We start from the raw sequence: 144179 nt of genomic DNA, 5'->3' as shown, positions 1-144179 counted from the left end.
ATGCTAATGGAGTCCATCCCCTATCTCCTCCCAAACAAAATCCGGTTTAGAGGTCCATCCCCTATCTTCCCCTAAACCGTGGAGTACATCCCCTATCTCCTCCCACACAAAACAATGTATGCAAACACATAACATATACAACACACAATCAATACACATAATGTCTGTATTAATTCAGCAGTCAAAATTGATGACTTAATCAATGATTAGTTTCAGTTATCCCTAATCCACATGCAGTGTCTACAACAAGCACGACTATCCTCCACCGATAGCCCAAAACAGTTATTTCTAGATTTGGAAATAAATATATCAACAATTCAATAGGCGAGTGATTTAAATTATCCAACTACACTATTTAATCAATGAATTCCTCAATTCCCTTAAATTAATTATACAAATTAATTAATTAATACAACTAGGGTTTTTCCCAAAATTATCAAAGTAACCCCAACATATCAATATACCAAAACTTAGAACAAAACCTATAAAATGGAGTAGGAAATCCCTACCTCGAAGAAAACAACCCAAAAGAGAAGATGGAGATGAAGACCCAAATACCAATGTGCTCCAAATCGCCAAATGTTCAGATTAAATGAAAGCCCTCGACTCCCTCTATCTTTTTAATAAAGCAACTAGGGTAGAAACACACTCTAAAAAGATCAAACCTAAGAGAGAAGGTGAGTAGGGAGAGAGAGAAGTCGGACCTAGGGTTTGGAATCAAAAAGAAGATGAAAAAGATTGATCAAAACCCGCTGCTGCGTATATAAACTGGGCAGGCTCGCTCGAGCGAAGACTTGGTCGCTCGAGCGACCAGACACAGAAAATCTACGCTCGAGCCAAGGAGGCCTTGCTCGAGCCAACAACCCAAAATCTCGCTCGAGCGAAAGAAATCTCGCTCGAGCGAAGAACTCAAACCCTCAGGTCTGTAACCAGACACACGCTCGAGCGAAGGAACTCCTGCTCGAGCGAAGAACGAACTAACTCGCTCGAGCGAAGAAAAGCTCGCTCGAGCCAAAAACCTCTACTCTCAGGTCATACTACAAAATGCAATCCTCGCTCGATCGAAGAAACCCTGGCTCGAGCGACGGACCAAAACAAAGAGCTCGCTCGAGCGAAGAAATGCTCGCTCGAGCGAAGGGTCAAAATTCTGGGCAGCAACCCTTTGCTCCCAAGCCCAACCAACCTGAAACAAACCTGCCCAACACATCCTATAACTCCAAATGAGAAAATAAAGGACGACAACAACAAATATACAATGACAGAATAAACGGAACCCAAGTCTGGATACAATGATCAAATGGGAAAAGACCGGGGTCGCTATAACCTCCCCCCCTTAAAAGAATTTCGTCCCCGAAATTAAGCATAAGTTTATAAAAAACAAGTTTTTCTCAATTCCCAAAGATATTATATAACAATAGTAAACAGCTTGACCCAATACTGGTCACTTCATCTCTTTATCAAGAGGCATCTCACAATATATATATAAAACAACATATATCTCAACTTGTATCATTATTATGCATTATTCCTTCCAATGTTAGCAATCCCCATATCATATTCAATTGCATGATATATACAACACATTCAGCAATGTAATCAACATATGCAATGCTACACTAAACTTCTATAATGAAGCAAGTTTCAAGATACACCCATTTACTAAAACATACTCAACGTTTTACAACTTAAGACATATGTAAAGCTCTTAAGTTCAACAATAATATAAAATCTAAATACAAGATTACAAATCGATAAACATGTCCGGGTATTTTTCGCGGACTTCCAACTCACGTTCCCAAGTGGCTTCCTCCACTCCGTGATGTTTCCACAAAACTTTGACCAAAGGGATGGTTTTGCCTCGCAAAACTTGATCCCGCCTATCCAAGACTCGAATCGGTCTCTCCTCATATGAGACATCCTCGTCAACCACTAAATCAGTCCAATCCAACACATGTGATGGATCCGGCTCATACTTCCGAAGCATACTCACATGAAACACGTCATGTACTCCGGACAACTGCGGCGGCAAAGCTAAACGATAAGCAGCCTCGCCAATCCTCTCAAGGATCTCAAACGGACCAATGAACCGAAGATTTCTGACGACTCTGTGCTGTAACAAGCCTCTTACGGATAAGCTCAACTTTCTCCGTCGTTTCCCTCACCAACTCCGGACCCAACAGAGGTGCATCACCCACCTCGGCCCAACAAACAGGAGATCTACACGGTCGGCCATACAAGGCCTCAAATGGTGCCATACCGATACTAGACTGGAAACTGTTGTTGTAGGCAAACTCCACCAACGGCAAGTGCCTCTCCCACGACCCACTAACGTCTAGAACACAACCCCGAAGCATATCCTCAAGGATCTGAATAGTACGCTCGGACTGTCCGTCAGTCTAAGGATGATAAGTCGTGCTAAAGGTCAACTTAGTGCCTAAGGCACTCTGCAAACTCTGCCACAACCTGGCAGTAAAACGAGGATCTCTATCTGAGACGATCGTCACTGGAACCCCGTGTAACCTCACTATGTCCTGAATATATAAATCGGCCAGATGATCGACTGAATCTCTAACACGCATAGAAATAAAGTGCGCCGACTTAGTCAACCGGTCTACAACCACCCAAATAGCATCACTACCCCGCTGAGTCCTCGGAAGACCCACAACGAAGTCCATAGTGACGTGTTCCCACTTCCACTCGGCAATAGGCAAGGGTTGCAACAAACCCGCTGGCCTCTGATGTTCGGCCTTCACTTGCTGACAAGTAAGGCACTTAGATACAAAAGCTGCCACATCTCTCTTCATACCCCGCCACCAGAACTGGCGACCCAAATCCCGATACATCTTAGTACCTCCCGGATGCACCGCAAGGCGTGAATGATGAAACTCTCGGAGTACCTCCTCTCGGCAAGACTCCGACACAAACAGACGGTCTCGGTATCTCACACTCAGGTCGGGATACACCGTCAAACCCTTCTCAACCTTCCCACCAGAAATCTTCTCACGAAGAGATTCTACCTCAAGGTCACCCCTCTGAGCCTCTAACACTCGAGTCACAAGTGTAGGCTGTGCAACAACAGAAAACAAGGCCGCAGCCTCAACGGATTCGCCCAAAAGTAAATCAAACTCCCCAAGTGCACCCAACATCTCCCATTCTCGGATGGCTATACTAGCTATGTCACCAACAGGTTTCCTGCTAAGGGCATCGGCCACCACATTGGCCTTTCCCGGATGATAATGCAACTCAAAGTCATAATCCTCTATAAATTCCATCCACCTCCTCTGCCTCAAGTTCAAGTCTTTCTGTGTAATCAAATATTTCAGACTCTTATGATCCGAGAAGACCTCGAATCTCTCACCATAAAGATAATGCCTCCAAATCTTCAAGGCAAAAATCACAGCTGCTAACTCTAGATCATGCGTAGGGTAATTCTGCTCGTGAATTTTCAACTGGCGTGAGCCATAGGCAACTACTTTCCCTTCTTGCATTAACACACAACCCAGACCCTCTCGTGAGGCATCACAATAGACTGCATAACCCAACCCTCTCTCTGGAATAATCAATACTGGAGCGGTGGTCAGTCTAACTTTCAACTCCTGAAACGACTTTTCACAAGTCTCACTCCATACAAATTTGACTCCCTTCCGAGTCAATCTAGTCAAAGGCGAAGCTAATCTGGAGAAATCTTTCACAAACCGACGATAATACCCAGCTAACCCCAGAAAGCTGCGGATCTCAAACACACTCTTAGGCTGTGCCCAATCTTGCACTGCTTCAGTCTTGGATGTATCAACAGACACTCCTTCCCCAGAAACTACATGGCCTAAGAACTTGACCTCTTCTAGCCAGAACTCACACTTCCCAAACTTAGCATAAAGCTTATGGGCTCTAAGTAACTCAAGCACCACTCTCAAGTGTTCCTTGTGCTTCTCCTCAGAAGGTGAATAGATAAGGATGTCGTCCACAAAGACTACTACAAAACGATCTAAAAATTCCCGGAATATTCGGTTCATCAAATCCATAAAAACTGTCGGTGCATTAGTGAGCCCAAATGGCATCACCAGAAACTCATAGTGGCCATACCGCGTACGGAATGCCGTTTTCGGAATATCCTCCTCCCTGACTCTTAACTGATGATAACCCGATCTCAAGTCAATCTTTGAAAAACAACGAGAACCCTTCAACTGATCGAACAGATCATCTATACGAGGCATAGGATACTTATTCTTAACCGTAGCCCGGTTCAATTTGTGGCTCACCCATACGCCCATAATCCCGAATCATAGTTCCCCCAACTCTCAGCTTGAGGCCACGCCTCAACTTCTTCTCAAACTCAATACAACGACGTTCCTCAGACGCCACTAACTCAGGTGCAAACCTGGACAAACTAGTAAATGCAACCTCAAACTCGGCCACTGAAGAACTTGACTGCTTAAGCTGGCAGAACTGGTCTCTCAACTTCTCCCTAACTGCTGGAGATAAGAACTTCTCCTGGACAGCATTCACAAAAGCCTCCCATGTACCTCCTATACGACCCTTAGTAAACTTCCACCACTGACCCGCATCCCCCTTCAACTGGAAAGATGCCAAGGTCACTTTCAACCCCTCGTCTTCGATGCCAAGCATCTCAAACGTCTTCGTTGTCTGTTCGAGCCATTCATCTGCCTTAAGCGGCTCTTTAGGATCACCCACAAATTCATCCGGATTAGACCGGAAGAACTTCCTCTTCAGAAAGGAAGGTCCTGCATCTGCAGCAATATCCCTAGCTTGATTCTCAGCTCTGAGAATGCCTACTGACTCCCTGAATGCCCCTGCTATCTCTCGGGCTAGAGCGCCCATAGCCTGCTGGCCTACTGGCTCGGCCACATTGGCCTGGCCAACTCCCTCCTGAATTGCTGGAATCTCCTCTGGCACAGGCACCTCCTACCTACCCGGCCTACCACGCCTACCGCGTCCTCGTCCTCGTCCTGACATCCTAATAAAGGAAACAAAGACATTAGCACATTAATAAATGTGCCGAAGCTAAACACTCGCGTCCTAATGCATTGGACAACAATAATTCATTCCACGTAAGCACATAATCACATAAGCACCTACGAATTTCATTCCTGGATAATGATAGTCCCAATGCGTTACTATAGTTCTGGTTGGAAGCAGCAGTGATCAAGTGCCTTTCCAACAAGACTACTAGAAACTCAAGGGTCCAATCAACATCCTAGAAACTACATTCCATACCCACACAATCACATAAGCATATAACATTACACTAAGTCTCTATCAAACGAGACGAACCCAATGTGATACTAATCACTTCCCACGTACCCAAAGTATTCAAACCCGGTACGCTCTGATACCAAGTTGTAACGCCCTCAAAATAAACCCATTATATACATTTCATTGACATGCATTATTCAAAGAAAACAATTTATTAATTCATTCATCAGAGTATTACTAAACGAAAACATTACACATAACATCAAATTAAATGCCCTATGGGCTTACATCTTTCCAAGCCAACACTTGGACACAAAAATATGAGTTCTAACTCAAATACAAATAAAGCCCTAGGCTTGAATGTTTAACAAATAAAAACAAATAACTACAGATAGTCTTCAAAAATCCAAGTCCTTCCAAGCTAAGTCCTTGGAGGTAGCTTATCACCTGAACCTGAAAATGATGTTCCCATAAAGGGTGAGCCACAGCCCAGTAGAAATATACTAAACCAAATATAAGCATTGAATAAAGCAATAGCATTCAATAGATGGTTAACCAAGATAATCAATTACATCATTATACAGTTTCATGATATTAATGTCTAAGGTACGTTTTACTTTTCAACATTATCAATATGGCTCAGAACCTGGCCAAACTTATAACAGTGAACTATATATATCAATTCACATTCTTCCAATGTCAACAAACAAATGAGACTCAGGCTCAAATCAAAACACTTCATACTTCCAGTTTGATACACATTTTAGTGCTGTATCAATAAAAACACTTCAATATAGATAAGCACACATAAAAGTGATGCTAATGGAGTCCATCCCCTATCTCCTCCCAAACAAAATCCGGTTTAGAGGTCCATCCCCTATCTTCCCCTAAACCGTGGAGTACATCCCCTATCTCCTCCCACACAAAACAATGTATGCAAACACATAACATATACAACACACAATCAATACACATAATGTCTGTATTAATTCAGCAGTCAAAATTGATGACTTAATCAATGATTAGTTTCAGTTATCCCTAATCCGCATGCAGTGTCTACAACAAGCACGACTATCCTCCACCGATAGCCCAAAACAGTTATTTCTAGATTTGGAAATAAATATATCAACAATTCAATAGGCGAGTGATTTAAATTATCCAACTACACCATTTAATCAATGAATTCCTCAATTCCCTTAAATTAATTATACAAATTAATTAATTAATACAACTAGGGTTTTTCCCAAAATTATCAAAGTAACCCCAACATATCAATATACCAAAACTTAGAACAAAACCTATAAAATGGAGTAGGAAATCCCTACCTCGAAGAAAACAACCCAAAAGAGAAGATGGAGATGAAGACCCAAATACCAATGTGCTCCAAATCGCCAAATGTTCAGATTAAATGAAAGCCCTCGCCTCCCTCTATCTTTTTAATAAAGCAACTAGGGTAGAAACACACTCTAAAAAGATCAAACCTAAGAGAGAAGGTGAGTAGGGAGAGAGAGAAGTCGGACCTAGGGTTTGGAATCAAAAAGAAGATGAAAAAGACTGATCAAAACCCGCTGCTGCGTATATAAACTGGACAGGCTCGCTCGAGCGAAGACTTGGTCGCTCGAGCGACCAGACACAGAAAATCTACGCTTGAGCCAAGGAGGCCTTGCTCGAGCCAATAACCCAAAATCTCGCTCGAGCGAAAGAAATCTCGCTCGAGCGAAGAACTCAAACCCTCAGGTCTGTAACCAGACACACGCTCGGGCGAAGGAACTCCCGCTCGAGCGAAGAACGAACTAACTCGCTCGAGCGAAGAAAAGCTCGCTCGAGCCAAAAACCTCTACTCTCAGGTCATACTACAAAATGCAATCCTCGCTCGATCGAAGAAACCCTGGCTCGAGCGACGGACCAAAACAAAGAGCTCGCTCGAGCGAAGAAATGCTCGCTCGAGCGAAGGGTCAAAATTCTGGGCAGCAACCCTTTGCTCCCAAGCCCAACCAACCTGAAACAAACCTGCCCAACACATCCTATAACTCCAAATGAGAAAATAAAGGACGACAACAACAAATATACAATGAAAGAATAAACGGAACCCAAGTCTGGATACAATGATCAAATGGGAAAAGACCGGGGTCGCTATAAAAAATCTGATGAAATTTTGAATATTTGAACTAATAAAGAAACCTAAAACTAACCCAACACATTGAAAAAACAATAGAAAGTTTGAAAAATCTAAAATCTAAAATCTGATGGAAGTTTAAGTATTCATGGGATGAAAGTATTCATGGCAGAAACTTTTATTCAATTTGGTCTGATTTTGATAAGAAAAATACAACAATAATTTCTTGGCTTTTCATAGATATCCATAGAAAGCAAAATAAGAGAGAGACATAGAGAGAATACCATTTCTGTTCACAAATTCATATGTTTATAGATTCATATATCTATAAACATTTCTAGGAGAGATAGAGAGAGCAAACTCATAGGGATGTGCCGGAAAGCACCGAAGCCGAAAAACTTGTTCCCGGGAATGATGTCTCAAGCGAAACGACTTCGAATTTCTGCGGATTTCTGCGAATAAAATCCATCAAATCCATTTCAAATTTCAGAAATCAAAACCCATCAAACTTTTTTGGTACAAATTACTGATTTATGGGTTGATAAAAATATGATGAAACTACTGATTTATGGGCCGATTTATGGTGGAATACTCGACAAATTTATGGGATGAAAGTTTAAATATTTGAACTCATAAAGAAACCTAAAACTAACCCAACACATTGAAAAAATAATGGAAAGTTTGAAAAATCTAAAATCTAAATCTAAAATCTAAAATCTGATGGAAGTTTAAGTATTCATGAGATGAAAGTATTCATGGCAGAATCTTTTATTCAATTTGGTCTGATTTTGGTAAGAAAAATACAACAATAATTACATGGCTTTTCATAGATATCCATACTGCTATGGAGGGAAATTATCTCTGGCAATCTCAATTTGGAGTTCAGCCTCCATGTCATGTACTTCTCAAAGTAGTTTTTAGTTTTTCTACATAGAAACAATTTAAAAAGTATATGGAGCTCAACTGTTCATAAACTTCAGGCATGTAAAAAATTAGGGCTTTCTGCTATATGAGAACAATAGTTAGATTAAGTAAAATCATGCGAATGCATTTAAAAATCTTGACCAAACTGAAGCATGTATATAAACAAATGTGTTTACCCTTCGCAATGTTGCATGAGGTTAAGATGGTAGCTATGCGATGGTTGAGATGGGGAGTGGGGTTGCTACAGTTGTTGCGATCAAGATGTTGACAAAGGGTCGCTAAGGAAGGAGGAGCAGAGATGGTTGTGAGGAGTGTGGGTGTCTGCGAAAAGGAAGAGGCAAATCTACTACTGTGGTCATGGTGGAGAAATCTGTGTACATCAGCATGTTTTGTGGACCAAAAGAGAAATAGTTGTATAACCTAATTAGCATAATCCACAAATCTGAAAGTAAATATTTGTAATCCACTGCACAAATTGAAGGAAAAAAGAAAAAGAAGAAAAGAAATCTCTCTAGGAAAAAAGAAAAAGAAGAAAAAGAAATCACTCTAAGAAAAAGAAAACCCTAATTTAAGTGTAGAAAATAAGGCGAAAATGGCCAAATACTGTTTCATAGTAGCAAAAGCAAAACAATTCCAAACCAAAAATTAGTATGTGAACACAGTTTACAAACCAAACCAATATGAAGAAATATAATTTTGATGCTCATATAATTTCCTAAAATGAGAATAAAATTCCAAACCAATATGAAGGACTCACAGATGTCAATGAAATGTCACTGCAAAAATAACAGATGTCAGTGAACATCCACCTAAACTACAAAACCATGGAGAATTGGACGACAATTTCAAACCAATATGATCACCACCACCGTAAACTACAAAACCATGGAGAATGTAAACAACAAATCCAAACAACTCCTTCCATTTCTCATAAAAAAAGGGAAAAACACAACAGTGACCAAGAGGGAGTCGAAGGATATTCAACCTAAAACATAACCAGAAAAAGAACTGATTGAAGACAAAGAAAGGGAAAATTGGAAACCACAACCAGAAAATTGGAAACTAGTTCATATATATATATATATATATATATACTGATTCAAAAATTGGCCCTAAAACTGAAGCCTCAAAGAACTGAAGAACTGAAGAAATAAAATACCGCTCATATTAGGAGGGTGGGAGCCGATGGAAGGTGGGAGCTGAGGGAGGCTGGACAGTCCCAGAGCTTGATGTTGATTAATGGCGAGACCACCCTCTCTGTTGCAAAGAACGGGAAAATTGGAAACCACAACCAGAAAATCGGAAACCAGTTCATATATATAAACTGATTCAAAAATTCATCCTAAAACTGAAGCCTCAAAGACCTAAAGAACTGAAGAAACAAAATACCTTTGATGTTGGGAGGGTGGGAGCCGATGGAAGGTAAGTGTCGATGCTGATGTTGGGAGAGTGGGAGCCGAGGGAAAGTGGACAGTCGCGGAGCTTGATGTTGATTAATGGCGAGGGTATTTCTTCCCTGTTGAGACCATCGTCGCTATTGGAAAATTATCTTCAGTTTTTCTGATCTGCTACCTCTAGTCACGAGTTTTAGAAGAGAAAGAATTTCGAACGTGAGAAAGAATTTCGAACGTGAGAGAGAGATCCACCATAGACGGAGTCGAGGAGAGAACGTGGGAGTTGAAGAGAAGGTGCTTTGAGAGAGAGAGAGAGAGAGAGCAGAGAGTGTTTGGGCGGGGATAAAAATGATCTTAAGCGTTAGATAGTATATAGAATCATCTCAGCCATTGATACAAAATGTATCTCTGATACATTTTATACATTTTCAAAAATCTTTCTCCCTTATTATATAGATAATCTCTAAATATAATTTCTATTTTCTTATGTGATTAAATAGTCCATCTTAAATAGTAGATAGAAGAGTTAGATGCTTTCTTTTATTTATAAAAAAAAACCCAATTTTTTTTTTTTACTTTTTAATTTTTTAAATTGAAACCTCAATTGTTTATGTCTATAAAACAAAACTGATAAACACATATCCAAAAGCTACACATTTTTTTTTTCTTTTTTTTTCTTTTTTTAATATCTAGGATATTTACAAATGGAAAATGTTTGACACCTCAAAATTTTTTCTATAATCTGACTTATAATGATGTAGTCATAAGTGTCAATTTTTATACAAATATGATAAGAGAATTAATTAAATTATACATTTCAACTAACCATATACTCAAATTTTGACTATTTCAAGATGCTATTTCACTATAATTTCAATTAAGAGAATCTTCAATCCTTAATATTTGTTTTTATCAAATTATAATTTGATAAAAATTAATAAAGATGAAACGTTAAAAACTATTGTTTTTCCCATCAAAATTGGTGAAAAGAAAAAAAAATTGTGATAAGAATGAAAGTTCTTTTAAAAATTGATAAAAATTTAATGCAAAAGTTAAAGTAACTCATATCAAATCAAAATTATTATTCAAATTTAAAATCAAATTAGATAAAAAAAATAAAAGAAAATGATGAGAGTTCGAAAATACTTTGAAACCTTCTTACTTTTAAAAACTAGAAATCTGTATGTGTATTATATTCATATTGCATTTTTAGTTATGAAATTAAAATAAAAAGAAATATAACTTAAATTATTAGATTAATAATAAAAACATTATATTAATTATTGTTAAATATTACTTCACTTCACATTTAATAATAAAATTACATATTTATCTTAATTATAACTTTTAAATTTGTATATTTTCATAACAAAAAGAAGTATGTCATAACTCATTTAATCAGGTTTAATTTTTTTTAATACAAATTATCAAAGTTGCACTAAATAAATATATATATACATATATATATTTTTAATTTTTTTAAACTAATAATTTAAAAAGCTATAAACATAATAGTTAATTTATAAATTTTATGTATATTACAAGATAAAATATTAAATTATTTTTAAATAATTATAATAATTTTTTTAATTTATAAAGTTTCGAACATAACACATCACTAATATATATATATATAATAAAAATATATATGTATATAATAAAATATATTTTTTTGTGTAGCATTGTGCCGAGCGTTCGGCGTGGGACACAATCCACATGGGTTGTCCATCAATTTCCCAATTGGCTCATGTTTTTTATTATTATACAATTTCTTTCGTACCTTCTCTCTCTCTCCCTCTCTCGCTCTCTCTAACCTCTAGAGAGAGAAAGTCCAGCTCTTCCCAAAAATTTTATTAATCCTCTCACTTAATTTTAATCTCAACTCTCTCATGACTTTATTAATCCTATTACATTGAAAATTACTAGTATAAGGAAATAATTAATCCATTTATTTATGTCATTAACCAAACACTTTTTAAGTAAATCTCACATACTATTAGTTTAATTTCTTTTTCTAAAGAGTCAAACAAACATAGCTCAATAGAGTAATTCTATTTTTTTTTATTATATATATATCAAAACCAATGGAGAGGAATATAAAAATAATAATTGAGGTGAACAAATTACTTTCTTTTATATATATATATATATATATATATATTTAGGCTAAGTTTGGAGACTTTAAAAAAAGTTAAAAAGTCAAAAAGTTACTCAAAAAGTTAAAAAGTTAATACTATTCACCAAAAGTCAACAATTACGGTTGCACAACTCCCAATTCAAATTTTTCCCTACAAATCAATTTTTACAATTTTTTATTACACATTTTTCAATAAAAAGTCAAAAAGTTAACCCAAACATCCATATTTTCAACCTCAATTTTTTAGTCCAAAAAGACAAAAAGTGCACTTTTTTAGTCTTCCCAAACTTGGCCTTAATGTTCCGTTTGGTTTGTGAATGGAAGCTTTGAGTGTGGCTCTATGTATTAAAAAATAAATTTTTGAATGATTTTTTTAAGAGAAAACTTGTTTAATTATGAGTTTTCTCAAGAGTTTTGAGTTATATTTTCAACAATTTTTTTAAAAATATTTACAAATTTTCTTAATTTTATTCAAGAGTTGGGTGCATATTTTTGGTCAATACAAAAATCATAACAAATTTTGGCCAAAAATATAAAAATATTTTTTTTGAATAAAATTAAATAAAAAATATTTTTCTTCATAAATAGTATACCAAAAAAATATTTCTTGCAAAAAAAAAAAAAATTCCACAAAAATAGAAAAAAAAGTTGAAGAACAAAATTAAAAATAGAGTTTTTTGCTCTTTTTTTTTGTGTGTGTGTGTAAAAATATAGTATTGCAGAGAGTTTGGTTATGAGTTTTAAAAGAGTTTTGGAATGAAGTTTTGAAATATTTATTTTGAATGCAATTTTGAAAAGAATTTAGTTATAAGTTTTTAAAAGAATTTTTCAAATAAAATTTGAATAAAATTGTTGCCTTCTAAAAATTAAAATCAAACAAGATGAATAAAATTGTAACACAAACTGATGAGGACTTTTCCAAAAAAAAAAATGGTGAAGTCCAATTTTTATGATTTCTTAACAATCCCATTTTATGAAGTCCCGATTGATGCATCCCATTTTAGGTCAGATTTGTTTACGATGGTCGGATTAGATTGCTATGGTCATGGGTCTCATTCATAGCGTGTTTGGTAGGATTGGATTGTTATGATTGTGAATCTCATTTATAGTGTGTTTGGTGATAATTTGGGAGGGGGGATTGATGGTGCGAGAGATTTAATAATCTCCTTAGTAAAAAGATTAGCTTGGTTGGATTTTTGTTTGATTAGGAAAATAGTGAGTTAATTTAGTCCATTTTATATAAAAAAAATTTTTTATCAAATGCACCTGTTTGTTTTAATATTTGTTTTATCTTTTTTTAATATAGAAATAATTTTTTATTTATATTAAATAAAAATAATTTAGTAATCCTATTATTAACCATTTCTCGGACTATCATTAAAATAAGCATAACACTTTTAATTAATATCATTACTAATAATACTCATATTAATAATCTATTCACTAACCATCTTTAAAATAATTATAATAATTTTTTTAATTTATAAAGTTTCATACATAACACAAATTATCACTAATATATATATAAAATAAAAGTATATATGTATATAATAAAATATATTTTTTTGTGTGGTATCGTGCCGAGCGTTCGGCGTGGGCGGAATCCACATGGGTTGTCCATCAATTTGCCAATTGGCTCATGTTTTTTATTATTATTCTCTCTCTCTCTCTAGAGAGAGAAAGTCCAGCTCTTCCTAAAAATCTTATTAATCTCCCCCACTTAATTTCTAATCTCAACTCTTTCGTGACTGTATTAGTCCTATTACAATGGGAATTATTAGCATAAGAAAATAGTTAACCCATTTATTCATGTCTCTAACTAGACACTCATTAGGTAAATCTCACAGATTATTATTAGTCCAATCTCCTTTCTTAAAGAGTCAAACAAACATAGTTCAATAAAGTAATTCTATTTTTTTTTTATTATATATATATCAAAACCAATGGAGAGGAATATAAAAATAATAATTGAGGTTAACAAATTATTTTCTTTTATATATATATATATATTTAATGTTCCGTTTGGTTTGTGAATTGAAGCTTTGACTATGGCGTTGTGTTTTAAAAAATAAATTTTTGAATGATTTTTTTTTTAAGAGAAAACTTGTTTAGTTATGAGTTTTCTCAAGAGTTTTGAGTTATATTTTTCAATAATTTTTTTAAAAATATTTACAAATTTTCTTAATTTTATTCAAGAGTTGGGTACATATTTTTGGCCAATACAAAAATCATAACAAATTTTGGCCAAAAGTATAAAAATATTTTTTTGAATAAAATTAAATAAAAAATATTTTTCTTCATAAATAGTATGTGAAAAAAAATATTTCTTGCAAAAAAAAAAATTCCACAAAAATAGAAAAAAAATTTAAAGAACAAAATTAAAAATAGAGTTTTTTGCTTTTTTTTTTTTTTGTGTGTGTACAAAAATATAGTATTGCTGAGAGTTTGGTTATGAGTTTTAAAAAGTGTTTTGGAATGGAGTTTTGAAATGTTTATTTTGAATGCAATTTTGAAAAGAATTTAGTTATAAGTTTTTTAAAGAAATTTTCAAATAAAAAATTGAATAAAATTGTTGCCTTCTAAAAATTAAAATCAAACAAGATGAATAAAATTGTAACACAAACTGATGAGGACTTTTCGAAAAAAAAAAAAATGGTGAAGTCCAATTTTTTTGATTTCTTAACAACCCCATTTTACGAAGTCCTACTTGATGCATCCCATTTTAGGTCAAGTTTGTTTACGATGATCGGATTAAATTGTTATGGTTATGGGTCTCATTCATAGCATGTTTGGTAGGATTGGATTGTTATGACTATAAGTCTCATTCATAGTGTGTTTGGTGATGATTTTTTTTTTTTTTTTTTTTTTTTTGGAAGGGGGGGGGGTAGGGATTGATGGTACGAGAGATTTAGTAATCCCCTTAGTAAAAAAATTAGCTTGGCTGGATTTTTGTTTGATTAGGAAAATAGTGAGCTAATTTAGTCTATTTTATATTAAAAAAAAATTACCAAATGCACCTGTTTGTTTTAATATTTGTTTTATCTTTTTTAATATAGAAATAATTTTTTTATTTATTTTGAATAAAAATAATTTAATAATCCTATTATTAATCATTTCTTACACTATCATTAAAATAAACACAACACTTTTAATTAATATCGTTACTAATAATTCTCATATCAATAATCTATTCACTAACCATCCTTCCACTACCAATATCTTCTAACGTAATTCGCTAAACAGCCTTTACAGTCTACCGCATCCATCAATTCTCTTCACAACAGGTCAGATAAAAGTACAAAGTCACGGTTGAACATCAGGGCTGGTCAAAGGGCAAAATTGTCAATTTACTTATTTTTGATTTTATAAATTATTGGATAAATTACACTAGCACCCTCGAGATTTTTGTTTAATACAGATTTTCTCCTCATATTTAAAAAATTATATTTCCCTCACTGAAATTTGTAATCTGATTACAAATTACTCCTAAATTGCGGATGTCATACCCTAAAATTTTTAAAATGACCATCTTACCATTTTTACGATATTTTTTGTATAAATTTTTATATATGAATATAATTTTTCATTTTATTTCCACCATAATCTGTATATATTTAAAAAGTATAAAATTTTTATAAAAAACTTTTACAAAAATCTATTGAATACAAGATAATGTATTGATTTATTTATTTATTTATTTATTTATTTTTTTGTATTTGATGAATTTAAAAAAAAATTACAAAGTATTATACTTATCAAGTACATCTAGATTAGGTATATCCAAAAAAGTAAAAAAATAAAAAATAAAAAATGTTTAAAATATTAAAAAAATTCAGTAAAAATAAAAAAAAATACGAAAAGTGAAGAAACTCATATTTTTGCGTTAATTAAACCAAAGAAGATGATTGTTGATTCCCTTAAAATGACATGAACAAAATATATTTTTTTATATGTTATAAAGGTTAAGGCGTAAATATGTCATTTTAATCTGACAGGAGGTAAGTGTAATTTTTCAAATGTAAGTGGGATTTGTATTAAACAAAACCTCAAGAGATGTCAGTGTAATTTGCTCTAAATTGTTTTATTTAACGTTTTTTTTCGTAAATAGGTAAAAAATTATTCCTAAAAATACTAATTTTTTAATCTCATATTTTAGTCAAATAATAAAAAAAATTACTAAAATAGTTTATTCCCAAACAAGGTCTAAATACAAGTAAGAAACTCAATAACTAAAACTAAATCATCATAAATCTAGAAATTACCATTTCAAACTCAAAATGTAAAACATTAAATTAAACATTTTAGAGAGATATTCTTTCCAATTTAAAGCCTCTAATAGCTTCGATCCTTCAAGAGGTTAGGAAAAATCTAGAGTTGATACTTGTTTTGTGCTATTTTCGAAGAGAGAGGAATGGTCGATCGGAACTTTTTTCGGCGAGATAAGATAGCTGGTGGTGGTGGAGATGGTGGGTTGATGTGGTGGTGTAAGGGTGGAGCAAAGGTAGAGAGAAGTTAGAGAGAGAAGAATGCAGACAAAATAAAATAAAAGTCTATAGCCTTTTTTTTTTTTCTTTTTTTGAGTTGAAAGATGGTGTTTGGTTACACTTACAATCAAGTTTGGAGTTGGGTTTAGATATTCTAATTGAAGTTTAATTTAAGAGGTGTTTGACTCTGGATAAATGTTGGGTGTATCATATGTATTTCCTCTTCTATTCATTATTACAATTTGCAAGATCTGCAGATAGGTGAGCAAAAAGCTAAGGTGAGCTATTCTTTGCTTGAACTATTGTCGTTTCATCTCGTCCTTCGTTTAAACAAACCACTACAAACTTTTACATCAAAACTTTGATTGATAGTTATTGTTTCATTTCTCTTTCTTCTTGGGTTGTTCATGTTCTGATTCAATTTGATAAATACACTTTGCAAAAGCTAAAATTTTTCATTTTTTAAATCGCTAAGGTTTGGTAAGACATTAAGCTATGCAAAGCTGAAGAAAATTGATTTTGGAAATTCTTGTGAATCTTGTTGGTGACAAGGAAAGATATTTAAAATCTCCCATGGTGCTAAAATCTTGGGATCTTAGAGGCATCTCTTTTTATTTTGTGGACTTATTTATTTAGATTATGTGCTCTTTAAGTTTCTGTGAATGTTTTCTAGATCTTCTTGGCATCAATACAGGATTAAAGTAAAGTGTTGCCTCCTTCATGATTTTTTGTGTTTCTGCAGAAGTTTCTTTTCTGTACACCCTTCATTGAGTAAGATCGATGGTGTTGGAATTTTATTGTTCATATCTAGATCCGGTTAATCTTGAGATCGTTTGAGAGGTAAAAATCTACTTATGTTCCTTTTTCTTTTTCAAATCAAGCTCTTTGAATCATAGATTTAGATATGAATTTGAAAAAAAAAAAAAAAAAAAGGTGAGACAATTGTATAAAATATGAGTTATTATTATTATTTTTTCCATTTCTCTTTTATTTTCGAATTTCTATTGAAATCTATATCCAAATACAGTGTAATTTCCTTGTTTGAAATTTGCATTCATTCAACGAAAGCTATGTTAGTATATGTTACATTGACGGTGTGAATATGGCTGTAGTTGTGTATCCTGGACTGTATTCCAATTAATACATAATATATTGTTGTATTCTAAGTCTTATTATTTGGACATTTGATTCACTAAATTCTAATTCTCATATTTAAGGTATTTTTTGAATAATTATACATTTACAAATATTTTTTGAACTCTTAACAACTTAGTGATGTGAACATTCATACTTAATAATGTGAATGTTTACATCACTGTCAACATTAATGCGCTTTACCCTATTATTATTAGGGTATTTTAGTAAGTATGTCACTCATAAGATTTATTAGAATAATAAAAAATAATTTAGACTAAATATAAGTAGATTAAAAAGACTTTATAAATAAATATCTCAATTTTATTCAACATTATTTAAATTTATTTTATTTATGGACCTAAGAAACACCTCTTGAATCTTCATCACAGGTTTGAATATGGACAAATTTCTTATTATTTTTTTTGGACAGTAGCTTTAGTGGTCCTGGACCTACTTAAATATTATGATATACAGGTACTAGTATGCCCGTGCACTATGTAATTAATAATGAAATTAAAATACAATTGAAAATAAAATTATTAAATTAAAATGTAATTTATCAAATTTGTTGCTAAAACTTTGAGATCAAAATATAAATATAAATTCGGTTTCAACCTTCAAATCAATTCTGTAAAATTACTCGGATAAAAATGCACCCAATAAAATTAAAGTAAAAACTGGGAAAAAAAAAGAGGAGTAATTTATTGTAAGAATATGTCTCGTTGGCTTTGTCACCAAGGTAGATAAAAAAGTTTTGTAAAAATAAAATTAAAAAAAAACTATTTTTTTTAGTCTTTAAACAAATCACACCACCTTCGTTATCTCTCCTCTCTTACAGTCTTGTGAAAATATTACATTTTAACAAAACTCAATTTAAATTTTGAGTTCAAATTTATCTATCCCAAAAAAAAAAAAAAAATATTTAAAAAAAAAACAGCATTTTCCACATAATCACTTTTTTTTTTCTTTTTTTGAAAATGATAGTTATGTTTTTTTAATAAACATAAATATTTCAAATAATTACATTTCTTAATAAACATAAACATTTTTTTCATTTTATTTATTTATTTAAACTTTGTGTTCAAATTTTACAATTAAATTTTTTTTTTGCCACAAATATTTTTTAACATAAAATTATTATGATTTATGATGGGATAGAATTATGATTTATATTACAAAATTTTAAGATATTGTACCAAGGTGAATTGAATAATACAAAATAAAATATTTTGGGAGGTGACAAACTCAGGTGTAATTTTGGCTTGGTTTGGCCCGGCCCATGTCAGGCCTCACGGGCTCCTGCCAAAATTCAGGTCGGCCCATGTGCCATAAAATTAGGTCTAGGCCCAAGCCCAAGCCCAATCCCAAGCCCAGGGATATTAGGCCTTGGGCGGACCGGTGGGCCTAGGCTCGGGATTGGGACGGACTTGGGCAGGCCTGAACAAATTTTTTTGTTTTTTTTTTAAATTTTTTTCTACCAAAATTTTATTATTTTTCACTAAAAAAAACACTGGGCCTTAGGCGGGCCGGGCTTTGACCGGGCCTTAAGTGGACCGGTGGGTGAGTCCACAAGTCGAGCCAGCGTTGGCCGGGTCGGGCTTCAAAATGATGGCCTTGGCCCTGGCCCTGGCCCTGGGTCTTGGGTTGGGCTCGGGCCCGAGCTTAAACGGGCCGGACCAACCTTGGGCTTCGACGCAGGCCGCGGGCCATTTTTACACTCTTACTCATGTGGGATCTGCCACCACACATTGCTCAAAGCCATACTTGCATTATTATTTTGGGTTTTTTACATTGAGCTCTCTGCTCTGATAGTTGAAGTTTGAACTTTCCAAAAGTTAGTGGGACAAAAGTGGATCCGGAGTGTTTGCTGTGCACCCAGCACAGCAGGTACTGCTGTGTGGTTTTATGGACTCATTTTAGGGTTCGGTTTGATAATATAAGTCGTTCATATTTTAGAGTATATCAAGTAGAATATATCTATAAAAAATCAAATTAATCAAATAGCGTTAACCCTTTCATGTACTCACATTTGTATTTATTTTAATATTTTAAATCACAATCTCATTTATTTTTGTAGATACAAATGTGAGTAAATGAAATAGTTAACGATATCCGATTAACTTATTTTTTTATAGATATATTTTACTTGATGTACTTTAAAATACAAACGATTCAGATCATCAAACCGGATCCCTAAATGAGCCTAGAAGGCCGCACAAGAGTGCCTGCTGTGCACTCAGCATAGCAGGCACCCCAGATCTGACAAAAGTTGGTGTAAATATGGTGAACAATTTGTCAAAAAAAAAAAAAAAAAAAAAAGAAGAAGAAGAAGAAAAAGAAAAAGAAGAAGAAGACAGTTGTGAGATAAGGTGATTGAGTTACATTATATATGGATATATATATTTTGAGTAGGAATTGCCCGGCTTATAGAAATAAAATAGGGGCATTTATATATAAATCTTAATTTATGAATTTATACTCTATTAACTCGTAACTAAAATTTTTTAAATCTTCAGATCTCATTAAATTTTTAATAGTTAGAATTGTCCTTCAAACAATAATTATTCATCATTTATGATTATATATAAAAGAACACGATAATTTGACATTTATTTTGATTTTTAAAACATTAAAACATCAACTTTCAAATTGAAAAAACTAAAAACAAAAAAATTATATGCAAAAAAAAAAAAAAAAAAAAACTAATCAGTGTGTTTGGTTTTAATTTTCTGAATTCAATATTTTGAAAATTGGGGGTTTTTTTATTTTTTTTAATTTTTAGTGAATATTTTTAAAATTTTAAGCAAAATTTTTTTTTTACTTTTTCAGATGCACCTTACTTAGATTTATCTAAATAGTAAAATATTTATGAAAAATTAATAAATATATAAAAATACAAAAAATGTTCTGAATTTTCATATATATATATATTTATATTTTTGGTATTTAGTGAATTTTTTAAAGTTTTTTTTTTCACAAATATTATACTTTTTAAGTGTATTTACGTTAGGTGTGTCTAAAAATTAAACAAAGTACTTAAAATATTAAAAAAAATTAGTGAAAACAAAAAATATGGAAAAGAAAAAAGTAAAATTTTTGAAAAGTGAATTCTGGAAATGGAAACCAAATAGAGTGAAATTTTTTTTTTTGTGCAAAATTAAAAATTTTGTATATATAAATGTGCATGATAATTAAACATTGATGTGCAAAACTGGAAAAGAAATTTAAAAATGATAAAACTGATAATGTTTTTAGTTTTAAAAGTGAAAAAAAACTGACAATATTCTCGATTTTATTGAATAGTTGAATCAAATCAATAAGTAGAAGGGGAAGAACGTTTAATCTCATACTCTGCTTTTTTTCATCAGTTAATGAAACAATTATTTAAAATATTACTATGAAAAATTGTTAATGTTCTTAATTTCAAAAATTGAGAAAAATTGATAATATTCTCAGTTATACTAAATAGGACTTATTAGTTCAAAAAATCTTAGATATGACTTGAATTATTATAATATTTATAAATAAAATTTTTAAGTAATTAACTCAATAAAATGAAATAAAATAATGATTCATGAGAGGCGTGCCCAGGTGGGTTGAAAAAAAAAAAAAAAAAAAAAAAAAAAAAAAAAAAAAAAAAAAAAGGTAGAAATATTTAAAAAGTGTGTTGTGGGTTTGAAAGTGGTAGGGCATCTCTTGGTGCTTGGGTCTTAACTTGGATGGATAAAAAAAACAAATGACCCGTGAGAGAGAGAATAAGATGAGTGTGTGATGAGTGTGATTAAAAAAAAAAAAAAAATTTAATTTGGGAAGGATGATGGGTTTAATTAATTAATTGTGGAGGATGGGTTGTAATTAACCAAAAAAAAAATATATTGTGGGCTTGGGAGAATGGAAATCTGAGAGAGAGAAAATGAGATAGAGAGCAATCAAGATAGGTTTAATAATAAAAAAAGAAATTTGAAGAGTGTGTTGATGTACATGGAGAGAGATTAGATTTCAGAGGGAAAAAGACAGAATGGGGATGGGGCTATTTTCATTTGGCAAGACAAATAGTCATCGGAGAAGAGAGACGATAAATGAGGGCAGGATGAGATAAGAAGCGGCGGTGGTGGGGTGGTTGGTGGTTGTGGTAGTCGGTGGGGGCGTCGCGAGAGAAGAGGCAGAGGACAAAGAAGGGAGAGGCAGAGGAAAGAGAGGTTTGGGCTTAGATTTTGTGGTGAGTGAGAGAGCTAAACGGTTTGGCAGTGTGATGATTTAAGAGAAAAGAGAGAGTGAGAGCATTTGGTTGGAAATGAAGACACCTCAACCATTAATTTTTGGATGGGACAATTTGAACCATTGAAACAAAATGTATTTTTAATATATTTTGGACATTTCCAAAAACCTTCTTGCCATATATAGGTTTGAAGACTAGATTATCAAGTTTTGGAAGGCCACCATAAGCTTTATGTTTAGGATTGGAATAGTTCATTTTTAAGTATTTGCGTAGATAATTTTTAAAAAAGGAGAATAAATTTATTGATAAAACTTAGTTACGTAATTCCTGTATTTTTTAAAAAATAAATAAATAACCAATATAATTTTAAAAATACATTATTAATTTTTTACAAATGGATACATTAAAATTATGTAATTATATTTATCGAATCAATAAGATTTATTTAAGAATAATTTAAATACAAGTACCAAAAAATAAATATTTTAAATTAACAAAACGGAACTTGACGTCGACCCACAAACCAAAAATTCGAAGGTCTAATCCTATAATCCTTTAGATGACTAGAAAGATGCCAAGGGATATGTACAGAAGCCTATTTTGAACATTTATTTATATCTTATATTGTAATAGTCTAACATAAAATGTTATTACATTAGGAATGTAATTCAAATTGAATAAGTTTTAAGGTTAAACTGCACTCACTTTTTTTGAAAAATTTTATCTTCTTTGGTTCGAATTTTTTAAATTCAATTTTTTAGAAATTGAATTTTTTGTTTTTTATATTTTTTTTTGTTTTTAATAAATTTTTTTAATATTTTAAGTAAATTTTTTACTTTATAAGTAAAATTTAAAAGTATAATATTTATGAAAAAAATTTATAAAAAATTCATTCAATACCTCAAAAAAAATAAATATGAAAATTCAGTACATTTTCATTTTGTTATGTATTTATGGATTTTTTAATATTTTCTTACAATTTTTTTTTATATATTTTTTAGGTGTATCTAATTACTTAAAATATTTTTTTAAAAAATTCATTAAAAATAACAAATAAGAAAATCAAAAACTCAATTTAAAAAAAATTGAATTTAGAAAATTGGAGCCAAATAAATTTGTTAGAATAAATTCATATTAGATCAAGGCCATAAAAAATGATTTTCAAAATTCAAGTCCCTCAGCTATTAAATTGGAAGCTAGTTTCTTTTCGGGTCCATAATTTGGATTGGAAATCATTGTTCGAGACTATGGATCCCACCATGGGTTGCATTTTAATTTCGAACCATTCATTTTGTTAAGTACTTCATGTATGTCACCCACTCAAAAAAATTAGATCGATTCGGTAATCCATTTTTTGCTTTTGTAATAAATAAATAAATAAATAAAACAAATGATCTATTTTAAAAATACAATTGTTTATTTTTTTGTTGACAAACATGATAAATTGAATAAGTTACGATTATCGAATCAACCTAATTATTTTTTTTTTTAATGATATATACGAAATGCTCGGCAAAATGCACTTCACGGTCTCGAACAATTCCATGCAATCCAATTTATGAACCAGAGACAATTCATCTCCTTTAAATTTTGAGAGGTGAGATCCATACTTATATGTCTTTTTCTTACGCCTCAAACTTATCCCAAATCTTTCCATGAGCCGTGGCTAGTCCCGATTAATCCACCAACCCAATCAATGCTCATAGACTTGTTACTCTATATCCAAATTAAAAATGTTAGAAACATTAAATATTTTACTAATTTTTTTACAAAATATTCACATTAGATGGGTCTCACATGAGGGTGGATCTCACCCCCTCATGTGGTTAAATCTTTGGTAAACATTTTTTTGTATGGCTAACATTGCTCACGGTGCTAAAATCTTGGAATCTCAAATGTATCATTTTTTTATTTTGCAGACTTATATCTTTAAAGAGAATGATTTGTCTCATGTTGAAATTTCAATTGGATCTCGTAGTTGAGACTTTTTACGGATCAAAGTTAATGAATGAAGGTCTCTTACTAGTCAAAATTAATGAAAGGATTCAACTGGACTAAGAGCTAGAATGTTGGGCCAAGGAATTTCATTAAAAAAATCATGTCATTTGGTCTATGGTGAGGAAAATTTCTATTCTATGGTATTGATCTATATAGTTTTTATGATACTAAATACATAGTTGCATTGTCATGAATTTCCTTGGCCTTGGCATGCTTCAAAATAGATCTATTCGTTATTTTTTTATAGGTCTATTTGTTGATTTTTTGTTTTTTCTCTTCATTTTTAATATTGATTTTTTTTTTTATTTTAAAGATCTTGAAAAGACGAACACAAAAATATTGATTTTATTAAAAATTGATATATGTAGTTAAAGTTATAACATTTTAAAATTTTTTGAACACTACAGATAAAAAGGTAAATATGCCAAAAATTTTCTTTGCCATAAAATGTTTAGACTTGCCAACCAGAAAGTGTTGTGCATGTCACCATCGAACTAAGAAAAATCAAAATTTGGATCTCTGCCACAAAACAATCAATGCGCAGGATTGTAGACCAATTTTTCCTACATTTATTCATTTTTCTTGTGATTGTTAATAACTAATGTAAGTAAATTTCTCTTTTATAAAAATTAAATTTATTTTGTTTGATACACTTTTTTTTAATCTCGTTTTGCTACACTTGTCAATCTTATCTAATACTCCCTCCATTCCAAAATAATAGTCCCTTTTGGAGAATTCAACTTTTTTTGGTAGTACAATTATTGCATTTGAAAAAAGTTGATTTTTCAAAATTACCCTTTTGATAGTACATTTTTTGGGAATATCAATGTCATAATTGTACTTTTTATATTGTTTATTAATTTAAAAGAAGGGCAAAATAGGAAATTTACATTATTTTTGTACTTGATTTTTGAAGAGGGACTAATATTTTGGGATAATAAAAAATGGAATAAGGAACTAATATTTTGAGACGGAGGGAGTAATTATTTTGACTTCCTCCTTGCATCTTATATACGGACATGAGTACAATAGGGGGTCCAAAATCCATATAACGCTGAGCAAAAGTTATAGAATTATGGCTTGTCTTCTTTGACATCAAAGATCAAATAACTCAATTTTTTGATTAGCAAAATAAAATATATATTAATAATAAAAAATACTCATACACTCAAGAAATAACAAAAGCTCCCGTATTGTGATTGTTAACATAATAACTCTTAATTTTCTTAGCTTCTACTGCAACAATATTCATGTAGTGAGATTCTATTTCCGCATTGGAAAATGAGTGGGAGCACTAATTAGTGCCACCACTAATGATGTGGCAGTGGGTTCTACCCACTGTCACAATGTTATTGTGTTTATTTTTTTTTTTTGAAAAAGTGGGTGTCACATCATTAGTGGTTGCTTTAGAGCACCACTTTTAGTGGTCTCTAGCATTGCCCTTCCGCATTATTTCATGCTCATTTTTCTAGGTTTGTGTAGTAGATTCGTGAGCATTTTGGGTTTGCTCAATTCCAGTGATATCGAACCATATATGTATTTTTAGGTGATATCCAGGTAGTATGTGGAAATAGTTTTTACGAAATGCTTCCACATGTGTTTTTGGCCCGAGATAGATTGAAAGCTTATCTCATAAAAATGTATCATCTCATTAATTTTTGTTGTTGTGGACAAACAGATCTCTTGCAAGCTTATCTCAATTCATGATTTGGTGAATGCATTCTACAATTTCTTTAAATAAAGGTACTTCTGTTTACTGTAATTTTCAATTCTTATTCTCAAACTTAAATGCACAGGTTCTAAACTATGTTTGATCAACTAATTGGATTAAAGACAAAATTCATTTTATATAGTGAGAAAGGTTCTATGTGATTTTGGATTAAAATACAACTGTTAGTTTTTTCATCCAAAGTAACCGAAGATATATCACACACTATTTTTTAAAATGACTTGATTTTCTGAAAAAAAAATAAATTGAAATTAACACAATAAAAAGACAATTTTATCTCGATCTTCTCCAAAAATAAAATAAAATAAAGATGTAATTAAAATAAAATAAAATTATAATTATGGATTAATCCAAAATATAAAATATAATTAAAGAGTGATTTAAAATATAAAATAAATAATTATTAAGGATTGATCTAAAATATAATTAAATTAAAATTAGATTAAGATGTTAGGAATTACAACAAATAATTAAGGATGTATGATTAATTGTGATATGAACTATAATTAAATTAAAATTAGATAAAAAAAAAATAGGAATTATAATAAAAGGATTTTACGATTAATTTTGATTTAAAATGTAATTAAATTAAAACTAGAGTAAAAAAATTAGGAATTATAATAAATAATTATCAATATATGATTGATTATGATTTAATTGAATTGATGATAGAAATTATAAATTATGCATATGAGAGAGGAAAAAAGAAAAATAAAAAAGAGGGCATAAGATTTGAGATTATTACAATCATTTCACATTTATAATTAACGAAGTAAACGGTTATATTTTGGTCCAAAATTATATGAGGATTTTCTAACAATATTTGAACAATAAGGAGACTTAAAATGTTCCAATATCAAATCAGGAGGAAGAAAATATAATGCAAATTTGGTAATGACCATAGAATATATAATTATGAAATATTGGAGTCAATAGATTTTCGGCTAAGAGGAGCTGAACAAACCAATTTTAATTTCAAATTATTCTTTTTTCTTTTGAATAAATAATTTCAAATTATTCTATTTTCAATTCACCAATTAAAAGTTTGTCTGATTTTGTAGGGATTAATAGTGAAAATCACAAAATTTCACGAGTAAATTACAATTTAAATCCTTACAATTTGCACTAAATTGTACTTTAATCCCTATACATGAAATCGTGACAATTAATCCCATGTTTTTCTGGTCAAATCCCACTTTGGTCCCTACACATGAAATCGTGACAATCAACCCCCTGCATATCTGGTCAAGTGTCAATGTCCCTGTCTATTACTCCATTGTTTAAGTCTTTAATAGGAATTTAGTTTTGTGACAAGTATGTGACTAAAAAATGAGGACAAGAGAATAAAATTATCTTTATTTTCCACCAATACATACTTTGTCTCACGTGATAAACATGTAAGACTTATATAATGCAATATATATGTATATATATGTTCGTATGTTGAATTGAAAATTTGTGAAAAATCTAAATGATTTGTGATTCGTAATAGATTTAATTGTAACAAATCCCAAACACACTAAACTAATAATCTAAATCAAATAGTACGTACGAAAGTGATTAGCTTGTAGTTTCACAATTGATAAATTGATACAAGAGATTTAACGTTGAAAAATCACAATTAGAGTACCTCCAATTGTGATAAAAAAATCACGTGCCAAAGGCTACTAAACAATCCACTATGAAGATAATGAAATTACACAAGAGTACAAACAATTACCCAACTCACTCTAAGATTGTCTTCCACCTCTTGTGCCTCTTTCATCCACGCCTTCGTCTTGGAATCGAATAGCCCGGTGTTGAATCCACAACACTCACGCTGAATCCACAACAATGAGCAACTTTGAACTCCTTCAAAGCATTCAAGCTCAAACCTTCATAATCCACCGATGAAACAATTCTAAGATGTTTGTATGGTAGCAAGCTCCATGATGTATACAAATTAATCCATGTGAGAGAACAATCTCACCAAGACATCAAGGAAAATAATGGAAAATCTCCCTAGCAGAATGCTCAAGTGTTTTTGAGGCTACAAACTCAAATTTGGGAGAGGCAATCCTAAAAGACAGCAAAAGAGACCTTGCATAGCAGTCTGGGTCACATAGATCACTCGAGCAAAGGAATGGTTCCTCGAGCGGTATGTCTAGTAAGTGACGCGTATATGTGACTTCGCTCTAGCCACTGAAAGTGCGCTCGAGCGAAGAATACAAGCTCTCAGTAATGTTGCAGACTGCCTAAAATACTGAGGGTAAGGATTATTTGCTCGAGTGACCAATTCGTCGCTCGAGCGGTTGTAACGCCCCCAAAAATACAATAAATACAACCCAAAACTTATGTTAATAACTCCATAAATCAGACTAAATAGTCATTTCATTTCATAGAGTTAATGATACAATAGAGTTTAACGTAAATAAATGCCCTATTGGCTTATACCTTTCCAAGCCTTAACTTGGTTACAACAAAAGAGAGACTAGTTCATACAAATAAAGCCCTTGGCTATACAAAAATATACAATAAAAAAAAAGAAGCTCTTGCTCCCAAAAGTTCCTCCAAGATATTGTCTTGGCGGAGGCATGCCATCATTACCTGAAAATATTTTTCCCAAATAGGGTGAACCACGGCCCAGTAAGAATAATCTAACACAGTATATGAGGTTTAATGAAGATATAAGCGCAATGTGCATACACAATGCCAGGTATAAAACATTCATGAATTTCATATAATTTTAAGATACCAAATTCAAGTCTTAATCCACTTTCCTTCAATTCATTTCAATATATGAGCCAACGTCATTATCTTTCAATAACCCAAATGAGACTACAACTCAATGGTTCTACAATTGCACAATCAACACACAAACACTTCAAACTGCCATTTTACGAATATTTCGTCTGCGGGCTCGGCACCCATATATAAATTTCAGGACTTTCACCCAGGACACTCCGGCCAACTTAATTATAATGGAGTCCATCCACTTTCTCCTCTCAGGACTTTCAGGACTTTCACCCAGGACACTCCGGCACTTGTTTTCGGGTATCTAATAGTTGGATAAGTTGCTCTTCATAAGAGGAATCCTCTTCTACTTATAAATCAACCCAATCAAGCATATGTGAAGGGTCAAGTTCAAACTTTCTTAGCACAGAAACATGAAATACATCGTGAACTCCAAAAAGTTGTGGCAGAAAGGCCAAACGGTATGCTACCACTCCGTTCCACTCTAAGATCTTGAATGTCCCAATGAACCTTGGAGATAGTTTTCCACTCTTCCCAAACCTCATCAAACTCCACCTCGGTGAGATCTTAAGAAAAATGTGGTCACCGATCTCAAAAGATAGATGGCGTCTCCTCTTGTTAGCATAACTCTTTTGTCGGCTTTGAGCTATAACCAATCTCTTTCGGATGAGAGCAACTTTCTCGGTTGTCTCTCGGACTAATTCTGGGCCCAACATCGGTGCATCTCCTACTTCAGCCCAACAAACCTGTGATCTACAAGGTCGGCCATGCAAGGCCTTAAACAGTGCCATCCCTGTACTCCCTTGATAACTATTGTTGTAAGCAAACTCCATCAATGGTAGGTGTCTCTCCCTCAATGGTAGGTGTCTCTCCCATGACCCCTTGAAATCTAAAACACAAGCCCTAAGCATATCTTCCAAAATTTGTATAGTACGCTTAGATTGCCCATTGGTTTGAGTATGATAGGCTATGCTAAAAGTCAACTTAGTTCCCAATGCCTCTTGAAGGCTTTGTCACAACCGGGCGGTGAAACGAGAGTCTCTATCTGAAACAATAGTCACTGGAACCCCATGAAGTCAAACTATGTCTCTAATGTATAACTCTGCCAAATAATCAACTAAGTCGCCTATGCACATAGGAATAAAGTGTGTAGACTTAGTCAACCTATCAACAATAACCCAAATGGTATTGTTACCTCGTTATGTCCTCGGAAGTCCAACCACGAAGTCCATGGTGACATGTTCCTACTTCCACTTGGCTATAGGTAGGGGTTGTGAGGTATTTCGATACAAATGAAGCAACGTTCCATTTCATGTCCCTCCACCAAAACTGACGACTAAGATCTAAGTATATTTTTGTGCCGCTCGGATGTACCGCAAGGCGTGAATGATGAAACTCTCGAACTATGCCCTCTCTACAAGATTTTGGCATGAACAAACAGTCTAAATACCTCATATTGAGGTCTGAATAGATGTTCGAACCCTTCTCTTCCTTTTCATTTGAGATTCTCTCACGGATTGCCTCCACCTCATAGTCACCCAGTTGTGCTTTTATCATTTTGCTAATCAAGGTGGGTTGTGCAGTCAAAGTAAACAAGGTAGCACCCTTACTAGACTCGCCAAGATGCAAGTCATACTTGTCAATATTGCCCAACATAACCCATTCCCGAATAGCCACACTTGCCACGGTAGCTAAGGGTATTGGCCACAACATTGGCCTTCCTCGGATTATAGTGCAACTCAAAGTCATAGTCTTCTATAAACTCCATTGACTGACATTGGCGCAAATTCAGATCTTTTTGAGAGAATAATTATTTTAAGCTCTTGTGGTCAGAATCGACGTGAAACTTCTCATCGTACAAATAATGTCTCCAAATCTTTAAAGAAAAAATCACTGTTGCTAGCTCTAAGTCATGAGTGGGGTAGTTCTTCTCGTGGGTTTTCAACTGTCATGACCCATAAACTATAACGTTTCCCTCTTGCATTAACACAGACCCAAGTCTATCCCGAGACACATCACAATACATGGTGCAGCCCAAACTCCTTTCTGCAATTTTCAAAATTGGAGCGGTAGTCAACCTAACCTTAAGCTCTTGAAATGACTTTTTACAAGTCTCATTCCACATATATCTGACACCCTTTCTGGTCAACCTGGTTAACAATGCAGCTGATCTAGAGAAGTCCCTCACAAAATGGTAGTAATACACCGCTAACCCTAGGAAGCTTCGGATTTCAAAAGCGCTCTTAAGCTATTCCCAATCCTGTATGACATCTATCCTGGAGGAATCAACGGTTACCCCTTCTCTTGACACAACATGCCCCAAAAATCTCACCTCTGTTAGCCAAAACTCACATTTCTTGAATTCAGAAAACAAGTTGTGCACTCTAAGTAAGTCAAGTACTATGCGCAAATGTTCCTCATGTTCCTCCCCAGAGGGTTTATATATCAAAATATCATCCACAAAAATGACTACGAATCGATCTAAAAACGACTAGAAGACTCGATTCATCAAGTCCATGAACGATGCCTGAGCATTGGTTAACTTGAATGGCATAACAAAAAACTCATAATGGCCATAACGCGTATGAAAGGCCATTTCTAAATATCCCCCTCCTTAACACTCTACTGATGGTATCCCAACCTTAAGTCTATCTTTGAAAAATAATGGGACTGCTTAAGTTGGTCAAATAAGTCATCTATTCTGGGTAGAGGATACTTATTCTTAACAGTAACTTGTTGTAATCGATACATAATCCTAATGACCCATCTTTCTTCTTAGCAAAGAGAGCTGGTGCTCCCCAAGGTGATGTACTAGGGCGAATAAAACCTTTATCTAAAAGGTTTGGGAGTTTGATCTTCAATTTATGCAGCTCGGCGGGTGTAAATCTATATAGTACCATGGAAATTGGTGTCGTGCCTAGCACTAAGTCAGTAGAAAATTCAATCTCTTGGTGGGGTAGGAAACCGGTGAGATCTTTAGGGAAAACATTTGGGTATTCACAAACTACCCTCGGCAAGTCATCGCGGATCACTCTATCTTCGTTAGTTATAGAAACGGAAAAAAGAAAACAAAGCCCTCCCCTACCCCTAAGGTCATACAAAGGCGTAAAGGAGTTATCACTCCAGCTATCTGCCGTAGGTGTGTGGATGAACACTCGGTGGCGCTAACAATCTATCGTGGCCCAAAAATGTAACAACCAATCCATACCCAGTATAACATCAAAAGTGTGCATGCCTAAGATAATAAACTCAAAAGAGAGTCAACGATTCGCGACCTCAATTTCACAAGAGCAGCACACTCGCCCCAATGCCACTCTACTTCTAACTAGTGACTCAACCCACAAAGAAGATTCTAGCTGATCAATCTCTAATCCTAAAGCAGAAGCAAAGAAAAAATAGTAGATATAAATGAATATGACGTACCCGTATCAATCAGCACTCTAGCCATAGAATTGAACATAACAAAATTACCTCTCACAATAGAGGTTCTTGGCAACTGCTCTGGTGTTGTAATAGTGTACACACACCCATGTGGCCTCTGATCAACCTGCTCATCTCTTGGAGTATAGGCCTGTTGCACTAACTGAGCAAAGGTGGCTCCCTGAGTGACTCGTGAGGCCTAAATTGAATAAGCCTGCTGGTGGCTCTGAGTTTGCCTCAACCCCGATGCGCTAGATGCGCCTCCCAACTGTGGGCATGCCCTCTTCCTAAGCCCTGACCAACTGTACTAAAAGCAAGTAGGTCTCTGTCCTCTACTCTGGGACTGACTTTGAGATTGATTAGGTAGTGGTGGTGGTATCATCTACTGTCTTCTTTCGTGTTGTGGACATACATTGGCTTTGTGACCCAACTGGCCATAGTTGAAGCATGTGAACCCACCCTGAGCGTTCTTTCCCATGCTGGTACTAGGTAACGGAAAAGTAGATATGGTCTGTTGTGAATGGGATTGAGATGAACTGAAGCCCTTGTGCCTCTTACTAGTCTCTATGACTCCTACCCTCTAGATCTTGAACCTCAGATCTTCTCCTCCACGGCTTGCACTGTGATTTCTACATGTGCGGCTGCCTCTACTAAACGGTCATAGTTTCGGATCATGTTCCTAGCAACCTTGAACAAAATTTTGGTTCTAAGTCTCTTTTCAAATTCAATGTAATGACATTCTTCCGTTGCTACTAACTCTGGTGCAAATCGGGACAAGCTGGTAAAAGCCGCTTTGAATTCAACCACCAATGTGCTCAACCGTTTAAGGTCTAAAAACTTTTGCCTCAGTCTCTCCCTAGCAGTGGAAGGTAGATACTTGTCTTGGAAAACAATAACAAAGGCTTCCCATGTTGGCTCAACTTTGCATTTGGCGTATTTTCACCATTGGCCCTGCATCCCCTCTCAAATAATAGCTCTCTAGAGTCACCCTAAGCTCATCATCCTTAATGTGAAGCATTTCAAACATCTTTACTGTTTTCTCCAATCATTCATCCACCTTTTTGGGCTTTGAACCCTCATGAAACTCATCCAGCTTAGCCCATAAAAATTCCCGAGTAAGTAAAACCGCCCTAGTCTCTATAGCATGTTCCCAGGCTTGAGTCTCCGCCCTTAACATGTTCATCAACTCCCTCAAAGCCTCTGCCATCTATCTGGCTAAGGCACCCATAGCGGCTTGATTCGCTTACTTCGGGACTCCCGCTTGTCCTACTTGCTCGACCACATTAGCTTGGGCCGCATGCTCGGCTGCATTTGCTTGGACGAACCCCTCTTCTTGCACCGAGACCTCATGAACCAATACCTCGTGAACTCCTTGGCGGGGTCTACCCCGCCTCCCGCCTCTATCACTGTGAGCTTCTCCTCATCCTAACGTCCTAATTTAGGACACAAATGAACAACTTAACATTCGGTCACACAGTACTCACAACCGAGACTCATGCGTCCCACCAAAACAATTATTATGCTCTTAATTCCCATCAACATTTAGTTTCACTCCACATAAGCATCTTGTCACATAAAGACATTCGGATTACCCATTCAAGATAGGGTTAGTCCCACTTATTAGAATGAGCATTGATCAAGTGCCCTTTTAATGAGACTTTAAGGGATTTAGTAGACACAAACCATACCTTAAAAGTTCAATCCCATCCCATTCCCATCTAGTCAAGTAAGCATGTAATCACATAACAATTAAAAACATGGAACATCCCCTAATTAGCGAAATGAACCCATTGTAGCTAAGCCATTTCCCGTGAGCCCCAAGTATTCAAGCCCGGTAGCTTTGATACCAAGTTGTAACGCCCGTAAATTTATAACAATAAAATAGATGAAATAGATATACCCAACATACAATTTTACCTTGATCAACCAACTCCCTTGATTAGTATTTTATTTCATAGAAGAAGTAAAAAAAAGTGTCCACATGCATTACATATTCACCCTCCTAAAATTATGAATCCATAGCATGTGTAATTATATAAAAGTAAAAGAAATGAACAATAAAGTAAATGCCTTGAGGCTACAAATTCCAAGGCTCAAGCTTGGTTACACAAAAAGGTTATCAACCCAAATATCTTAAGCCCTTGGCTTACAACAAAATCATACAAAAGGTAGAGCCTTTTGCCCTCAATACATTCCACACCTTCAACTAGGCCGGATCACTGCATCCTTTTCAATACAAATCCACTAAGGGTGAGTACAAGGCCCAATAGAGATATCTTAACAAAGTATATATATGTTTTAAGCAATCTTAGGTAAATGAATGCAATGCCACACCATGTTCAAATGCCAAAGTTTCCATTTCCTTCGAAATCCATGCAATTTTTCATTCAAGATTTGTTACCTCCGTGAAAGTCAAAATTTAAACAATGGGGTGGTAAACACGACTCAGGTAATTCCTTAGAGCTAGCGTTTGCAAGTAGGCATATCAAGTACTACCAAATTGTACCTTACCGGCTACTAACCGGAGGACTTAGGCACCCACACTCCCGTGTTTCTGGTCATACACAAAGGATACTTAGGGCAATTTAATTTCCAATCTACACCCCCTAACCGAACTTAGCAAACGTATTTACCCCAAAAATCTTTCATTAACAATGGTTGTTCTTCTCAAACAAAATAATTTATTTCTGAGTCAAGATCGTAAGTGAACAATATTCAAGATAATGCAAAATGAATGAAATAAGAAATAACCACATATAAATATCTTTTTTATACAATACCTCCAACATCCTCACATTTGTTCAAGCAAAACTTCCATAATTCAATAGTTATTAAAATCATAGTAAGGTACGAATCCATGTGACATATGAGATTACCTTATATTCACAATCAACAACCATTATTTAATTTTCTAGAATGCCAACATGCACATCCCATATTTCCATAATTGTTCAATCAGGATTCTCATTCCTTTCACGAGTGCCTCAACAATATAACAACCTAAGAAAGGCTTCTTCAATTTCTCAAGAAATTTAACATCAGTTTCATAAATATTTCATCAATTTTACTTTTTCCCAAATTACCCCAAAACCTAGGGTTTGATCAAAAGAGGGTTTTTCCTTTATTTTTAAAATACTACAAGCATACATCCCCAAATGGTTCATAGTATACACAAAATAATTTGTCTTGGATCAAAACATGAGAATTAAATCATTTCTCTAACATTTTTCTTGGTCCAACATCTAGAACCCAAATCCACACTAGAAATCATAGTGAAATGAACAAAATAGGCTAAAAACCATATATATAACTCGAAGAACATCCCTATCTCAAGACTTTGAGAGGAAAGGATGAAAGATTTGAAATCAACGGCGTTAAAATCCTATCTCCACTACACACAACGCAGCCCTCGACGAGCTCTCCAACATTAAAGAAGGCACCAAGGTCAAAATCTTAATGGATAGTGAGAGATCACGGAGTAAATAAAGTGGGTGGAGGGTTTCTAGAGAGAGATGACAGAAAAGAGAGTAAGAGTTAATGCAGAGAGAGAGTGTGAAGTGAAAAGTGATAGAAAAGTGTGAAAAATGATAGAAAAGTGTGTAAGGCTTAACTTTTGAAGTGATTTGACATAATTTTTGGAGCTGACTGCGGACAGACTGCTCTAGTGACCAAACTCGTGCTCAAGTGAGCAGTTCAATTTGAGAGACTACTCGAGCAAAGAGTACAAGCTCCAAGAAGTTTAGACTACAAACCAAATTACTGGAAGGTCGATTTTATTGCTCGAGCAACCAAAAGACCGCTCGGGCGGTCTTAACTTGAAGATGAGACGAGAATCTTAAAACTTAATCCAACCTTCCCAGTTTCTCTCCAGCACCCAAAAATACAAGATAACATCTCAGAACACACTAGGATGTACTTACCGGAACAACCATAATGAAGAATGGATAACAACACAAGATTCAAAAGGTTTAACAATAATGAAGACAACACAAAGGGACAAAGATTACCATTAAGTGCACTTAATTTGCTTTAAAGGGTTTGGGACATGACAAGTAAGATAGAATCCAAAATCGAAACCTAAAAACACAAGTATGCATACTCCTTTTTTTTGACTGGGAGAGACAAAGGGACAAAATAGAAAACCAAAGATACCGAAATGTCCCACAGAAAAACTATATAATCCTAATATACCGACTAACAATGCAAAAGATTACCAACATGGGACAGATAATATATCATAAACAAAATTGTGCCCAAGAGATGATAGAAAAGAAAAGAGAAGAAAAAATTGTCCAAAAAGAATAAAATATAATAAAAGTTTTCAAGAGAGAGAGATAAAGACAATATCATTGATATGGTAGAGGTGGAGGAGGCTACTGTATCTGAAGCAGGGACAGGATCTGAGCTAATTGAAAAGAGGACTGGTCCACGGCATGCTCAATCCGCCCAGTAGAAGCCTCCAAAGCAGTGAGACACACATTGATGAATGTCTCTAAGTCCGTGATGCGAGCATCATAAATGTCCATCATAGCATCCAAATGATCAAAATGGCCACTCATGGCCTGCTCTACCTGGAAGAGCTACCTGCGAATAGTTCAAGCACGAGCAGGCTGCTTTCTCTTGCCATTTGCTACCGCATCAATCTCGACATCCTCATCCATCTGATCCTCTTCGGCACCTGAAACACCGGCACCGGGTGATTATCCCTTAACTTGGGCTTGACTTTGGGAAGAAAACTCCCAGAAAACTCCTCAACAGAAGATGGTGGACACCAAAAGGAGTAAAGCCGATTTAAAAGACACCCGTAGGGAAGACCCAAGTACTTCTTACCCTTAAACACCGAAATCATTTTGGAAACAATCATTCCAAGAGAAATGATGGGAAGACGGTGGTCAATGCAGTAAAGAACATATCCCTAATCTTGGGAAATGTTAGAACCATGAGTGGTGACATGAACATTGGCACAAACAATGATATTTAGAAAGCAAAAGCGGTAAAGAAGCTCATTTTACTGAATGAGAGTCCCGACGATCCTAGTCCCAGAAGTGCCACACAGTTTAGTGGAAACCAGGCCAAAGTTGGCATTTCTGGTGGTGAGAAGGGGAAAGTGACAATTTTGGACTTCAGGAATACCAATAAGAAATTGAATTACCTCCTGAGTAACATAAACTTCCTTAAAACAAACCCAAGATGTGAATGATGGAGCAACGGAATCGATTATGTGGATGTTACAATAAAATTCTCGGACCTAACTCATATTTTGTGGGCCTGAGAAAAGAACATGGTCACCACACAAAGAATCAAAAAAAGAGTGAATGGGGATAGACTCAAAAATAGCGGTGTCACGTCTCCATCCCACCCCTAAAGGTTAGAGTAGTGACTGGCTAGTAATCATAGATTACCTACGACCTTAAAGACAAAATTTTAAAATATTTAAATAATATTGGGACCTGAAGCGAAAGCAAAACAAAAATAATATTGTCCATGGAACTGTGCATACATGATTTGACAAACACATATTTATAATTTACGTACACAAAATAAATATATATTACATCAAAAGCAAACAATCATATTACAAATTTCTAAACTCTTCGCTTCACAAAAACTTTCCAAAGGAGGCAACAAGGGCTTTGGCTCGGGTAGGATTTCCAAAAGCTTTACAAAAGTTGATGAAAGCAAAACTCTAAGCTTGATCTCCCAAAAGCTCACCTACATATATATAAGGGAAGGGGATGAGCTAATGCCCAATGAGTAATACCAAAATAAAGAAGTTAATGAATGAAGTCCAACATAATACAAAACATGTTTTACAATTCCAAAACGAATCATATTTCAGTTTCATATCAAAACATTTGCTATAACAAAGTTCATCATCTCATAAAACATATCTTTCAATTACCAAAACTATTTATGCATCCAATCATATGAATCCTTTGTGTTAACAATGCCCATTTAAATCATTATACATGGTAACATCCAATAGAATAACAATATATCAATATGCCGAAACCAATGGGACCATTAAGTTCAACTCGATGGGACCACAACTGGTCATTCAATAAAACCACAACAGGTAATTCAATGTGGACCACTAGGGTCTAACATCAGAAATCTCCGTATTTCAATTAATCCATGGGCTATGGTATTATTCCCCCAAGCAAAGGTCTCACCAAAGGATGCCACAAATATATTTAACAAAAAGGATCTTCATTCAATCATATAAAATAACATTTCTCAAAACCATTCAATTAATAACTTTCAAAACAATACATTTTGAACATATCTTTATAGAGATATTACTCACAGTGAGTTTGAACGAATGTTAGACCTCGGGTGTCCAACCTACACAAAAGCATATAACAAATATACATTGAAACACATAATTCGAACTCACACCCTTTATCTAATCCAATTTTTTTATGTTGGGTTTTTATGGTAATTAACTCTTAATTAAACTGTTGCTTCTTTCTTAACCAATTGACTTATGTAAATTTCCAGCTTAATAATCCTTAATGAGGCTCAACTCATGCTTAAAGATGCTCGGAAAGAGATGATGACAAAAATCTAAACTTAAAACAATTTTTCAAAATATGCTGAAATAGAGTAGTTCGCTCGAGCAATGACTACGGGTTCTTAGTATTTTGGTTTGCAAAAACAGATTTTGGATGGCCTCAAAATTTGCTCGAGCGGTAACTTGATCGCTCAAGCGGTCTGCAATTTTCTAGGTTTCAAAAATCAGCAAAATAGTTTCCAAACATATTTTCAAAACTTAGGCTCATGCATGACTCAATTTAAACATTTAATTTCATTAATAAACATGAATCCATGGCTACTTTTTCAAATCTTAATACAAAAACCTCTTTGATTTGTCAAGATTAATACCAAAACTTCATGAATATAATGATTCCTGTAACGCCCTCGAAATAAACCCATAATTCACACAATATTGACATGCTCAGACATAAAAGAAATAAGCATAATTACATTTCATCAGAGTATCCAGTACAAAATATATTACATGTTGATAACAAAAGTAAACGCCCTATAGGCTTACAACTTTCCAAGCCAACACTTGGCTTACAAAAAAAAGGGTACTAACTCAATACACAAAATAAGCCCTTGGCTTGATCAACATGTAATACAAAAATGTAATCATAAACGATGTCCCAGCTACTAAGCCTCTCAAGCTATGTCCTTGGAGGTGGCATGCTACCTGTACCTGAAAATGATGTCCCATATAGGGTGAGCCACAACCCAGTAGAAATATACTAAACCAACTATAAACAATGACTAAAAAAAATAGCATTCGATAGATGGTCCACACTTATATTCTAACTTATATCGCATTACAGTTTCATGACAGTCATGTCCATGTTGCAATTCATTTTCCATTTCTTATTCGACTTTAAGTTTGAAAACAAGACTCAGAACTTGGCCAAACAATTTAATGAGATTATAACTCATCACTAGAATACTTTCGAGATTCATGATGGATACACATTTTGGTGCTGTATCAATAACACATAAAATCACTTCCATACTTCACAAATAATAATGATAGACATTTTAGTACTATATCAAATTAAACAAACACTTCCATACTTCACAAATGATACACATTTTAGTGTTGTATCAATCTCAAACAAAGTCCGGTTTAAAGGTCCATCCCCCATCTTCCAATAAACCGTGGAGTACATCCCTCATCGCCTCCCACACAATACAATGTATATAAACAGTTATCATATACAAATTTAATCAATCAAGACAAGTGATACATATTTCAGTGCTATATCAATGTCAAACAAAACACTTCTATGATTCACAAATGATACACATTGTAGTGCTGTATCAATCTCAAACAAAATCCGGTTTAGAGGTCCATCCCCCATCTTCCAATAAACCGTGGAGTACATCTTCCATTTCCTCCCACACAATACAATGTATATAAGCAATTATCATATACAAATTTAATCAACCAATACAAAATTTGATGTATTATACCAACCGCTATATTCGATAGCATACCCAATGGGTTAGTTTTAGTTTGCCTAATCATCATGCATTGTCTACAGCAATCAAGACTATCCTCCACCGATAGCCAAAGCAGTTATTTCTAAACAGAAAATAAATGCACCAAAAGGATAAAGTATCAACATTTTATCTAGGTGAACGATAAATTAATCCAACAACACCCTTTGATCCCGTACCTTTCCTATTCAATTTCTCATTTCCCTAAATTAATTATACAAATTAATTTATCATAACAATTAGGGCTTTTTCCCATATTCACAACACCAACCCTAAGGTTCCGTTTTCCATTAATAATCCAACATCAAGTCCATTTTTCAATGTATTACATACATAAAGGTTTATATGTTTGAAACCCCTTCTTTTGAAAATTACACAAAGACCCCAAAACCTTCTCAAAATTACCCAATAACCCCCAACATATCAAAATGCCAAAATTTAAAGACAAGGCTCATAAGATGGAGTATGATATCCTTACCTCGAAGTTAGAGCTCAAACGGAGAAGAAGACCAAACTCAAAGTGCTCCAAACTCCAAACTTTTCAGATCAAAACGTAGCCCTCGACGATCAACACACTTTTTGTAAAGGCCAACGGGTAAGAGAACACTCTAACTAGATCAATCCTAAGAGAGAAGGGAGATTCTAGAGAGAGGAGCTCTCAAAAGATATTTTGGGAAAGTAAGAGAGAGAAAAGAAAAGTGAAAAGTGATTCAAAAATGCCCAGCTGCCAACTGATATACGCATGACCCGCTCGAGCGGATAATAGAACGCTTGAGCGTTAAGCACAAAAACTGGACCCGCTCGAGCGCAAGAAGGCCCGCTCGAGCTCCAAGGCACAATAATAAAATACATCCGCTCGAGCGCGAAAACCAATTCGCTCGAGCGTAGATTCTCTTCTCCCAGTATTTTCACAGGCAATGAACACCTCGCTCTAGCGCCAACATACCCGCTCGAGCGCCCGCTCGAGCGTGAAAAACACATCTGCAGAAGTTTTGCAGAGGCACAGATACTGGAAGTGTGAAAACTCCGCTCGAGCGTGAAGTGGTCCGCTCGAGCGGACAACCAAAAATCTGGGCAACAAGGAAAGGGACTAAGGCTCAACCAACCTGTTCGAAACACGCCCAACACATCCTAAAACTCAAACATATGGAATTAAAGGATGACAACAAGACATACAACCACCAACTCCACGGGACGTAAGTTCGGAATACAGTAAATAAAGAGAGGGAAACCGGGATCGCTATAACCTTCCCCCCTTAAAGAATTTCATCCTCGAAATTAAGAATACATCAAGATTACAAGGCCAACCGACCACAAAGCACTTAACATCCGGGCACTTAGGAAAGAAACCATTCTCACAAGAAACCTCCGGTTAACTCTCACAAAAGAAAGGGCTAACTAAGGAAACACGTCCCAAAGACAGCACTCAGGCACAAAAGACCTCAACAAAACCAAACTCTTCCCGAGACAAATCACCAAAACACCCGACTAGCGCTCCCAGCCAAGTCACTTCTCAACAATTATAATTCCAAATAAAACAACCAACGCAAATCTTTTGTATAAATATAACGGAAATTATTCTCTTGCTCATGAGGCATTTCTCAAAGAAAATCAAATTTTCAACGTTGGCATTCTGAAACAAATTTTGCATTTTCCATGCGAAACTTGAAAGTTTTGTAAACATTTTTCATAAACACGATGTTATCTATAACACATGACCATCCACAATTTAAATTAAACCAATTCCTCAACAATATTACAATTCAACATTTAACAACCTGACCCATTACCGGTCACCCCACCTCTATTCAAGAGGCAATTTACAATAAGCATGATTCACAATTCCATATCATAGTCGATGTTCATGATACATTTCCAGTTCTACAATACATTCAACATATGCAATGTTTTTCAACTTAAGACATATTCAATGCTCTTAAAATTTAACAATACAACGAAATACATCCTATGCTCAAACATCTCCAAATAGATCCGGATATTTCTCTCGGACTTGAAATTCACTTACCCAAGTGGTTTTCCCTAACCCCGTTATGTTTCCACAACACCTCAGTAAATGGAAGGGTCCTGCTCTCCAAGACCCGATAATGTTGATAATAGTAAGCCACACGCAACCACTACAGTGTTCTAAGACATCCATTACGTCTCGCCAACCAACAATACCCAGACCAGTACTTAGTACTTACTACTCCAACATAGGAAACATGAAAACATTTGTGCACAAGGCTTTCGGTCGACTTTCAAAAAACAGGAACGCAAGGCGGAGCAAGGGTAATGAACAACATTACAACACATTATACCCTAAAATTTCAAGGTCTTGCCAAAGGCACACAACATGTAACTAGCAACTCAGGCTAGGTCAAATCTAACTTCCCGCAAAATATTCCATTTAGGTTAAAGAATCTGCTTTATTTGCTTCGTTTGTTTCAAAGCACTCGGTTTTTCCCAAAGGTATTCAAACTTATACCGTCACCACTTAAACACGTCATTTACAACTGGCCGCAGCCAAACTCAGAGATTCTCTTCAAATTATTTTCCGAAAATAAGGATTGCAAACTCACGTTTCGATTCAAAATCATTTTAGTTTACGAAGAGTACTCAATGTCCCTCAAGCGAATCACAACGTAACCAACCCACAAAACCCGCCATACTCACAGTGATGGCGCAATCCCCTAAAAACAGTACTTTCATGATAGGGACTCCTAAACGTTTGAAGCTCCCAACAACACAACAACATAAAGGATAACTTCGCACACCCCCGTGCCTTACAACGCATAAACATGGACCGAACGAGTCAAACAACTCTAACAGAGTGCCTCACTCACTCTACACAACCTTACTTCCTCACTTGTACTATCACAATCCAAACTGGATGACGGACGCTTATATCAAAGTGACCCAACTTTACCAAACCTCAAACTACGCGATTCCATCAGTAACCACACTATAGCCTTACCAAGGCATTCTCCTGGGATTCCCTAGGATTAATACCCTTCTACACATCATCTACTGACAACATACGAACCACACATTGACACGCATCGTACTATGCAAAACTTCCTCATTTAGAGATTTCACCCACCACCTCGATTGAACTCGAAGTAGCAGAATTTGCATACCCCTTCCCTCATACCGAGTTAACTGACAGGGTTTGCTACTCCACGACATTTAACACTACCAAGTAACCGTTTGCACCAAACATAAGCAAACATAGCACCTTCACCCGTCAACGATCTATAGGGTCCACTCTTTATTCCACATCCTACTTGTCACTCATTCCGAGAGTACAACCAAGACACTAGGTCTCTGTGCCCAACAACCAGCCATTACTACTATTGAACAACTGTCTTGCACCGAACCTCGGCACAGTTGCATGCCGCCGACAAGGCTTCCAAAGACACACCATGCTAACCTTCCAGAAGAGTAAAAGTTCTCACCCTCCTTGCTATTATCCCAAATCTCCAGCCGCAAACACCATACCACTGTGACTCCATCCACGGGTCACACTCTAATTATGGGCTATACGCCCAATCAACCCTTCCGATAGCATCTCCTGACCTAACCAGTGCTAAGGTACAAACCTATCGCATTCGATCATAATAAAGGAGTTCGAAAACTTAGGAAACACCCATATACTACTACTCGAGATATAGCACCAGCTGCTCACAACACATCATTCCCGATGCCAACAACCACACCCTTATATAGGGACTAACACTCCCTCTATCGAAACGACCAATCAGTACACATGTAAATTCGGCACGTTACCTACCACGAAGGTACAAGTCTATCCCTAACAAGATCATGCGCCATGCCCCCATAATGTACCATGTTAAATACATACTACACCTAGCATTAGTCGCACACTTCACATCCCCTCGAGGAGTTCCCGCGACAGTAGACCAACATCACTTTCATGCACATAAAATCAATTAGATAATACTAATGAAATTCCGAACATCCGGCAAGTATAACTGTTCTCACCCCCTAATAATCCTGATTAAGGTACGCATCCCTTAGTAATCCTTCCAAATTTGAAGAACATGGCTCACCAGCCCTCATTTTTCCCAAACCAAATCGCACGTACAAAAATGCATTATTACCAAAAATTTTATGGTCTCATAACAACTTACTATATTAATAAAACTTTTAGAGCCACTACAAGCTCTAATCTGCCCATTTCAAGAAAATAGATAAGCACAGGCACACAAAACTATATATATATATATAGAAATAAACAACCTTGATGTTCCAACATTTCCAAAACACATTGGTTACACAACAGAACCCAATGATTACAAAATGATAATTCACCGATTACAAAACAGATTAGTCAAAACAAAACTACCCCATCGGCATTACTACCACTATTGTCCCTCGTTAGACCGCTAAAGTTGGTCATCCTCAAACCCAAGATATCCTATGAGCTTACAAGCCAAGGACAAGAACTACTGATGTGCCCCAACCGACCATACTTGGAACAACTGCGAACTTCCCCAACTGGGGTTTGGGAACTCGACTCTCCCGAGGCCTTCGAAATCTGGCCTATTTGTTCCCCAAAACGGTATTGCCCCTGTCCAGTCAAATAAGGCTAGACTCGACTAGGTAGTAAAACCCCCAAAGAAGCCCCTGGCTGAGTACAGAAACGTCTGATATGACCCGGCTGATTACACACCCAACAAGTAAACGGCGCTTGAGCACGAGACTGGTTCAAAGTCCGAGCTGATGGAGACCCCAACAACTGCTTCCTCACTGAACATTCGATCGACCCAAAACCTGACTGGCTAGATGATTCTGGTGGGGCAGTTACTGGTCGAACTGCCAATCCTGCCCTCTTCCTCTGTGGGCAAGCTGGGGACTTGTGGCCCAGCTGACCACATTTGAAACAAGTGACAACCTTACGTTCACCCTTTCCCAAACCTAGACTTGGCACTGGAAAAGTAGAGCCAGGCTGAGCTCTCTAAAATTGTTATGGATTAAAACCCTTCTGCCTCTTAAAAGGTCTACCAACACTTTGAATCACAGGAGTCGCTGAAATGACCTCCTCCTTATTTTGGCCCATAGCTAGCACCGCTGTCTCCACATGAGTCGCAGCACTAACAAGCACACTATAACTTCTATGCCAAGATCCAGCAATCCTTTCTCGGATGTCGTCACACAGCCTATTCTCAAATTCTGAACAACGCATTTCCTCCGTCTTCACCAATTCTGGAGCAAACCTCGACAGGTTAGCAAACCATCTTTCAAACCATACCGAAGGTGTAGTACCTTGGCGTAACTCCACAAACTGTTTCTGCAACTCTTCCCGTGTGGAAGGAGGGAAATCACAACTCCCTCGTCTAGGCATCCTAGTAAAAGTAACAAAGGTATGAGCACAACAACAAGGGTGCCGAAACTATTTCACTAGCGTCCTAACACAATGGACGACTGTAATTCATTCCACGTAAGCACATAAACACATAAGCACTTACGAATTTCATTTCTGGATAATGATAGTTCTGAGGCGTTACTAGAGTTCCGGTTAGAAACAACATTGATCAAGTGCTTTTCCAACAAGACTCACAGAAACCCAAGGATCCAATAAACATCCTAGAAACTAAATCCCATACCCATATAGTCACATAAACCTGTTATCACATAAGCACATAACATTACCTCTAAGTTTTCTAACAAGCGAGACAAACCCATTGTGATACTAATCACTTCCCACGTACCCAAAGTATTCGAACCCGGTACGCTCTGATACCAAGTTGTAACGCCCTCGAAATAAACCCATAATTCACACAATATTGACATGCTCAGACATAAAAGAAATATGCATAATTACATTTCATCAGAGTATCCAGTACAAAATATATTACATTTTGATAACAAAATTAAACGCCTTATAGGCTTACAACTTTCCAAGTCAACACTTGGTTTACAAAAAAAAGGGTACTAACTCAATACACAAAATAAGCCCTTGGCTTGATCAACATGTAATACAAAAACGTAATCATAAACGATGTCCTAGCCACTAAGCCTCTCAAGCTATGTCCTTGGAGGTGGCATGCTACTTGTACCTGAAAATGATGTCCCATATAGGGTGAGCCACAGCCCAGTAGAAATATACTAAACCAACTATAAACAATGACTAAAAAAAATAGCATTCGATAGATGGTCCACACTTATATTCTAACTTATATCGTATTACAGTTTCATGACAGTCATGTCCATGTTGCAATTCATTTTCCATTTCTTATTCGACTTTAAGTTTGAAAACAAGACTCAGAACTTGGCCAAACAATTTAATGAGATTATAACTCATCATTAGAATACTTTCGAGATTCACGATGGATACACATTTTGGTGCTGTATCAATAACACATAAAATCACTTCCATACTTCACAAATAATAATGATATACATTTTAGTGCTATATCAAATTAAACAAACACTTCCATACTTCACAAATGATACACATTTTAGTGTTGTATCAATCTCAAACAAAATCCGGTTTAGAGGTCCATCCCCCATCTTCCAATAAACCGTGGAGTACATCCCCCATCTCCTCCCACACAATACAATGCATATAAACAGTTATCATATACAAATTTAATCAATCAAGACAAGTGATACACATTTCAGTGCTATATCAATGTCAAACAAAACACTTCTATAATTCACAAATGATACACATTGTAGTGTTGTATCAATCTCAAACAAAATCCGGTTTAGAGATCCATCCCCCATCTTCCAATAAACCGTGGAGTACATCCCCCATCTCCTCCCACACAATACAATGTATATAAGCAATTATCATATACAAATTTAATCAACCAATACAAAATTTGATGTATTATACCAACCGCTATATTCGATAGCATACCTAATGGGTTAGTTTTAGTTTGCCTAATCATCATGCATTGTCTATAGCAATCAAGACTATCCTCCACCGATAGCCAAAGTAGTTATTTCTAAACAGAAAATAAATGCACCAAATGGATAAAGTATCAACATTTTATCTAGGTGAACGATAAATTAATCCAACAACACCCTTTGATCCCGTACCTTTCCTATTCAATTTCTCATTTCCATAAATTAATTATACAAATTAATTTATCACAACAATTAGGGCTTTTTCCCATATTCACAACACCAACCCTAAGGTTCCGTTTTCCATTAATAATCCAACACCAAGTCCATTTTTCAATGTATTACATACATAAAGGTTTATATGTTTGAAACCCCTTCTTTTGAAAATTACACAAAGATCCCAAAACCTTCTCAAAATTACCCAACAACCCCCAACATATCAAAATGCCAAAATTTAAAGACAAGGCTCATAAGATGGAGTAGGATATCCTTACCTCGAAGTTAGAGCTCAAACGGAGAAGAAGACCAAACTCAAAGTGCTCCAAACTCCAAACTTTTCGGATCAAAACGTAGCCCTCGACGATCAACACACCTTTTGTGAAGGCCAACGGGTAGGAGAACAGTCTAACTAGATCAATCCTAAGAGAGAAGGGAGATTCTAGAGAGAGGAGCTCTCAAATTTTTTTGGAAAGTAAGAGAGAGAAAAGAAAAGTGAAAAGTGATTCAAAAATGCCCAGCTGCCAATTGATATACGCATGACTCGCTCGAGCGGATAATAGAACGCTCGAGCGTTAAGCACAAAAACTGGACCCGCTCGAGCGCAAGAAGGCCCGCTCGAGCTCCAAGACACAAGAATAAAATACATCCGCTCGAGCGCGAAAACCAGTTCGCTCGAGCATAGATTCTCTTCTCCCAGTATTTTCACAGGCAATGAACACCCCGCTCGAGCGCTAACATACCCGCTCGAGCGTAAGGAAACCCGCTCGAGCGTGAAAAACACATCTGTAGAAGTTTTGCAGAGGCACAGATACTGGAAGTGTGAAAACTTTGCTCGAGCGTGAAGTGGTCCGCTCGAGCGGATAACCAAAAATCTGGGCAACAAGGAAAGGGACTAAGGCTCAACCAACTTGTTCGAAACATGCCCAACACATCCTAAAACTCAAACATATGGAATTAAAGGATGACAACAAGACATACAACCACCAACTCCACGGGACGTAAGTCCAGAATACAGTAAATAAAGAGAGGGAAACCGGGATCGCTATAATTCCAAAGCTTCGTTTTTTTTTTTTTTTCTTTTTCTTACAAAATATGAAATTAAAGTTATAAACTCTTAAAAAGATATTTGCATGTCAAAACTTGCAATTGAAATTGTATAATCCTTAGAAAACATTTGCATGCATAAAATTCGAATCCAAATCAAACTAATTCTTGATTGTCAAACTCAAATCATAATTTTATTTCTTAATTTGTCTAAACTTTTTATTCTATTAATTTTCTTCATATTAAACCCAATTTAAAATCATTTGCAGTAAAACTCGTTTAAGTTAAAGATTAAGCTTATTTGTTCATAAACTCATAATTTTCCAAAACATACCTCTTCATATTTCAAAACATGAAATCAATCTTCAAATCTTTTAGAAATCCATGATACACGTGTAATTAAAACTCAAAATTTGTAGGATTAACTCGTGTATGTAAAATGAAACTCAATTTCATGCAAGACTACAAAAATCAAACCCAAAATAATTAATTTCCAATTTATTTCCATAATCTTAAATTTAACTCAATTTCTTCATCTTCTTGCTAATTTCTTTTTAGTTACATGAAATTGAACCCAATTACCTCTAAATTGCAGCTTTTAGGTGACTTAATTGCAAAATTTGAGCTTTAATTTCTCACCTAAAACCTTCAATTTGTTAAACTCTTGACAAATTCTTAAACTCCTCTTCAATTCTTCACTTTTCCTAGCTTTTTACTTGGCTTTTATTCACCATTTCCAGCAAATAGGTTCTAAGAATTGATTCTCTATCTCTCCTCTTTCAGTTCCCAACACACATGAGTTCTCTTCCCTCTCTTTGTTATTTCTAGCAAAATAAAACAATGGCTTCCTTTCTTGAGAACTTTCTCAAACTCTCTCAAACTCTCTTCATCATTCTAATTAAGTTGAGTTAATTAGATTAATTTACTAACTACACATCATCTTTATTAATTTTGATTGGGTTCACATAAATAGGATTAATCCTTGATCATAATTAGCTTAATTATTCATCACTTAATTAATCTCAATTAAGCCTTAATTTAATCATTCTAATTTTACTAATTTGAATCAAATTTTTAATTAAACTCTCATAAGGCTCAATATATGAAATTAAACTGATCCAACTTATCAATTATATTTTCTTAAGTCATCTGGCTTATAATTTCTGATTCAAAATAAAGTCCCCTAATAAATAAATCGTTATTCACATAATGTAAATAAAAGATAAATTCTAATTAATTAATTATGTCCAGCTCTAACCAATTACAATTAATTCTTGATTCCTATTATTAAATTAATCTCAATTAAGCTAATTTAATTTTATGTAATTCTGTTAATTCTGATTGATTTTCTTACAAAATACCCAAAATACTCTACATTAAGTTTCTTAATTAATATTTCTAAGGTGTATAAATGTTTCAATTTCAAGTTGGTAGTTATTCCGTAGCTTAATTTGATCCATCAAAAATTATACAAAGGTTTTGAAATTGATCAATCTTATAATTTGACATATGCGTTTTCCTTTACATTCCTAACCAACTGTTTCATTTCCAATTTGTTTCTATTCACTAATTTACATTTCTATTCCTTGATAATTTGAGGTATTTAAATTCAATTAAATATTTGTTTTACATATATTAATGATTATTTTGACAAAGGATTTCATGTGTACACAACTTATTCCCTACATTCTTTCTAAATATTAATTTAATTATTTTGTATAATCAAATAGCTTAATTTTGGTTAAAGGCACTTAAGGGTGATTAATTTTAATTACTGTTAATGACATTATTCGGGGTATTACAAGAGGGGTGGACATTACGCTCAAGATGGACTGTGTGAGACACATAGAATTCCTTATACATAGTGGCTTTCTCTTTAGATTGAAATTTCTCAGTGTTGTATGAGGGACGGGAAACAGTGGCCTTTCGCCTTTTGGAGGATTCGACTATGACTCAATACTGAAAGACTGGGAAACACAACCAATCCATAGACCACCCCCAGACAGAACCAGATAGACACAAAGAAACCCCACCAAGGAAACAACCAAAAACCCCAATAACAACCCCCCAAAGAACAATCAACAGAGACTAATAGTTAATAATCATCACATTAGTAATCAGAGAATGAAATAATATACAAAAAACAAGAGCAAGCATCAACATTGTAGATAAGAGAAAGAGAACATGATCAAGAACAAGTGGTAAAAAAAATCTACAGCAAAAAATAAAAAAAATAAAAAGACATACACACACACACACATAAGCAAATAAGAAGAAAATTTAAACTAAAGTGAAGTCTTAATAATCAAACACACATAGTGGTAATCCTAGATGAGAACTAAATTAAAGCAAAGCAAGAAATAATAGAAACAACACAACCCTAAACAAAAAGCTGAACATCTAGAGATAATCTCACAAAACAACCATAAAAAGTAGTGAGAAGAAAGAGAACCGAAAAATAAGGGAAGAAGAGATAACTTACCAATGACGGATGAACATCACTTGGGGAGTTACAAATCCAAGAGAAATGGAGAGAAGAGGAGTTGGAATAGAAAGGAGTGAAAAAGACCTAGTAGAGAGAAGAGATTTGAGGAAAAATGAGAGAGAGGAGACTGAAGTGACGATTTAAACGAGCACAGACCGCTTGAGCGACTACTCTGTTGCTCGAGCAAACCAACTAAAACAAGTGGCATCACTCGAGCCCATGGACCATTGATCAAGCGCATAAAAACAACTCTCAGAAGTTTGAAACACTTGCAAAAGTACTCGGAGAAGGGATTTACCATTCGAGCACAAGAACCATCGCTCGAGTGGTGTCAAAAAATTCAAGGAGGCTCCTATTGTCGTCAAAGACACATTTCCAAGCATCCAAAATCACTCATTCAACAAAGCATCACCTCAAACAAGGATGTATTAGTAGAGATAGCACCAATGTGATACTAAGATGAGATAATCCACACATCATGAGACCTTCAAACTTGCAAAATAGATAATGCGAACATGAGATCATTAGTAAGTAAGTTGCAAATTTTGAAAACTAGACATTTGGCAATCATGAATACGTAGCTCAAGTGCAAACATGAAGTCTCATATGGAGGTGTGTGTGTGTGTAATCCTTGAATGTCCATACTCGCTAGGATTAATCCTAGTAGTGATCTGATGGTTGGTCCTTCGACAAGAAAGTTTGAGCGAAATTGAGAAAAGTCAAACCACTAGTGATCAAAGGGTATTTGTTGAATAGTGACGAAAGCTCCCCCTTAGTCAAGGAAATCAATTTTCTAGGACACTCACCGGCGGTTTTCACGCACAGAGTATGGAAGCCAAAACAGAGACGAATGAAAACATATAATGATAGCCTAGTTGGTGCCTCTAAGGTAGCCATTTCCTCATGCCTTGAGATCATTAGAAAAGAGGGGAAAGCAATGGAAGTGCAATAGAATGGAAGGTGGTTAAGAGACTTAACATCACCCAAGATATGCTAGCATAGGTTAATTTCTCGAGAGATACACAAGACCTCAAGCTAGAAGCCCGTAGAGAACTTTGATTACTTATGCGGAAACCCCTGCAAATGCTCAACTCAAGGATGTGTACAGAATGAGATCATAAAACAAATAAGCATGTACATTCATCATGAGCAGAAAAACTTACAAATAATGAACCTTGCATACAAAATGAGAGATGTTCAAATAAATCTACGTGCAAAGAAGACAAGCATCACTGATTATGAAATTATAACATCCAAGCATATAGAAGACCAACTGACCCACATCCACTCATGCGACAAGTTGCACTATATTCAATGAGTACTACACCCAAGGTCTTTCTAAGGAATTCAAACCTAAGAAGATCAAATGGTTTGTGAAAATGTCAGCTCTTTGATTCTCAGTAGTAACATGTTCAAGAATAAGAAGACCTTTTTTAACTAACTCTCGAATGAAATGGTGACGAATGTCAATATGTTTGGTGCGGGAGTGTTGAATCGGATTGCAAGAAATGTGGATGGCCCTTGTGTTATCACAGAATAAGGTGAGTGCGTGCTAGTTTACCCCATAATCGTGAAGCATTTGCTTCATCTAGATCATCTGAGTACAATAACTCCTTGCAACAATGTAATCCGCCTCAACAGTCGAAAGAGAGATGTCATTTTTCTTTTTGCTATGCTATGCGACCAAGTTATTTCCAAGATAGAAGCACCTTCAGATGTGCTTTTGCAATCATTAGCACAACCCTATCCAATCAGCATCATAAAAGCCAGTAATTTCGACCATGGTGTCAGAGGAAAACCAGATCCCATACCTCCAAGTCCCACTCACATACTTGACAATACGCTTCATGGCTAAAAGATGAGACTCTTTAGAACAAGCTTGGTAACGGGCCAGACACCAACACTAAAAGCAATATTAGGACGACTTGTTGTGAGATACAAAAGGCTTCATATTATGCTCCTATAAAGAGTAGGATCAACATCAGTGCCAGAGGGGTCCTTAGATAGGTGAAGACTCGTGCTCATGGGGGTCCATGCGTGTTTAGCAAACTCAGGAGTGAACTTAGACTCAATATTCTTTGCATACTTGCTCTGAGATACAAACATACTAGACGATAATTGCTTAATTTGAAGATTCCCCATTATGCTCATTCCAAATTCACGTGTCATGCAATCCGAGAAATATGTGACCAGAGATTTAGATATTGATCTAAACATAATTTCATCAATGTAAATTTCAGCAATAAGGATATGTGACATAGTATGTTTCACAAATAGAGTCTTGTCCGCACTACCTCTTTGAAAATCATTGTAGACAAGAAAGGAGGTCAATCTATCATACCAAGCCCGAGGGCCTTGTTTCAACCCATATAAAGCCATGTCTAACTTGTAGACAAAAGTAGGAAACTTAGGGTCCTCAAAACCCTTTGGTTGCTCAACATAGGCGTCATCCTTCAACCAGCCATTCAAGAATGCACTTTTCATATCCATTTGAAACAGTTTAACTCCAAGAAAGCATGCAATAGAAAGTAAGATACAAATAGATTTGAGATGTGCAACAGGGGCAAACGTCACATCATAGTCAACACCCTCAACTTGCGTACAACCTTGAGTAACTAACCTGGCCTTATTTCTAATGATAGTACCATTCTCATTAGATTTAATTTTAAAAATCCATTTGGTGCCTATCACATTAACATCACTTGGTCTAGGAACAAGTGTCCAGACTTTGTTACATTTGAATTGACCTAGTTCTTCATGCATGGCATTGACTCATCATCCATGGCTTCTTTTATATTCTTAGGTTCAATTATAGAAAAAAAACACACATGTGATACCTCCTCTCGAATTTGCTTTTGAGTTTTCATTCGATCAGTGATACTTCCTATCACTTGTTGAATAGGATGATTCAGCTTCACCCTTGATGATGGCTCTAAAACAGGGATAGAAGAGGATGGAATATCCATGATTGCACCTTCAAGTGTATTTCTTGAATTTGGGCCTGCCATGTGATTTTGTGCTTGTTCATCTTCTTGAGCTTTGCCTTGAACTTCTTCTTGGCTTGTTGAATTCACATTTGGCACTTGAGAATTACCTTCTTCCTCCTCATGTAAGGATGCTATTGGAGAACTTGTGTCATCTACAACCACATTGATAGATTCCATGATAGAATAAAGTACGAAAATTATAAACACGAAAGGCTCTACTAGTAGTTCAAACACCCTAGAAAAATACCTTCATTATTGCGGGAGTGAAATTTTCCCAAGGGCTCTCTATCTTTAAAAATGTAACACTTATTCCCAATTGGGTTTCAACCCTTTCCATAACTCATGAGGAGTTTGTAAAGTACTGGGTCTCAAATACACACGATTTATAGCATATACTGTGGTATTTAAGGCTTCGACCCAAAATGAGAGGAACTTTCTTGCTCAAGAGCATAACTCTTGCCATTTCTTGAACCACACGGTTCTTCCTCTCAACAATCCCATTTTGTTGTGGGGTAATAGGAGCATAAAATTCATGGTTGATGCCATACATATCACAAAAATTCGAAAATGAACTATTTTCAAATTCACAACCATGATCAGTTTGGATTCTTATGATACGCCGAATGGTATCACCACGTTCATTTTGAATCTTTAGGACCAAAGATTTGAAAGCAACGAAAGTATCAGATTTTTCTCGCAAAAAGTTAACCCAAGTAAACCAAGTAAAATCATCAACAGTTATAAAAATGTATCTTTTACCTCCAATGCTCTCAGTGCGAGTGGGTCCCATAAGATCCATATGAACTAGCTCAAGATGTTGCTTGGTAGTAAAGCTGTTCACCTTCTTATGTGAGGCTCAAGTTTGTTTGCCCAATTTGACAAGGCCCCCACACTTGATTTAACGACTTACTCAATTTTGGCACTCTTCGCACTAGCTCCTTATTAGCAATCTTAGTCCTTGAAGTTGATGTGACCTAACCGTTGGTGCCATAAGTCTAGATTGCTTATGGTGGCCGAATGACATGTAGCATCATTTGTGGTGGCAATTCCATAACAATTGTCAAATGTGCGCACACCATGCAAGACTGTTTATGGGCATAGATTGTTTTTCCATTATTTTTTTTTTTTTTTCAAAATCTCACATTTGTATTTTGAAAATAAAACCTCATGGTGTGAGTCACACATTTGACTGTGAGTCACACATTTGACTATTGCTCAAGAGATTTGTCTTAAGACCGTCAACAAGCAACACATTATCCAATTTTGGAAGGCTATGAGCACTTATAGAGCCCTTAGTAATGACGCTAGAGGTGCTACCATCTCCAAATGTGACAATTCTTCCTTCATAAGACGTGAAGTAGGACATGTCACCGAACATGTGACGAGAGCAGCCACTATCAAGATACCACATGCGCAAGTCACATGCTTTATATGCAATGTGAACTACAAAACAAGACAAGTCACTCTTTCTTACCTACACTTTTCTAGTCTTGACTAGGGAGGGATCATCATGATTCTTGGGTGACGTCTTGGCATTGTGAGTACCATTTTAAGCCATGGTATTCTTACTTGACATGTAGGGTTGTCTCCTAACCCAAGAGGTATTAGAATTTCTTCTACCTCTTTGAGACACCCTACCAAACAACGCAAAACAATAAGGGCGAATGTGGCCATACCGACCACGACGATGACAAATAAATTTTTTTTTTACCTCCTTTTCATTGTTCTTACCAACTTTGGGTTGATGAAGAAAAATACCTTCAGGTTGCATATTTTCTTTGCCCTTTCCTTGAGTCTTTTTATCATGAGATGTGGAAGCATTCCCATGTTGTGGAACATCACCACAATAGCCAATCCGACTCTAGTCAGAACTCATTTGTTGAGACCCTATGATATCTTCCAACAATCTTGATCCTTTGTTCGATAGATCAATTTTGGCCTTTGCACCCTTAAGTGTTCTTTATTGCTGGCTAGTTTTTCGAAAGCAGCTTGAGACATCTCGAGAGATTCAATCTTTTCTTCATAGATGGCATAAATTCTTTGAAGTTCATTCCTCCAGTCTCACAAATCAAGAGTTTTGCACAGAGAGCCTGTCAATCAGTAGAGATCTTGATGGCATCATTCCTAGCTTTGGTAATCTCCTTCTCTAGTTTGACATTCTCACTCTTACAAGCATTGAGTTTGATAGAGAGTTTATCATTTGACTTTGATAAGTTGAGAGATTGTGTATAAACTTTCATAAGCTTGTTGAAGCTCTTCTCTATCTAGTTCATCTTCACTTTCAGATGATTCATCATCGATGACTTTCTTAGGAGAAGGCACTTCCTCCCTTTGATTCTCTCTCTCCTTGGGACCATCCAACTGAGCAACTAGAGCATTTATGCGAGGAAAGCTAGATGCTTCTGAAGATGACTCTGTTCTTTCATGAAGTTGCATTAGAACATCCCAAGCATCGTTAGCATTTACACAATGAGCAATGCGTTGTCGCTCTACTTCAGAAAGAGATTCTCGAATAGTATTTAGGACTCGCTCACTACTCTCCATGTCAACTCTTTCACCATCACTCCAACCAACTGGCTTGGTGACTTTCTGATTTGATATAGGATCAATCACAAATGGCGCTTCAATATTTTCCTCAATTGTACACCAACCTTCAGGATTCCAAGCTCTAAGAAAGACCATCATCCGACACTTCCAGAACATATAGTTACTCCCATCAAAAGTAGGGACATGATGGGGACTGGCACCACGTGCAAACCAAACTGGGCTTGGATTAGTTTCAGGAATGTTGGCGTAGAATGCCATATTACCTTCACCATCTTCTCCAGACTCTGCTTCATCAGCTTCTTGCTCTGACTTGCTTTCATCATTCCATGTCACTATGGACACCTTTTTTTTTTGTTCTTCTTGGAAGGACATTCGAGTGCCATATTTCCAAACCCTTGGCATTCATAGCACTTAACTCCATGTCCTCTCATTATCTTCTTCTCGGGTTTTGGAACAAATTTGAGTTTGTCGTTACCCTTATCCTTTGAACTGGAGTCCTTGAAATTAGGCTTCTTTTTCTTAATTTTTTTTTTTGAATTGATTGGTAAACAAAGCCGTCATTTCGGATTCTAGATCAATTTCAGTCTCCGGATTCTTGGCAACCTCATGAGTGCTAGAAAATGCCACAATTTCTTTTTGTTTTTTCTTTGAAGTCAAGTTTGCTTCAAAAGTTTACAAGTTCTGAACCAATTGGTTGAGTTTGAGGTTATCAACATCCTAAGCCTCTTCTATAGCAGTAACTTTTGATTAAGAATTACAATAAATGATTAAGAATTAATAATTGCTTGTGTTTTAATTGAATTAATGTTTAAATATTATAAATTATGTGTATTAAAGGAGAGAGAGAGAGAGAGTGTTACAGTCATTTTACATCTCTAGTTAATTATGTTAATGGTTGCACTTCAGTTCAAAATCACACGAGACCTTTTTGGCTATTTTTGAACTATACGGGTAAAGTGTTTTAACCTCAGATCACGAGGGGATAAAATACATTTTGCCCTATAAAAAATCTAAATTTTATAAAAAAAGACAAATGTATATTTTAAAAGTTATAAAATTTTAAAGTTTTGATACATTAAAAAAAAGAAGAAGAAAAAAAGAAGTCTTTCATATGAGCATGGTAATCAATTGGGTCTAGCCTAGTTGGTTATTATGACTTTCCTAAGGGTTTAGCCCCTAAGGGAGGTCATATGTTTAAGAATAATGCTAGAAACCCCAAAAATTTTATCAAAAGTTTTACCAAATGTCTCACATGGGTGTGATGTGGGTCCCACACCCATGTGAGACATTTGGTAAAACTTTTGATAGAATTTTTGAGATTTTTAGCATTTTTTTATGTTTAAATCTCCTTAAGAGAATTACATTAAAGAGGCAAGCACTTGACTTTGTAAAGGATGAGGTGGCTAACTTCCATGGGTGGTAATCTAACAATTAAAAATTGATTTTCACTGATCAAGAAAAAAGAAAAATAAAAATATAAGCAAGTTGACCAAAATAAGGATGAAACTGTCATAGAAAAACATCTAATTTAATAAAAGGATTTCTAATACAATTTCATACATATATAGAATTTATTGGATCACATTTATTTCCATAATATTTATGACTAAAAAAATTCTTGAAAGAGGCTTTTCAATAATTTTTCCTACACTTAAATGGATTCTATTTTGTTATGGTTATTAACATACAAATATTTGTGAATCCTTTCTGTAGTATCTACAATTTCTCATCTCTCCTTAAGTGTTTCTCTGGTGTTTGTCATATTTTCTAAATTAAAAAAAGAAAAGAAAAGATGTTTTTGGTAGAGAGAGCCCCAATGTACATTAAACACTGTTTGGTTCATAAATTTAGAGAGAGGTTCGTAAAGGAAAAAAAAAGATAAAATATGAATAAAATATAATTATATTTCAGCTATATTTAACATATTTTTTCTTTTTCTTTTTTCAAATCACCTCACTAATCTATGAATCAAACATAGCTTTGGATTGCATTTGGTTCAAGGACTTAGGAAGGAATTTGAAAAAGAAAATGAAAAAAATATGTAAAATATAAATAAAATATACCTATATCTTACATAATTTCAAACGCATTTTTTTTTTCTTTTCAAATACCTCCTAAAATCTATAAACCAAACACAACCTTAGAGTATTTGGTAGAACTTCTAAGGGGTCGCTTCGGATGTTGGTTGGGGCTAAATTAACTTACAAAAAGATAAAAAAGATTTAAAAGCATAAAATATTATATCCAAATCATAATCATTTTATTTTTTTTTCTCACAAAATTATAAAAAAAAATAAAGAATTTATCTCAAATAAAATTATTTAACATAGATTAAAATAACCAAAAAAATTTAAAAATCAGGCTCAAACGACCCCTAAGCTCATAAGTCGTACAAAACATATATTTGTTTGGTAATATTTTTTAGAGGGATTTCTACCTTAAGTGCATCTATTGAAGTCCACTTTGTTGCTGAAGTCGCGGAGAGCGGCTTCTCGAAACAACTTGGGGAGAAGTGACTTTCCAATTCTATGATAATTATGAAAATTGTAGTGATTCATCCCCTAAAATTAGAGTTTTAATTGAATTCTAGTGATGTAAAAATTAAAAAAAATAATAAAGAATTAAAATATCATATCAGATAGGACCCACATACAAATTAGAACTACGACAATGTTACGTAGCTCAAATTTTGTGGCTCAAAAGTGGCTCAAATGGCCAAAACGACGTCGTTTCGAGTACAGAACAACATAAAAATGGCCAAAATGACGTCGTTTTGACCATTTGAGCCACTTTTGAGTCACAAAATTTGAGTTACGAGACATTTTCCTTAGAACTATTAGAGCTCTCTCCCTAGAGCTCTCAAACATTTCCCTTATTAAAATTACAATTTTGCCACCAAATATTATTATATTTTGCCATTACTAACCCTAGTGATTATTATATTTATAAACTTACACCTTGTTTAGTTTTCAATTTTCAAAATTAATTTTTAATATTTTTGTTTTTGGCATTTTTTGTCTTTAATATTTTTTATTTATTTATAAATTTTGTCAAATTAATTTTTAGATACATCTAATCTACTGGCTTCTAAATAGTAAAATATTTGTAAAGAAAAATTTAAAAAATTACTAAAAATAAAAAATATTTATTAGTATTATTTTTATTTTTTGTCTTTAGTGATTTTTTTTTTATGTATTTTTTTAAAAATATTTTTCATTTTAAGTACATTTACATTAAGTGTATCTAAAAAAAATCACTAAAAATGAAAAATATAAAAAACATATAACTTTCAGATAATTTTCAAAAACTAAAAAAAACAGAGATTTTCCCAATTCAAAAGGATTAGAAAATGTTGAGTGTTCATTGATTCATATGTTTTTTTTTTTTTTTTGAGCCAAATATGTTTTGGTATTTATTTCAATCAAAATGGTTTATATTTCGTTTCCAAAAAATGTAGAAAATAGATTTTGAAAAACAAGCGAAGTGACCTGACATTTGTTTTTGTTTAAACAAACTAAAAATAATTTTAAGAAATGGGCATAGAAAAAAATATAACTGATCCTATTTAATGAGTCTTAAAGTTTGACTTGATTTGGTTTGGTCAATAAAATATTCGGAGAAGTTCTGCCAAACAAGGCCTTAGTATTATTCATCTATATTTTAAGACTGCTTAAATCATGAATTTAATTACAGATTGGAAATGAAAAAAAAAAAAAAGTGGTTGAAATTTGAATGAATTATAATTATATTTTACCTATATTTTAATGTTTGTTGAGTAAATCGTCTATATAAAAAAAAAAAAGAAGTTAATTAGACATTTTTAACCACACAACAACATCATTTGTTTTTTAAAAAGAAATAAACGGTTAGTATGATTTTTTGGTAATTTTTTTTAAATAATTAAGACTTGATCATGGGACTATAGATATCCGATTAATCTATTTTTATTTTTTATTTTTTATGAATAATATGTTGCATATACCCTAAAATATGAATAATTTGGATCATCAAAATAGATTAAGCAGAATAATAACCCTATCAGTTTTCTTTTTTCTACTTTGGGCATTTACACACAAGTTTTAATTTATGAATTTATATTCCATTAAGTCCTAATTAAGATTCTTTAGACCTTCAAGTCCATTAAATTTTTAATAATCAGAATTGCCCTTCGAATAATGATTGTTCATCATTTATGATTATCTATAAAGGAACATGATGATTTGACTTTCAAAAATTAAAACTGAATATATATATATATATATATATATTAAATTATATGCAAAATATATATATATATATATATATATATATTAAAAAAAATTGAAAAAAACTGAATTATGTTTTTTGTGCAAAATTAAAAATTTTGTGTCTATAAAGAGAGTATGATGATGAAATATTGATGTGCAAAACTGAAAAAAAAAATAGTAAAAACTTTAAAATTGAAAAAAATTGATAATATTCTCAGTTTTAAAATTGAAAAAAAATGATAATGTTCTCAATTTTATTGGATAATTGAATCAAACCAATAAGTAAAACGGCAAAACCATTTAATTCCATACTTTGTTTTTTTTATCAGTTAGTGAAACAATTATCTAGAACATTATTATGCAAAATTGATAATGTTCTTAGTTTTATAAATTAAGAAAAACTGATAATATTCTCAATTTTACTAAATAGGACTTATTGATTCAAAAAATTTTAGATAGGATCAAAACTACCATAACATTTACAAATAGAACTTTTAGGTAATTAAGTCTTCCTACTTAGTTAATGTTAATTTCTTTTTCGTGAGAATTTTATCTTCACTTTTTATTTCTCTTCTTTGATATCTCAATTTTTGTTTTACCTGCAGATACAGATTGAGAAAGCTTTATCCTCTGAAATTCGAATCTCAACCTAGTTTCTTCTTCAATATTTGTTTGCAAAAAAAAAAAAAAGGTCAAAAGAAAAAGAAAAAGAAAAAAAAAAAGAAAGAGAAGAAGTGGATTGAAAATGAGTGCCCAGCAAGGTGTATTTTCAATTGTAGGGGCAATTGCAGGGAGAATAGTTGAGCCCGTGATCCAATTAGTGGTGCTCCACGTTGGTTTTGTTTTTCAGTACAAGAAGAAGCAGAAGAAACTGGAAGTTGAAATTAAAACCCTGGAAGAGCACAAAAAACAAATCGACGAAAAAGTTGATGAAGCCATTACTCGTGGTGAAGAAGTTGATAAACCTGTTTTAAACTGGCTAGCAGAGGTGGAAGAAAGAGTTCAGAAAATAAAGGAAGGCAATACTATTGACGAAAACATGAAGTGCTTTAAATTCTCATGTCCGGATTACATCTCGCGCTACCGAATAAGCAAGGATGCCGAAAACAAGATGGAAGAAGTAAAAAATCTCACTCAGAGTGGCAATTTTAGCACAGTTGCACATCCTAAGCCATTTGCTCAAGAACTTCAATTCCCATCATCAAGTGCAAACTATGCAAATTTTGAGTCGCGAGAATTTGTTTTCAATAACATCATGGTGGCATTACAAGATTCCAATGTTAAAATGATTGGAATATATGGAACAGGAGGCGTTGGTAAGACGACAATTGTCGAAGAGATTGGCAAACAAGTGAAAAATGGACTTTTTAATGAAGTTGTGGTGGCAGTCGTCTCTCAGGACGCATGTGTGAGCAATATTCAAGGGCAACTCGCTGATCGCTTGAATCTGGAACTAAAAGGGGAAACTGAAGTGGGAAAAGCAAACCAATTGTGGAATAGATTGAACAATGGGAAGAAAAATCTCATTATATTGGATGATATGTGGCAAGAATTGGACTTGAAGACAATAGGGATTCCTATCACTGATGGAAACAATTGTTGCAAAGTTGTGATAACGTCTCAAATCCGAGGTGTGTTGGAAAAGATGCATGTTAATAGTTATGTTCCAATGCAAGTATTATTAGAGAAAGAAGCATGGTCCCTATTCAAGACGAAGGTGGGAAATTCTGTTGACTCTGTTGAACTCCATAATATAGCTAATGCAGTTTGTAAAGAGTGTGGAGGTTTGCCAGTCGCTATACTTGCAGTTGGAGCCGCATTGAAAGATAAGAAAAAATATGTTTGGGAAGATGCACTTGATCAATTCAAAGATTCCATGCTAAAGAATATTGCGGGAATCGACCCAAAGGTGTATGCTTCGTTAAAGTTAAGCTATGATTGGTTAGAATCTAGTGATGCAAAATCATGCTTCTTGCTATGTTGTTTCTTTCCTGAAGATACTAATATTTCAATTGAAGTGTTGGCGAGACACTGCATAGCGAGAAGTTTGCTTGGACAAAACACAAATACACTAAGAAGAGCAAGCCGTCGAGTGCTTACAGTGGTCGATATCCTCAAAGATGCTTGTTTGTTATTAGAAGGCAAAGATGAAAACTTTGTCAAAATGCATGATGTCATTCGAGATGTTGCTCTTTCAATTGCGAAAGATGATGGCAAGGAAATTCTAGTAAAACATGGTGACAAAAAGTGGCCCGAGAAAGATACATGCGAATCTTCCTCAGCAATGTCATTAAGGTTTGACAACACTCTTGAGCTTCTGGATGATTTGGTATGTCCACAACTCCACACCTTGACCATGAAATTGAAAAGGAATATCAATCCTTTGCTTAATGTTCCAGATAGGTTTTTCAGTGGAATGGAGAAACTTACAATTTTAGAATTGAATAGAATCTGTATGTTGCCTCCATTATCTCTTGCAAATTTGGTTAACCTTCGGATGCTATGGTTAGATAATTGTGTGTTGGGAGACATAGCTATACTCAAGGATCTAAATAATAACCTTGAAATACTTAGCCTTCGAGGTTCTAATATCGAGGTTTTGCCATCCGAGATAGGACAATTGACCCGTCTTCGGTTGTTAGATCTGGGAAATTGTTACAATCTCAGAGAGATTCCACAAGGTGTCATATCCAATTTGTCTCGCCTGGAAGAATTATACATTTTAGATGACCATGAGTTTGGGCATACGGAGGAAAGAAGCAAAGTGAATCTTGATGAGTTGGGGAAATTGACGCAATTAACCACTTTGCAGATTCGCATACCAAATGTCATGCTATTGCCCAAGGACTTCTGCTTTGAAAACTTGATCAGATTTAAAATATCAATTGGTATTGGTATGGATATGAGTATGGGTATGGCTATGGATATGGGTATGAGTATGATTATGGGTATTTCTAAAACTTATTCAAAGTCGTGTAAACTTGCGGGTGTTTCCTTAATGGACAAGTTTAGCGTTTTGTTGCTGAGAGCTGAAGAGCTACATTTGGAAAAAATTGAAGGTTTACAAGAGGTGCTGCATGACAGAGGTGGAGAGGGGTCTTTGATGGAACGTCATCGACTAAATCCATCAGGCTTCTTCAATAATTTAATTGAATTAACAATTCGAGATTGTAGGCTGGAATATCTCTTATCCCTGTCCTGTGCAAGAGGATTTCCACGACTCCAGATACTACGAATAGTTGATTGTGAGATGATGGAAGCAATAGTTGGAATTGAAGAAGAAAAAGATGAAGATGAACTCTCAAGTCAGGTAATTAATTTCAGTCAGTTGAAATATTTGTATCTCGAGAATCTACCCAAGCTCATAAGCTTCTACCCCAAAGTGGAGAAGATGTCAACATCTGAAGGAAATTCTTCCACCCAGGCACAATTTTTGTTTAATGAAAAGGTATGCTTTATCTATACCCTTTTCATTTGCTTTAATTCATTATATCTAGTTAGGGTTTGGTTATGGTGTGCAACTTACACCTTACACCTTATACCTTACACTTACACCTTATACTTACACTTTTTGTAAAAAATTAAACCTTACACTTACACATTTTTTGAGGTTGCACACCATGTGCAACCCACTTACACCTTACACCTTACACTTACACCTTCCACTTACACCTTATACTTATACTTACACCTTACACTTACACTTTTTGTGTAAGTGGCACATGGTGTGCACTTGCACACTTAAGAAAACTCCATCTAGTTATTATAAAATGCTTTATGCATTAGGAATACAATCAAACAGTGCTAGGGTCTTTTCAATAAAAATCAAAATTGTTAATCCCTAAAAAAAATCACCAAATGGTTGGTCACACAGTGGTAAGCATGAAATCATTACAACAAATCAAGATTTTAAAAATAAAAAATTATGAATAAAATTAATTTTTAAGAACAAAATATTTAAGTTGTCAAAAGTGTCGTTGTATATTTAGCAATGAAATTAGATATTTAGGGATAAATTATTATCATTTTTTGACCAAAATTTGTCTAAAAAAGTGAACATCTTATCCACCAAATTGTTTTCTCTTGAAGTGTATTTATTAACCATACTTTTAAAATTTTGATACGAAAGTCTGTTTTTTTGACTTTTTGACAAAAATTAGTCCCTAAATGTTTCTCCCTTTATTTTGGAGACAAAAATTTGATTTTTAAAACTCTTTCTCCCTTCCTTCTATAAATGAAGAGAAATATCAATTATTTCTATTATTTGATTTCGACGTCAAATTTAGTTAATCATGTTTTTTGTCACCAAGTATTCCAAATGAAGTTTTAGGGACTGGTTTACTTTTAGATTTGCCACTAAACAAAACCAATGTGCTCCTAGCCCCCTAACCATAATCTATATGTAGTAAAATGTAGATTAAGCCCCAAAGCATTAATCTAATTTTTTATTTTAAATGTTAAAAATACGCATTACATAGAAACATTGGTTCATCTAACTGTATATAATAATTTGACTTTCCAAACTAGTTCAAATTTATGTTGACAGGTTAATTAACGTAGCAAAAAACTTATGCCAGCATGCTTGTGTGATTTTTATTTTTTATTTTTAAATCGATATAAGATTAATTATAATATGAGAAATATTATATCAAACTGGACAATTAAAATTCAATAGTAGACAAAGCCATATATTGTATCAATGGAAAATGCCAACTGAGTTGTGATACACGCAGTAGCTTGAAAATTTCTGAAGTTCTAACGTTTATGCTATAAAAAACTTTTGAGACTCTTAAAAAGGTTCTTTCAAATTGATCAACAATAATGGAATGATCTATTAAGTGTCAATTTTTAATTTTTCACAAATCTAGTCATATAAGACATAATTTTCTTGCCACATCATTTTGGATGAATTATAATATTTAAATTGTGATTTTCTAATATTTCTATTATAAAATCTAATAGTAAATGGGATTCAAATTCAAACATTACCATCAAGCCTAGACACCAAAAAATATACTCTTATTTAGGAGATTCTATAAGTTTCTAATTTCAATATTCTAGGTGGAATTTAATGTGTTTTTAAGTCAGAAAATTCTACAATACACACCATTTAAAAGGATTATTTTAGTTATGATTTATGAGATCATATGTATCTCTAGTTATGATATTATTTTAGTTCTGGCTTGTAAAATCTTTGGTTATACCTTATGTAGTATTTGGTTATAATTTTTATTTATTTATTTATTATTTTATTATTATTATTTTTTCAACTAAATGTTTTAAAATAATATTATCTAAACGGGTATTCAAGAAATATTGTCATGCTAAGAGTGGGAATAGGCCAGATCGGTCAATTGTTTATGGTAATACTTTTTATTATTAATAATAATATTTGATATTATAATAAAACTCAATAAATTATAATAGTTAAATATAATATATAATTTATAAAAAAAAATAAAATAAAATCAAAAGTATAAAAGAAAAACCCAAACAAATATTCAAGGAATAAGGTTCAAACATTAGTAGGACGACTATCCTGATAAGATGCAATATAATATTTGTCAATAGGAGTAAGGACCCCTAAAAAACAACCTTTATTGGGAAGGAAGAGGATCTCTTTCAGTCCAAATTTTGAATTGGAGTGTGCCGTTTGAGCCCGTGAAGCCCACCACGGGTCTCATATTGATGATTTGAAAAGTTCATTTTGTCGGACAATTCGTTTATTTCATCCAAAAAAAATAAAATAAAATAAAAAAATAGGTCAATCGCATAACTGTAATTTGTTTAATTTTTCACTAAAAAAAATAGACAACAATTGTGTTTTTAAAAATAAATTATACATTTTTCCAGTGAGAAACGTAATAAAATAAAATAAAATAAAAACATAGGTCAATCGCATAACTGTAATTTGTTTAATTTTTCACTAAAAAAAATAGACAACAATTGTATAATTATGAGATCGACCTAATTTTTTGTGTGGATAAAATACACGAAGTGCCCGATAAAATAAATGGTTCGGATCTTCGAAACGGGACCCGTGATGGACCTCATGGGCCCAAACAACACCCTCTATCGACATGGAGATGGGCATCGTACCAGGCACCAAATCTATAGAGAATTCTACCTCACGATGGGGTGGTAACTCAGTGAGATCCTCAGGAAAAACATCTGGATACTCACAAACCACTTTAGGAAATATCCCCCAGATTGCACTATCCTTATCAAGAAGAAAACTAAGTTTGCCTTGACTTCGTGGGTCACACAACGGTGACAACCCTCTGTCAACTCTATCCTCCAGAAAATAAAAACAATCCCCGCCAAAGGTGCATACCGTAACCCTTCCGCGATAGCAATTTATGACGGCCCGATAAGAGGACGACCAGTCCATACCAAGAATAACATCAAACTTCGACATTTCCAATATCACCAAATTAAAAGGGCCCACGACACCCTCAATTCAAGACAACTTGACCCCTGATTGGTGACTCAACCATAAGCGAAGACTCTAGTTGTTCTACCACTAGGCCTAACATGGATGCAAATGTTGATGCGATAAATGAATGAGATGTTCCCGTGTCTATCAATACGTTGGCCCAAGTGTTATAGTTAAGATAAGTACCTTTTATCACTGATGGTCCAGATGATTGTTCAGAAGCAGTGATTGCATAAACTCGCCCTTGGGGCCTCTGCTCGCCTCTACCTGCTCTCAAAACGTTAATCGGTTGTGTTGACTGTGCTGATGTGGCCCCCTGTACTGCCCTTGCTGACTGCCTAGATTGAACTGATTGATAATTCTGTTGCTAACCTTAGCCTACCTGATAACTCCCAAAATTTCGAGATCTAGAAACACTTCCCATTCCGACTAGCTGTGGGCAAGACCCCTTCATGTGTCCCGATTGCTTACAATGGTAACATGTAGGCAATTGGCCCTTTCCCTAGGCTTGGCTTTGAGAATGTATTGGTTGTTGATGACTAGGATTTTGCTTGCACTCTATTGCTATGTGACCTTTCTGGCTACATCGGAAACAAGTAACATTGATAGGACCTGTGCTTCTAGAACTTCTCACATAAATGAACCCCGATGACTTGGATTGCTGGGGCGTAGATTAGAAGGAAGATGAAGATGAGCCCCTAGATTTCTTGGAAGATCCGGTATCACCCTTAGATTCAGCATAACTCAGCCTCTTATGTCTCTGCCTAGCTTCCTCAGCCTCTAACATAATCTCTACATGGGCAACGGCCTCCACCAGTCTATCATACTCCCGATACATATTACCCATCACCTTCATTAGAATTTTGGGCCTCAATGTCTTCTCAAATTTCAAACACCGATGCTCCTCAGTTGCCACAAGCTCGGGTGCAAAACCTGCTAGACTAGTAAATGTGGCCTCGAATTCCATCATTGGGGTGTCCAACTGCCGAAGTTCCTGAAATTACTTTCTCAACCTCTCCAGCCGTAGGAGGCAAAAACTTCTCTTGGAAGGCATAGGTGAATGCCTCCCAAGCATGCTCTATTCCATGCTTAACGGACTTCTACCATTGGCTCGCCTCCTTTTTTAGTTGGTAGGCTGCCAATGCTATTGGGAGTCCTCCATCGCGAATGTCTAGAATCTCAAAAGACTTAATAATGTGCTCTTGCCATTCGTCCGCCTTCATTGGATCAGGCCCGCCACTGAACTCTGCAGGGTTCGAATGGAAGAATTCCTTCTTCAAGAAAGAGGTTCGAGTCTCCTCCTTTATTGTCCTCGTTGCTTGCTCGGCTCGGAGTATTTCCATGGACTCTCGAAGAGCCCTTGCCATCTCTCGGGCTAATACCTTCATTGCATCTTGGGCCGGAGGGATGGTCGTATCGTTTTTCCCTATCCCTTCTTCTTGGGGAGGTAAATCTTGCTGAGCCGGCATATCCTGGCTACCTCGGTGTGGCCTGTCATGACCTTTATCGCGTCCAAACATCCTATACAGAGATAAGGAGAAAGGATTTAACTCACAATTCATACACTATACACGTCACCCACGAGTTAGACACACACCTATGCAGATATCTGTCACATAAGGCACACCACATAGTCATATAAACACATGGAACACATACGAGTTACTCCCTCAAAATTCCGACTAGTCCCATGGCACTCAAGGACCTCCTAGTGGAAAAAGCATTGATCAGGTGCCTTTCCAAAAGAATTTCGATGATTGCAATAGGCACTAATCACATCCTAAGAGATTAACTCCATACCTACATTATCACACAAACAGGTAAGACACATAAGACAAACTAACATCCCTTTCTAACATAATAGCACTATGCAGTAAAGCCACTTCCCACGAGCTCTAGGTATTCAACTTCGTTAGCTCTGATACCAATGCGTAACGCCCTGACCAACAACCCTTCCTGTTTCTCTTTCTCATCCAGGCATTACCAATATAGGATGAACAACACAACAAAACAAAATAGAAATGATACTCATTAACAACATTCCTTCCCTTTTGAACTATTTCCAAATCTCACAACATTGTCTCTTTACATTTGCAAAAGAAAATAAAATAGTTTAACAAGCAAGGATAGAATTAAGCATAAATTACTTTATCCTTGTTACATCAAAATATCTGACTACACAGTCATTTAGAAACTTGTCTCTAGCACACACAAAATATGATTCACCACAAGCTTTCATGTCCAAGAAGTGTTCTTCAAACCAAAACGTTCATTTAGGGAGCACTTTATCTTCATTACCTGAAATGTGGTTAGTTTTGGGGGTGAGCAAAAGCTCAGTAGGCAATGAACTTAACAGGTTATAACATTAATCGGAAAACACATGATCATGCAATGCACCATTCTATAATTATTGTATTATGTATATGTATGAATGCTCTTATGCATGTGTATGCAAATGTAAGTTAAGTACACATTTCTTGAATTCAGACGGGGCGGTAAATATACTATGACCTTCCAAGTATGAGTTGAAATTCAAAATACATACACAGATATAGATTTTGTATACTTAAAATAGTCCCACATTTGCCGGCTCCTGGGCACCCAGAAACATTTTTCCCTTCCGCATTTGCCGACTCTAGAAACGGCGGGGACTCGGACACCTAAAACCATGTTTTTCCACATTCGCTGACTCTAGAAATGGCGGGCTCGTGGACATCCAAAAATATTTTTCCACATTTATTCGGCGATATGCGCAGACAAGGCAATTGGGTACCTTGACTCCCCGCGCGGGTATTAAATGTAATACACAACTCAAAACCACCCGACTCACTACATGGATTTATAGACTATTTACCCCCTTTTTAGCTTTCCACTGTTTGCACCATCCATTGAATCACAAGATAAATTTAGTTACGCATATGATCCATGAATTCACAAATACTCCTTTTTCCCTAAAATGATTTTCAATGTACAAAATTTACTATTTCACTTTTCCAATATTAACCATGGTTCATTCAACCATTATCACCAACACAAGATGTACGTAGAAGACAAAAATTTCCAACCTCAAAGCTAAGTAATCACCCCCAATTTCATGTTCTAAGAATCAATTGAATAAAACTCCTCTTTTTAAAACAAGTTTCAAAACTAGGGTTTATAAAACAATTTAGGGATTTCCTCTCTTTCATGAATTAGGGGCTAAATATCTTCACCAACAACACTAATCATCAAAGATAAGCATAATTCCATCCTTAATTATAAATTATTACTCATTTCCTTCCAAATCATTGGATAGGGAACACCATCTATATGTATATACATATATATATATATATATATCTACGAAATGAAAAGCCAATGAAATTACCACATATGAGTTCTAAATTAAAGGTATAACAAGTTAAGAACACCACTATCTCAAAAATAGAAGCTAAAGTGGTGAATCCAAGCAAAACCTCCACCAAATCGCAAAACAATCAGTGAAAAGCTTGAACTTGACTTATCTCGAAGGATCTTGGGTAAATCTAGGGCACAATGGGCTAGGGTTTTGGAATGGGTAATAGAGAGAGAGAGAGATAAATCAGAAAAAGTGAGGAAAGAATGAGTTAGATCGACTTTTAAGTGAGCTGACCAGAACAGACCGCTCGAGCGAACTTTTCATCGCTCAAGGGAACAACACAAATTCGAGGGGATCGCAAAACAATCGGTAGCTTGAACTTGACTTATCTTGAAGGATCTTGGGTGAATCTAGGGCAAAATGCTCAGAAATCAAGTGATTTGGGGGCTAGGGTTTCCGAATGGGTAATAGAGAGAGAGAAATTGGAAAAAGTGAGAAAATAATGAATTAGATCGACTTTTAAGTGAGATGACCCGAACAAACCGCTCAAGCGAACTTTTCATCGCTTGAGCGAACAACACAAATTTGAAGGGATCACTCGAGCAACCTTTTTACCACTCGAACGCAAAATAAGAGGTTCTAGAAGTTTTACAGAGCTACAGTGAAAATACAGGGAGCTTGAAATTTACGCTCAAGCGACCACTTCATCGCTCGAGTTGTGTTGCCTACAAAATGTCAAACTACTAAGAGCTACCAATCTTCGCTCGAGCGACCAAATGACCACTCGAGTGGTCCACCAAAAACAATTGTCACAACGTACATGAGAGATAGTCAAAACCGAACAAAATTACAAAAATAGAAAACAACGTAACAAAGAACCAAACAAGACACTAGTAAAACAAACTTAAAACATGATGACCAGATTAGCATCCAAAGTAGAGAACAATGTGAGACTTTTGTGGAATGAATGGCTTTTGTGAACAATATCTACGTGTGGGCTTCAAAGTTTCTGACAAATCTAAAAATCCCCGTGATATTGATTTGTGATTATGTTTCAATTTTTAAACAATAAATAACAATCCCAATCAAACAATCAAAGACAAATTGACACAACGATTTAACATGGAAAAACCACAACTAGAGCACCTCCAATTGTGATAAACAACCACAGGTGAAAGCCACAAAACAATCCACTAAGAAGACAAAAGGGAATTACACAAGTGTACTTTCAATTACCTAGCGAATCCACGCCCGAATTGAACCGACCCCAATGTTCCTATTGCACCACCGTCTTCATCTCAGAATTGTCTTGTCCAACGTTGAATCCACAACGCTGATGTCGAATCCACGATGATGAGCCACTTCGGAATCCACCAAAGCTTCAGGGCCCAAGTTATCCGGAATCCACTGAAGAACGCTTCTCTCTTTGTGAACAAAAGAATAAGAACAACCCTTGATGTTTGACAACCTGTAGTTCGTTAATCAATCGATCAACTTCTATACACCAAGGAAACTCATATAAAACACCCTCTAATAGAAAACACTTTGTTTTTTCTTCCTCTCTGAAAATCTGAACGGCTCAAACCTTGAAAATAACGAACAATGCACTTTATAAAAAACAGGATCGCGCAGACTGCTTGAGTGCACATTTCACCACTCGAGTGGTGTGACTAAAGGCATTGCAAAACATATAGGCTAACCACTCGAGCGCAACTTTCACTGCTCTAGCGGTAAAACTTTATTCCCAGAAGTTCTGGCACTCTGCAAAAATACTGGATAACCAGGCAGCTCGATCCTCGTACTTAGTCAGCGAAGTGGCAAGCATGAAAGGATTGAGATTACAAACTCCTCTTCATAGACACAATTCGAGTTGGATTCGCATCTAAATACTCATAACTTCACTGAAATAAAAGATCGAATAAAATTACAACTGAAAAGAGTTTTGTCAAACATGATTGCCAATAACAACAACTTAACAGTTTCTTATTTTAATTGCCATTTGAATCACATTGAATGAATGGGCCATACCTTTTGTATGGCCTAAAGTTATACCTAACATCTCCAAAAGCACAACAAAATAAAATAAAAATCACTCTAAAAAAAAAAAAAGTTGACCGAAGGCCTATCAAAAGTAAAAATTTTACTTACCCCCCCAAAAAAAGTGACTTTAACTATCCATGGGTTCCAATACTGAAGAATGAAAAAAAAAGCATTCATACACAAAGGTTAAAATAAATAAAATAAATAAAATCGTATCTAAAGCCAAAACAAATTAGAATCATCATAATGTCCAAACACTCCGTATGTGTAAAGGTTGTCATTCTCATATTAATGGTTAGAATTAGGATTGTAAATTAGTCAAGTCGAGTCATATAATAGGTTGTTCAAATTTAATTTGAAAAACTTAACGAATTTAAAAATATATATAAGTTTGTCTTCTTTACCATTTGATCCGAACCCAAACGAGTTTTAATCGAATGGAGTTTGAGCAACTTGGTATTTTATTGCCCATTTAAGTTTAAAGAACTAAGTTCGAGTTAAACTCAAAAAATTGGTGAATTTCAAAATGTGTTCAACTTTAACTTATTTATATAACAAGTCATTCTTCAATTGTTTTTTATTGAGCCGAATATAAATCGAGTTCAAATAATTTGATTTGTTTCACCATCTTAACTTAAATAGATATGCCAAGAAAATGAATATTAAATTAAATAAGAAATTATCAATATAAAAAATTATCAAGGCACCGTGGTGAATTTTTAAAATAAAATTTTCTTCTTTTTCATAGGTCTAATACTCAGATCTACAACATAATTTTCCTTATCTAAAAAATAGCTAATAAGATTATGAAACACAAATTATTAAAGGCAAATAGAAAAATAATGATGAAAGATGGATGTAACGCCCAAAAAATATATACATCTGATAAACCCAATTTAACTCATAACATGATCTAATTCTAAATTATTCCATCATTAACATGAGAGAGAGAGAGAGAGAGAGAGAGAGAGAGAGAGAGAGAGAGAGAGAGAGAATAAATACTAAATTCATTAATGTAAGGACCAAAGCCCCCTTTCTTTTCTATTTATGACTTTCTAGTAAGATTTGTAAAACAAATCACATGCATTCATACATTTACTATTTCTAGAATATGAATCTATGGCATGTGATGACAGAAATTTAAAGCAAGCTAAGTACCAAATGATGCCCTATTGGCTACAAGTTCCAAGGCCTTGCCCGATTACACAAAAGTGGTGTTCACACTTAAACACGAATAGCCCTTTGCTTACAAAAAGAAAAAAATAAAAATAAAAATCGAGCTTCGTGCTCCAAAAGTTCCTCATTGCCTTCACTTCGGTAGAGGCACATCTCAATCACCTGAAAATGGTTTCCACTAAGGGATGAGCATAAAACCCAGCAGCGATAATCTAAATAAAGTGTATGCCGTTTAACAATATCATGAGGTGCAATGCATATGAGATGCCAATGTCAAAAATATAGGTTTTCTCATTTTGAAATTCTCATGCCATGCACTTGTTCAAAAACATAACAAATTTAATCATTCATTTGATAGAACAAGAGGTGGTAAATATGACACTGGTAATCCCTAGGCTGGTGTCTGCAAGCAGGCATAACTAGCACTACCAATCTCCACTTTATTGGCTCCTAACCGGAAGGCACGTGGTACCTACTCTGCGTGTGTTTTCGGTCTTTCACCCTGGACACTTAGGCCAACTTAAACAATACCAATCTACACCCCCTATCCGGACTTACCAAACGTATTTATCCCATAACTCAACACATCTCAAATATTCCTAATGAATCAATTTGAAACAAAATCAATTTCTCAAATCCAATGCGAGAATTAAATCATTAGATTATGCAATGTTTAATGCCATGCATGAATTTGCAAATATTTCAATTTATCTATTTCACATGCAATTTCTATAATAACCACTACAACCCTCCACGGTTGCCCAAATAATTATCTCTGTACAAAATATAAATTTCAAGAGATAAATATAACTCATAATCTCATATTTTCAATCATTTCAACACAAGAGTAACAATCACATGTTCAATCTCTTTTTTCCCAACTCAATTAAGAATTATAGTATTCTTAAAAGAAATTTCATCAATCTTCCCTTTTCATTGAAACTCAAGAATTCATCTAGAATTTTCATAATGCAAAAAATAACATACGTTCCTTTCAACAATTCTCAATACCTCAACATGATAAATATTTTCATCTTTCTCAAAAGTTCAATATTTTCAAATTTAACAATTTTCAAAGAAAACCTCAATGGTTTTCAATTCCCAACAACATTCTCATCAATCTCATCCCTATAAACATCCACTTTTAAATTCTCATTTGTATAAATAAACATATGTTTTAACTCTTGTAAGCTTTTCACAAACTCATCCCAAAATCTAAATCTTAATATTTTAAATTTCTAGGGTTTTATTAAAAATTTGGGGATTTCTCATAAAAAAAATAAAAATTCAACATCCATGAGTCATACAAAACCCTAATCTTTTCAAATATCACACTATCAAAATAACACATAATAAAGCCAAAACACATACACAATGTTTAGAAAATCCCTACCTCAAGTTCCAAAAGAGGAGAAGGAAGAAAATGCCCAATATTGATGGCGCCAAAAAATTGATCTCCATTGCACAAAACGAAATCCTCGCCAAGCTCTTCACTTTGATCTCAAGAACAAGGGTCCAAAACCTAATAGATTTTGGTGGATCAAAGATTTTGTATAATGAATGTTTAAAGGAAAAAAAAATAAGAGCGAGAGTCAGCCAAGAGACAGAGAGCAGAGAGACAGAAGAAGAGATGAAAAGAAAGAAGAAGAAAAGAGAAAAAGAAATGAGGGAAAGGAGTGGAAGGGGCAACCCCCGCTTGGGTTGCCTCTCATTTACATTATATATATATATATATATATATATATATATATATATATATATATCAATTAAAGTATATTTTCACACCGTCATAATATTTTGTAACATAAATGATAAAATGATATTATATTTTCTCACCACAAAATATTTTTTGTTTGATGGTGCACACCATTAATATTTGTAACTCTTTCATGGTAGTAAAATATATAATAAGGATAATAATAATAACAAGAACAATAATAGGTGATTACAACTAGTCACGGTTCAATCAATTAGATCCAAAATAAATCAAATTTAATAATCTAGAATAAATCTCTAACTGAGATTAAACTATAAAATAATCTAAATAGACTCAAGGTTGCCCCCACCATTAACACAATCAAATATGAACTAAAATAATTAAGTTTGGTCTAATCAAATAAGACCCCAAAAATGTAACCCCTCGAAATAACTACAATAAATCATCCACGACGATAAGTAAACAACAATATGAATCAAAGTATAATGTCCTTCCATTACATAAGACTCAATTGTACAAAAGGGTGACACATGCGAATATACATTTATAAGTCCTAACCCTAAATATATAGCATGTGTCAACAACAAAGATATGAAATAAAAGTTAAACAGATAATATAAATGCCCTGAAGGCTACAACTTTCCAAGACTGTACTTGGTTACATCAAAATGGATTTAAATCCAATACAGGTAAAGCCCTAGGCTTGTACAAAATAATTACAACAAGCAAGCAAAATGAAGCTCTTGCTCCTATCCTCCCAAGCAACTGCCTTGGCGGAGGCATCTCACCAATACCTGAAAATGGTTTTCCCATATAGGGTGAGCTAAAGCCTAGTAAAAATAATCCAACACAATATATGAATCTTAACAAAGATATAAGGGTGAAATGCCTATGGAATACCCATGCCAAAATGTTTTACATTTCTTTTCCAAAGACCATGCCGTGCTCAGTTTATATCACCATTTGTCAAATCATGTTCTTTACAATAGAAAACAAGGGGCCAAATCTCAAACCAGTATAACCTTTCACGGATATTTCGTCCATTGGAAACCATCAAACGGCACCCATGTATACGTAGCCTATACAAGCGACTCTATTGCCATTTTATGGATATTTCGTTCGTGGGAATCGGCATCCATGTATACGTGCATTTTTCAGGACTTCCACCCTGGACTCACAGGCCAACTTAATTTGGTGATACACACCTCTTTCCCACTTTCATCAATTTTTCTCAAAATTATATACATTTACAATGTATTAAACGAGCAACAATATTCAATGCACATGCATGAGAAATTAGTTTCAATTCACCTAATCCTCATGCAATTTCTACAACAATCAAAGTTATCCTCCTCCGATAGCCCAAAATAGATATAAAATCTCCAATACAGATAAACTTTGTAAAATTCAAGATGTGAGAGATAATACATATCCAACTCCACCATCCATAGCAATATCCATCCAATTTCACATTTCCAACCTAAATTCCATTTATTTATACAAAATAAATATTTGAAACATTTAGGGAAAAATCCTTTTTCTTCCAAAATTCATTCCAAATATCAAAATCAATAATTTCATCACAACTCAACCTCATTTCCACTCCTACAACCATTTTCAATACATCCATTGGAAACTCTCTTTTTATTTCAAACCAAAACCCTAGGTTTGCTCAAAATCCCCAAAAATCACAAAATTATTTTATAAAAACAAATAGCTAAGTTAAAAATTATAAAAGAGTATAGAGAATCCATATCTCGAAGCTAGAAGACCAAGAAGGGAAAGGAGAAACCTCAAAGAAGCCGAAATCCAACTATACTCGGATGAAAATGGAGCTCTAAGTGAGCTCTACCTTTTTCTCAAAGGAAGTAGGGTAGATAAATCAATGAATGCAAGTGTTTTAGAAGAGAGAAAGTGAGTTTTAGAAAGAGAGGGTCTTAACTTAGGGTTTTTAGAAAGTTTAGAGAGAGATATGAAAAAGTGATGTAAAAAGTGATTTTTACAGACTGATATACACGTAGTCCGCTCGAGTGTAGGATGTGATGCTCGAGTGTAGAAGACACCCTCCTAGTAGTTTTAAACACAGAAGGCCAACGCACAAGCGCAAAAAGGGCCGCTTGAGCACAACACCACTCGAGCGCAAGAAGCTTCGCTCGAGTGAATAATAACAAGTCCCAATAGTTTTGCAGACCTGCAAAAGTACTAAGAGTTCATAAAGCCTGCTCAAGCACAAGAAGTGGCGCTCGAGCGTAGAAGCAAAATTTTGGACAACAAGGTTTTTGAAAAACAAGGTACCAACCTGTTCCAAACATAACCAACACATCTCAATAGCCAAATTCAAGGAGGGAAAAGTGGAATAAGACTAGAACAACTGTACAAAACCATGAAACTTGAATCCAGAATATCAAATGGGTCGGGTCTTAAACCACAGTCGCTATAAAAAATTTAATTTATATACAGGTTCAATACCAAAAATCAAGAGTAATTAAGACTCAGAAATTTCCAAGCAGGTCTCACAAAGTCAAAATCAAAGGGTAATATAATATGTTTTTCACAAATTTAAATCAAATGGTCCACCACATAACAACTACAGTAGTAATGACAACGCAGTAAAAAAAAAAAAATTAAAATCCATACAAATCCAATACTAACCAACATCCAAACTCGCAAACGTATTAAGAAGGTTACTAAATAGGTACCAAGAAAATCAAATTTAATTCAACTCGTGACAGTGGAAAACAATGTGAAGAGGTCATAACAAAAAGGTGTTTAGTTAATAATTAAGCAATACAATAAATATTTCAAAAGAATATGGAGATATGCAATTATCAATTTGCTTGCCTATTGCTTTTCATTTCCACTCTTACATCATCAGAGCACACATTTGGAAACTGTTGCAATTATCAATTGTTGCTTATCCACAATTTTGTAACAGTCACTAACTACAAGTGTTGTAAATTACTTTACATGTTGCTTTCCCCGTCTTGGAGGAATTGCCTATGTCACGCCTCTAAACAATTATAACAAACCATCCACGATGATAAGTAAATAACAATCTAAATCAGAGTATAATAGCTTTCCATTACATAAGACTCAGTTGTACAAAAGGGTGACACATGCGGATATACATTCATAAGTCCTAACTCTGAATCTATAGCATGTGTCAACAACAAAGATATGAAAATAGAAGTTAAATAGATAATTGAAATGCCCTGAAGGCTACAAATTTTCACGACTATACTTGGTTACATCAAAATGTATTTAAATCTAACACAGGTAAAGCTCTAGGCTAGTACAAAATAATAACAAGAAGTAAATAAAATGAAGCTCTTGCTCCAATCCTCCCAAGCTATTTCCTTGGCGGAGACATCTCACCAACACCTAAAAATGGTTTTCCCATAGAGGGTGAGTCAAAGAGTAGTAGAAATAATCCAACACAATATATGAATCTTAACAAAGATATAAGGGTGAAATGCATATGCAATGCCCATGTCAAAACGTTTTACATTTCTTTCCCAAAGACCATGCCAGGCTTAGTTTATATCACAATTCTCAAATCATGTCCTCTACCATATAAGACAAGGGGGAATTCTCAAACCGGTACAACCTTTCATGTATATTTCATCTGCGGGAAATCGTCAAACGACACCAATGTAAACGTAGCCTATAGAAGCGCTACTATTACCATTTTACGGATATTTCATCCGCGGGAATCGACGCCCATGTATATGTGCGTTTTTTGGGACTGCCGCCCTTGACACATAGGCTAACTTAATTTGGTGATACACACCTCTTTCCCACTTTCACGCATTTTTCTCAAAATCAAATACATTTGCAATGCATTAAATGAGCAACAATGTTCATGGATGAGAAATTAGTTTCAATTCACCTAATCCTCATGCAATTTCTATAACAATCATAGCTATCCTCCACTAATAGTCCAAAATAGATATTTCTAAATAGATATAAAATCTCCAATACAGATAAACTTTCCAAAATTCAAGATGTGAGTGATAATACATATCCAACTCCACCAGCCATACCAATATCCATCTAATTTCACATTTCCAACATCAATTCCATTTATTTATAGAAAATAAATATTTGAGACGTTTAGGACAAAATCCCTTTTCTTCCAAAATTTATTCCAAGTATCAAAATTAACAATTTTATCACAACTCAACCTTATTTCCACTCACACAACCATTTTCAATAACTCCATTTGAAAACCTCTCTTTTGATTTTAAACCAAAAGCCTAGGTTTGCTCAAGATTTCTCCAAAATCACAAGATTGTTTTATAAAAACAAATAGCGAAGTTAAAAATCATAAATGAGTGTAGAAAATCCCTACCTCGAAGTTGGAAGACCAAAGAAAGAGTGGAGAAACCTCAAGGAAGCCGAAATCTAACTCTATGTGGATGAAAACGAAGCTCTGGGTGAGCTCTACCTTTTTAACAATGGGAGTGGAGTGGAGAACTGGGTAGATCTTGGTGTATTTGTAGAGAGAGAGTAAGTTCTAGAGAGAGATGCACTAGATTTAGGATTTTGAAATGTTTTAGAGAGAGATGAAAAAGCGATGTAAAAAGTGAATTTTATGGACTGATATACGCACAGTCCGCTCGAGCGTCTAGACACAAAAATAATTACAGCTTGAGCTCAAGAAGTGAAGCTCGATTGTAGAATACACACTCCCAGTAGTTTTACAAACAAAAGGCCAACGCTCGATCGCAGTAAAGGCCGCTTCAGCCAAGATTGCTCGAGCGCAAAAAGTTCCACTCGAGCATAGAATATCACTTCCCAGTAGTCTTGCAGACCTGCAAAAGTACTGTGAGTTCACAAAGCCAGCTCGAGCGTAAGAAGTGATGCTTGAGCAAAGGAGCAAAATTTTGTACAACAAAAGTTTGAAAACCAAGATACCAACCTGTTCCAAACCCAGCCAATACAACTCAATAGCCAAACTCAAGGAGGTATAAGGGAAATAAGACATGAACAATAATACAAAACTATGAAACCTGAATCCAGAGTATCAAATGGGTCGGGTCTTAAACCAGAATCGCTATAGTCTAACACAATAGAGATGTGGGTTTGAAAGATATCAAGGTTTCTATTGGTGAGAAATTGGTACATGTGGTTCAGTTCAATATACTCCTACGACTGCAAAATCAAAAAACATACAACGTATATAATTGTCCAAAGATGGAAGCGATAGTCATGGAGAAAGAAAAAGAAAAAGGAACCACCAGTAATGATATCATCGCGTTCCCTCAATTAACAACTCTTAATCTTTCGGAGTTGGCGAGCCTTAAAAGTTTTTACACGTGGCCTACAAGATCGGAAGCACAACCATTGTTCAACCACCAGGTTTGATTTTCCTAATTTATTTTCTCAACCCTAGCAATGGGAAAGTGTGCAAAAAAAAAAAAAAATTCCTTTTCAATTACAATTTTAAATTTGAAACTTATTTGAATATTCTCTTTCTATCCAAATCCAAATAAAAGTAAAATAATTTGAAGGTGGACATGCTAGGGGCCTATGATGGAAATTACAATATTACCCAAACAAAAATATGTATGAATTCTAAATTTAACACTATATTTTTATTTTGAATATGAATCTTAATATGATTTTATTTGGCTAAAACTATGTCCAAAATTGTAATTTGCCTAATCTTGGTTTGGGGTTCCTTCAAAAAATATTTAAATATTGGATATCATACTGGATATCATATTTCGAGTTCAAATAATTTGATTTGTTTTACCATCTTAACTTAAATAGATATGCCAAGAAAACGAATGTTAAATTAAACAAGAAACTATCAATATAAAAAATTATCAAGGCACCATGGTGAATTTTTAAAATAAAATTTTCTTCTTTTTCGTAGGTCTAATACTCGGATCTACAGTATAATTTGCCTTATCAAAAAAATAACAAATAAGATTAAGGAACACAAATTATTTAAGGCAAATAGAAAAATAATGCTGAATGATGGAAAACAATGTGAAGAGGTCATAACAAAAAGGTGCATAGTTAATAATTAAGCAATATAATAAATATTTGAAAAGAATATGGAGATATTCAATTATCAATTTGCTTGTCTATTGCTTTTCATTTCCACTCACGCAGGATCGGAGCACGCATTTGGAAACTGTTACAATTATCAATTGTTGCTTATCCACAATTTTGTAAAAGTCACTAACTACAAGTGTTGTAAATTACTTTACAGGTTGCTTTCCCCGTCTTGGAGAATTTGGTAATTAGGAAATTGCCTAACATAATAGAGATATGGGAGAAGCGATTACACATAGCCTCAGAAAACGAATCAAAGTCCTGTCGACTGAAAGATTTGGAGGTTTCTAATTGTGAGAAATTGGTTCATGTGGTTCGGCTCAATATGCTCCCACGTCTACAAAATCTGAAAAGATTCATGGTAGACAATTGTCCAAAGATGGAAGCAATAGTCACGGAGAAAGAAAAAGAAATAGGAACCACCAGTAATGATATCATCGTGTTCTCTCAATTAACAATTCTTAATCTTTCCAAGTTGGTGAGCCTTAAAAGGTTCTACCACTGGCCTACAAGATTTGAAGCACAACCCTTGTTCAACCACCAGGTTTGATTTTCCTAATTTATTTTATTAACCCTGTCCATGAGAAAATGTGCACACAAAAAAATAAAATAAAATAAAAATTCCTATTCAATTACAATTTTAAATTTGAAACTTATTTGAATATTCTCTTTCTATCCAAATCCAAATAAAAGTGAAATAATTTGAAGGTGGACATGCTAGGGGCCAACGATGGAAATTACAATATTACGCAAACAAAAATATGTATGAATTCTAAATTTAACACTATATTTTTATTTTGAATATGAATCTTAATATGATTTCATTTGGCTAAAATTATGTCCAAAATTGTAATTTGCCTAATCTTGGTTTGGGGTTCCTTAAAAAAATATTTAAATATTGGATATCATACTGGATATCATATTTCGAGTTCGAATAATTTGATTTGTTTTACCATTTTAACTTAAATAGATATGCCAAGAAAATGAATATTAAATTAAAAAAGACACTATCAATATAAAAAATTATCAAGGCACCATGGTGAATTTTTAAAATAAAATTTTCTTCTTTTTCGTAGGTCTAATACTCAGATCTACAGTATAATTTGCCTTATCAAAAAAATAACAAATAAGATTAAGGAACACAAATTATTTAAGGCAAACAGAAAAATAATGATGAATGATGGAAAACAATGTGAAGAGGTCATAACAAAAAGGTGCATAGTTAATAATTAAGCAATATAATAAATATATGAAAAGAATATGGAGATACGCGATTATCAATTTGCTTGTCTATTGCTTTTCATTTCCACTCATGCATGATCAGAGCACGCATTTGGAAACTGTTACAATTATCAATTGTTGCTTATCCAGAATTTTGTAACAATCACTAACTACAAGTGTTGTAAATTACTTTACAGGTTGTTTTCCCTGTCTTGGAGAATTTGGTAATTAGGAAATTGCCTAACATAATAGAGATATGGGAGAAGCGATTACTCATAGCCTCAGATAACGAATCAAAGTCCTGCCAACTGAAAGATTTGGAGGTTTCTAATTGTGAGAAATTGGTTCATGTGGTTCGGTTCAATACGCTCCCACGACTGCAAAATCTGAAAAGATTAATGGTAGACAATTGTCCAAAGATGGAAGCAATAGTCACGGAAAAAGAAAAAGAAACAGGAACCACCAGTAATGATATCATCGTGTTCTCTCAATTAACAATTCTTAATCTTTCCAAGTTGGTGAGCCTTAAAAGTTTCTACCACTGGCCCACAAGATTTGAAGCACAACCCTTGTTCAACCACCAGGTTTGATTTTCCTAATTTATTTTATTAACCCTGTCCATGAGAAAGTTTGCACCCAAAAAAAAAAAAAAAAAAAAATTAAAATTCCTTTTCAATTACAATTTTAAATTTGAAACTTATTTGAATATTCTCTTTCTATCCAAATCCAAATAAAAGTAAAATAATTTTAAGGTGGACATGCTAGGGGCCTACGATGGAAATTACAATATTACCTAAACAAAAATATGTATGAATTCTAAATTTAACACTATATTTTTATTTTGAATATGAATCTTAATATGATTTTATTTGGCTAAAATTATGTCCAAAATTGTAATTTGCCTAATCTTGGTTTGGGGTTCCTTAAAAAAATATTTAAATATTGGATATCATACTGGATATCATATTTCGAGTTCAAATAATTTGATTTGTTTTACCATCTTAACTTAAATAGATATGCCAAGAAAATGAATATTAAATTAAATAAGAAACTATCAATATAAAAAATTGTCAAGGCACCATGGTGAATTTTTAAAATAAAATTTTCTTCTTTTTCGTAGGTCTAATACTCAGATCTACAGTGTAATTTGCCTTTTCAAAAAAATAAGAAATAAGATTGAGGAACACAAATTATTTAAGGCAAATAGAAAAATAATGATGAATGATGGAAAACAATGTGAAGAGGTCATAACAAAAAGGTGCATAGTTAATAATTAAGCAATATAATAAATATTTGAAAAGAATATGGAGATATGCAATTATCAATTTGCTTGTCAATTGCTTTTCATTTCCACTCATGCATGATCAGAGCATGCATTTGGAAACTCTTACAATTATCAATTGTTGCTTATCCACAATTTTGTAACAGTCACTAACTACAAGTGTTGTAAATTACTTTACAGGTTGCTTTCCCCGTCTTGGAGAATTTGGTAATTAGGAAATTGCCTAACATAATAGAGATATGGGAGAAGCGATTACTCATAGCCTCAGAAAACGAATCAAAGTCCTGTCGACTGAAAGATTTGGAGGTTTCTGATTGTGAGAAATTGGTTCATGTGGTTCGGTTCAATATGCTCCCACGACTGGAAAATCTGGAAACATTCATGGTAGAGAATTGTCCAAAGATGGAAGCAATAGTCACGGAGAAAGAAAAAGAAACAGGAACCACCAGTAATGATGTCATCGTGTTCTCTCGATTAACAACTCTTAGACTTTTCGAGTTGGTGAGCCTTAAAAGTTTCTACCACTGGCCTACAAGATTTGAAGCACAACCCTTGTTCAACCACCAGGTTTGATTTTCCTAATTTATTTTATTAACCCTGTCCATGAGAAAGTGTGCACCGAAAAAAAAAAAAATTAAAATTCCTTTTCAATTACAATTTTAAATTTGAAACTTATTTGAATATTCTCTTTCTATCCAAATCCAAATAAAAGTAAAATAATTTGAAGGTGGACATGCTAGGGGCCTACGATGGAAATTACAATATTACCCAAACAAAAATATGTATGAATTCTAAATTTAACATTATATTTTTATTTTGAATATGAATCTTAATATGATTTTATTTGGCTAAAATTATGTCCAAAATTGTAATTTGCCTAATCTTGGTTTGGGGTTCCTTCAAAAAATATTTAAATATTGGATATCATACTGGATATCATATTTCGAATTCAATAATTTGATTGGTTTTACCATCTTCACTTAAATAGATATGCCAAGAAAATGAATGTTAAATTAAATAAGAAACCATCAATATAAAAAATTATCAAGGCACCATGGTGAATTTTTAAAATAAAATTTTCTTCTTTTTCGTAGGTCTAATACTCAGATCTACAGTATAATTTGCCTTATCAAAAAAATAACAAATAAGATTAAGGAACACAAATTATTTAAGGCAAATAGAAAAATAATGATGAATGATGGAAAACAATGTGAAGAGGTCATAACAAAAAGGTGCATAGTTAATAATTAAGCAATATAATAAATATTTGAAAAGAATATGGAGATATGCGATTATCAATTTGCTTGTCTATTGCTTTTCATTTCCACTCATTCATGATCAGAGCATGCATTTGGAAACTGTTACAATTATCAATTGTTGCTTATCCACAATTTTGTAACAGTCACTAACTACAAGTGTTGTAAATTACTTTACAGGTTGCTTTCCCTGTCTTGGAGAATTTGGTAATTAGGAAATTGACTAACATAATAGAGATATGGGAGAAGCGATTACTCATAGCCTCAGAAAACGAATCAAAGTCCTGCCGACTGAAAGATTTGAAGGTTTCTAACTGTGAGAAATTGGTTCATGTGGTTCGGTTCAATACGCTCCCACGACTGCAAAATCTGAAAAGATTAATGGTAGACAATTGTCCAAAGATGGAAGCAATAGTCACGGAGAAAGAAAAAGAAACAAGAACCACCAGTAATGATATCATCGTGTTCTCTCAATTAACAATTCTTAGTCTTTCCAAGTTGGTGAGCCTTAAAAGTTTCTACCACTGGCCCACAAGATTTGAAGCACAACCCTTGTTCAACCACCAGGTTTGATTTTCCTAATTTATTTTATTAACCCTGTCCATGAGAAAGTGTGCACCCAAAAAAAAAAAAAAAAAAATTAAAATTCCTTTTCAATTACAATTTTAAATTTGAAACTTATTTGAATATTCTCTTTCTATCCAAATCCAAGTAAAAGTAAAATAATTTGAAGGTGGACATGCTCGGGGCCTACGATGGAAATTACAATATTACGCAAACAAAAATATGTATGAATTCTAAATTTAACACTATATTTTTATTTTGAATATGAATCTTAATATGATTTTATTTGGCTAAAATTATGTCCAAAATTGTAATTTGCCTAATCTTGGTATGGGGTTCCTTAAAAAAATATTTAAATATTGGATATCATACTGGATATCATATTTCGAGTTCAAATAATTTGATTTGTTTTACCATCTTAACTTAAATAGATATCCCAAGAAAATGAATATTAAATTAAATAAGAAACTATCAATATAAAAAATTATCAAGGCACCATGGTGAATTTTTAAAATAAAATTTTCTTCTTTTTCGTAGGTCTAATACTCAGATCTACAGTATAATTTGCCTTATCAAAAAAACAACAAATAAGATTGAGGAACACAAATTATTTAAGGCAAATAGAAAAATAATGATGAATGATGGAAAACAATGTGAAGAGGTCATAACAAAAAGGTGCATAGTTAATAATTAAGCAATATAATAAATATTTGAAAAGAATATGGAGATATGCAATTATCAATTTCCTTGTCAATTGCTTTTCATTTCCACTCTTGCATGATCAGAGCATGCATTTGGAAACTGTTACAATTTTCAATTGTTGCTTATCCACAATTTTGTAACAGTCACTAACTACAAGTGTTGTAAATTACTTTACAGGTTGCTTTCCCCGTCTTGGAGAATTTGGTAATTAGGAAATTGCCTAACATAATAGAGATATGGGAGAAGCGATTACTCATAGCCTCAGAAAACGAATCAAAGTCCTGTCGATTGAAAGATTTGGAGGTTTCTGATTGTGAGAAATTGGTTCATGTGGTTCGGCTCAATATGCTCCCACGTCTGCAAAATCTGAAAACATTCATGGTAGAGAATTGTCGAAAGATGGAAGCAATAGTCACGGAGAAAGAAAAAGAAACAGGAACCACCAGTAATGATATCATCGTGTTCTCTCAATTAACAATTCTTAATCTTTCCAAGTTGGTGAGCCTTAAAAGTTTCTACCACTGGCCTACAAGATTTGAAGCACAACCCTTGTTCAACCACCAGGTTTGATTTTCCTAATTTATTTTATTAACCCTGTCCATGAGAAAATGTGCACCCAAAAAAAAAAATAAATAAAAATTCCTTTTCAATGACAATTTTAAATTTGAAACTTTTTTGAATATTCTCTTTTCTATCGAAATCCAAATAAAAGTAAAATAATTTGAAGGTGGACATGCTAGGGGCCTACGATGGAAATTACAATATTACCTAAACAAAAATATGTATGAATTCTAAATTTAACACTATATTTTCATTTTGAATATGAATCTTAATATGATTTTATTTGGCTAAAACTATGTCCAAAATTGTAATTTGCCTAATCTTGGTTTGGGGTTCCTTCAAAAAATATTTAAATATTGGATATCATACTGGATATCATATTTCGAGTTCAAATAATTTGATTTGTTTTACCATCTTAACTTAAATAGATATGCCAAGAAAATGAATGTTAAATTAAATAAGAAACTATCAATATAAAAAATTATCAAGGCACTATGGTGAATTTTTAAAATAAAATTTTCTTCTTTTTCGTAGGTCTAATACTCAGATCTACAGTATAATTTGCCTTATCAAAAAAATAACAAATAAGATTAAGGAACACAAATTATTTAAGGCAAATAGAAAAATAATGATGAATGATGGAAAACAATGTGTGGAGGTCATAACAAAAAGGTGCATAGTTAATAATTAAGCAATATAATAAATATTTGAAAAGAATATGGAGATATGCGATTATCAATTTGCTTGTCTATAGCTTTTCATTTCCACTCATGCATGAACAGAGCACACATTTGGAAACTGTTACAATTATCAATTGTTGCTTATCCACAATTTTGTAACAGTCACCAACTACAAGTGTTGTAAATTACTTTGCAGGTTGCTTTCCCCATCTTGGAGAATTTGGTAATTAGGAAATTGCCTAACATAATAGAGATATGGGAGAAGCAATTACTCATAGCCTCAGAAAATGAATCAAATTCCTGTCGATTGAAAGATTTGGAGGTTTCTGATTGTGAGAAATTGGTTCATGTGGTTCGGTTCAATATGCTCCCACGACTGCAAAATCTGGAAACATTCATGGTAGAGAATTGTCCAAAGATGGAAGCAATAGTCACGGAGAAAGAAAAAGAAACAGGAACCACCAGTAATGATATCATCGTGTTCTCTCAATTAACAATTCTTAATCTTTCCAAGTTGGTGAGCCTTAAAAGTTTCTACCACTGGCCCACAAGATTTGAAGCACAACCCTTGTTCAACCACCAGGTTTGATTTTCCTAATTTATTTTATTAACCCTGTCCATGAGAAAGTGTGCACCCAAAAAAAAAAAAAAAAAAAAATTAAAATTCCTTTTCAATTACAATTTTAAATTTGAAACTTATTTGAATATTCTCTTTCTATCCAAATCCAAATAAAAGTAAAATAATTTGATGGTGGACATGCTAGGGGCCTACGATGGAAATTACAATATTACGCAAACAAAAATATGTATGAATTCTAAATTTAACACTATATTTTTATTTTGAATATGAATCTTAATATGATTTTATTTGGCTAAAATTTTGTCCAAAATTGTAATTTGCCTAATCTTGATTTGGAGTTCATTAAAAAATTATTTAAATTTTGGATATGTAAAAAAATATCTAAATATTGGATATCATATTTCGAGTTCAAATAATTTGATTTGTTTTACCATCTTAACTTAAATAGACATGCCCATAAAATGAATATTGAATAGATATGCCTAAAAAATGAAGATTAAACTAAATAAGAAATTAACTATAACGATTCTAGTTTAGATCTGACCCGTTTATAGTTTGGATCCGGGATTCTTATTCTTGAATAGTTGTTCATATCTTCATTCATTCTATTTCTTGTTGAGTTTGGTTGTTTGGATGTCGTTATTGCGTTTGGCGTTGGTTGGAAGTTGTTTTTTTTCAATAGATCTGTTGGCCAGATTTTGGTCTGTTCTCTCGGGCAATGCTTTGTTCGCTTGAGCTGTCTTTGAGAACTTTCCGTATTAATCTGCAAAGATACTGGGAGGGTAGTGTTTGTTGCTCGAGCAGTGCTTGTTACACTCGAGTGGTCTTGGCTCGAGCGATCCTTCTTGTTAGGTCCCTGAGTCTTGTCAATCCCGCGAACAAGCTTATGTGATTGAGTTTTAAATTTCTGTGCTGTTTTGCCTTGCTCGCTCAAGCGAAAGAGTCCTCGCTCGAGCGAAGACTACGTCTGGCAAAAACCTGAAAGGGATGAATGTGCGCTCGAGCGAAGAAGTGCGTCTGCATAAAAACCTGAAAGAGTTGATTGTACGCTCGAGCGCAGGTTGCGTGGCTCGAGCGAAGCCACTCATAGAAATCATGCGAGATAAGGTTCTCGCTCGAGCGAGCTTCACAGTCCAGGATTTCTATAAGTATTTGTTTCACTCCAAACTAGGATTAGGTTTTTTAGATCTACTTTGAGGTTTTCTAAGGTTTTCTTCTGGATTATTTTTGTGAGTTTTCCTTGTTAAATTGAGTGAGTACTAAACTCATGAATTGATAAGCACATATCAAGGGAATTGATAAGCACATATCAAGGAGATTGATTGAATAAATACAAGAGTGTTATTCTTCGGTGGATTCCGAAGATTCAAACGTGGAGTTTCAAAGGAGTTTGATTCTGTACGTAGTCGTTGATTCGACAAGTGAAGTTATGGATTCAAACTTCAGATTAATTAGTTCCGAGACGAAGGCTTGGTGAAAGAGTTACAGAAGGTTTGAAGACAAATTGACTGAGTTGGGTAATTTGTGTGTTATCTTTGTAATCTTTCTTTTTTCAGTAGTGGATTGATTAGTGGCGTTTTGCCCGTGGTTTTTGATTACAATTGAAGGTTCTTCAATTGTGGTTTTTTCACGTAAAAATCGTTTGTGTCGATTTATTGTTTATTCCGAAAACAACAGTCTAAATCACTTTCGTAAGTGCTTGATGATTTAGATTGTGTGTTTTGAATAATTGGGAATTGAAATATTTTAATCTTGATCTAATCACGTCACTCTTTGTTTTTATCAAAACTTTAGGAGTGTGATTTTTTGTGACTAGTGATATGGATTCAATTCGTGAAGGTTACTCGACCCATAGACCTCCTTTACTCGACGGTACAAACTATTCTTATTGGAAAGTTCGCATGGGAGCGTTTTTAAAATCCATCGATGAGAAAGTTTGGCACTGCATGATCTATGGTGGAGTGAACCTATTGTCACCATTGAAGGTATTGATATTCCTAAACCCCTTGATAAATGGGACACAACGATTACCAAAACTCGAGTTGGAATAGTAAGGCTCTCAATTCCCTTTTTTGCTCTGTCACACCTGAAGAATTTCGTCGCATTTGCACGTGTGAGGTAGCAAAAGAGGCTTGGGACATTCTTGAAACGATTCACGAAGGTACTACTTCTATCAAAAGGTCAAAACTTCAACGTCTCACCTCCGCCTTTTAAACTCTTTTTATGCGCGATGGTGAGACGTTTGATGAAATCTATGCAAAACTTAGTGACATCGTGAATTCCTGTTTCACACCGGGTGAAAAAATCCCTGAAGCTAAAGTTGTTGGAAAAATTTTGAGGTCTTTACCCGAGAGGTTCCAATCAAAAGTGGCAGCTATTGAGGAGGCTCAGAATGTTGATACCCTCAAGCTTGATCAGTTGGTTGGAAACTTGCAGACTTATAAAGCCCATCAGATTTCAATGAAAAAACAAAAAGATAGTGTGGCTTTCACTAGTACTCATGAGACTGCAAAAACTCCGGAGACTGAGTTTGATTTAGAGTCTGAGATGACGGCTATGTTTACTAAATAGTTTAAAAAATTTTTGAAGAAAAAGAAGCCTAATTTCAGAGACCCTATTTCAAAAGACAAGAGTAATGAAAAACCCAAAACTTTTCCACCAAAACTTGCTCCAAAAACTGAAAAGAAGATTGTAAAGGGGCAAGGGGTCAAGTGCTATGAATGTCAAGGGTTTGGCCATATGGCCCTTGAATGTCGTTCGAAAAAGAATCGAAAGAAAGTTTACACAGTGACTTGGGATGATGAAAGCGGGTCGGAGCAAGAACCCGAAGAACCTGAATCCGGTGAAGACGGGGATAGTGCTTTCATGGCATTTTGGTCTACTTTCACTCAACCTCTTCCAAAGCCAGCGGAATTAGCTCATGGTCAAAACCTACATCATGCTCCTACCTTTGATGGGAGTAACTACTTATATTGGAAGATTAGAATGAGGGCGTTTTTGAGAGCTTTCGATCCAGAAGGCTGGCAAACCATTGAAGAGGATGTTGAAAGTGTTGACAATCCAAGCAATCAGAGAGTTCTGACTACTATTCGTGGAGCAATTTCTGATGAAGAACAACAACGGGTTGCCCACTGCACAATGGCTAAAGATGCCTGGGAAATTCTGAGCCAATTTCATGAAAGAGGAGATTCATCTTCACCGCCATCTATCACCTTTCCTGCCTTAGTTGCTAGACTGGATGAGGTCAAGGCGAATGAGGAACAAAAAAAAAGATGATGAAACATCAGAAGACAATGATGAGATTAATGGTGATGAACTACAACAAGCTTACAAAAAGCTTTACGAGGAATCTCTGAATTTGTCCAAAATCAATGACAAACTCTCTCTTAAGCTCAAAGCATGTGAAAGTGAGAATGTCAAGCTAAAAGGAGAACTTGCAACAGCAAAGCAGAATGTCATCAGGATCTCTAGTGACAGGCAAGACCTATGTGGGAAACTCCTATCTTGTGAAACTGAAAGGAATGAACTCCTGAAAGTGTATTCCACATATGAAGAGAAGCTTGAAAGTTTTGGGATGTCATAAGCTACATTGGAAGAGTTAGTATGTCAGAAAGATGAAGAACTCTGAATTGCTAGAGCCAAAATTGCCATGTGGAACAAAGGTTCCAAATCCTTAGAAGACATCCCCGGGTCTCAACAAATGGGTTGTGACAAAAGTGGGCTAGGCTATGGTGCAACAGCTCACAAGGGACAGGCCTCTACATCACATGACCTGAAGACTCAAGCAAAGGAAAGTTGAAGGTAGACTAAGGTGATCCCTCTCTTCATCCACCTAAAGGGGGTAAGATCAACAAAATGGAGGTAAAACCTGTTTTTATTTGTCATCATTGTGGTAGGTATGGCCACATTCGTCCTTATTGCTTTGAATTGTTTGGTAAGGTGTCTCAAAAGGGTAGAAATTCAAATACTTTTTGGGCTAGGAGACAACCTTACATGTCTAGGCGGAATACCAAGATTCATGAGGGTGTTCACAACGCCAAGACATTTACCAAGACCATAAGACCTGATTTTGTTAAGACCAAAAAGATTTGGGTGAGAAAAGATGATTTGACCTGTTTAGTTGTTCACACTGCTCTGAAAGCACGTGACTCACACATGTGGTATCTTGATAGTGGGTGCTCTCGTCACATGTCCGGTAACAAATCCTACTTCACCTCTCTTGAAAAATATAAAGGTGGAATTGTTACCTTTGGAGATGGTGGCACTTCTAGAGTCATTGGTAAGGGCTCTATAAGTGTAGCTGGTCTTCCCAAGCTTGAAAATGCTTTACTTGTTGATGGTCTTAAAGCAAATCTTTTGAGCATTAGTCAAATGTGTGATTCGCATCATGAAGTATTATTTTCAAAAAATAAATATGAAATTCTAGATAAAAAGGGAAATACTGTCTTGTATGGGGTTCGCACATCTGATAACTGCTATGGGATTGTTACTACTAACGATCTCACTTGTCACTTAGCCATCATAAGTAACATTGATTTGTGGCATCAAAGATTAGGTCACATGAATTTCAAAGACCTAACTAAGATAGCCAACAAAGAGCTTGTGAGAGGAGTACCTAAATTGGGTAAGAATCTGAATCATGTGTGTGGACCATGTCAACTTGGGAAACAAACCGGTGCCCCTCATAAAAAGGTGAATAACTTTACAGCCAAACGTCCTCTTGAATTGGTTCACATGGGTTTAATGGGTCCTACTCGCACTGAAAGCATCGGAGGTAAAAGATACATTTTTTTAACTGTTGATGATTTTACTTGATTTTCGTGGGTAAATTTTTTAAGGGAAAAATCTGATACTTTTGATGCTTTCCAGGTTCTAGTCCTTAAAATCCAAAATGAACAGGGTGTTTCCATTGGGCGTCTCATAAGAATCCGAATTGATCATGGTCGTGAGTTTGAAAATAGTTCGTTTTAAGATTTTTGTGATATGCATGGAATTAAGCATGAATTTTCTGCACCTATTACTCCACAACAAAATGGAGTTGTTAAGAGGAAGAACAGGGTTGTTCAAGAGATGGCTAGGGTCATGCTCCTTAGTAAGAAACTTCCTCCAAAGTTTTGGGCTGAAGCCCTAAATACTGCTGTTTATGTCATAAATTGCGTGTATTTAAAGCCCGACACTTTACAAACTCCATATGAATTGTGGAAGGGATTGAAACCTAATGTAAAATATTTCAAAACTTTTGGGAGTAAGTGTTACATTTTCAAAGATAGAGAGCCTTTGGGTAAATTTGACTCCCAATTTGACTCCCGAAGTGATGGATGTACTTTTCTAGGGTATTCAACCACCAGTAGGACTTTTCAAGTCTATAACCTGCGAACTTCTTCTTTAATGGAATCAATCAATGTGGTTATAGATGACACAGGTCCCCCTACTCCAGTAATAAATGAGGATGACAATGGTGAGTCTCCAATCCTGGATACTGAACCACAAAGTCAAAGAGAAGCTGAGGTCCAAGCACAAGAAGTTGAGACAACACCATCTTCACAGGTAAGTCAAAGTCCAAAGAGTGCACAAAGAGATATCACTCCTGATGCTTCTGTCACCGCAAGTCCTGAGTTCAAACCATCAGCAAGGGTGAAACTGAATCATCCAGCTCAACAGGTGATTGGAAGTGTATCGGATCGAATGAAAACCCGAAGACAGATTCGGGATGAGGTATCACATATGTGTTATGTTTCATTAATTGAACCTAAGAATTTTAAAGAGGCCTTGCTAGATGATAGTTAGGTCAATGCTATGCATGAAGAATTAGGTCAATTTGAACGTAACAATGTTTGGACTCTAGTTCCCAGACCTAGAGACATGAATGTGATAGGTACCAATTGGATCTTTAAAAATAAATCTGATGAGAATGGTATTGTGGTTAGGAATAAAGCCAGGTTGGTTGCTCAAGGCTACACACAAGTAGAGGGTGTTGACTATGATGAGACGTTTGCCCTAGTTGCACGTCTCGAATCTATTCGTATTTTACTTGGTGTTGCATGCTTCCTTGGCTTCAAATTGTATCAAATGGATGTGAAAAGTGCCTTTCTGAATGGGTACTTGAAAGAAGAGGCATATTTTGAGCAACCAAAAGGGTTTGAGGACCCTAAATGTCCAAATCATGTCTACCAGTTAGACAAGGCTTTGTATGGGTTGAAACAAGCCCCTCGGGCTTGGTATGATAGACTTACTACCTTTCTTCTTGATAATGACTTTCAAAAGGGTAGTGTGGATAGGACTCTATTTGTGGAACATACTAAGTCTCATATTCTTGTTGCTCAGATTTATGTTGATGATATTGTGTTTGGATCCACTGCTGATCATCTTGTGAAATATTTTTCGGATTGCATGACACATGAGTTTGAGATGAGCATGATGGGAGAGTTGTCTTATTTCTTGGGTCTTCAAATTAAACAATCTCCTTCGAGTATTTTTGTTTCTCAGACTAAGTATGCTAAAAATCTTGTGTCAAAGTTTGGTCTTGAGTCTGCCAAACATGCTCGCACTCCCATGAGCACCAGTCTTCACCTTTCCAAAGATTCCTCTGGTATTGATGTTGATCCTACCCTTTATAGGAGTATGATAGGGAGTCTTCTTTACCTCACAGCCAGTCGTCCTGATATTGCCTTCAGTGTAGGTGTTTGTGCCCGTTACCAAGCCAGTCCTAAAGAGTCTCATTTTCTTGCGATCAAATGCATCATCAAATATGTGAATGGGACATTGGGGTATGGGGTTTGGTTTTCTACTGATACTACAGTTGAAATTACTGGTTTTTCTGATGTCGACTGGGCAGAGTGTGCTGATGATAGGAAGAGTACGTCCGAGGGTTGTTTTTACCTTGGGAATAATTTGGTTTCCTGGCATAGTAAAAAGCAAAATGCCATCCCTCTTTCGACTGCTGAGGCTGAGTACATAGCTGCAAGGAGTTGTTGTGCATAAATGCTATGGATGAAGCAAATGCTTCATGATTATGGGATAGAACAGAACACTCTCACACTTTTCTGTGATAACACAAGTGCTATAAACATTTCAAAAAATCCTATCCAACACTCTCGCACCAAACACATTGACATTCGTCATCATTTTATTCGAGAGTTAGTGGAAGAAGGCCTTGTTGTTCTTGAACATGCCCACTGAGCATCAAAAAGCTGTTATTTTTACAAAACCCCTTGATCTTCTTCGGTTTGAGTTCCTTAGAAAGACCTTGGGTGTCATGCTCAATCACTAGAGTGTTACTTGTTTCTTGAGTAGGTGTAACTGTTTGGCTTTATGTGTGCTTGGATGCTATAATCTCTTTGTCATTGATCCCTGTTTTTCTTGCATCCAACTTATATGTACACTACTCATGCTGCTTACAAGATCACATTGTTCTTTGTTCATAGCTCATTTTGAATGCCCATGCTCATTAACCTCATGATCTCATTCTGTACACATCTTTGAGATATATTGTTGCAGGGGTTTCCGCACAAGTGATCAAAGTTCTCTATGGACTACTAACAGTGTTTCTTGTACTTTTACAGTGGAATTGACCGATACTAGTATATCATGGGTGATGTTGAGTCTCTTAACCATCTACCATAAATTTTCACTTCCACGGTTTCTCCCTCAGTTCCTTGAAGTCCGGGCATTAGGAAAAGGCTACCTCAGAGGCACCAACTAGGCCATCCTTTTTGATTTCATTCTTCTCTGGTTTGGTTTCCATACTCTTGAGCGCGAATGCCACCAGTGAGTGCCCATAAGAAAAAAAAGTTAGAAAAAAAAATGAAAAATGAGGGACTCATTGTTTGAGGGGGAGCCTCCATTTTTACTCAACAAATACCTCGTGATTCCTAGTGGTTTGACCTTTCTCTGTAATGTTTAGTTACTCTTGGCGGAGGTCCAGCCATCCGATCACTACGAGGATTAACTCTAGCTCAGTGGCCTCTCAAGGATTGCACACACACACTTTCATTTTGTGAGCTCTCATGTTGATTTTTGAGTTTTATATTCTCACGAAGCTTATGATCATTGATTATATTTTATCTACTTTGCTCATGATCACAAGTGTCATATTGTCACAATTGCAAGTCTGCAGGTTTCATGGTTTGTAGATTATTTCATTTTAGTATCATTTTTGGCTAAATTTGATCATTTACTTGTGTTGTAGGTCTCGCTTCACGATATTGAGTATCTTATTTTTTTTTTGTTTTAGAAAAAAAAAATAGCCGTTTTTTTTTTTTGGGGTTTTGTTTTTTTTCTCTTCTTCACTCGAGCGACGGAGTCCTCGCTTGAGCATGCTTCTGCTGCTGCGTTAGACCTGAGAACGTGCGTTTTTGGCTCAAGCGACAAGTTCTTGGTTCGAGCGACCCTTTGCACATAATTATCCTCGCTCGAGCGAGAGAGTCTTCGCTCGAGCGACCTGTCGAGGTTTAAATACTGCTACTGTGTCTCTTCGTTTCATTTTTTACCCTCTTGAGTTTTGTTTGTTGTCTCTGTCACTCCCATTGGGCGTTTACTCTTCCATTGTTGCTTCATCAATTGGATTTCCCTCACTTTGGGGGTGTTTGTCTTCATTCGTCCTGCATCTTCATTACTGGTAAGTTTTTTTTGGTTTTTGTTTTATTTGTTATTTTGTTCTCAGTATATCGTTGTGTCTGTTTTCTTTTTGACTTAATGTCTAGGGTTCTTCATTATTGTTTTTGGTTATTTCATCATGGTTTCGTGTCTCTCTCTTGCATCTAGGGTTCCTGATTTGGCGCATTTTGCTAGTTTTTTTTTTAGGGTTTAAATTGGGGATTTTTTTTCTAAATATATTGACCTGTGATAATGTGCTCTATTTTCGTTGCATTGCTGATTGCGTCTTTTCATCTACTGTTAATGGTTTTCATACATTGCTCCATTTGTGCTTGTTAGCTGTTTTTCTAACTCTGGTTATCATTTCATTTATATTATGCTAAGGTTATGAGTTCCCCTGCTTTTCTAACCATGTTGGACTAATGTGTTTTGTTGACTACTTCTGTTTTTTCTTGGGGGTTTTCTGATATGGTTATTGGGTGTCTTGTGTTGTGGGTTACTGAGTTCTGTGATTGTCTTATTTTTTTTGTGTTGTCTAGTCATGGCTGAGCCCTCCAAGCGTCGTAAAACCATAGTGTCTCGCCCCAGTTTCAATACTGAAAAGTTTGAGTCCAAAGAAAAGTCCAGACAGTTTAAGGAATTTTATGTCTACAGGAAAGTTCATCTGGAAAGGAATGTCCTGTCTAGTGCCTTTGAGTTGCTCCCTATCCGCTCTTTGTTTGACTCACTAGGGGGTGATCAAGTTTTGGTCTTTTTCGGGCCCCAAAATCTGAGTTTAGTCCGTGAATTTTATTGCAACATACATTCTATTTGCAAAGAAATTCCTTCCTCCTTTCGCACTTGGGTTAGGAAGAAACCTATAGACATCACCTGTGACGTTTTTCGGTTATTTCTTGATCTTCCCGAAGTCCCGGATTTTCGGTTTCCTCTCCTTACTCATTCTGGTATTGACTTTGATCAAGTTGCGTCTGAACATTGTGGTTGTAACCGGACTTGGTTCGCCGGGGCACTCATTCAACAGAATGAGCTTATTCCTCGGTTTCGTCTCCTTAATATCATTGTGTGTGCTAATCTTCATGTCACCACCCATTCTTCACACATTACCCAAGATCAGGGTTATGTGTTGTATTGCATCGATCACAGGCTTCCCATTGATCTCCCGGCCATGATAGTTTCCAAAATGATTGCGGTTTATGAGGGTCGTAAGTCTTTGGGTCTTCCATATGGGTGTTTCCTCGCTCGTTTTCTCTCTTCTCTTGGTGTTCCCACTCTTGGTGATGATGAGTTTGCTCATCTTATTAAACCCATCACCAAGTTAACTGTTTCTCAGAGTCAAGCACATGTAAAAGGTGGTGTGTCGGGGGTTGGGATATCTGATACAGGTGATGATCCACTCGCAGAGAAGGAGGAGGTTGATGCAGCCATAGCAGGTGCACCTGATCTACCTGAGATGTGTCCTCGCTCATTTCGTGGCCAGCTGCAGTAGTTTGAATAGTCCAACACTCATCGCCTTGATCAGTTGGATGCCTGACTCGATACTCTTGACGGCCGACTTGATCAGCAGAGTACCATGCTTGCTCAAATTCTTTCCATACTTCAGTTGCAGTAGCCATCTTCCTCTCATTCTTAGTTTTTGGCCTATGATTTTCTGGAAAGTTTTGGTTTATTTACTTGGATAGTTTTTGTGAAGGTGTATATGATTGTTTTTTTTGGGTCACTCCCGGACAAAAAGAGGGAGTATGATTTTTGGGGTATATGTTTTGGGGGTATATATGTTTGGGATACTCATATGTTTTTTCAGGTAGGATTTATCTTTTTGGGGTGATGTATATGGGATACTCATGATGTTTTTGTAGGTAGGACTTGGACTTATGGGCAACATGTTATATTGTTTATATTGGAATTTAAGTTGTTAGATGTAGATAGTTATGTTTGCTAAGTCTTGATGGTTTCCTATGATGAATAACAATTCTCTCCAAGTTTATGTTGTGCAGATTGTTTATTTTGTGCAGATTGTTTTCCCATCAAGATTGGTTTGGTAGTTGTTTCCTTTTCTGGTTTTATAGATGGTTTGTTTAGTTTGTTCGTTTGTTTAGGACATTGTGTTAGAAAGTTTTGTCCGTGTATTGACAAAGGGGGAGATTGTTAGGTCCCTGAGTCTTGTCAATCCCGCGAACAAACTTGTGTGATTAAGTTGTAAATTTCTGGGCTGTTTTGTCTTGCTTGCTCGAGCGAAAGAGTCCTCGCTCGAGCGAAGACTGCGTCTGGCAAAAACCTGAAAGGGATGAATGTGCGCTCGAGCGAAGCTTGCATGGCTCGAGCAAAGAAGTGCGTCTGCATAAAAACCTGAAAGAGTTGATTGTACGCTCGAGCGCAGGTTGCGTAGCTCGAGCGAAACCACTTATGGAAATCACGCGAGATAAGGTTCTCGCTCGAGCGAGAGAAGCTTCGCTCGAGTGAGCTTCACAGTCCAGGATTTCTATAAGTATTTGTTTTACTCCAAAACTAGGATTAGGTTTTTTAGATCTACTTTGAGGTTTTCTAAGGTTTTCTTCTGGAGTATTTTTGTGAGTTTTCCTTGTTAAATTGAGTGAGTATTAAACTCATGAATTGACAAGCACATATCAAGGAGATTGATTGAATACATATAAGAGTGTTATTCTTCGGTGGATTCCGAAGATTCAAACGTGGAGTTTCAAAGGAGTTTGATTCTGTACGTAGTCATTGATTCGACAAGTGAAGTTGTGGATTCAAACTTCAGATTAATCAGTTCCGAGACGAAGGCTTGGTGAAAGAGTTACAGAAGGTTTGAAGACAAATTGACTGAGTTGGGTAATTTGTGTGTTATCTTTGTAACCTTTCTTTCTTCAGTAGTGGATTGATTAGTGGCGTTTCGCCCGTGGTTTTTGATTACAATTAAAGGTTCTTTAATTGTGGTTTTTCCACGTAAAAATCGTTTGTGTCGATTTATTGTTTATTTCGAAAACAACAGTCTAAATCACTTTCGTAAGTGCCTGATGATTTAGATTGTGTGTTTTGAATAATTGGGAATTGAAATATTTTAATCTTGATCTAACCACGAATCACTTAGGATTTTCACTTCTTATGCTTGAGCGGTTAGCCTCTGTCTGCAAAACTTTTGAGAGGGTGTCATTGTTCGCTCAAGCAGTAACTTGCTCGCCCGAACAGTCTCACTTTTTGTGTCTGGCCATTCAAGCGATGTTTTGGTTGCTCGAGCTATATGCGCGTCTATCAGTATGTAAAAGTCACTTTTAGGATCACTTTTTCATCTCTTTTTCTCTCTAAACATTTTGAAAACCTAGATCTACTCTCTCTTTCTCTCTCTCTCTCTCTCTCTCTCTCTCTCTTTAAAACTCACCTTTAAACCGCAAATACACCCTCACCCTTTGATCTCTTCACCATTGTCTTTTGGAGAAAAAGGTAGAGCTCACCTAGAGCTTCATTTTAATGTGAAAAGTTTGTGTTTTCGTCAACATTAAGTTTTGGGGCGTTTGGGCTTTCTCCTCTTCTAGAGTTGAGGTAGGGATTTTCTTAACGGTCTGCATGTTGTTTAGCTTCATTATATGTTATTTTTGTTAGTTATGAGTTTGCAAAAAAAAATGGATTTGGATACATATATATATATATATTTATTAATGCACAAATTTGGGAAAAAAACACTTATTTTCAGTTGTGGTTTGGGATTGATAACCTAGTGGTTGTTGTGTTATGTATTTTTGAAGAAAACATTTGGTTTTAATGGGTTTTCAAAGGTTAATAAAAAAACTAGGGTTTTTGATGCTTTTATGAAAAATGAATGGAATTAGAATCGTTATGGGATTTTGGTTGAAATGAGGTTTGGTTGAGAAATGTTTTGAAATTATAAGAAAATACCGAGTATTATTTACTTCTTTGAAATGGTGGTTTTATTGGAAACGATATGAATGGTTTTGAGAAAATTTTATATTTTCGGTGGAGATTCACAAGACACGTGAGGAGTGTGAATGATGTTTTGGGAATCATGAGATTTTTGTATAAATTATTAGGATTCCGATTTGGCTATGATTTTGGAATATTATTATTGTTGTTATCTTTTAATTAGAGATAATTGTTTTGGCAACTGGTGGAGGGTTGTATTGATAGTTGTAGAAATTGCATGTGGATTAGGGAATGGAAATATTTACAAATCATATATTGCATTGTACATATCATGGATTTGCAATTGAAGATTTCAATGTTTCAGAAAATGTATTATTGTTTTGAGATACATGTATTGTATCATTGAAAGGGGAAATAAAATGGTGAAGCTATGAGGGGGTGTTAAAGTAGAATTAAGTTGGCTTGTGTGTCCTTGGTGTAAGACCTAAAATCCGCGTGGTAGGTGTTGAGCCTTCCGGTTAATACCGGTAAAAATGGCATAGTGACTTGTATAGTTACTATTATGAACACTAGCTCTGGAGATTTATTCATTATATTTACCACTTGGTTGTTTGGAAAGAATATTGTTGATTTGGAAAGATGTTTTGGAAATCTTGCATTACATTGTTTCAAAGAGGGAAAATTGCATGTTTTATCATGACATTTCATGTGCATACATCTTATGACATTGTTATAATTCTTTTATGTCATTAAGTTTATTTCTATTGGACTTTATGCTCACCCTACGAGGGAAACCACTTTTAGGCGAACCGGTGTGCCTCTGCCAAGGTGATTTCTTGGGAGGGCCTTGGAGCTTGAGGCTCGTATTCATTGCTTTCTTGGTTATTGTTGTAATTTAAGCCACAGGCTTCTTTGTATTGAGTTGCAACTCATTTGCTGTAACAGGGAAACGCCCTAGAAATGTGTAGCCTTTAAGGCATTAACTTCTAATAATTTAGTTTTATTCATTATGGGTGCAATTCATGTTGTAGAACTAAAAGAATGTATTGAGGCATGTATTGGAAGCGATGTTGTATAATCATGTTATTGTTGTGTTCTGCATGTTAGCAATATTATAATGGAGTGGAATGTCTATTTATTTTGGGACATTATAACTTGGTATTAGAGCGTACCGGGTTAGAATACTTAGGGTACGTGGGAAGTGGTTCTTACCACAACCGGTTTGTGGCTAATCACTTATGTGGAATGCATTGTGTTTTTAATGCTAGAGTGTATGAGATTTTGTTGGGGCGCACCATTAGAAGTGTGCTAAATTTGTTATGTTTGTTTTGATTAGGATGTTTAGGCAAGGAAGTGACGAATTTCCTCCTTCCACACAGGAAGAATTAAGGAAGCAATTTCTGGAGTTGCGCCAAGGTATTACACCTTTGGCACAATTTGAGGCATGGTTTGCCAAACTGTCAAGGTTTGCTCCGGAGTTGGTAGAAACTGAGGAGCTCTATTGTGCAGAGTTTGAGAGTAAGCTATGTGATGATGTTTGGGGAATGATTGTCGGGTCTTGGCATAGAAATTATCGTGTGCTTGTGGAAACGGCGGCCCACTTGAAGGCCTCAGTCTTGGTCATGGGGCAGGGTGGAGAGGAGGCCACATAAGCAACTCCTGCAATTTGGAGTCGTGGTAGACCTAATAAGAACCAAAGGAGAAGGTCAAGGTTGTTGCCCTAACCAATAGTTACACTAACGAGATCATCTAGACAACTAGGACTTGGGGTGATCGAGTGCTCACAAGAGGAGTAATCATTGGGATCCTTAACAGTTTAGACTTCGAACCAGTCACGTATTCGGGGACCACCTATTTGCTATGCGTGTAATCAATCAGGTCATACTAGGCATTTTTGTATGCAATCGTGGACTTCTTTGGGTGTTTCGCAATCTAGTCAGGTTCAACCTTATCTGTCCAGGCAGGGGCGATGCCAATACCAAAATCAAGTAAGCCAGTTTTCAAGAGCCTTTGCATGGTCGAACTTTTATCCTCAGAGTGGGGAGATTCCTGTTTGTTTCAAGTGTGGCCAGCTGGGTCACGTCTGTTGCTCTTGTTCTTGGCGTCAGAATTCTGGAAGTGTTTCGAGGGTTGAGAATGACCAGTCTCGACAGTCTGGTTAGAAAGGTGATAGTGGTGTTGGCGGAGGGATGGCTGTTTTGGGTTATTAGTTTTGGTTATACCTTGTTTTGTGACTGGAGGGCAAATGGTTGTAAGTATTATGTGATCGTTTTGTTTTATAACTTGTAAAGTGTGGAATGTTGTAATATTACGACTTTTGTTTATATACGTATGTATGGTGGATTGTTTATTTTTATGAGTTAGGTTGTGATTTTGAGTTTTCCTTAATGTGATGAGTTATGGAATTTGGAAATCTTCATATTGATGGGTATGAACTATTGCATTTTGACTTGGGAATGTGATGGTCAGAGAGCCTTATTTTGACTAGAGATTGTTTGCTATGTTAAATAATTTGTGTTTGGTTGAAATTGATTTAGAATGGGTGGACGTTAGAGTTGGTTATGGAAGACGGGTATTTTGAGGGTCATTGTGACTAGTTGGGACATTGTGAGGGTGGAGTTATACCAGTGAGTATGTTCAGTTTAGTTGATGTTGGCTATTGGCTTAGGATAAAAGTATAAGTTTTAATTTATTGCAGTGGAGGCTTCTTGGGAGAGTAGGATGGTTGTGTCTTGTAGTGACAGGAGCAGTGTTATTGTCGGATGTATGTGGATTGGTGTGGGTAGTGAGCCTATCATGGACCTTATTGGTCTTCAGTGTGGTGTGGTGTGGTTGTATGTGATTTGCGTTGGGGGGTGTATATTGTTCTGCGAAGGGGAGTTGTGTGTTTTGGCCTCGAGAAGTCCACTTCGAACTTAAGAGGGTGCGGGAGAGGTTGTAGAACCACATATAGGAGTGTTTGGTGTTGTAATATTGTTGTTTTGGTGCTAAGTGAGGAGAGTGGTTGCATAGATTAAGTGTTTGAGTCTAATGGGTCGGTGTAGGGTAAGGTGTTGTTGTTATCATACCAAGAAGTGAGTTAGATGAATCGGTGTCCTTAGTACATCTTTAAGAATTCCTTATCAGGTCATTAGGAGTTGGTAGTATTGGTGTTTGGAGTAGTTAAGAGTGATTGACGTGAAGGTGCCTTGAGTTTCATTTTTGGAAATTTCGTCCTAGTCTACTAAGGGCAGTTAGTTTCGTTTTGTGGTAGTTATCATATACTGGCAGTATGTGAGAGTGTGTTGATGTGGTTGGTTATGTGTTTCTTGTACTAAATGTAGAGTCCTTTTTGCAAGCTTTGTCTGTGGAATAGGAGTACTTTGTATCTATGCAGTGAGGGTTGTGATCCCGGGACGTTGACTCCTTGTTTGATTACAATGAAGAGGTATGATAGTTCGCAGTAGAGCAGTTCATATTATAGGTATATTTTGAGTTGGGTGGTAGTGAGACACTAGGAGAATTAAGGGAAGTATTAAAAGTAATTATAAGAGCTGAGTACGTGTTAAAGTGACCTTTTGTCCTAGGTTGACAGGAGCCTTTGTAAGTTCAAGATTGAGTGCAAACTCCTTTCTTTGGCTTGGTTAAGTTGTCCTTTCTTTATAAGAATGTGTGGATGGTTTGTTAGTATTTGAGCTGTTTAGACCCCTTCATGATTAGTTAAGTTTGAGAAGTGTAAATTTTATATTCATGAGGTGAAATTCTAAGAGGCATTGGATTTGAGGGAAGGCGGTGAGCTGAGGTAGTGGATGATAAGGAGTTCAAGTGTGTTGTTAGTGAGGAAAGTCAAGGTAGTGACCGATACCTAGGGTAGAAATTTGGCACAGTGCATAGTGAGTGTAGTCCTTTCTTGGTATTCTCGTGAAGCGGGGTGAATTAATCCTCAGCTGTTTTTAATCTTGTGTATATCTTAAGATCATTTGTTCAGAGTGTTATCCGGGTATGCGTTTTGATCAGTGTTGTTATTCCGTAGGTGGAGACGATTGTGGCAGCTTGTTTTGCTAGAAAGGGTGTAGTTACGGGTGGTTGATGGATGTCATCGTTGTGGTAATGGAATGTAATTTTCGGGTGATTTTCTATTGTTGTTTAACTTCTTGTTATCATGTTTGATGTGTTCTATTTCTATGTCGTAACATGATTACCATTTTATTTTTGAAATGATTGTGTCATTGGTCGAGCGATGGTTGGGAGCGTTATCAATTGAAGTCTTTTGGAAAGAAAATTGGGAACTAAAACTTTTCTTGTTGGAAATTTAGTTGTTTTAAACTAGTAGTGGGTTTGTGTAATGCACCTAGGTAAAAAGGAGATTTTGAATTTGTGTGGACGGGTAGCCCGAGGTTGGTTTTGGGAGTTGTCATGTAGATGTTGTGGTTTGGGTCTTGGCGTAACTGTGGTGTTGTTTTTGTGGCAAACAAGACAAACAGGAACAAAAGTTTATGATGGGTCTTGGTTGTTTTCAATTCCAGAATTTTGGTGTGCCTGTTGTGGCAAGCTTTGTTTATATAGTAAAAGTTGTAACTTAGAATTCATGATGGGTACTAGGAATGGTTTTATTCTCTTTTGTGTGTGGTTGTGTTCCTTGGCGTAGTTAGGTTATTGTGGGTTAAAATTTTGCCTTTTGAGAGGTTTTGCTTTGGAAATGTCTACGTCGTCATGTGAAGGGAAAGATGAAGATTTTGAGTGAATAGAGTATTTAGGGTGGTTTTATGAGTGGAGGTGCTTTTGGGTTTGAAATAATTGAGTGTGATGTGTGTTTGAATTTCCTCGCTTGAAGTGTTATTTGTACCTTGTTACGTGTTAGCATCGTAAGTGATTTTGATAAGTTTCCTTGCGTGGTTATAGCTTGAATTTTATTTCTTTATTGCATTTTACTTTATCGCATTATTATTGAGAAGGAGGTGGTCATGGTTGAGTAGTTTGTGGTGTTATGGCTTTTGGGAAGCATTGTTGTGGTTGTGATTGTGTATGTGCGTGTTGTGGCGTTGTTTAAATTTCAGGGACGGAATTCGTTAAGGGTGGAAGGTTATAATGATTTTGGTTTAGACCCAATCCGTTTATTGTTTTGGATCCAGGGTTCCTATTCTTGAATGGTTGTTCATATCTTTATTCATTCTATTTCTTGTTGAGTTTGGTTGTTTAGATGTCGTTGTTGCGTTTGGAACAGGTTGTGAGTTTTTTTTTTCAATAGAATTGTTGTCCAGATTTTGGTCAGTTCGCTCGAGCGGTCCTTTGTTCGCTCAAGCGGTCTTTGAGAACTTTCAGTATTTTTGCAGTTTGCAAAGATACTGGAAGGGTAGCCATTAAGATTAACGAATCTGCCCTTGCCCCATTATGAGCTGGAACGCCGAATGTTGGTGGCCTATGGAGTGCGCGCATTGAGGAGGTCGCCTCGGGAGTGAGGTGCACTCCTGAGTGATTAAAAAGAGAGTAGGAAATTCCAATTGTGTGTCAAAAAGTAACTCAACTTTGTCCGTCAGACGTGGCCGGAGGAGTGTGAATGTCAACTAGACTATTCTTTAACAGTAAGGGAGAGGGTAGAACGCTGGCTGAGCTGGACTCAGTAATGAATCGAGGTGGCGAACCTTCCCGTACGGGAGGTAGGGCATCTGCAGCACGTGAGGGGCGCCACTCTCCGTGTCGACGAAGCAGGTCACCGAAGAAGGAGAAGCGCCAACGGGGGAGCTCCCCTCGTTCGCGAAGTCAGGCCAGTGAACCGCCATGCCCATTGAACTTTTTAGTTTTCGTTAGGAATAAACCGATGACGGAGGCAGACTCCATCATCCGCGATCTGAACGTGGCAGTCAAATTTGCACGACAGATTTTTTTGCCAGAAGTCCAGCAGTCGATGGTTGGTCGACCTGACTTCGAGGTGTTTCGAGAGGGCATTTATGGAGCGGTGTAAGGGCTGTACACTGCCTATGAATTCAACATGCGCCTTCGTGCCGCGCGACGTGAAATAGAGAAGAAAGATGAACGTATTCGAAATTTGGAAGCTCGCGCGGAAACGGCTGAGCGTGAGCTAAGGAAGGTCAAAGCCGCTCAGACACAACCAACCGGACAAGCTAACCTGATTGTGGAAGAAATGGTGACTCAATGGCTTATCAGTTATGCACTTGTCGATCGTGATACGGCGAACATGTTTGCGATGGAAGCCGTAAAAGGCTTCCACGATGGCTGAAAAGTTGGGATAGAGAAGACTAAGGAAAAGCTCACCGCAGCAGAGGCTCTCCGAGAAAAAGGTGTTGATTCGGCGTCGCCATTATATAAGAGTTGTCACTTTCCCTTTGAGGCTTTTGAAATTGAGAAGAGCGACGACGAAGGGGAAGCCAAATAGAATTTAAACATATTGTAACGCTCTGTCGTAGATTAGTAGCGAATTATGCTTTATTAATCTAATAAAGCGAATTATTTGACATGTCGGCATGTTATTTCATTTAATGTGTAAACATATTATCAATCTTTTTCTATCTTCCATCAAATGCGTTTATGCTTGTTAATTACATAGGACACGCGTGCCGAATTATAATGACAACTCGACCCAAAAGTGTCGTTCAGTGATGAGGCTCCGAATTCGAAGTCATTTTAACTCGGCCAGTCGTGAGATCCACGACGGGCATCTGAATCCGGCCCAAACGTGACCTGCACAGATGGGGCTCCGAATTCAGAGGCTTTTTTGTCTTTGCCACTCGTGACATGCACGAAGGGCGCTCCGAATCCGGAGTCTTATTCGGCCCAAACGTGACCTGCATGGATGGGGCTCCGAATTCGGAGGCTTTTTAATCTTGGCCAATCGTGTCATGCACGAAGGGCGCTCCGAATCTGGAGTCTTGTTCGGCCCAAACGTGACCTACATGGATGGGGCTCCAAATTCGGAGGCTTTTTAATCTTGGCCAATCATGTCATGCACGAAGGGCGCTCCAAATTCGGAGTCTTGTTCGGCCCAAACGTGACCTGCACGGATGAGGCTCCGAATTTGGAGGCTTTTTTGTCTTGGCCACTCATGACATGCACGAAAGGCGCTCCGAATTCGGAGTCTTATTCGGCCTAAACGTGACCTGCACGAATGGGACTCCGAATTCGGAGGCTTTTCAATCTTGGCCAATCGTGTCATGCACGAAGGGCGCTTCGAATCCGGAGTCTTATTCAACCCAAACGTGACCTGCATGGATGAGGCTCCAAATTCGGAGGCTTTTTAATCTTGGCCAATCGTGTCATACACGAAGGGCGCTCCGAATCTGGAGTCTTTTTCGGCCCAAACGTGACTAGCAGAGATGGGGCTCCGAATTCGGAGGCTTTTTAATCTTGGCCAATCGTGTCATGCACGAAGGGCGCTCCGAATCCGGAGTCTTATTCAGCCCAAACGTGACCAGCACGGATGGGGCTCCGAATTCGGAGGCTTTTTTAATCTTAGCCAATCTTGTCATGCACAAAGGGCGCTCCGAATCCGGAGTCTTATTCATTCCAAACGTGACCTGCACGGATGGGGCTCCGAATTCGGAGGCATTTTAATGTTGGCCAATCATGTCATGCACGAAGGGCGCTCCGAATCTGGAGTCTTGTTCGGCCCAAACGTGACCTGCATGGATGGGGCTTTGAATTCGGAGGCTTTTTAATCTTGGCCAATCGTGTCATGCACGAAGGGCGCTTCGAATCCGGAGTCTTGTTCGGCCCAAAGTTACCTGCACGGATGAGGCTCCAAATTTGGAGGCTTTTTTTGTCTTGGCCACTCATGACATGCACGAAGGGCGCTCCGAATTTGGAGTCTTATTCGGCCTAAACGTGACCTACACGGATGGGACTCCGAATTCGAAGGCTTTTTAATCTTGGCCAATCGTGTCATGCACGAAGGGCGCTTCGAATCCGGAGTCTTATTCAGCCCAAACGTGACCTTCATGGATGGGGCTCCGAATTCGGAGGCTTTTTAATCTTGGCCAATCGTGTCATGCACGGAGTGCACTCCAAATCCGGAGTCTTGTTCTGCCCAAACGTGACCTGCACAGATGGGGCTTCGAATTTGGAGGCTTTTTAATCTTGGCCAATCGTGTCATGCACGAAGGGCGCTCCGAATCCGGAGTCTTATTCGGGCCAAACGTGACCTGCACGGATGGGGCTCCGAATTCAGAGGCTTTTTAATTTTGGCCAATCGTGTTATGCACGAAGGGCGCTCCGAATCCGGAGTCTTGTTCGGCCCAAACGTGACCTGCACGGATGGGGCTCCGTATTCGGAGGCTTTTTAATCTTGGCCAATCGTGTCATGCACGAACGGCGCTCCGAATCCGGAGTCTTTATTCGGGAGACTTTTGCACTGAGTTTCACAATAAGTAAATAGCAAACTTTGTATTGCAAAAGCGAAATGTATACATGGTGAATCACTCAAAACAGGTATCATGCCCCACAAGTCGGGTTCAATGATAGAATTTACGCAAATGCGAGGAATTCCAAGGGCGTGGCAGATTCCTCCCAGATTTGTCTTTAAGCCGATATGCCACTGTTCCCGTGATTGAGTCGATCTGATAAGGGCCGTCCCAGTTGGGACCCAATTTTCCATCAACCGGATTCCTGGCAGCTGGAAGCACTTTCTTCAAGACCAATTCGCCTGGAACATAGCGGCGTAGCTGAACTCGTTGATTATACGACTTAGCGAGCTGCTGCTGGTATCATGCCATGGACGCAACGGCACGATCTCTTCGTTCTTCAATCAGAGTTAGATCCAATGCCAACATCATGTCGTTTCGGCCCATATCAAAGCTTTTGATTTCAAGGTTGGGAGGTCGATCTCCAAGGGGATGATTGCTTGATTTCCAAAGCACAAAGCGAATGGCGTTTCCCCAGTGGACCGTATCGGAGTAGTGTGATGAGCCCACAATACACTCAGCAATTCTTCGACCCATCTGCCTTTAGCTTTCTCCAGCCTCTTCTTGATGCCGTCGAAAATGGCTTTGTTGGAGGCTTCGGCTTGGCCATTACTCTGTGGATAAGCCGGGGTGGGGAAATAGGGCCGAATTCCGTACTTACTGCAAAGCCCTCAGTAGACACCGCAATCAAACAGGGTACCGTTGTCAGAAATAATTACCCTTGGAATGCCGAATCGTGTTATGATATTTCTTTATGCAAAACGCTTCACATCGTTATGTCGAATGTGTGTCAATGCCTCTGCTTTGACCCATTTTGTGAAATAATCCGTCATGACAATCAAAAATCGCTTGTTGCTGTAGACGTCCCCCGAACGCCCCGGGAGGATGAGTCCCGTTCTGTTCTTTATGGGCTCACTACAGTTCGGACTCTCAAATTGTCACGGTTCTAAATCTGAACCAAAGAGTCCAAATCCGGCAAATCGTTTTGGAAAACAGATTTTTGTAAATAAGTGCCAAACGTGGACTGCTTTGCCAGATACAGAGTCGCCACCTAAATATTTTATTTAGGGGGAATTTAGGGAAACCCTGACTCGTTTTCCTAAGGCCATGTGTCCGTCATCACCAAAGTTGCCTTGGCTCGGGAACTTGGGTACAATTTGGGAAGGTCAGTTATGAGCACCCCCTCTCGCCCGATCCGAAGATCGACCTCTACTAACCATGATATCTTGTTTTGAAAACATTACGTGTTCTTATTCCGGTTATTAGCCTAGATTCACTATGTTATGTGCACAGCAAACAAGTATAGACTGGGTCGCCTAAATTGGAACGAAACATTTCGTGTTTGTTTGTTTGGAAATGGTTTGATGGTGCTATCCGCAAGTAGGCTAAGACATGAATTTTGCCACCCTCAAGTGGGCTTAGAAAATATAATTTTGCCACTCTTAAGTGGGCTTAAAACTTGCATTCAATGCATTGTTCCAATTTAAGCAACCCAACCTTCACCCACAGGCATTCAGGCAGTTATATCATATAAGCAAATAGCCTCATGGTAAGCATGCTGTCATGGCAACACTTACACGCATGCAAGGATGCTAAAGCGAAAAGACTTACAGAGTACTCCAAGCCAAAACAAAAGCTATGTTAGAAATCTATACATGTTCCTAATTATACAGAAATGCGTAATGTATCACATGCAGGAATGCAACTACAATAGGCTCGGCTATTCTAAAATGACATGTGAAATGCTACAGCTAACACGTATTCAATTTGGGATTGAAATACAAATGCAGTTAGTATGATGCGCTGAGCCCAGTGCATGCAAAACGAATGAATGTATGCAAACATGCTATCATAAGTATGCTAATTGAAACATGCCCTAAACTAACCATCGAAAGCTAGTAAATAAAAGGGAAGAAAGACGTGGGGTTGGAAGACACACACACACTCACGCACACTTATTACACAATTGCCCTCGCTCGGAGGGTCCGAATAAATATTACAAACCACCTAATTAATTAACTCTCACACTAAATAACTAATTACAAAATTTCTAATTAATTAACAAATTAAATGCAGAAGGAAGGTGGCCGCAGCCCGCCTCAGAATGATGGGATGATGCATGCTCGATCCGTCTCGCCTGGAAACCCGTACCATGGCACTGTTGCCTCTGTTTACACTGCCTCACCCCTCCGAAAATTATGAAAGTCTCCAGACCCCTTTTAATTCACCCTCCGAGTGCTCCGGGATGTCACCGGCCAGAACAAAAGGTCACCGGCCATGGGAACAGTCTTATCGGCCAAAACTTGTGTCATCGACTGGACACTGGTGGTCGGTCAGCACTGTATGTGGCCGGTCGACCAAAAATTCTTGCAGAATCCTGTTTTTGACAACAGCAGAGGGCAGACTGTGCATGGCAAGGAAATTCAAAGCAATGTGTGCCTGGCCACTCTCCCAATCATATTATGGACTCAAGGGAGTGTGGCCCTTGGCCCTCAGGCCGCCAATCACGCATTTCGATGCATGATGGCCCAAGGTACCAAGCTTGCAACTCAATATGAATGCATGCAACAAAAACAAATGAGTGCCAATGCCCTATCATGTTGAGATCAAGGGCATCGGCGACAGAGGAGTGAGACACGTTACGTCACTTTGAGTACGAACACATCTCAATCCTCATGCTTGGTTTGACCCCCCAAACCAAGCAAAAATGTAATGCATGTATGCAATGTACAATGCAAAGTAATGCAACTCATGCAATGCAATATGAGCATGCTAAGCTAACGCAACTATGTACAAGAGTGGTCTTAAACTGAAGTGGGAGGCCTCAGCCATGCCCCAAAACAGTGGCCAAAGTGCATGGAAATGATGGGCTAAACACCTTCGAATGTGCACATAAGGAAGTCTAACACTTAGGCATGCAAGAAGTCAACTCTCAAGCGCATTAAGGAGAGACAAACATGGACAAATCACAAGCATAACAAGCTCTGAAAATATGTAAAAGATAATGCCAAATCCACTATGTTATGCAAGCAAGGCCATATATGGAGCATAGGATCATGTCTCTCCAAAGCATTGAAAGGATAACAAAATGCAAACATGAAAGCATAAATCATGGACTGAAATGGCATAATAAGTGATTCCAAATCACTGGAATAGCCAAGATAATGCATGCTAATGACTCACACACCCGATGACAACATGCTAGAATGCAAAGAGACTATACAAAGCATGAAAGGCATGACCAAATCAACACCCAACAGACCTCAAGCATGGCAAAATATGACCAAGAACTTCACAAAGTTAGGCCAAAACATGAGAGCATGGTAGGCTAAATGCATGATGCACTTCTAGGCAAAATAGAGGATTACAAAGCAAGTGTATTAGGCATGCAAAGGGTCATAAATCCGACCAAAAACAAAGGCATAACATGACCCAATAACACCCAAAAACCTCTGAAATGGAGTCAAAAACAATTAAGCATGCATCCTACCCTTATGAGCTAAGAACATGAACAAAAGAGAGACAAAGGGAGAGGGGTGTCCCTCCCCTATGCAAGACTTCAAACCCTCTTCATCACCACTGAAAACCCACTGGATTTTAGTGGTGAAAAGACCAAAACACAATAGTATTCAAAGCTTAACAAAGAGAGCACAAAAAGGGCCAAACAAGGCCTAAGAGGGGGAGGTCGACCCCAAACAACAAAATGACCTTAATGAAAGATCTTAAGAATGCAAATACAAGACTTTTTCAAGTTATATACAAAGTCTAAAACAGCATGCAAAGTGGGTTAAAAACTAGTGCAAGATTGGGGAATATAAAGCAAATAGTGTTACCCTTGAAGAACACTTGAAGAACAACAACCTCAGCCTCTTCCTTACGATCAAAACCGGCTCAAAACTCCAAGAACAACCTCTCAAAACCTCTCAAGTCGAAGTATGGTGTAATAGTAGGTGACTTAGTGCAAAACTAAGAACAAAACACACTTTTAAGCTCTCAAACACACACAAATGAAGAGAGAGAGGGAGATATAGAGAGATAGAGTGATATATATCAGGTATATATCATATAAGGTTTGGTTTTGCTGAACCTCTCTAGTGAAGAAGAGAGGTTTCCTTATATAGACCAAGGAAAAGGCTAAGCTTCCAAGAGAAGCTATCCTAAAGGGGTCAAGTCTTCCAAGGGAAGCTAAGCTAAGGGTGCAAGCTTCTTGAGGAAGCTAAGACAAAGGGTCAAGCTTCCTCAAGAAGCTTGAGCAAAGGGTGCAATCTTCTAGAAGAAGTTTGGGTCAAAAAGGGTGCAAAGGGGCCAAAACAGCCACACACGTGTGTGGGGGTAATGTCTGTGCATCCCAGCTGGCACAGCTGGCATGCACCATGCCTACAAGAGGCAAAAATGTGGTACCGGCCAGAAAAGGAGACAATCGGCCAAATAAATGGTCGGCTGGCTACTATAAATGGTCGGCCTGCTATTTTGCTGGCCGGCCGGCTAAATTGGTGGCCGGTACATGGCTTCCAAGGAAAAAAAGTGGTCGGTGGAGTCCATATTGAAGCCCTAGAAGTTAGCTTTCCAATGGCGCAAACCTTGCATTAAAATTCCTCCTGTGGAAAAAGTTATGCCTGTTTTGGTGAAGCCGCGCAGATTCTATCCAACCGGATTGATCCCCTACTTCAACCAACCATATCTCCTCCACCCGGACTTGGCTTTAGGAGATTCTTGGGTGAAAAATGAAGCCCCGGAAGTAAGATTTCCAATGGTGGTGGCCTCATAGCTAAAATCCAAGTATACCGATGAATAAGCCCGATTCAGCGAGGTCTGCTCGACTCTCTTCTACCCGGATTCATGCCGAACTTCTCCCAAACTAGTTTTCTTCTCTCCTTTTCTCTTTTTTTCAACTCTAAACCCCTAAACAAAGTGTTTTTGAAATATTTTTCAAAGATTTCATCTCTCTTTCATTCATCTCCACTTTGTCCTTGCTCAGTTTATCGAAAAGCGCAACATTTAATGAAAAGCGAGTGTCGGAACATCGTAGGAACTTTATTTTCAAAACATTTTGAAAGAGAGGGTTTCAAGTCTAAAATCTTTTGATCAAGATTGTTTTGGTCCAAAAGGGGGTATGAAGTTGGGACTGGACTCTCCTCTTGCCGAAGAAATTGAACCTTTGCCCTGCACACCTTTCTCTACCAAGTAAACCATCAGTCGCGTCCAAGTCTTAAGGGCAGTCAAAAATGGGGTGTCTACAGTTGCCCGGGGCGCGAGGCAATGGTCCGACGATGTCAAGTCCCCATTGGGCGAACGACCAAGGACTGGTTATAGAGCTTAACTCTTCAGCAGGAAAATGGGTTAAAGGGGAAAACTTCTAGCATTGTTCACATTTCTTGACATAACATTCGACTTCAGCTTTCATTGTTGGGCAATAATACCCCTGAGTTACAGCCTGATGAGCCAAAGAGTGCCTGCCAGAATGGGCACCGCAACTTCCTTCATGTATTTCAGCTAGGAGTTCCTCGACTTTATTTAGATGGACGCATTCTAGGTATGGACCGAAGAGGGATTTTTTGTAGAGCTTTCCTCGCAGATCCAAGTAGTATCATAGTGCTTTGTTTCGCAGCTTGTGCACTTCTTTCTTATCCAGCGGGAGCTGTTTGGAAGATTGGAATGCAGCGATAGGGTCCATCCAACTCGGACCTAATTCTATGACATTGACCTGGACTGCCTCAAAAGGGCCAATACTCGGCTCAGGGATGAATCCCACTTCAATTGTTCGTTTAATCTCTGAGTTAATGGCGGAGACTAGGCAAGCCAGGGCGTCTGCATGTGTGTCCTGATCACGGGTTATTTGGTTCAATTCATGATGGTAAAATTTGGCCAGCCAGGAATTTGCTGTTTTCATGTAAGCTGCCATACGGTCGTTTTTGGCCGCATACTCTCCCTTCAATTGATTGATGACCAACTTTGAGTCGCAAAAGACAAGCAACCGCTGAGCACCAAGGAGATGTGCATTTCGTAAGCTGATTAGCAAGGCTTCATATTCGGCCTCATTTTTGATGCTTCAAAGCCGAGTTTGACTGCCTGTTCAATTATTGACCCGTCGGGAGCCATGATCACAACGCCGGCACAACAACCACGTTGGTTGGATGCCCCGTCATAGTACAGTTGCCACAAGTCCTTGATGTATAACCTCCAATTCGGCTTAGGTTGAATTTGATCAGACTGAAATTCGGCAAGGCTTCTAGTGAATTCGGCGACAAAGTCGGCAAGCACTTGTCCCTTGATTGAGGTCCTCGGCAGAAATTGAATATCGTACTGGCCGAGTTCGAGAGCCTACTTCGAAATGCGCCCTGACGCCTCTGCACTTCAAAGTACTGACCGGAGGGGGTAATCCGTTAATACCCCAATGGTATGCCCTAAAAGTAATGCATCAGTTTTCTTGCTGCCATGACGAGAGTAAGGATGAGTTTTTCCAATGGAAGGTAACGTGTTTCCAAATTCGAGGTCGTCGATGGTCCTTTCTCAGAGGTTGTTCCGGATCTTGGCGCACAACCTGTTGGGATTTTGCCACCTCCAGGGCTAAATCTTGTTGAAGCCGCTCATTCTCCGCCACCATGTTCTCCAACCTCTGTTCGTTTTGCTTCGCTTGATCCATAATTGCTTTCATTGTCTCATGTGCTAATGTCGAGGGTGAGGTTGGGGCAACTGAGTTGAAGTTTAAAGCTCTTCGTGCGTTAACGTTTTCTGGTCCAAGCAGGTTGCTTGGAGTGGTATCAACTTGTGGTGTAAGGTCGTCAGCGACTGCCGGAGGATCTTCCGTCACGCCCGCCATGGATGTGCTGGAGTAATTCCCACAAACGACGCCAATTGTGGTGATGTGGTTTGGAAATACTCTTTGAATCCAATGTGACACTCGAGATCCTCAGCCAATCACCTGAAAAGGAATGAACACTCCGGTCGGTGGTGCCAGAATTAGCACTCCGACGGATAAGTCAGTAAATATCTCACGTTTGCTGAAGTCTTAAGTTTCTTGGATTTTTTCACTCATACCTCTATTTTGGCTGTCCTTCTTTTATATATACTTGTTTTGTGGGCCTCAGGGTCTGGCCCACTTTCAATCCACCCTGTGAATGTTCACTCGGCTTCTTCCGTCATGAATCAATTCCCACTCGGCTCCTTGCTTAACTGGTTCTGCGGTCGACTAGGATGTTCGACTTCCGAGTGATGCAAGATGGGGCCAAATGAGATGTTCACATAATAAGCTTCCAAGTATGTACTTGGCCTTTCTGCAATCGTCCAAACTCGGCTCCCACACAATGTTTTAGGAGACAAAAGGTTAAGTTTAATCTATAAATGGAATAAAGCAATAATACTCCAAAAACTAAACACATAATGAAATATAGATATCTTACAAAGGGTGAGATCCCCAAGGATGGATCTAGGAGGTGTAGAGGGAGGTGACCACACTCCCAAAAATTTAGAAAATATCATATATTATGTTAGAAAATTTAAAATAATTAAAAATAATAAGGATTTACACCTCCAAATATACGTGAGACCTACCTTTTATGAGATATCTGTATCTCATTTTTTGTCTTGTTTAGTCAAGCCTTCACGTTATGCAGTGGCAGCTTTATCTAGCCTAAAATTAAAAAAAAAATTGTAATTCAAAAGCATGATCCAGGTTTGATCCCAAGACTTTAAGTTTCATTAAGAACAATCTTACCACTTAGGCAACATAAATATTATGATATTAATTTTTTTATTATTTATTTTTATTCTTACTTATCTGAATTGTACACGCATTGCGTGTGTCACTTGCTAATCATTATTTGCATGATTTATCATTTTTAATAAACAAATCTATATATATATTTATTTATTTATTTTGAACATTTTGATCATAAATTCGGATAGAAATTTCGAAAGATAATGGGAAATAAAAATAATAATAATTTATATTTTGTTGACATTGCTTTTATAATTTTTTTTTTTAAATCTTTACTTAAATTCATAATCCACACATAAAATAAAATTTTGGCTCATCAATATGAGAAACATGTCTCATCAATCATCACTGACGTTGAATTCCAATATACAAGCCTATTTCATTCTGTTATAAAACAAGATGACTAAATGAATCTTTGCAGGTTTCTTTCCCAAAGTTGAAGACACTAGTTCTCGATAATTGTGTAAACTCAAGAGAGATACATCCTTGGAATCTTCAGGCTGGCAAAATAAGTTTAAAATTCTTGGATGTAGCGAATCTAGACAAGTTAATTGTGAGAAATTGTAGTGAGGTGGCAGAGGTTTTTCAACTTGAGGGGCTAAATGTTGGAGAAGGACAACATGTTAGGCCATTAATTGAAGTAAGAATGATGGAATTGGATGGATTACCTCAATTGACATGTTTGTGGAACAAGGATCCCCATGGAATTCTGGGCCTTCAAAGCCTACAATACCTAACAATTAAGAAATGTTCCCTCTTGAGAAATCTATTCACATGTTCCACTGCCATGGTTCTTCAACAACTTAAAGTACTTTATTTGGAGTCTTGTCCAGTGATGGAAGAAGTTATTGCAGCAACAGAGGATGGGCTCAAGGAAGTGATTGATGTGATTGAATTCCCAAAGTTGGAGTGGCTAATACTGAAAGATCTACCAAACCTCAATAGTTTCTGTAATGCAAACTATAATTTTAATTTGCCATCATTAAATAGAGTTGTTCTGAAGAGGTGTCCGGATATGCACAACTTTACTTTGGGACAAGTGCGCATGTCACAGATATTTGTAAGTACATGTGGCAATGAAGTCCTTTGGACAGAAGATCTCAATAAGTATTTAGAGGAACGACTTCTGAAAGGAGAGGTAGACTTTCTTTTTCAACTTGATTTACGGTTAATTATTTTTGTCAGTTGATGAACTCTTTTATCTTTGAACATTTACAAGAGACTACTAAACTGGAGTGCTTCATATGTATTTTTTGTTTATATGTATTTTACTTTCTTTTCTTTTAGGAATGTGCAACCCTGGATGAAAGTGATTTTGACATCAAAGAAGAAGAGTTCTCTAACCTTTATTGGCTAGATGAGTAAAGTAAGTTGATCATCCTTTATTATAAATATATATGTATATATATATGTATAAATTTTATAATATTTATAAGAAAATTTTATAATAAACACGTTAAAAAAAAGTGTATCATATGTCTAGTTATGATTTTATAAGCTGAATGTAATAAGTTGATACCCTCCTTTATTTAAAAAAAATAAAAATAAAATTACGATGGTGGTCCCTATATTTTACTTGTGTCATTTTGGTCTATACGCTTTCAATTACCTCAATTTTAACTCCTAATTTTAAATTTTATTTTAATTTGGTCTAGTTTATTGTTAGTTTTTTTTTTATAAGGAAAATCACTAAATTGATTGAGATTAATTAAATGAGTTGAGTAAGTTTATAATTTTACCCTTAAGAATATGGCACATGATACTCATATGCGTATTTTTCATTAAAAAATGCTAAGAGTTGTAATTGAATCAAATTGAGATAAAATTATAAATTTTGGGTCAAAATCGAGCCAATTGAAAATACAAAGACTAAAATGATGCAAGAGGTAAAGTACAGGGACTACCGTCTTAATTTACCCAATATATATAAATATATAGGGTAATGCTACCATATACAAGTTATGTTATTTGTGAGTTTGATTATCACAAGCGACATAACTCAAAACTATGGGAATCATATATATATATATATAAAATAAATAAATAAAAACTGTTGAGTTATAACCAAACATCACATTAGGTATAACCAAACAACTCTTAAATCATCACCGAAATAATTTCATAACCAATATCACAATGTGTCATAACTAACAAGATAACTGGTCATAATCAAAGACACAAAAGTGTAAACCAAAGCATAGAATTTCCGAATATTTTATATATATATATATACATATTTCATAATATTTATAAGGGAATTCTATATAACACTTTAACAAATGATGTATTATATGCCTGACTTTTTGTAGTCATTAGTTATGACTTATTTAATTATAATTAATTATAGATGTTATTTTGGTTATAACTGAAGAAATTTTTGATAATACCTCAAGTGATATTAGATTATGATGTGTTTTGGTGTTGGTTATAACTCGTTGTAATGTTGGCTATAATTTAATTATGACTTACTGTAATTGTTATTTTGGTCTAACCGGAGAATTTATTGGTTATATCTAAAGTGATATTTAATTATGATTTATTGTGGTCCTTCTGCTTATGACTGAAAGTTGTATTAAAATCACAAAAAATGTCTTAACTTGCATGTGGTGCACTCCAAAATAGAAGTTTTGTAGAAGCTCCTTTTATTTGGTATGTTTGGTGTAACTGGTAAGCTAAAAGTTGATAACAAAAAAATAAAAAATAAAAAAAGCACTCCCTCTTCCATCTCCTAAATAGTCTTCTTTCGCTTTTAGTTTATTTAAATTATTTTGGTTTTGTAATATATATAAATAAAAGGTTCACTAAATAATCTATCACATTTTTAAAATAAAAAATATGTATATTGCAAATAACTCAAATAATCTGTATCAAATACCCTATTATAATATTGCTAAATTCCTAACACTAACAACTTTTTAATGTATATTTATATATATCTAGACAAGTAATTGGTAGAATCATTGGTAGGCAACAAACCATTTTCCCATTAGGACATTCTCTGCTACCTTGGTGCAACTTGAGTTCAGGTTTAACTCTCTTAGTGTAGGCTATGTTAAAAAATCATGAATTTGTGGAGGGATTGTGAATTCAAATAAAAAGAAAATGAAAAAAATAAGAAGAAAATGAAGTAAGATAAACTAAATTTATTTAATCTATTTTTTTTTTTCTCTTGACAAATATGCTATGTAGAAATTTAATCATTCCAATCATTAAAAAATAAAAAAATAGGGCAAATTACACAAATAGTCCCTATAGTTTGGGGCTTGTGTCATTTTGGTCAATGACTTTTCAATTGTGACACATTTGACCCTGAATTTTGAATCTTGTTCCAAATAAGGACCATTGAATATATAATTAGATTTTTCAAGGGTAAAATTGTCAATTTGATAAAATATAAATTAATTTGACAAAAATAAATGTCAAACAAATATTTTTGAATTTTAAAAAATTATTTCTACCTACTAAAAATAAAATTATGTAAAATTGATAAATCTTTTAGACATTTATTTATTTTTTTTACGAAATTAATTTTTATTATGTGTTTGGATGATGATCATGTAAAATTAATTTAAAAAAATTAACCATGTAATTTTTATTAATTTTACATAATTTTATCATTGGTGGATAAAAATAATTTTAAAAAAATTAAAAATATTTTTTTGACATTTATTTTTATCAAATTAGTTTATATTTTATCAAATTGACGATTTTACCCTTGAAAAATCTAATAATATTTTCAATTGTCCTTATTTGAAACAAGATTCAAAATTCAGGGTCAAATGTGTCACAATTGAAAAGTCAGGGATCAAAATAACACAAGTCCTAAACTATAGGGACTATTAGTGTAATTAACCCAAAAAAATAATAAAGAAGAAGAAGAAGAAGAAGAAGAAGAAGAAGTAGTAGTAGTCGTAAGAAAACAAAACAAAACACATAACATAAGATAGACATGATACGTTCTAGTTCTTTCCCTTCATAAAAAAACTATTGACAATAAATCTGAACATGAAGTCAAAAATAATAGATACCTCACAAAAAAATTCAAAATCCAAACATAATGTTAAGATTTGAGTCCCTTTACTAAAAATTTTTTGAAAAGGAAAACTAATCAAAAGGTACCTGTACATATTAATTCAATAAGAGAAATTATTTGAATTATTATTTTATTCGTTAGTCTCTTTCACAAATCTCTTCTCAAATGAAAAATCTAAATGTCCATTTCAAAAAATTTGAATTTTGTTTTCTTAAATGATTAAATTCAAAATGCTTTTTGTAATTATAAAATCTCCATGCATCTTCCAATAATTTTTTCTAAAGAATTGTATATTTTGTTTTACTTTGACTCCATCAATATTTGTGTGCAGTTAGATATGATCGAGTTCAAGTTGCTGAGATTAGAGTACGCTGGATTACCCTCCTATAGTCAATGGCAAGCTTATTGTTTCTTCCAATAAGTTAAAAAATAAAAAACAAATTTTTAGATGATTTCTAATTCCCGTCATTTGTGTCTACGTTGTCATATACTACTACATTAGTGTGTTTATTGCAAAACTATTCAGCTACCTATAGTTGTATAGGAAATGATATATATATATACATGTGTGTGTGTGTGGGGTAGTACTAAACCCAAATGTAATGTCATATTACTCTATCTTGGTTCTTGGACTTGTTGATGAGATAGAATTTGTATGATTTTAGATGCTAGTTATGCTAATTATATGGGATATACACTTGCAGGGTATTTTATTTATTTATTTATTTATCAGCAAATACAAAAGCTATTTTGTTGGGATTTCATAATCGTAATTCTTTTGAAAGAAACATGGATGAATAGGTTTTATAATTAGGCTGGGCAAACTAGCCAGGCCAGGGAGAAATATTGTCAGTCCATGTTAGCTGAGACTCAACATGGAGATCGGCGACAAATTTAGCCATAAAAAAGATACTTGCATAGAAAGAGATCCTAGAATGTGTTAGTGAATATGATATATATATATATATATTCACTATATATGGGGAGTGTTGGAGGCTTATTGTTTGTTTGGAACCCTTAAGTTTTTATGATGTCAGAGTGTTGTTGCAGCAAGCATTTCATAGTGCTCTTAGGTAAGACTTCTGATCTTTTTGAGTGTGTGACTTCAAATATTTACGCACCCAATGATGTTGATAGTAGAGGTAAGTTGTGGGATACACTTGTAAGGATTAAAAATGATTTCCAAAAACCTTGGTGTGCTGGAGGGGATTTTAATGAAATCGGGTATTTATCTGAGGGGAAAGGAGTATCTAGAAGGGATAAAGGGATGAGAGAGTTTGGTAACTTCATTGAAAAAATGGAATTGGATGATTTACCAATGGTAGGGAGAAGCTTTACAAGGTGCAATTCACTTGATGGGGAGAGGTGGAGTAGGATTGACAGATTCTTAATTGATCCAAGGTGGTTAGAGGAGTTTAAGTTTCAATTGTGGGGTTTACCTAGGGATGTATTAGTTCATTACCTTATATTACTTAGGAAGGATGGTAGGAATTGGGGTCCTAGACTATTTAGATTCTTGAATGCTTGGACCCTATATCCTAATTTCCTTAAAACAATGCAGAAATCTTAGGCAGACTCAAAGATTGATGGTTGGGTTGGGTATAGATTTGTCAGCAAACTGAACTCTCCGAAGAGTGATCTAAAAAAATGAAATCAGGATTTGGAAATGTGGATCACCAGCTTAAGATGACATAGGAGGAATTACATGATTTTGATTTGAGACCTGAATGAAGAGAATTACTACCACAAGAGGTGTCAATGAGAACGGAGGTTAGAAGTTTGGTTTGGAATTTGAGGAAGAAAAATGAGTGGGTATGGTTGCAGAAGTCAAGATTGTAATGGACAGTAAATGGGGATAAAAACACAAGGTTTTTTTTTTTTCCCATCTAATGGCCAACAAAAGATTCACAAAAAATTTAGTGGATTCACTAGAGGTTGATGGGGTTAGAGTTGAGGGGCCTGATCAAGTGAAACAGAAAATGTTAAGGCACTTTTCTATGTTGTTCAAAGAAGACTAGGCATCAAGGCCAAAGTTAGTAGGTTCTATTCCAATAGTGAGTAGATCAAAGGTTGTGGAGATACTTGAAGCTGAGTTCTTTGATACGGAAGCTTGGGAAGCAGTTATGGATTGCGATGGAAACAAAGCACCTGGGCTAGATGGGTTTAATTTGCCATGCATTCAATAGTGCTGGAAGTTCATGAAGGGTGGGTTGATTCAACTTGTGAAGGAATTTCATTCTAATGGGAAGATTGTGAAGGCTTGAATTGTTCATTTATAACTTTGATTCCTAAAAGGATAGTCCCAATGGTTTGAGTTATTATGGGTAGATTAGTTTGGTTAGTTCTGCTTATAAAATATTGGCTAAATTGCTCTGAAGAAGAATTAGAAAGGTATTACCAGATGTTATTGGTAAAGTACAATCAGCATTTCTGGGAGATAGAAATATTTTTTATTGGATGATGATAGCAAATGAGGTGGTTGATTGGTGGAAGAATACAAAAAAGAAGGGTGTTGTTTCGAAAGTTGACTTTGAGAAGGCCTATGACTCTGTGAACTGGAACTATCTGTTTTATATGATGTCCAACATTGGGTTAGGTGATAAATGGAAGAAATGGATGGTTTCTTGTGTAACCAAGGCAAGAGTTTCAGTATTAGTGAATGGGTCTCCAACATATGCGTTTTCTCCTAAAAAAGGGATTAGGTAAGGTGATCCCCTGTCACCTTTTCTTTTCAACATAGCAGCTGAAGGGCTCAACATTCTATTAGAAAGGGTGAAGGAGATAGAACAGTTAAAGGGTGCTTCTATTGGGCCATCTGAGTTGAAGCTTTCTCATATTCAGTTTGCAAACAATACTATAATCTTTTGTGAAGTTGTGGTGGAGGAAATTATAGTTATTAAAAGGATTCTTAGATGTTTTAAAGTGATATCAGGGCTTAAGATTAATTTTCACAAGAGTGTAGTGTGTGGTGTGGGAATGTATGATAAGAAGATCTACGAGTTTCCGTCTATTCTGAATTGTTCATATGGCGATCCCGGTCTTCCCTTTCTGTATTCGTTGTGTTCCGGACTCTGGTTCCGTGAAGTTGGTGGTTGTATACCTTGTGGTCATCCTTTAATTCCTTATGTTGAGTTTTTAAGATGTGTTGGGCATGTTTCGAACATGCAGGATGGGTTTTGGTCTCTAGTGTTATCGCCCAGGTTTTGGAGTTCTCGAGCGGGGTTTGCACCCTTCCAGCATTTCGTCTCTCTGCAAAACTTCTGCAGATGTGTTTTCTACGCTCGAGTAGGTTTCTTGTGCTCGAGCGGGTTTGTTGGCGCTCGAGCGGGTAGTGTAGTTTTGGTGTAAATCCTGGGAAAGGGAATTCTACGCTTGAGCGGACTAGTTTTCGCGCTCGAGCGGAAGTACTTTATTCTTGTGTCTTGACGCTCGAGCGGGCCTTCTTGCGCTCGAGCGTATCCAGATTTTTGTGCTTTACACTCGAGCGTTGTGTTTTCCGCTCGAGCGGGAATGTCGTATAACAGAGGGCAGCTGGGCATTTTTGAATCACTTTCTACACTTCCTCTCTCTCTCTTGCATTCCAAAAAGATATTTTGAGAGCCTCTCTCTCTAGAAACTCCCTTCTCTCTAGGTATTGATCTAGTAGGAGTGATTTCCTCACCTTCGGTCTTTACAAAAGTTGGGTTGATCGTCGAGGGCTTTGTGTTGATCCGAAAATATTGAGTTTTGGAGCACATTGAGTTTCTTCATCTTCTTCCCTTGAACTCCGAATTTGAGGTAGGGATTCCTACTCACTCTTATGGTCTTTGACATAGATCTTTGGTTGTTTTGATAAAGTGTTGAAGTTGGGAGAATTTGGGACCTAGGGTTTCAAAATGTTAAAAGTGGGTTTATTATTTTGATTCTAAAATGTGTATTTTGGGTTTCAAAATAAGAACATTGATGTTGGATGTTGATATACGGACAATTGGGTTAATATTGGAAAAAGGGGTAAAAACCCTAATTTGTTGTATAAATTAATTGGTATAATTAATTTGGGAAAAGTGTTGGTATTTGGAATTGGGTTGGAAGTAATGAAATTAACTCATTATATGGTAGCATAGTGGAGTTGGATTTGTTAATCGCTCACTTTTGAAAACATTGATATTTTATCAATTGGAGCTTTTATTATCTGTTTAGAAATAATTGCTTGGGCTACCAGTGGAGGGTAGTTTTGATTATTGTAGACAATGCATGATAATTAGGCAAACTAAAACTAATCAATCGGATGTGTCATAGAGTATGACGGTTAATAGAATACATTAACGTTATGTATTGCTTGATTGTGTATATGACCTATGTGTATATACATTGTGTGTATGGGAGGAGATAGGGGATGTACTCCACGGTTTAGGAGAAGATAGGGGATGGACCTCTAAACCGGATGTTGTTTGGGAGAAGATAGGGGATGGACTCCACTGATACAGCTCATATGCTTGTCAGATAATGTGATGATGTAGCTCATATGCTTATCTATGGAAGTGTTGATAGAGCTCATATGCTTATCTGTTGAAGTGTGGACACAGCTTGTATGCTTATCTCTTGAGATGTAGATATAGCTAGTAGACTTACCTATTGTGTAATGAGAAACGTTTAATATGAGTCACTGTCTCATGGAAATTGTTGGCCAGGTTCTGAGCCGTTGTTGTAAATGGGAAATTAGATGTCAACGGAAAATGAAATGAAACATGGACATAGTGGCCGTGTAATGGAAATGGGTTATGAATTGATTTATGGAAATTAAACATTTATCATTTGCTAATGTCTTAGTTATTGCTCATACTATGTTTAGCATATCTCTACTGGGCGTTGGCTCACCCTATATGGGACATTATTTTCAGGTACAGGTAGCATGCCACCTCCAAAGACATAGCTTGGATGATGATGAGAGTTGAAGACTCTTTTTTTTGTTTATTTGTTTGTATTATATGTACATTAAGCCAAGGGCTCCTTTTGTATAGAGTTAGTACTCTTCTTTTGTGTAACCAAGTGTTGACTTGGAAAGCTGTAAGCCCGTATGCATTTGCTTTTGTTGTTAACATGTAATACTGTAGAAAGAACTACTCTAATGAATAAAAATGGTTGATTTCTCTTATATCAATGCATGTTTAATAGTTAGGTTTTATGTATTATTTTGAGGGCGTTATAACTTGGTATCAGAGCGTATCGGGTTCGAATACTTTGGGTACGTGGGAAGTGATTAGTATCACAATGGGTTCATCTCGCTTGATAGAGACTTAGATGTAGTGTCATATGCTTGGTGTTTAATTGATAACATGCTTATGTGACTATGTGGGTATAGAACGTAGTTTCTGGGATGTTGATTGGATCCTTGGGTTTCTGGGAGTCTTGTTGGAAAAGCACTTGATCAATGCTGTTTCCGACCGGAACTCTAGTAACGCCTCAGGACTATCATTATCCGGAAATGAAATTCGTAATTGCTTACGTGATTATGTGCTTACGTGGAGTGAATTACTGTTGTCCATGCATTAGGACGCGAGTGTTATAGCTTCGACACATTTGTGAATGTGCTAATAGTCTTGGTTACCTTTATTAGGATGTCAGGACGAGGGCGTTGGTAGGCGTGGTAGGCAGGAGATGCCTTTATCGGATGACGTTCCAGCAATGCAGGAGGGAGTTGGTCAGGCCAATGTGGCTGAGCCAACGGGTCAGCAGGCTATGGGCGCCTTAGCCCGAGAGATAGCGGGAGCTTTGGGTATCCTCAGAGCTGAGAATCAAGTTACTGAGGCAGGACCTTCTTTCTTGAAGAGGGAGTTCTTCCGGTCTAACCCGGACGAAATTGTTGGGGATCCGAAAGAGCCACTTAAGGCTGACAAGTGGTTGGAACAGATGGAGGAAACGTTCGAGATGCTTGGCATCGAGGACGGGGCTTTAAAGGTGACCTTGGCATCCTTCCAACTAAAGGGAGATGCGGGTCAGTGGTGGAAGTACGAGAAGGGCCGTGTTGGTAATGCATGGGAGGCGTTTGTGAGTGCCTTCCAGGAGAAGTTTTTGTCTTCGGCTGCTAGGGAAAAGCTGAGGGAGCAGTTTTGCCAGCTTAAACAGCAGGGTTCGTCAGTAGTCGAGTTTGAGGCTACTTTTACTAGTTTGTCTAGGTTTGCACCTGAACTTGTGGCGTCCGAGGAATGCCGTTGCTTTGAGTTTGAGCGAAAGTTAAGGCATGGACTCAAGTTGAGGGTTGGAGGATCGTTTATTCGAGAGTATAGACGTTTGGTGGATGCTGCAGCTCATATGGAGCTCATGATGCAGGAGGAGGATGAGGGGCCGAGAGGCTCCAAGAGGAGCCAAGATGGTCAGAGTGATAGCAGGAGACAGATGGGTTCTAACCCTCAGCAGTCTCAGGGTGGTTTGGCTAGGTCAACCTTTCCAGTGCCGAGTGCGGGCTCTGGGAGAGGTAGTCAAGGAGGCTTGACTTGTTTTGCGTGTGGCCAGCTGGGTCACAAGTCTTCGGTTTGTCCGCAGAAGGGAGGGCGTCAGCGAGCTACTTCTTCTTCAGCTAGACCTCAGGGCCAGAGTCAGGGCAGGGGCCAGCCTTTGTCTTGCTATCAGTGTGATCAGCCTGGGCACCTGAAGAGGTTTTGCCCACAGTTGAGTGCCACTTCGGGAGCGTCTGGTTCTAGGCAGACGCAGAGTTGTCAGCCAGCTCAGTCTGTGCAGGCCTCGAGGGCCAATCTGGGAGCTTCGTCATCCTAGTCAGTGCAGCAGTCTTTTGCTCCTAGAGGTGAGCAGGTTGACCAGGGGCCTACAGGGCGTGTGTATGCTGTTACCGCGCAGGACCTAGTACCGGCTCCATCAGTAGTGAGAGGTACCTTTCTGTTTTGCAACTCGGTTGCTAGTGTGTTGATTGATATGGGTGCGTCTCATTCTTTTGTATCTGCTGTATTTGCATCTGTGTTGGAGTTGGAGTTAGCACTATTAGCATCTCCTATTTGTGTAGTATCACCTATTGGGGGTGAATTGATTTTGAAACACGGATGTAGAGGTTGTGATATAGAGGTCGCCGACCGTAGGCTTCCTTTTCCCTTTGTTGTTATGCCCATGAAGGGCTTTGATGTTATTTTAGGTATGGACTGGCTATCGTCATACCGGGCCGTTATTGATTGCTACCGCCAGAGGGTCACGGTTTGTACCTTGAGCGGGGAGTGTTTCCATTTCTTGGGGGATCGAGTTGGTAGTGTGTTGCCACCGATGTATGATCCGCGAGGGCAGAGTGAGCTTAGTGGTCTACTTGCTAGCTTCATGAGTGGTGAGTGTGATGAGACCCAGATTGTGTTACTGAGGGTGGTTTGTGAGTATTTGGATGTTTTTCCCGAGGACCTTGTTAGTTTGCTACCTCACCGAGAGATAGAGTTCTCTGTTGATTTAGTTCCTGGCACGGCGCCGATTTCTATGGCACCTTATCGTTTTGCCCCAGCCAAGTTGAGTGAGTTGAAGACTCAGCTTAAGGAGTTGTTAGATAAGGGTTTTGTTCGGCCTAGTGTTTCACCGTGGGGAGCACCGGCCCTCTTTGCTAAAAAGAAAGATGGTGCCTTGAGATTGTGTATCGATTAACGGAAGTTGAATCAGGCTATGGTTAAGAATAAGTACCCTATGCCCCGTATAGATGATTTGTTTGACCAGTTGAAGGGTTCCCGTTGTTTCTCTAAGATAGATTTGAGATCGGGTTACCACCAGTTGAGGGTCAGGGAGGAGGATATTCCGAAGATGGCATTTCGTACGCGGTATGGCCATTATGAGTTTCTGGTGATGCCATTTGGGCTTACCAATGCGCCGGCAGTCTTTATGGACTTGATGAACCAGATCTTTCGGGAATTCTTAGATCACTTTGTGGTCGTTTTCGTGGACGACATTCTGTTTTATTCACCATCGGAGGAGGAGCACGAGGAACACCTGAGAGTGGTGCTCGAGTTACTTAGAGCCCATAGGCTATATGCCAAGTTTGGGGAATGTGAGTTCTGGCTAGGAGAAGTCAAGTTCTTAGGCCACGTGGTATCCGGGGAAGGGGTGTCTGTCGATACATCCAAGGTTGAGGCAGTGCAAGATTGGGCACAGCCTAAGAGTGTGTTTGAGATCCGTAGTTTTTTGGGATTAGTTGGGTACTACCGTCGGTTTGTGAAGGATTTCTCCAAGTTAGCTTCGCTGTTGACTAGATTGACGCGAAAAGGGGTCAAGTTTGTGTGGAGTGAGACTTGCGAAAAGTCGTTCCAAGAGTTGAAGGTTAGATTGACCACCACTCCGGTTTTGATTATTCCGGAGAGAGGGTTGGGTTATGCGGTTTATTGTGATGCCTCACGAGAGGGTTTGGGTTGTGTGTTGATGCAAGAGGGGAAAGTGGTAGCTTATGGCTCACGTCAGTTGAAAATACATGAGAAGAATTACCCTACACACGACTTAGAATTAGCGGCAGTGATTTTTGCCTTGAAGATTTGGAGGCACTACCTTTATGGTGAGAGGTTCGAGATGTTCTCGGACCATAAAAATTTGAAGTATCTGTTTACACAGAGGGACTTGAATTTGAGGCAGAGAAGATGGATGGAGTTCATTAAGGACTATGACTTTGAGTTGCACTATCACCCAGGAAAGGCCAATGTTGTGGCCGATGCCCTTAGTAGGAAATCCATTAGTGATGTAGCTTGTATAGCCATCCGGGAGTGGGAGATGTTGGGTGCACTTGGCGAGTTTGATTTGTTTCTGGGCGAATCTGTTGAGGCTGCGGCCTTGTTTTCTGTAGTTGCGCAGCCTACACTTGTGACTCGAGTGTTAGAGGCACAGAGAAGTGACCTTGAGGCAGAATCTCTTCGAGAGAAGTTCTCCAGTGGGAAGGTTAAGAAGGGTTTGACGGTGTATCCTGACCTGAGTGTGAGATACCGAGACTGTTTGTTTGTGCCGGAGTCTTGCCGAGAGGAAGTACTCCGAGAGTTTCACCATTCACGCCTTGCGGTGCATCCGTGAGGCACTAAGATGTATCGTGACTTGGGTCGCCAGTTTTGGTGGCGGGGTATGAAAAGAGATGTAGCGATTTTTGTGTCTAAGTGCCTTACTTGTCAGCAAGTGAAGGCTGAGCATCAGAGGCCAGCGGGTTTGTTGCAACCCTTGCCTATTGCCGAGTGGAAGTGGGAGCATGTCACTATGGACTTCGCTGCAGGTCTTTCGAGGACTCAGCGGGGTAGTGATGCTATTTGGGTGGTTGTAGACAGGTTGACAAAGTCGGCGCACTTTATCCCTATGCGCGTGAGAGATTCGGTAGATCATCTCGCCGACTTGTATGTTCGGGACATAGTGAGATTGCACGGGGTCCCAGTGACGATTGTCTCAGATAGAGATCCTCGTTTTACTGCTAGGTTGTGGCAGAGTTTGCAGAGTGCCTTGGGTACTAAGTTGACCTTTAGTACGCTTATCATCCTCAGACTGACGGTCAGTCTGAGCGTACTATTCAGATCCTTGAGGATATGCTTCAAGGTTGTGTCCTTGACTTTAGTGGGACGTGGGAGAGGCACTTGCCCTTGGTGGAGTTTGCCTACAACAACAGTTTTCAGTCGAGTATCGGTATGGCACCGTTTGAGGCCTTGTATGGCCGACCGTGTAGGTCTCCAGTTTGTTGGGCCGAGGTGGGTGATACACCTTTGTTGGGTCCGGAGTTGGTTAGGGAGACGACGGAGAAAGTTGAGCTTATCCGTAGGAGGCTTGTTACAGCCCAAAGTCGCCAAAAGAGTTATGCTGACCGTAGGAGGAGACCTTTGGCGTTTGAGATAGGTGATCATGTTTTCTTGAAAATATCACCTAGACGAGGTTTGATGAGGTTCGGAAAGAGTGGGAAGTTATCCCCTCGGTTTATCGGTCCCTGTGAGATCCTTGAGAGGGTTGAGGAGGTTGCTTATCGTTTGGCTTTGCCACCGCAGTTGTCCGGAGTGCATAACGTGTTTCATGTAAGTATGCTTCAGAAGTATGAACCGGATCCATCCCATGTGTTAGATTGGACCGACTTAGAGGTAGATGAGGATGCCTCGTATGAAGAGAGACCGGTTCGGGTCTTGGATAGGCGGGATCAAGTCCTGCGTGGCAAGACCATCCCTTTGGTAAAGGTTTTGTGGAAACATCACGGAGTGGAGGAAGCCACTTGGGAACGCGAGTTGGAAGTCTGCGAAAAATATCCGGACTTGTTTATTGATTTATAACCATGTAATGAGATTTTGTAATATTAATGAACTTTAAGAGCATTAAAAATGTCTTAAGTTGAAAAACATTGTGAATGTTTTGGTTTATGAAAATATTGTAGAACTTGCCTTGATATGGGAGTTGATTGTAATATTGCATATATTGGCTATATTATAGAACTGGAGGTGTATCATGAATATTGATTATGATATGAAATTGTGAACCATGTATGTTGGAAATGGTTGGAAATGGAAGAGGAATGCATGTTAATGATGCACTTGTAATATATGTGTTTTTACATATTGTGAGATTGCCTCTTGAATAGAGATGGAAAGACCGGTAATGGGTCGAGTTGTTAAATTTCGCATTGTAATAATGTTGGGAGTTGAGAAAATCTTGTTTTTGAAAAACCTGTATTTAATTTCGAGGACGAAATTCTTTAAGGGGGGAAGGTTATGGCGATCCCGGTCTTCCCTTTCTGTATTCGTTGTGCTCCGGACTTTGGTTCCGTGAAGTTGGTGGTTGTATACCTTGTGGTCATCCTTTAATTCCATATGTTGAGTTTTTAGGATGTGTTGGGCATGTTTCGAATAGGCAGGATGGGTTTTGGTCTCTAGTGTTATTGCCCAGGTTTTGGAGTTGCGCTCGAGTGGGTCATTCTGCGCTCGAGCGGAGTTTTGTTTTTGGTTATCCGCTCGAGTGGGTGTTCTGGCGCTTGAGTGGGGTTTGCACCCTTCCAGCATTTCGTGTCTCTGCAAAACTTCTGCAGATGTGTTTTCTACGCCCGAGCGGGTTTCTTGCGCTCGAGCGGGTAGCGCTCGAGCGGGTTTGTTGGCGCTCGAGCGGGTAGTGCGGTTTTGGTGTAAGTCCTGGGAAAGGGAATTCTACGCTCGAGCGGATTGGTTTTTGCGCTCGAGCGGATGTACTTTATTCTTGTGTCTTGACGCTCGAGCGGGCCTTCTTGCGCTCGAGCGTGTCCAGATTTTTGTGCTTTACGCTCGAGCGCTGTGTTTTCCGCTCGAGCGGGAATGTCGTATAACAGAGGGCAGCTGGGCATTTTTGAATCACTTTCTACACTTCCTCTTTCTCTCTCTTGCATTCCAAAAAGATATTTTGAGAGCCTCTCTCTCTAGAAACTCCCTTCTCTCTAGGAATTGATATAGTAGGAGTGATTTCCTCACCTTCGGTCTTTACAAAAGTTGGGTTGATCGTCGAGGGGTTCGTGTTGATCCGAAAATATTGAGTTTTGGAGCACGTTGAGTTTCTTCATCTTCTTCCCTTGAACTCCGAATTTGAGGTAGGGATTCCAACTCACTCTTATGGTCTTTGACATAGATCTTCGGTTGTTTTGATAAAGTGTTGAAGTTGGGAGAATTTGGGACCTAGGGTTTCAAAATATTAAAAGAGGGTTTATTATTTTGATTCTAAAATGTGTATTTTGGGTTTCAAAATAAGAACATTGATGTTGGATGTTGGTATACGGACCATTGGGTTAATATTGGAAAAAGGGGTAAAAACCCTAATTTGTTGTATAAATTAATTGGTATAATTAATTTGGGAAAAGTGTCGGTATTTGGAATTGGGTTGGAAGTAATGAAATTAACTCATTATATGGTAGCATAGTGGAGTTGGATTTGTTAATCGCTCACTTTTGAAAACATTGATATTTTATCTGTTGGAGCTTTTATTATCTGTTTAGAAATAATTGCTTGGGCTGCCGGTGAAGGGTAGTTTTGATTGTTGTAGAGAATGCATGATGATTAGGCAAGCTAAAACTAATCAATCGGATGTGTCATAGAGTATGACGATTAATAGAATACATTAACGTTATGTATTGCTTGATTGTGCATATGACCTATGTGTATATACATTGTGTGTGCGGAAGGAGATAGGAGATGTACTCCACGGTTTAGGGGAAGATAGGGGATGGACCTCTAAACCGGATGTTGTTTGGGAGAAGATAGGGGATGGACTCCACTGATACAGCTCATATGCTTGTCAGATAATGTGATGATATAGCTCATATGCTTATCTGTGGAAGTGTTGATATAGCTCATATGCTTATCTGTTGAAGTGTGGATATAGCTTGTATGCTTATCTGTTGAGATGTGGATATAGCTAGTAGACTTACCTATTGTGTAATGAGAAACGTTTAATATGAGTCACTGTCACATGGAAATTGTTGGCCAGGTTCTGAGCCGTTGTTGTAAATGGGAAATTGGATGGGAACGGAAAATGAAATGAAACATGGACATAGTGGCCGTGTAATGGAAATGGGTTATGAATTGATTTATGGAAATTAAACATTTATCATTTGCTAATGTCTTAGTTATTGCTCATACTGTGTTTAGCATATCTCTACTGGGCGTTGGCTCACCCTATATGGGACATTATTTTCAGGTACAGGTAGCATGCCACCTCCAAGGACATAGCTTGGATGATGATGAAAGTTAAAGACTCTTTTTTTTGTTTATTTGTTTGTATTATATGTACATCAAGCCAAGGGCTCCTTTTGTATAGAGTTAGTACTCTTTTTTTGTGTAACCAAGTGTTGACTTGGAAAGCTGTAAGCCCGTAGGACATTTGCTTTTGTTGTTAACATGTAATACTGTAGAAAGAACTACTCTGATGAATACAAATGGTTGATTTCTCTTATATCAATGCATGTTTAATAGTTGGGTTTTATGTATTATTTTGAAGGCGTTACAGTACAAGTCAAAAGCTACCTCTAAAGTATTTAGGTTTTCCTCTTGGTGCTAGCCCAAAAAGCAAGAGACGTGGAATCCAGTGGTTGATAAGATCAAGTTCAAGTTGGCATCATGGAAAAGAAAATTTTGTCTTTTCCTGGTAGGTTGACTTTGATATGGTCGGTATTGTCAAATTTACCATGTTATTATTTGTCTTTATATTTAATTCCAAAAGGAGTGGCCAAGGTGATCGATAGGTTACAAGCTTCTTTTCTTTCCGCGGGGGGCGGGGGAGGGGGAGGGGGGGAAGAAGGTCCAATCTGAAGAGAAAGGTGCATATGGTTAAATAGGGGGATGTGTCAATGTCAAAAGAGCAAGGAGGGTTAGGCATTAGGAGAATTAAGGAGGTGAATGAGGTTTTGTTATTGAAATGGTGGTGGAGGTATGGGGTGGATGACAAAGCTTTGTCAAAGCAAGTGTTAATTAGCAAGTATGGATCACAAGGGGGAAGATGGTTACCTGATTGGAATTTTGAAGAAGATAGGAAGGTATCCAGGATTTGAAGTGACATATTGCAAGTAGTGAGGTCTAACTCTTCCCTTCATGATTTTTATGTAACTAATATAAAGATAGGGATTGGGGATGGTTGTAGAATTCATTTATGGTCTGACATGTGGCATATGAACATTCAAACTAAGGAGGAATTTCCTAGGTTTTATAGCTTATCTGTGGATAAAGAAGGAACCTTGAAGGATTTTGTTCGAAGAAGACAGAGATCTAGAGGTTGGTTGTTTAATTTTATAAGGACTCTTCTAGCTTGGGAAGAGGAGGAGGTTGCAAGATTACAAGGCTGGCTATCAAAAGCACCAGATCTTAGTTTAAATAGCCTTGGTAACTTGTCTTGGGAGGCTGCTTCTTCAAGTCTTTTTTCTATTGCATCAGTCAGGAATTTGTGTGAAGCCAAATGTGGACCTAGGCTAAAAGTAGCCAAGTGGATGTGGCAAAATGCAGCTCCACTAAAAGCACAATTCTTTGGTTGGTTAGCTTGGAAAGGTAGGGTCAAAACAACAGGTTTCTTACCCAACATTAGGGTCATTAGATGTAGTGAAGATAGCATGTGCTCTTTTTGCAAATCTGAGGTGGAAACAAGATCTCATGTGCTGATTCACTACCCCCAAGTATGGAAGATGTGGTCAACCCTATTGGATTGGTGGGGAATTAGTTGGGTACCACCTACAAATGTGGAGGGCCTGTTGAATTGGTGGATAAGGGTGAAGTTTAGAAAATTGGAATTACAGATTTTGAAGATATTACCTTTTGCCATGTTGTGGTCTATTTGGAATGTAAGGAATGAGTATGTATTTAATGACCATATACCAAACTTTGCTAAAGTTGAGGAGCTTGTGAAGGTAAGGGTGGCAATGTGGGCGAAATCAAGTTTGAAAGGTGTCCATTTTTCTGTTCATGACCTTGTTGTCTCAAACATTAGGGAGGTCAGATTTTGCTTGTAATGGTTGGTGTTGATTTTGTCTGACTGAGGATAGGTGGGTAAGTTTTGTTCTGTAGCTATTGTGGTTGCTGCCCTGTTGGTATCTCACTAGCAGTGGGTAGCTACGGTGCATATGAGTTGGTGTGCCTTGCAGTGTTAACATTGTTATGATCTGTAGTGGCTTGCTGTGATGCTTGTGTAGTTATTTTTGTGTAGTTATTTTTGTTTTTCCTTTATTGATGTATTTTGTACTCTTGTATGGTTTTCACCATCAATGAAGTTTCTTTGGTTGATCAAAAAAAATAAAATAAATATATTCACTATATATGTTAGATGTTGTAGTTAGGTTTTACCGTATTAGGATATTTCCATAGCTTTCTTGTTGCCCACTCTTACCTAACCTATATATAGGTATCTTCATTGTATTCTAAGATACATAATATTAAGTATACACATAATATACATATAATATTCTCTTTCTCTCTTTTAGATTTTGTAAGACCATCTCTAATGGTTAACCAATTGTTTCATCAAATCTAAATTTGATGAAAAAACTTACTTTCTGCTGCTCTAATAGTTCACCAAATCTTTCAACAAATCTAGGATTTCTCAAATCTTTCATTAGATTGAGGATGGATGTGCCTAAAAACAAATCACCATTCATAGTCGTTAGATTTTCACCATTGGATGTCCCCTCGGATGACCACCTCAAGGCAAAAAATTGTGAAAAATTTACACTGGCTGGTCGACTGGCTGGACATCCGCTCGATTGTCCCCCTAGATGACCACCTGAAGGCAAAAATTTTTGCAAAATTTACATTGGCCAGTCAACTGACCGAACATCAGCCCGGTCGTCCTCCCGGTAGACTGGTGTTCTGATGAAGCTTCAAAAACCTCCGTTGGAGCACTTGATATCAATTGGACCTTTTACTCAAATTTTGTGAAAATTTTGATGCACTGTTGGAGATGCTCTAACATGGTATCAGAGTTATAGGTTATGCTCTTTGTGTTCTTTTCCTTATTGGCGGCCGGTAACCTTGCCTTGGCCGTCCGCTGGACCTTAACCCATTCCGCTGCTATATTTTCCTTTCAATATCACTTTGTGGTAATCTCCTTATCTGTTTGTTGGTTTTTCTATGTTCCTTCATCACCGGCCAAAGTTCCTTAAAGTTCCTCTGCAGTTCTTCACTCTGTTTGTCCCTTTGCTTTAACTTCAAATAGGTTTCTATCTTTAAACCTATTTGAGTTTCAGGGAGGGTATTATACCTATATCATGGTAAGCATGGTCATACCATGCGAACCACCTAAGTCACCCCCTTGACTCACTCCCTAAGCTGCTCCCTTGGCGCACTACCTAAGCCTCCTCCTAGCACACATGGTTCTTTTCCGGTTCAAACTTCTGTTATCGGCTTCTTCTTTAACGGTCTGGCACCTCACCAAAAACTATTTTCTATCTCCTGGCATTAGCTCTGGCCCTGCTCCTACAATGGTCCGTCATGATCAAAAATTGTTTTTCGACATTAGTCTCGGTTGCTTCTACAATGGTTTGGAATGACCATAAACTGTTTTTCAACATTATTATTTTTATTCTATTTTATTTTCTCTAGTTTTTCTTTCCAAACTCTAGTTGCCCTCTTTGCAAGCATTTTGAGTTTGAGGAAGGCTGTTAGTGAACATGATATATATATATATATACATATATATATATATATATTATATTCACTATATATATATTTGATGTTGTAACTAAGTTTATCATATTAGGATATTTTTCATAGCTTTCTTGTTGCTCACTCTTACCTTGCCTATATATAGGCATCTTCATTGTATTGTAAGATACATGATATTAAATATACACAATATAATATCCTCTTTTTCTCTCTCTTAGATATTGCAACAAAATGAATCACATAATACTTGAAAATAATAAGTGCCATTGTGAGATAAACACCCTTATGAGTATTATGTGACCTATTATGAGATTTAATTTTTTTTTTTGTACATATAGAATTGTTGTTTCGTTGTTTAGGACTAGTTTGACAATTATTTTTTTAGTAACTCCTTTACCTTTTAGAATAAAGTTGTTGCTAAAAAAATTAATGCGTCTGAATTGAAAATTAAAAATTTTCACTAAAGACAAAATAAAGTAGGATATGACATTTTTAGCAATTGTGAAATACGGATTTCCCTTTCTTTTTTTATTTGTCATCGAAATAAAATGAAATCAAAAGATAATTTTTTTAGCTTAAATAGCCAAAAGTAACTTTTCTAGCAATAATTTAAAAAAAAAATCAATAAATTTAACTTAGGTACTTACCCAAAAAAAAAAAAAAAAAAAAAACAGTTGATCCAAATTCAACTATTATATAATTCTAACTACTTTTTCACAATAATTAAAAAATTATAACTAAAATTATAAGAGACTTCATTCAAAGAATCAAGGACCAACAGGTCTACTTTGAGGCTAATAAGTGACCAAGTCAAGCCATAGTAGAAAAACAACAGTCCATGTTAGAAAGTTCACAGCATTACACAGAGCATACTAAAGAAAACTCATGAGCACACATTACAAATAAATAAATCAACATACTATACATAAATATGAACTCATTATTTATACATAACCATTTGAAACAAAACAACTAAAATTTCAGATGTATTTATTAACATGAATTCATTACCAGTATATATCTCTAGTAATGAAAATTAATAAAAATCTAATGCTACTGATGAAATCCCTGGTCTGTCCATTAATGACCACTAAGTAGCTTACCTATTGTATAAGGGAGCTTACATTTAAAATGAATTTACATCAGATATTACTTTCCTTGATATTTTTGTACTTGTGTTATTCTTCTTTAAAGTATTTTTGTGCTATAGTCAAACCATGGCTCAATTGCTATTGGTTAAGATTTAAATAATGTTTTAAAAACAAATTAAAACTTTGATACATATTTCACATATTTTCATGTCATTTCTATATTTTTAAGAGAGGCACATACTATGTGCACCCAAAACCAAACCAATTAAATCTTTTTAGTCAAATATATATATTCTTACCATTCCAAATTATTTAACTAACATGACAAATAAGAACCAAAAAATTAATGTATTCTTGTAATGAATTTTTTTTTAAAAATTCTTTTCATCTATTAAAAGATATTTTCAACTACTTTTAGTTTGTGAAAAAAAAAATTGCATAAAATTTATATTATTTTTAATTTTTTTGTTTTGGTAGTGGACAAACAATTTGTGACGGAGATAGGATTAACTCTAGTGGTTGCGGACATTCAAGGATCGCACACACTCATTGTCTTTGTGAGACATCATGTTCTGCTTTGAGTATTGCATTCATTTGTTGCTTATGTCATTCATTACATTCTTACCTTGCTTGATAATGATCTCATGTTCATGTTGTCTATCTCACAAGTTTGAAGGTTTCATGATGTGTAAATTATTTCATCTTAGTATCACATTATTGCTATCTTACTCATACATCTCTGTTTTAGGTGATACTCTATTTTTTGGGTGTTTTTGGATGCTCAGAGGTGTGTTTGAGGGTTTTGGGGACTTTACTTGATTGTTGGGATCGCTCGAGCGGTATTTTGTGCGCTCGAGCGGTGAATGGCCTCATCTAGTACTTGTGTTTGCAGACTGAACATCTGAGAGTTTCTCTTTAGCGCTCGAGTGATGAAGTCTTCGCTCAAGTGGTCCACAATGTCTTAGTAAGTTCACTGTGGGCAATGAAGTGGTCGCTTGAGCGGTCTTTGCGAGTTTTAATAGTTCCATCCGTCCTTTCATTTCCATTTTTCCCCAAATCTATTCGTGTGCTCTCCACCTAAGGTGACTTCATCTCCTATTGTGGATTTTGTGCCTCATCTTCTCTATTTCCCTTTGATTTGTGCCTTCCCAAGTTATTTTCCTCACTTTTTGGTAAGTTTGTTCTCTCTTCTCTCTTTATTTTTCTTTTCTTTCATTTTTTCTCCTCTCCTCATTCTAGGGTTTTCACTTTGTTTTTTCTTTCTCTTTTTGTTTATTTTTGTTAATTTTACATTCCATTAGTTGATTTGTATGCATCCATCTAGGGTTTCTATATCTTGATTGATTTATTTTTTTAATTTTTTAATTAGTTGCTTATTTGTTTTGCTTTTTGCTCTCTCTCTCTCTCTCTCTCTCTCCCTCCCTCCCTCCCTCTCTTGCGTGCACGTGCGCGCATATATAATGCTCTAGTTTCATTTTTTTTATTTCTTAGCTCACTAACCTTTTGTTTATATTGCTGGTTACTAATGGTATTTGTTGATTGGTGATGTGTTGGGGGTTGTCATTGGGGTTTATTGGATTGGGGCTTTTGGGCGTGCCTTGGTGGGTGATTGATGAGTTGTTGTTTGGTTGTCCTATGATGCATTTTGTCTTACCATATTTGTGGGATTGTTGTGTTCGTCCAGGTCTTACCATGTCTCAATCCTCAAAGCATCAAAAGACTACAGCTCATTGCCCGTCATTTAACCATGAGAAGTTCTCCAAGGATAAAGCCAAGTTGTTTAGGGAGTCCTATGAGTCTAGAACTGTCCACCTTCAGCACAATGTTCAACCAAACACTTTTAAGTCCAATCCCATTCACCATTTGTTCAATCCCTTGAGTGGTAATCGGGTTCTACTGATTTCAAGTCCTAAAAATCTTAGTTGGGTCGTGAGTTCTATTGCAATATTATCTCTGTCAATGAGTGCGACCCTTCTTTCAAAATTTGGGTTCAATCTAAGAAAATTACTGTCACCGAGGACTTGATTTGGACCTTTCTTGGGATCCCTCCAATTGTCGATACCCATTACCTTTTTCTTGCATCTCCCAATGCTGATTTTAACATGGTTGCTACCAAACTTTGTGGCACAACCTGAAATTGGGTCCTTGGGGCACTTCTCAAGCAAAATGAACTTTTTTCTCAGTCCGCCTCCTAAATATCACAGTTTGTGCTAATCTTCATGTCACCACCCATAGCTCAAACATCAATCAAGAGCAAGGATATGTCCTGTATTGCATTCATCGCCTTCTTGAAATTGACCTTCCCACCATGATTGTGCAAAAAATAATTTTTGGGTTTAAGGGCAAGAAAAGGTTAGGTCTTCCGTATAGGAGTTTAATCAATCGCATTCGTCTCCCAAAGTAGGGCACATGTTAAGGAGGAGTCTTCCAAGCCGGGTCCTTTTGGTGTTGGTGAGGAACAGATGGAAGAGGAAGCTAAGCTAGTAGCCAGTTCGTCCTCGCACCATTCGAGGTCAGCTTCAGCAAGCGATTTGATTAACTAGATGCTCGGGTGGATGCCTTTGATGACTGTCTCTCTTTATTGGAGGCCACTACTGGCCACATATTGCTACCTTGATGGATCAGTCCTCCTACTAGCTTGTCCAGATCCTCTCATATCTTTAGATACAGCTACCTCCACCTCCTCCACCTTTATCTTAGTGCTACTTCTCTCTTGGGCATGTTTTGGATATCTATTTTATACTTCTCTCTTAATGGTTTTGTACTATTTGCCATTCTTGGAAATGTTTTATTTGTCGGTTGTTGGATGTGTTGATGTTTTGGACATAGTTTGTTTATGGTTGATCATTTTTTGGATAGTTTTTGGATATACTGGGTTGTGTTGGTGTTCTTGGTTATCAATTGGATATTGGGACATGCTTTGGTTATTAGTTGAGGTTCAACAATTATTTTGCATGTTGTCCCTTTGTCTCTCCCAGTCAAAAAGGGGGAGTAATGTTGATGATATTAGCATTGTTGGTTATTCATTACGGTCTATCTATTCATTACTAATCATCTTTTGTCTATCTATCTATCTCTTGTGTCAGTGTTGTTCGTATTATGATCTTTGAATGTGTTTCATACACAAGTTGTTTAGAGTGTTAATGTTATGTCTAGAGTGTGTATTGTTAGGGCCTCATTATTAGAAGTGTTTTGGCCAGGAATTGACAAAGGGGGAGATTATTAGGTCCCTTGTGTTGTCAATTTTTCAAACAAACATATTTGAGTTGTATTATTGTTTTTGGTTGGCTTGATGGTTCGTCGGTGTGTCAATATACAAGGATGGCATAAGCGGTGAGTTCTTGGTTCGAGCGAAGAAATGATCCTTCCAGTAGTTCAGGTCTATTTTTAGATATTGAAAGGATTCATTCACTGCTCGAGCAAACTTTTTACTGCTCGAACGGAGGCACTTTTGTTCCACTGCCTCTTAGACACACCGCTCGAGAGGTCTTCGCGACCCTGTTTTGTTTAAAGTTGCGTAAGTTGCATATTTTAGGGTTACGGCTTCCAGATCTATGACTTGGGACTTGAGAACTTTTGTGTATTCATCTGGAGATCCTAGCTATTGTTTTCCTTAATGATTTCATGAGTTTGTCACGTCACATGGATTGAATTGCACATATCAAGGGGCTTGTTATGATTCAACCTTCTTAGAGCTTTAATCGGTGGATTTCGTAAGATTTGAGCTTGGATGCTTTGAAGGAGTTTGAAGCAACTCATCGTTATGGATTCAACATAGGTGTTGTGGATTCAACACCGGACTAATCAATTCTGAGGTGAAGATGTTGATGGAAGAGACACAAGGAGTGGAAGTCAATTCTAGAGAGTGTTGGGTAATTGCTTGTACTCTTGTGTAATTTCATTATCTTCATAGTGGATTGCGTAGTGGTGTTTAGCCTGTGATTTTTTTATCACAATTGGAGGTGCTTCAATTGTGATTTTTTTCATGTTAAATCTTTTGTGTTAATTTCTCAATTGTGAAACAAGTTAAATCACTTTCGTACGTGCTAAATGATTTCGATTGTTTGTTTTGTGTGTTTGGGATTTGTTATAATTGAATCTATTTTGAATCATGAGTCACATAGGGTTTTTTAATTGGTATCAGAGTAGGTCACTTATTCTTTAATTGATCCTTTTTTTAAAGCTATAAGAGTGTGACTTTGTGTGATTTGGGTTAATGAATTCGATTCGCGAAGTTAACTTGACTCATAGACCTCAGTTATTTGATGGAACAAACTACTCATATTGCAAAGCTCGTATAAGGGTATTTTTAAAATCTATTGATGAGAAACTTTGGCATTCCGTCATCTATGGGTGGAGTGAACCAGTTGTGATCATTGATGGTGTTGATATTCTTAAGCCAATTGATAAATGGGATACAAGTGATTATCAAAATGCGAGTTGGAACAGTAAAGCGCTCAATTCTGTCCAACCCCTTTGGGATTCGGCTGTTGGAAACAAATCGTGCTAAGAAGGCCTCAGAGAGCTAAGCCCAATCATAGATGGATTGGGGGAGGGAGTTTGTCGTATAGCCGGAGGCTGTACTCATCGAGGTTAGAGGCGAACACCTTACACATGAATGCGTCATTCTGATTCCAAAGTGACATCATTTGCTGGTAGTGGCTGATGTGATTCAGGGGATTTGACTTTCCAACGTAAAGGATGAATTTTGGTGGACTGTACTTCCAGGGAGCTTCCACTACTTCAATCTCAAGGCAAAGAGGGGAAGAGACTAGTCGGTCTAGAACATGACGCTCCGTCTGATGATTAGACCGATATAGATGCTCATTCGCCTTTTTCAGTTGTCGCACCTCTACTTTGTTCAATAGTCCACCGGCCCCACGATTGTCATTCAACCATGTCCTTAAGTCACACGGTCGCTCATCACGATGGCGCGGAGGAGGAGGAACTACCAAATGATGACTGATGATATTTTGTCTCTTGCGAGAGTCTTCTCAGAGATTCTTCGATTTGGAATTTTCTATCCTACTGCTAGCCCCTTCGCTACGTGCTAGAATCGGCTGGCTACGCTTACCACGAGCAGGTCCTAGATTAGGCAGTTCCCTTCGCGGAGGCAAATGTGGAGTGCATCTCCTTTGCTGTGACGACCCTCCTCCAAACCTCCTAGGTTGCTCTTGAGGCACCATCTACTTCCTTATCTGAGCACATAGCTCCTCAATCTCCAGACTTATCGAGTCGATGATGCGGTCACGGTGGTCCTTCTCAACAAATTGACGTTGAGATGATTGATAGGCAGTGACATGCCGTTGCTCTATTGTATCAAGGGTCAGACCGTCATGGTCCATTAGGTCGTTGTTCCCAGTAGGGAAGGCCAAACCCTTATCTTTGGTTCTCTCTATTGCCAGAGTCTTCTCTTTAATCCCAGGTTATGAGGTTCCTTCAATACCCATTGCCAGAGTTCGTCACAAAGCAATCAGAGAATGATTCCGACATACGAGGCCAAATGTGTGGACTAGTTTCCATAATAGAGTAAGATGGAACTTCGTAGACAAACCCTGGGGCACCGATGAGAGAATGCCTGCATAAGGAATAGATGGTTAGGCTGCCCAACTAGGGGTCAGTCAAAAACCCCTCCGACAGTCAAGTTAGTACCAGAGTTTGGTGGAGAGAAGGTAGAGAAGACGAGTGTGTATAAAGTGTAAAGAGATTGATCTTTTGCAAAGGGAGGTAAGGTTACCGTTTATAGAGAAGGCTTAACTTGCTCATCAAGTTTCTCTCTCTGTTACCTGGCACTTATTTGTTATGCTAGGTCACTCCTCATTAGAAAAGGGCAAAGACTCTGTTGAGCAGTTCCTTTCTTCGCAGGCACTACGTGCCCTTTACTCACACGGTATTAGTTGATCTATTAGAGCTCAAGTGTATTGGAGTAAGAGTCTTGGAGCCCAAGTTATGGACTAACCCACTTCGGAGTAGGGATGGATGCTAGGGCTAGGCCCATGGCCCTGCCCACTTCGGAGTGGAAAAAGGGCCAAGGTTGAACCCTTAACTTGACCCACATCAGAGTGAAGAAAGGAGCTTGGGCTAAGCCCATGGCCTTTCCCATTTCGGAGTGGGGAATGGGCCAAGACTGAACCCTTAACTCGGCCCACCTTAGAGTAGGAGAGTGAGCCCACTTCGGAGTGGGGACCTTCGTCTAGCCTAGCTAGCTTCCATACAAACAGGCTTGAATAAGTATGCCGCCTTCATGTATATATATATATATATATCTACATCTATATATATGCATACATACATCTCTTACCATCTTCATTCATTCTCTAAAAGCTCTCTCTTGACCCTCTCTTTTGGTTCTCTTTCTCTCTATCGGTTCTCCATCACACACACTTTCTCTCTATCAAGTTATATACATGATTTTCACTTCATCAACACCATCACCACCGACTTTACCTCCACCACATGAGCACCATCTCACCGCCACCCTTCGCCACCAAACTCATCTTTTCACCACCTTCACCAAACCTCCATAGACACTACGTTGATCACCATTACTCCATTAATATTATCTCCATTAACCACAACCTTCTCCACCACCGTTGCTACTGTTGGACCACCACTACCACCATTACATAATTCCGTTACCACCTAAAACCACTCTCCACATCGTGTTATAGGTGAAGAAAGACAAGAAGAAGGATGATGGAGGAGAAAGAAACAAGAGAGGTGTTTTGAAATATTTGAAATTAATTTTTAGACAAATTTTGGCATACCAAAATCACCCATTACACGAAGAAATGAGAAATCGAGATAGCACATGATGAAGTACGAAGTAAGGTAAAGAGAATGGTGAAAGAATG

General features: G+C 36.5%; 2 protein-coding genes and 1 long non-coding RNA gene across 3 annotated transcripts; all 3 read left to right on the top strand.

Moving 5' to 3' along the window:
* The first annotated feature begins 16432 nt into the window (after positions 1 to 16432).
* On the top strand, positions 16433 to 16988 carry LOC145795316 (uncharacterized). Its single transcript, XR_014336099.1, has 2 exons — positions 16433 to 16547; positions 16745 to 16988. It is a non-coding gene; the product is annotated as an uncharacterized LOC145795316 (long non-coding RNA).
* An 8309-nt stretch (positions 16989 to 25297) lies between these two features.
* Positions 25298 to 120823, top strand: LOC114288387 (disease resistance protein At4g27190). Its single transcript, XM_082879384.1, has 6 exons — positions 25298 to 25366; positions 60544 to 63386; positions 87173 to 87559; positions 116562 to 117278; positions 117428 to 117506; positions 120505 to 120823. The coding sequence occupies exons 2-5, from the start codon at positions 60684 to 60686 to the stop codon at positions 117503 to 117505; spliced, it is 3885 nt and encodes a 1294-aa protein (XP_082735510.1). The 5' UTR covers positions 25298 to 25366; positions 60544 to 60683; the 3' UTR covers position 117506; positions 120505 to 120823.
* On the top strand, positions 82026 to 85187 carry LOC145795315 (uncharacterized). The gene is made up of 3 exons (XM_082879385.1): positions 82026 to 82515; positions 83394 to 83780; positions 84650 to 85187. The coding sequence occupies exons 1-3, from the start codon at positions 82330 to 82332 to the stop codon at positions 85040 to 85042; spliced, it is 966 nt and encodes a 321-aa protein (XP_082735511.1). The 5' UTR covers positions 82026 to 82329; the 3' UTR covers positions 85043 to 85187.
* Positions 120824 to 144179: the final 23356 nt, after the last annotated feature.

Source organism: Camellia sinensis, chromosome 7 (assembly GCF_055761805.1).
Source record: "Camellia sinensis isolate YWXY chromosome 7, ASM5576180v1, whole genome shotgun sequence".
Lineage (NCBI taxonomy): Eukaryota > Viridiplantae > Streptophyta > Magnoliopsida > Ericales > Theaceae > Camellia > Camellia sinensis.
The sequence above is the reverse complement of the archived record's forward strand: the minus strand, read 5'-3'. Positions and strand labels throughout refer to the sequence as shown.

Excerpts from the sequence above, each read along its gene's own strand:
- LOC114288387 (XM_082879384.1), top strand. The coding sequence starts at position 60,684 with ATGAGTGCCCAGCAAGGTGTATTTTCAATTGTAGGGGCAATTGCAGGG. Across the intron at positions 63,387-87,172 it reads AATTTTTGTTTAATGAAAAG|GTTGCTTTCCCCATCTTGGA; the intron begins GTATGCTTTATC and ends ATTACTTTGCAG. Across the intron at positions 117,279-117,427 it reads AACGACTTCTGAAAGGAGAG|GAATGTGCAACCCTGGATGA; the intron begins GTAGACTTTCTT and ends CTTTTCTTTTAG.
- LOC145795315 (XM_082879385.1), top strand. The coding sequence starts at position 82,330 with ATGGTAGACAATTGTCCAAAGATGGAAGCAATAGTCACGGAAAAAGAA. Across the intron at positions 82,516-83,393 it reads AACCCTTGTTCAACCACCAG|GTTGCTTTCCCCGTCTTGGA; the intron begins GTTTGATTTTCC and ends ATTACTTTACAG. Across the intron at positions 83,781-84,649 it reads AACCCTTGTTCAACCACCAG|GTTGCTTTCCCTGTCTTGGA; the intron begins GTTTGATTTTCC and ends ATTACTTTACAG.